The sequence below is a fragment of the Zalophus californianus genome, chromosome 2 (assembly GCF_009762305.2).
Source record: "Zalophus californianus isolate mZalCal1 chromosome 2, mZalCal1.pri.v2, whole genome shotgun sequence".
NCBI classification, from domain to species: Eukaryota; Metazoa; Chordata; class Mammalia; order Carnivora; family Otariidae; genus Zalophus; species Zalophus californianus.
The window spans coordinates 143,789,237-143,933,415 of record NC_045596.1 but is presented as its reverse complement, the minus strand read 5'-3'; the positions used below and the strand labels follow the sequence as shown (position 1 = coordinate 143,933,415).

Below are 144,179 nucleotides of genomic sequence, written 5' to 3'. Positions count from 1 at the left end.
TATCCACAGAGACCTGGCAAGCCAGAAAGGGCTGGCAAGACATATTCAGGGTACTAAATGAGAAGAACGTGCAGCCAAGAATACTTTATCCAGCAAGGAGGTCATTTAGAATGGATAGAGAGATGCAATTCTTCCAAGACCGGCAGAAACTGAAAGAATATGTGACCACTAAGCTGGCCCTGCAAAAAATATTAAGGGGGGTTCTGTAAAAGGAGAAAAACCTCAAGAGTGATATAGAACAGAAATTTACAGGGACAATCTATAAAAACAAGGTCTTCATGGGCAACATAGTGACAATAATTCATATCTTTCAATAATCAATCTCAACGTGAATGGCCTAAATGCTCCCATAAAATGGCACAGGGTTGCAGATTGGATAAAAAGACAGGACCCATCCATATGCTGTCTACAAGAGACACATTTTGAACCTAAAGATACATCCAGACTGAAAGTGAAGGGATGGAGATCCATCTTCCATGCCAACAGACCTCAATTCTTATATAAAACAAAGTAGATTTTAAGCTAAAGACTGTAGTTAGAGACACAGAAGGACACTATATCATTCTTAAAGGGTCTATCCAACAAGAAAATCTAACAACTGTAAATATCTACGCCCGCAACATGGGAGCAGCCATCTACATAAGCCAACTGTTAACCAAAATAAAGAGTCATATGGATAACAATATGTTAATTGTAGGAGACCTCAATACTCCACTCTCATCAATAGACAGATAATCTAAGCAGAAAATCACAAAGAAACAAGAGCTTTGAATGACACACTGGACCAGATGGACCTCATAGATATATACAGACCATGCCACCCTAAAACAACAGAATACTCATTCTTCTCGAGCGCACATGGAACTTTCTCCAGAAGAGACCAAATATTGGGTCACAAAGCAGGTCTCAACTGATACCAAAAGACTGAGATTATTCCCTGCATATTCTCAGACCATAATGCTTTAAAACTGGAACTCAATCACAAAAAAAAAAAAAGAAAGAAAAAAATGGCAGAAATTCAAACACTTGAAAGCTAAAGATCACTCTGCTCAATAATGTTTGGGTCAACCAAGAAATCAAAGAAGAACTTAAACAATTCATGGAAACCAATGAGAATGAAAAAACATCAGTCCAAAACCTATGGGATAATGCAAAGCCAGTCCTACGGGGGAAAAACATAGCCATCCAAGCCTTACTCAAAAAATACAAAAATCTGGAATTCACCAACTAACTTTACACCTTAAAGAACTAGAGAAAAAGCAATAAACGATGCCTAAGCCATGCATCAGAAGAGAAATAATTAAGATTAGAGCAGAGATCAATGAATTAGAAACCAGAAACACAGTAGATCAGATCAATGAAACTAGAAGCTGGTTCTTTGAAAGAATTAAGATCGATAAACCACTGGCCAGACTTATCCAAAAGAAAAGAGAAAGGACCCAAATTAATAAAATTATAAATGAAAGGGGAGAGATCACGACTAAGACCAAGGAAATAGAAACAATTATTAGAAATTATTATCAACAACTCTATGCCAATAAATTAAGCAACCTGGAAGAAATGGATGCCTTCCTGGAAACCTATAAACTCCCAAGACCAAAACAGAAAGAAATTGACAACTTGAATAGGCCAATAACCAGTAAGGAGATTGAAGCAGTGATCAAAAACCTCCCAAAAAACAAGAGTCCGGGGTCTGATGGATTCCCTGGGGAATTCTACCAAACATTCAAAGAAGAAATAATACCTATTCTCCTGAAGCTGTTTCAAAAAATAGAAACAGAAGGAAAACTTCCAGATTCATTCTGCGGCCAGCATTACCCTAATCCCCAAAGCAGGCAAAGACCCCATCAAAAAGGAGAATTTCAGACCGATATCCCTGATGAATACAGATTCCAAAATTCTCAACAAAATCCTAGCTAATAGGATCCAACAATACATTAAAAGGATCATCCACCATGACCAAGTGGGATTATTCCCAGGGATGCAAGCGTGGTTCAACATTCGCAAAACAATCAATGTGATAGAACACATTAATAAGAGGAGAGAGAACAATATGGTCCTCTCAATTGATGCAGAAAAAGCATTTGACAAAATACAGCATCCTTTCCTGATTAAAACTCTTCAGATATAGGGATAGAGGGAACATTCCTCAAGTTCATAAAATTCATCTATAAAAAACCCACAGCGAATATCATCCTCAATGGGGAAAAGTTGAGAGCCTTTCTCTTAAGATCAGGAACATGACAAGGATGCCCACTCTTGCCACTATTGTTCAACATTGTACTAGAAGTCCTAGCAACAGCAATCAGACAACAGAAAGAAATAAAAGGTATTCAAACTGGCAAAGAAGAAGTCAAACTCTCTCTCTTCACAGATGACATGATACTTTATGTGGAAAATCCAAAAGACTCAACCCCCAAATTCCTAGAACTCATACAACAATTCAGTAATGTGGCAGGATACAAAATCAATGCACAGAAATCAGTTGCTTTCTTATATACTAACTTGCAACCGTAGAAAGAGAAATTAGAGAAATGATTCCATTTACAATAGCACCAAAAACCATAAGATACCTCGGAATAAACCTAACAAAAGAGATAAAAGATCTGTACTCTAGGAACTACAGAACACTCATGAAAGAAATTGAAGAAGACACAAAAAGATGGAAAAACATTCCATGCTCATGGATCAGAAGAATAAACATTGTGAAAATGTCTATGCTATCCAGATCAATCTGTACCTTTGCCATACCGATCAAAATTCCAATGACATTTTTCAAAGTGCTGGAACAAACAATCCTAAAATTTGTACGGAATCAGAAAAGACCCTGAATTGCCAAGGAAATGTTGAAAAAGAAAAACAAAGCTTGGGGCATCACGTTGCCCTATTTCAAGCTATATTACAAAGTAGTGATCACCAAGACAGCATGGTACTGGCACAAAAACAGACATATAGACCAATGGAACAGAATAGAGAGCCCAGATATGGACCCTCAACTCTATGGTCAAATAATCTTCGACAAAGCAGGAAAAAATATGCAATGGAAAAGACAGTCTCTTCAATAAATGGTGCTGGGAAAATTGGACAGCTATATACAGAAGAATGAAACTCAACTATTCTCTAACACTATACACAAAGATAAACTCAAAATGGATGAAAGACCTCAATGTGAGACAAGAATCCATCAAAATCCTAGAGGAGAACATAGGTAGTAACCTCTTTGACATCAGCCACAGCAACTTCTTTCAAGATACATCTCCAAAGGCTAGTGAAACAAAAGCAAAAATGAACTTTTGGGACTTCATCAAGATAAAAAGCTTCTGCACAGCAAGGGAAACAGTCAACAAAACAAAGCGGCAACCCACAGAATGGGAGAAGATATTTGCAAATGACACTACAGACAAAGCACTGATTTCCAAGATCTATAAAAACGTCTCAAACTCAACACCCAAAAAACAAATAATCCAGTCAAAAAATGGGCAGAAGACATGAACAGACACTTCTCCAAAAAAGACATACAAATGGCTAACAGACACATGAAAAAAGGTTCATCATCATTAGCCATCAGGGAAATTCACATCAAAACCACATTGAGATACCACCTCACACCAGTTAGAATGGCAAAAATTGGCAAGGCAAGAAACAACAAATGTTGGAGAGGTTGTGGAGAAAGGGGAACCCTCTTACACTGTTGGTGGGAATGCAAGTTGGTACAGCCACTTTGGAAAACAGTGTGGAGGTTCCTCAAAAATTTAAAAATAGAGCTACCCTATGACCCAGCAATTGCACTACTGGGTATTTACCCCAAAGACACAGACATAGTGAAAAGAAGGGCCATATGCACCCCAATGTTCATAGCAGCAATGTCCGCAATAGCCAAACTGTGGAAAGAGCGAAGATGCCCTTCAACAGATGAATAGATAAAGAAGATGTGGTCCATATATACAATGGAGTATTACTCAGCCATCAGAAAGGATGAATACCCAACTTTTACATCAACATGGATGGGACTGGAGGAGATGATGCTAAGTGAAATAAGTCAAGCAGAGAAAGTCAATTATCATATGGTTTCACTTATTTATGGAACATAAGGAATAGCATGGAGGACATTAGGGGAAGGAAAAAATGAAGGGGGGAAATCGGAGGGGGAGACAAACCATGAGAGACGATGGACTCTGAAAAACAACTGAGGGTTTTAGAGGGGAGGGGGGGTGGGGGGATGGTTTGGCCCGGTGGTGGGTGTTGGGGAGGGCATGTACTGCATGGAGCACTGGGTGTTGTACAAAAGCAATGGATCATGGATCAGTACATCAAGAACTGGTGATGTATTGTATGGTGACTAATATAATAAAATTAAATTAAATTAAAAAAAATAAAGTTAAGGTCCACAAGTTACCTTTCAAATACCTGAAAAAAAAAAAAGAAGGCAGCTGGAAATAACTGTTGCATCTCCTCATGTCCTCTTTTACTAACCATTTGGAAAACAAGGGACCCAAAGCTCTGTCTACCCTCCCAATTAAGGGGATGTTCAGAGGATATAGCCAAAAAGATGTATCCTTTAGATATAAACTTCCTACGTTAATTCAAAGAGGATATAAAAATGATTTTCTCTGGACTATAAACTTTATTCAGTGCAATTACATAGCTCTATAAATCCCACTGATTGCAAAGAGGCAGTATTACATAGTGTTGAGAGTTCTGGACTGTCAAACTCTTTGGGTTTGAATGCCACCTCCCATGCTTACTGTGTGACCCTGAACAACCCATTTGACCTCTCTGAGTCTTAGCTGCCTTATTTGTAAAATGGGGATAAAAATAGTAATTTCCGCAAGGATTGATATGAAGATTAAAGGAGTCAGTATGTGTAAAGCACAGAGAACAGTACTGTTGCATGGTAACTACTTTATTATTATATAACAATACTGATGTGCTAAATTTCACTGAATTCTGTCAAAAATCGCTATACTTGTGCCTGTATAAATAAAACAATGATAAAACATTTATCAATAATTGCTTTGTTTCAGGATGGTGGACACTGATACTCTGAAGAAATACACCAAATTTAGTAAAATCTATCAGTTCCATAAAATTATTGTGGAATAAATATGCAAACTGAATGAAAGACATTAATCATCAAATGTAGAATTAAAATAGAAACTTCATTTACATTCTATCAAAAAATGGTTACAGAATTATCTGAACTATTATTCAAAGCAAAGTTTTAGTTGTGAACTTGAAAGTATGCATACTAAGTGGAGGTTTATGGGTTTCAGTTGCCAATCTGGTACAATTCAACTAAAAATAGCAATAATAAACCCTTCAGTCAACACAGCATATTGAAAATATCCACTTTCCTCTTCTTGTTATAAAATCCTCACTAAAAGAAAGACAGAGGAGGAAATAAATAAATAGTAGGGAATATAGACCCATAAGAACAAAGAGAACTGGAAAGGAGACAACAGAAAAATGCCCATAGACGTTTAGAAACTGACTGACACGTGTTGAGTTGTGTCCCCCAAAAGATACATTGAAGGTGACCTTATTTGGAAATAGGGTCTGTGCAGATATGATCAAGATAAAATGAAGTCAAACTGGATCAGAGTAGACCCTAATGCAATAACAGATGTCCTTATAAAAAGAGGGAAATTTGGGCACAGGGAGAACACCATGTGATGATGGAGGCAGAGACGGGAGTGATGCATGCATAAGCCAAGGAATGCCAAGTACTGCCAGCAACCGCCAGAAGCTAAGAAAGAGTCACAGAGCCCTCAGAGCCCCTACAAGGACCCAACCTTCTGATACCTTGAGTTCAGATTTCTAGTATCCAACACTGTGAGAGAATAAATTTCTATTGTTTTAAGCCACCCAGTTTATGGTAATTTATTATGACAGTCCTAGGAAATTAATACAGTGCTAAACAGATGGACTAGTGAACACTCACACAGCCCAGAGGAAACTGAGACCCAAGTGTTTTCAGAGGCAAGGCCTGGAAGCAACCTAATTGACATTGTAAAACCTCACAAAGGCTCAGGAATTGAAAGCACTAAATATCCCAGATGGTATGACTTGAAAAGAGGAGGTTAAAAGTCCTGGAGGCAGTTAGATTCCTGGATTCCCCACCATACCAGACAAGGTCAGGGGAACATTCTCTAATCGCTCATTCCCAACCAGGAACCTGCAGAATCATTTCTCTTTTGGAGATATCACAGCTGAAGGACCATGGATTCAGGGATGCCAGCCACAACTGAGGGCAAAGATACCATAATGAAATAATGGTTTGGTAAAAGTGTACATACTGAAATCATTAAGATTTCCAGCCTCCCTTCCCCACTGTGCTCCAAGGAAACCAGTAGATTCCCAAAACAAGTAACTAGAAGGTTACTCCCTGGAAGAAAACAAATAGCTGGGCCCTTGCCCCATCATCTTACAACTTGCTCAGTTGATAAGCCCCACTCGTGTCCCAAAAACACCTTTTTAGAACATGGCTTTTGTATATGAACTGACAGCAAGGATCACCCCACAGTCAAGGAATGACACTAATATAAAGGACAGAGGCCAAATATGAACAAACAACCAGGGGCGCCTGGGTGGCTCAGTCGGTTAAGCGTCTGCCTTCAGCTCAGGTCATGATCTCAAGATCCTAGGATCGAGTCCTGCATCAGGTTCCCTGCTCAGCGGAGAGCCTGCTTTTCCTCTGATACCTTCCCCACTCATGTTCTCTCTGTCTCTCTAATAAATAAATAAAATCTTTTAAAATAAATCAAATAAACAGACAACCAAAAAAGACTGAAAAGAATCAACACCAATGCAGGGATATGTAGAAAACATTTTAAAAACCTTATAATTTATGTCTTCAGACATTAGAGGCACTATATCCATTTAAAAAAAAGAACATAATGCTATAAAAAGAACAGAAAATAGAGGAACACTTAGAAATTACAGGCATACCTCATTTTATTGCCCTTTGTTTTATTGCACTTTGCAGATGTTGCAGGGTTGTTTTTTTTTTTTTTAACAAACGGAAAGCTTGTGGCAAACCTGCATCAAGCAAGTCTATCAGCGCCATCTTTCCAACAGCATTGCCTGATATTCCCAAGCTGTATCTATCTCTGCAAAATCTGTTTCTTAGGCATGGGACACTCGGACCTGATGCCCCACCCCACCCCCACCTCCCACCCCAGCCTAGCTTCAGTCACTTCTTCTCATTCCCATTTCAGCAATCTCCTTTGCTGGAGATGGGGCACTAGGACCTGTGAGATGTCTTGCCATCTATTGCAAAGGTCCTGCAAGATTGCCAACTCAGTCTATTGTATGTGTGCAGGCTACCATAAAACAGACTATAACGGTTTTACTCCCCGGCAAAGGACCCCAGCTACTGAGATTTCTCCCTGTGGGTCTGCCTTATTCACCACTTAATGAAATAGGACTCAACCCAAACAATTCAAGGATACAAAGAGAATTGGAAAAAAAGAGGTTAGTTTCACTGGAACTGACAGCAAAGTGGGAGAGATCAACAGATACCTACGGGTCAGACAAGAAATATTTAAATAATCAAAGGGACCTCTGGTCCTGGAGGCCATTGTTTGTCACCAACTGTTGAGAGGCCTATCAGAACAAAGACAATGGTATATTCAGAGATCTTGGAGTCATGGCAATGCCTGTTCCCGAGGGATCCACATCAGGGCATCAGAGCTAATTATCAGGCACCGTCTATAATTGGGGTCTTCAGGAAGGCTTCCGCTTCCATGACTGCAGACACCAGGATGAAGCATGGCACTCTAGGACACCAAGGCCAGCAGGGTCATCACACAATATGCTGGCCACAGCCACAATGACAGGGTGACAAGGGGACGGAAGGTTGGGGATACCCAAGGTCCCCTCACCATCAGAACTCTCTGGGAGAGTTCTCACCTGAGATCCTATCAGTTTCCCTAGAAGGAGGGTGCTAACTCTCTGCAAGAAAATAGGAGTCTGGGATTCTAATAATGGAAACCCTTATTGAGTTGCCCATTTTTTGGTTACAGGAGTCAACTCTCTCCCTGAAGACAATGAGAAGTTCCACCTCCATCCCCAGAGACTCCCCTCTGGGATGCATTTTGAGACACTGGGATCAAATCTCATTAAAAAGCCTAAAAAGGAAAAGGTTTACCTTCTTTCGTAGCACTGTTTGGCCTCAATATAAGCTAGAGGATGGGCAAGTCTGGCCAGAAAATAGTCATCTTAACTGGAACACTATTGCAACTTGATCTCTTCTGTAAGAGACTAGAAAAATGGGCAGAGATCCTTTGTATCCAGGTCTCTAGAGCCCTCAGGGATGACCCTAACAAATAGAAAACATGCACAGAGAAGGGCCATTTAGACTTTCAGGGAAACAACGTTGTTGTTTGTTGTTCTTCAGGGAACAACGCAAGACCCAGAGCAACACCCTAAAGCTGTGGGCTCCAGCCAAAGGAAATATGCCCCCACCCACACCTCCAATCTATCTATCTTCCTTTACCAGAGTCAGGCCAAAAGAAAGAGCTCCTCTGCCCCCTACAGGAAGCGGAGGGTAAGGCCTCAGGGGACCACAAGAGTACCTGTTTCCTTATCAATGTCAGATCTCCTGAGCACATAGGCAGTTTTCTGAGGATTCCAGCAAATTTGCTGAGAACTTCAGGAGCCTGACTCAATCTTTCGATCTAACCTAGAAGGACCTTATGGTCGGTCTCTCTCATTGCTGCAATACGAAGGGTGATTCTGCATCTGGGTGGAAGTGCAAACCCATGCAGATGCCCTTAGTGTTGCCCAGCCTAACAGATATCTGGTAGGATGACAGCAGTACGTCAAATAGATTCCAGTTGGGATTATTAGCTTGGGAAGCAGGGACTAGCCTTTAGCGACCACATGGTACTATGCCTTTTGGAGGGCATGAAGAGACATATCATCAAGCCAGTGAATTACAACAAGATTAGGGAAATCACCTAAGAGCCAGGCAAAAATCCTGCCCTCTTCCAGTCTCACTTCGTGGAAAGGCTGTGAAAATTCACTAATGTAGACCCAGACACTCCAGAAGCGCAATTAATCCTCGGGGGACCCACTCCATAAGCCAATCGGCTCCAGCTATTCACAGAAAGCTCCGAAAGATGACTTTAGGGCCCCAAACTCCCTTTAACCAGCTTATAGTTGTGGCCTTCTCTGTCTTGAACAACTGAGATCAGGCTGAGGAGGAAAGGAAGGAACTACAGGACAAAGACAGGCTAGGTTTTTAGCTGCCATTAGGGCACCTGATCCACCTCGGGGCCACCCAAACCAAGCCCCCAAAAGACCACAAGATAAAGAAGTGTGTTTCTACTGTGGGAGCCCGGACCAGTGGAAACAAGAATGCCCCCAAAATCATCTGCCACCAAAGGTGCTCTCTGCCCCTTATGTGGGTGTGAAGGACACTAAAAGAGGGACTGCCCTTGGGTCTGAAGGGAGCTAAGATCTGTTCCCTCACCACTTATGGCCCTGAGTGACTGCTGGGGCCTGAGATTCCTAGAGGCTCCCACAAAGACCATCGACATTTTGGAGGGGGAACTATGGGTGACTCTTGATGTGGCAGGTAAGCCTGTCAGATTTCTGATGGACTCAGGAGCTACATATTCAGTCCTTACTTCCTATTCCAGACCCCAACCTCCAAAGCATGATCTATTGTTGGGGTAGAGGGAAAACCAAAATCAAAATATTTCACCCAACCCCTACCTTGCTTATGGGGAAATTATCTTGTAACTCATAAATTCCTGGTCATGCCAGAATGCCCAAGCCCTCTCTATTGGAAAGGGATGTCTTTCTTTCTTTTATTTTTTTTCAAGTTTTTATTTAAATTCCAGTTAGTTAACATACAGTGTAACGGTTTCAGGTATAGAATTGAGGGATTCAACAGTTCTATACAATAACCAGTGCTCATCACAACATTTGCACTCCTTAATCCCCATCACCTATTCAACCCAGCCCCCCGCCCACCTCCCCTCTGGTAACTATCACTTTGTTCTCTATTTTAAGAGTCTGTTTCTTGGTTTGCCTCTCTTCTTCCCCTCCCCCCATATCTGTTTGTTTTGTTTCTTATATTCCACATACGAGTGAAATCATATTGTATTTGTATTTCTCTGACTGACTTATTTCACTTAGCATAATACTCTAGCTCCATCCACGTCATTGCAAATGGCAAGATCTCATTCTTTTTTAGGGTGAGTAATATTCCATTGTGTGTGTGCGTGCGTGTGTGTGTGTGTGTGTGTGTGTGTGTGTGTGTATAATCACCTCTTCTTTATCCATTTATCAGTCAATGGACATTTGGGCTCTTTCCATAATTTGGCTATTGTTGATACTGCTGCTATAAACACTGGGGTGCATATATCCACGAAGGGATTTCTTATCCACACTTGGAGCTACTCTCAACCTCCCAGAAACAAGGGGCCTCTTCCCTACTAGCTTGCACCCTCCCCTTCCCCCACTCAAGGAGGACCCTCCTGATAATATTTCCCTACAAATATGGGACCAAGTTAATTCCCAGAGTCCGGGGGGGGGTGCGGGGAAAGAGCCTTCTCACAACAGCCCCTGTACTGAGAATTCCTAACCTTAAAAAGCCCTTCACATTGTTTGTGGCTGAAAGGCAAGGGGTGGCCCTGGGGGTACTTACTCAAAATTTAGGACCAGCCCCACAGCCAGTGGCCTATTTTTCTAAACAACTGGACACAGTGGCAGCCAGATGGCTGGGATGCCTAAGGACAGTTGCTGTCGCTGCACTTCAGGTGGAAGAAGCCACCAAGTTAACCCTCGGTTAGTCTCTGGAAGTACAAACTCTGCACCAGGTACAGGGAGTCCTGGAGATTAAAGAACACACTGGCTAACGGGAGGGCACCTTACTAAATATGAGGCTTGGGGCACCTGGGTGGCTCAGTCGTTACGCGTCTGCCTTCAGCTCAGGTCATGGTCCCAGGGTCCTGGGATCGAGCCCCACATCGGGCTCCCTGCTTGGCTAGAAGCCTGTTTCTCCCTCTCCCACTCCCCCTGCTTGTGTTCCCTCTCTCGCTGTGTCTCTCTGTCAAATAAATAAATAAAATCTTTTTAAAAATAAACAAATAAATAAATATAAATAAATAAATATATATATATCAGGCTCTACTCCAGAGGTGATCCTTAAGCTATGTCAAATTCCTAACCTGGCTACTCTGCCAACTGAAGGAGATGAAAACTTACTCACTGCTGGGTGGAAACCATAGAACAGGTCTATTCCAGTAAGCCAGATTTAAAAGACCAACTTTTGATAACCCAGACAATATGTGGTCTACCAATGGCAGCAGTTATATAAAAGGAAGGATTAAAGGGGCCAGCCATGCCATGGTAGGTCACAGAAGCAGAAGGTCTGTCCCCCATAGAGTGGCACCAAAGGCTGAGCTTATGGCCTTAACTAGAGCCTTAAAACTAGGAAAGGACAAAAGAGCTAACATTACACTGACTCTAAATATGCCTTTCTTGTTCTCCATGCTCACACTGCCATTTGGAAAGAAAAGGGGCTTTTAACTGTCAAAACTTTCCCCATACAACATCACCAACAGACCCTTGATCTCTTACAAGCAGTACTGGAGCCTAAAGAAGGGGCTGTAATCTAACACAGGGGCCATCAGAAAGGAAAGACTGATATTATTGCAGGAGACAACTGAGCAGACAATGTGGCTAAAATTGCAGCCTTGGAAGCCCTCCCAATACAGGCAGCCTTACTCCCTCATGGGCCAGTCTTCCCACAAAGGCCCCAATATACAGAAAGGAAAATAAACTGGGCTCAGCACAAAGGCTACCAACTAGATTCTGAGGGATGGTGGACATAAGACCAAAAGGTGATGCTTCCCCAAGCATCCCAACGGAAAATCATCAAGGGAATACATGACTCCTCTTATTTGGGAAGAGACCCATTAACCTCCTTAGTTGTTAGAGTCTTTTTAGGAATTGGCCTGTCAAGGCTTATGAAGGAAGTCACCAGATCTATGTTACAAGAACACCCCTGGGGGAAGGCTTAGGCCACCTCCACTCCTCCAGCTCATCCAAAGGTGAGGCACACACCCTGGAGAAGACTGACACATAGACTTCACACAAATGCTCCCATCTGAGGGATATAAATACCTCCTGTGCTCTGTGGACACCTTCACTGGTTGGACAGAGGCTTATCTTGCTAGAACAGAAAAAGCTCAAGAGGTAGTAAAAAGCCCTACTAAAGGAAATTATCCTGAGTTGGGCTTCCCAAGTTTCTGCTGAGTGATAACGGTCCACCCTTTATTGCAAAGCTTACTCAACATCTGTCTTCTGCCTTGAGAATTCATTACCACCTCCAGAGCTCCCTGGAGACTCCAATCCTTAGGAAAGGTTGGGCTAATCAAAAATCTTAAAAAAATCTTGGCCAGGGGCACCTGGGTGACTCAGTCGTTAAGCGTCTGCCTTCAGCTCAGGTCATGATCCCAGGGTCCTGGGATCGAGCCCCGCATCAGGCTCCCTGCTCCGCGGGAAGCCTGCTTCTCCCTCTCCCACTGCCCCTGCTTGTGTTCCCTCTCTCACTGTGTCTCTGTCAAATAAATAAATAAATTATTAAAAAAAAAAATCTTGGCCAAACTTTGCCAGGAAACCTCAGAATCCTGGACAAAACTCATGCCCATAGCCCTCTTGAGAATGAGAATGGCCCCAAAAAGAGACCTCCAACTCAGCCTTTCTGAAATGTTATATGGGAGAACTTTCTTGACAGCAGATCTGTTGCTTGATTCAGAAACCTATGAACTTATAAAACATTTAATTAATCTAGGACAGGTACAGCAGGCTATCATAGACTATGGCAACAAAGTTTTGCCTATACCTAAGAAAGAGCCAGGACATGGTTTTTTTAAAAACCTGGAAGGAAGGTTCACTTTCAGATCTATTAGACCCCAAATGGAAGGGACTTTACCAGGTTCTTCTTAGCACCCCAATGGCAATTAAGCTTCAAGGCATAACTAGCTGGATTAATTTGTCTGGAATAAAACCAGTGGCTCCAGACTCCCTACAACGAAAGACTAGACATTCCAACCCATTCCTATAAGCCTGTGGAAGATCTACGTATATCTTCAAAAAGATGACTGGTTGACATCTGTTTTATACTGTTAGCTAACTGTTGACAACAGTTTTATACTGTTAGCTATCGTCTGGATTTTTCTTATACTACTTCTCCTTGCAAACCTTTGCCTACTTGGACCTTTAGATTGATTTTCTTGTTAATTCTCAGACATGATCCTAAAAATCACCTTTTCATCTTGTTCTCATCACTGCTCTAACTTGTGCAGGTCTACAGGGGTAGAGGGAAAATTATCTCGTAAGTCTTTCCAACATAATCTCCCAGGGGAATAACCTTTCCAGCTGTTGGATCTGTCATTTACAGCCTCAAAAAGATCCTTCTTACCCTTGTTTTATCCCACGCATTCTCTCAGTATAACTCTCCTCCAAAAAAACTATACTGACCTAGTTCCTCTCCCCTAGAAGGTATGCTTGTTGGCCCAAATTGGACATGTGTAGACTTAATCCATCCCACTACCTGAGACATCTCAGGAATTAATTTTTACTTAAGTTCTGAGTCTGTGCTGCCAAATAACACCAAAGACAAACCAAAAGATGGGTCAGCTGCCAAATAACGGCACCTCCTCACAGAGTAAAAATTCTTGGACCATCAAACAATTTTCCAATGTCTCAGTTCAATGAGCTAAGTACAAAATGTGGTATGCTTGCTTAGAAAATAAAAATAGGGACACCTGGGTGGCTCAGTCAGTTATGCGTCTGCTTCAGCTCAGTTCATGATCTCAGGGTCCTGGGATCAAGCCCCACATCGGGCTCCCTGCTCAGCAGGGAGCCTGTTTCTCCCTCTGCCTGCCACTCCCCAGCTTGTGTGCTCTCTGACAAACCAAACCTTAAAAAAAAAAAAAAAAGAAAAGAAAGAAAAAGAATGCAGATTGTGATGTCACCCATTGAGATTGTGCCAGATCCAGCTACCTACAAAAAACCCCAATATTATATCCATGTTTTGGATCATGGCCCAGGGGGACACCACTGCACATTGATGATCACTCTAATTTTACCCACCTCAACTATGCTCATAAGTTTCCCAGAATAAAAGGAGGACCTCTACACACCAATTGCACACACAAGAACTCTTTCAGGTGGGCCCAGCAGCTCCAGAAACTGGAAACAGTGAGTTATCCCATAACCTTATGTGCCCTTCCCAATTCTCTCTTCACAACCTACAGGAACCAATCTTTTTTTTTTTTTTAAGATTTTATTTATTCATTTATTTATTTATTTGAGAGAGAGAGAGAGAGAGCACAAACAGGGCTTGGGGCAAAGGGAGAGGGCGAAGCAGGCTCCCCACCAAGAACAGAGCCTGACCCCAGGACCTTGATATCACAACCAGAGCCAAAGTCAGACGCTTAACCAGCTGAGCCACCCAGGCGCCCCCTACAGGAATCAATCTTTACACAATTGGTATGGCTACAGGATTTCTTTGCACTGATAACCTAGAACATCAGTGCAGTTACACCCTGGGGTATGTGGTTCCCCCAGGAGTCTGCATATATAATTCTACCCAACCCCACACTAGAGCCTGAAGGGCAATAGGCCTTGTATTTGCTGGAATAGTAGGTACCCTTGGTGCTAGCCCCTTGGGGGGGATTTGCACATCATGTGATCACCCTGTGAAATCTGACAGCAGTATCAGATAAACTAGCTTCTACCACCGCATCCACTTTCTCAGATCTCTCCAAGCCACACCAATCTTTTGCCAATGTGGTTATGGACAACAGGCTGGCTTTGGATTACTTATTGGCTGAATAAGGTAGAGTATGCGCTATCATTAACAGAATATGTGGCACTTATATCAACAGCACTGGACAGGTAGAAGAAAATAATCCAAAAATTATATGACCAAGCCAAATGGTTCCATCAAATGACCAAAGGGGCTGATACCACGAATGATATTTAGAATGCTATATGTGAGGTGCTTCCATCTATAACCTGGTTCTTGACCCTTTTAGGTCCACTAGTGGTTATATTGCTACTTGTACTTTTTGGACCTTGTTTGTTTAACTTTCTTGTCATATTGGTCTCTTCCAGACTCCAACAACTTCATCTCTAGATGATGATGTGCCAGGGATTCCAAACCCATCTCCCATGAAGATGAAACCAGCTAACACCCCCTGGAACAATCCACAGCTTCCTTCTACTCCCCACTGTCCATCCAGTTTTCCTAAAACTTGGATAGCAAGGACTTCTGGAGCCGTCAGTCAGGATCAATGTCCTATACCAGCATGAAGTAGTTACAGAAGGGCTGTCACCCATTTTCCCTTAAGAGATTGTAAGGGCCCAGAGTCCTTCGGGGGGAATGTTAGAGTAGGCAGTCAGTTAGGCTTTACCAGGATGCCTGGAGGCCAGCAAAGGGTAAGTCAAGGCCCATTATCAGAAAAGTTAGAAACCCATCCTGGTAGCATTCCACAAACAAAGCCACAAGAAGCCAGATCAAACCAGACAGGACCAAGATAAAGAAGGCCAGAGACCCTGACCAAGCAAGGGAGAAAAGGTATGAAACCCTGCTCCCCAAAATATCCCCTCCCCAAATAATAAATATTCCACCCCCTAGTTAACAACTGTCAATGAAGGAGAGAGACCAAACCCCACCCTCACTTCTTGAGAGTGTACTCTCTCTTTAATAAACTCTTCACATGCACCACTCAACCAGCATGTCTGGTCCCTCTTTGAATTCTTTTCTTGTGATGAGACCAGGAGCCTCCAGCAACATCCTGGGCAGGGGCTGGGCAGAGACCTCAGGACCCAGAGGTCTCCTCAGTTCACTCAGCAATGTATTGATGTGGCAAACTTCACTGTTGTCTTATTTTAAGAAATTGCCACAGCTACCTGAACCTTCAGTAACTACCACCCTGATCAGTCAGCAGCCATCAACGTCAAGGAAAGATCCTCCACCAGCAAAAAGATTCCACTCGAAGTTCAGATGATAAATAGCATTTTTTAGTAATAAATTATCTTTAAATTAAGGTATGTACATTTTTTGACATAATGCTATAGCCTATAATAGACTATAGTACAGTGTAAACATAACTCTATATACACTACAAAACCAAAAAATTCATTTGACTCACTTTATTGCCATATTTGCTTTATTGCCATGGTCTGGAACCAAACCCAAAGTATTTCCAAGGCATGCCTATATAATAAAAAAATAATAATTTGATATAACATTTGTCTAATTAAATTGAGAAAATCATCCAGAAAAGTGGAACAGGAAGACAAAAGAGATAGAAAATAGAACAAATAAGAAACATCATTCAAGATCAAACGTCTGAGTAACGAATTTCCAAAAAAGAAGAGATAACAGTGAGGGAGGGGAAAGAAAGAGGAAATTAGCAACTAAATAATACCAACAAAAACTCCAAAATAGAAGAACATAAAATAAAAGAAAGAAAATTATTAAGTAAATAATACCAGAAAAACTTCCAGAACTGAAAGACATGTGTTTCAAGATGAAAAAAGGCCAACCTATAACCACCAGCTCAACAAAAATGAGAAAAGACCCATAACCAAGATACATGACTGTGTCTGAGAACACTGGGAATAAAGAGAAAGACCTAAAACTTCTTGAGACACAACAAAACAGAAACAGGTTACACATAAAGAAATTGGTCACCCGAGGACGAAGTAGGTAAATGTCTCCCTATTCCTTGACTTTAGCCCAGTGTGACTGATTTTGTACTCTGGCCTCCAGAATTGTAAGACAATAAATTTGTGTTGTTTAAAAAACAAAGGGAAGGAAGGGAAGGAAGGGAAGGAAGGGAAGGAAGGGAAGGAAGGAAGGAAGGAAGGAAGGAAGGAAGGAAGGAAGGAAGGAAGGAAGGAAGGAAGGAAGGAAGGAAGGGAGGGAGAAAGAATGTCCGTCACCCATAAAGAACAGAATCATGAGATAGGATTTCTCAGTGGCAATACTGGAAGCTAAAACACCGTGAAGCAAACCCTCTAATATTCTGACTAAAAATTATTTTCAACGGAGAATTCTATACTGTCAGAATAAAGACAGACATGCGAGTTCTAATGAAGGGGGGAGGGTAAGGCACCTGCCTGCAACATTCCTCCAGAAAGTCTTGGGGGATTATGTTCCACAAAATGGTGGTATAAAAGCAAGTAAAGGGAAGATACAGATTCAGGAAATAGAGGATCTTCTCAGGAATGAAGTGGTGCACTTTCCAGAATGACAGTGAAGGAAACGGCAGGAGATTATTTGAATGCAGTGCCTCTGGAACTCTGATGTGCATAGGAATCAATGGGAGAGCTTGCTAAAATGCAGTTTCTGAATCAGTAAGTCTGGATAGAGCCCGAGATTCCGAATTTTTAACAAGCTCCCCTCAGAATGCTGATGTTGATGGTTCTGGTGTAGAAAACACGATCCAAATCGTAACAAGATTTACAAAGAAACAATGAGAGAAACTGATTTCCTCCTGAGAGATAATTAACGATGAATTAGTGTCAGGCAATAATAGCATAGCGGAGGAGGGAGAGATGGAAAAGAGGAATATAAGGATTAATCTTTTAAATATACACAAATCAAGGAAAAACGAGGGTTTGGGTGAGGCCCAGTGTTGCCACTAGTAAACACCTGAGAAGGACGTCCGGACCACCTTAACGGATCCAAATTCGGGACTCTGGGGTCTCAGGAGCACCCCGGCGATAACCTGCACCGGGAGGCGGGGAGGCGGCGTGCCACCTGCAGCACCCTCACGCCCTGCGCGCGAGTAGGCGGAGCTTCGCCGGCCCCGCCTCGGACCTTGCGGGGCAGGACACAGGCGAAGCCTTTCCCCGTTACTGGCGCGGCCGCGGCTGCGCAGGGATTCAGATTGGAGTCTCTTGAACCGGAAGCAGTCGGCGGCTCTCGGAAGCAACGGCGGCACGCGGGATTCTGCTGGCACGGCAGCTGCAGAATGGCCGGCGGTGGCGGGAAGCGCAGGCCCGGCGGGGAGGGGCAGCAGGTACTGCTACAGAGGATGTGTGGGATCCTCAAGGCGCTTTGGGTGATAAGGCACCAAGGGGCAGCACGTTGCATTTATCCAGTAATCACTGAGTGGCTGCTGTGTGCCCCGGAACGGCGGTCTGAGCCAGGGCCGCTGTTTCCCGCTCTGCTGGGTTTGGAGCAAAGAACTCGCGCCTTTGCATCTTCTGCCCTCCTCCCGGTGCGGTTCCTGGGGAAACCGATTAAGACAACCAATGGCTCATTCGTTCAACCAGCAACAAATTGATTGGAAAGCGATTATACGCCAGGCACTGTGCCGGGCGCTGCGGTTCAAGATGCATTGTGCCGCCCCTGCCCCACGTACAGCCCCCAGCTTGCGGAAGCTGGGCACAGTGAATATATTTTTTACTGCAGATTTTTTTGTTTGGCATTGTAACGTTGTTGTGTCAAAAGTGCCGTGGAAACACTGAAGGAGGATCTAAGTCCCCGGGGTTTGCTAAAGAAATCTTTTAGGACAATTCAAGTTGGACATGGCTCTTGAAGGCAGAAAGGAGACATAAGGGATAAGAAATAGAAATAAGTATAGAGGATGTTTGGATACGGCGGGATTGGGCTTGGCTGGAGTCGGAGATGGGAAAGAAGGACCTGATCATAAAGGCACTAATGAGGGGGAGGGGGGCATAAAGTATGTGCACGTTCTCATACTTTTATACGATTTCAGAAGTTCTATAACTACTGCTGTGGCAATTAGGACAGTCAGGCAGGAGAGAAGTGTCAGTGTGATAAGGACAGTTTTCGAAATTACTCCGTCTATATTATAAACTGGATAGAGCAGGACAGTGTCACAGTGTCAGTTTAATTAACTGTTAGAGGGCCCTGTTCTGGACATTGCTTATATTGGGACATGCTTTCTAGGTAAAGAATAAAGGATGAGTGTAGCCTATGAAGGAGACAGCTGCCCTAAATTCTAGTTATTGGGGATTTGAGGATGCTGAAATAATGTGTGAGTTAAGACAAAGCTGAAAAAAATCTTTATTTCCCATTGAAGGTGCTATAAACTGCTTTGAGTGATAGTATTAGAAATAAAATATCGAAGATGAAAATAAGTCTATAGAGGCCATAGCTAAAGCTAGCATTTAAATATTAATGTGCTACGACTATTCTGTGTGTTTTTACAAACAACTATTCTTCCTAACAACCCTGTGATACAGGTACTACATGTCCTTTTTGTAGATGAGAAAATAAGGCACAGGTTAAGTAACTTACCCAGGGTGACAGCTGGAAAGCAGAAGCGTCAAGAGTCATTAGGAAAAACTGCCTTTCAGCAGGGTAGAGTAAAGCTTTTCTTTCTAACATCCTAAGTTTGAACCAGTCTGAAAGTCTAACCAAAGACTGCTGTAAAAACATAGGGGAGGATAGGTCAGCCCTTGATCTGTTCCTACTGTTCTGTATGTAACTGGAGAAGCAGCATGAAGTGGATGAATCTGTGCTTTGGAGCCGGCCCACCGGGGTTTAACTGCTGCTCACCTTTATAGACCTAAGGAAAGTTACTTCAGTTTTCTCATCTGTAAAATGTGGATAAAGTATCTAGCTCATAAGGGAGTTATGAGTTAATTCACAGAAAGTGCTTAGAACAGGCACATGGTAAGTGTGTGATAACTATTATTTAGTATTATTACTTATAGTTTTTACTGTTACTTACTATCAGCATCCATATTTTAGCAGCCTTTTTGTTCAATCTAATTTTTTTATGACCTCAGACACATTATAATCCTTGGCATAATAAACTGTTATGGGTCAGTGCATGGTCCTCTTTTACCTTATTTAAAAATATGAAAAACACCTGTGAACCCATTGCCCTACCCCAGAACTGAAACCCTGACAATAGCTCTACATGTGTTCCTCACCTATCTTTTTTGCCTGACTTAATGTCACCCCCGTTTGTGTAGCTACCATCCTCACCCTCGTTTCCCTTGCCTTCTTTTTATAGCTTTATCACAAACATTATTTATTTGTTGTTTTTGAATTTAAGAAGGCTATCGTGCTACATATAAACTTCAAGGACTTTTTTCCTTCATTCAACATTATATTATTAAGACTGATCTATAGTGTTGTGTGTGGCTATATTTCCTTTTCACTAAGTGGAATATTCAATTGCTTGAAATCCTGTAACTTTGTATCCTTCTGTCAATAGGCATTTTCATTTGTTCTCTTTTCTGTTCTTGGAAACAGTGTTATCAAGATCATTCTTTTATGTCATCTAATTCATAAATACCTTGTGTAGACTCTGATACGTAAAGTAACATCAATAAACTTGAGCCTGCTGGGAAAATGAAAGAATATAAATATGGGAAACATCTAGAATTTTTCAACCTCACACTATAGACATTTTGAGCCCGATTAAGTGTTCGTTAAGGGAGCTAACCTGTGCATTGCAGAATGCTTAGCAGCATCCCTGGCCTCTCTCTACTCCACTAAATGTCAGCACCCTCTCCTAAATTTGTGAGAGCTAAAAAGTTCTGACATTACTACATGTGTCCCCTGGGAGACAAAATCACTCCTGGTGGAGAAGCACTGATACAGGTGGAAAGGAAGAATAAATAGGAAGAAACTTAATCCAAAAAGAAAGGATCTAGGTTTCTAGAAAGAAAAAACTGCTACTTACAAAACTAAAGATATGTAACTTCTAATTCAGAATTTTATCTTTTTTTTAAGATTTTATTTAAGAGAGAGAGAGAAGGAGGAGAGGGAAAGGGAGAAGCAGACCCCCCTGCTGAGCAGGGAGCCTGATGTGGGACTGGATCCTGGGATGGGATCATGACCCGAGCCAAAGGCAGACGCTTAACCGACTGAGCCACCCAGGCACCCATCAGCATTTTATCTTTCCAGAAATTTATCAAATAGGCATTATAAAACCTAGCATACTTACGCAGTGAACATATTGCAGAGATATTAGAGATTGAGTTTAATAACCTAGTCCTGACATTAAAGGGCCTTTTCTTAAATAATTGTTTTAGCTGGTAAATCCCCTTTTATCCAGTTATTTCTGACAGTTGGCTTCTGGTGTGATCACTGAATCTATTTAAACAAAAAAAGCATGATGACCTATTTACCCAAAGAAGACAAAACCTTCCTATTCCTTATTCTTCCTGTTCTTCACCTTTTCTTTTATACTTGTTTTTTATTTTCGTATTCCATTATCTTAGAGAAATATATTTAAAGACTTGCTGTGTGCATCCTTCTTGACCGCTCTGTATTACACTGTTTTCCTTTTTTCTTTGCCCAAAAGAATCCTGATTTTTTCAGAAATACCATTTGTAGAGTTTTAAGGAAAACATGTTTCTCAGAGTTGAGTGAACAAAAATGAGCAATAGTGTTACTTTTGGAGAAACAAAGTTTTGTATGCTGATTTTCAGTGTGAAAAAACAGTTGATGTGAAGAAGAGTAAATCCTGTGAAGCTGATGTCTCCAGTGACCTTCGAAAAGAAGTAGAAAATCATTATAAGCTTTCTCTGCCTGAAGATTTCTATCACTTCTGGAAGTTCTGTGAAGAGCTTGATCCTGAAAAGCCAGCTGGTGAGTTGCTCCAGAATCATTCTTCTGCTTCTACCAATGGAAAAGACAGTAGGAAACTGGACCAAGGATCTTAACAGTTCACAGAAAAGGAACTTTATCAAAGATGTTTCTAAGAGAAATATAAAATAATGCTATAATAATATGTGACTATCACCTGTTATACTGGCAAAGGTAAATAATTTCAAAATTACTTTGATGAGGGCTTGAAAGAAAACAAGTGCTTTGATATGTGGCAGGAGTTTTAGTATGACTTAGCAGTTCTGCTTCTAGGAACTTAGGGATTAGATGAACTAAAAATTATGTTCAGTGATATTTATTGAAACAAAAATGGGAAATGGCCTAAAGCCCATCACTAATACATCTATCAGTGGATATTCATTGTTTTAAAGGAACAAGGTAGATTTTAGATAATAATAAAATATTGTGCCTGAAATATTTCAAGTGAGAAAGAAAATGTGTATAGAGTATGCTACCATTTGTTTTTTATTTTAAAAGCCAACGACACATATTCTTATGTACTTTCTGTGTGCTTCTGTCTTTGAGAGGGTGCACAAAGAACTGATAATGGTTGTGACAAAGTTACTTTTCACATGTTTTCACAGATGGGAGAGAAGTACTCCCATATACTACTGATGGAAATGTGGATTAGTAGATAACAATGAATTTTGGCATAATAGCAAAACACTTAAACTGTGCAACAACTTGTCTAAAAATATTTGTGACTGCACACCATGTATTAGCAAAGGGGCACCTGGGTGGCTCAGTTGGTTAAGCATCCAACTCTTGATTTTGGCTCAGGTCTTGATCTCAGGGTCGTGAGTTCAGGCCCCACATTGGCCCCACGCTGGGTGTGGAGCCTACTTAAAACAAAAACAAACAAAAAAACCATGTATTAGTAAAGATATTCACTGAAGCATTGTTTAGGAGAGTAAAAAAATTAGAAGCAGTAAATGTCTATCATTGGACTATCATGCAGCTATTAGAAATTATGAGAAAATATTTAATGGCATGGAAAAATATTCAGAAATTTAAGTGAAGACAATGGAAAACAAAAAAAATTACAAAACAGATCACTTCCTTTAAAATATCTCTATATTTATATATATTCATACAGGGAGGAAAACATTGTTATTGTATACCAGCCTATTAACTTTGTTACCTGTAGGCTAATGAGATGGGTGACTTTAGTTTTTTCTGTTGCTTTAAAAATTGGTGTATGCTATCCTAAGCTCCAGCAAAGCTGACCTATTCTTCCCCCCTCTAAATAAACTCTTTCTAGGCCTTTATTCATGATGTTGCCTCTTTGAAGAATTTTCTTCCTCTCTCCATCCCCACCTCTTTACATATCCAGATCCTGCCTGGAGTGCTTATTCTCTCTCAAAGAAGCAACAAGGACCCATCTGATGTTATAAAAGCATATTTTGAACACAAACGTTTGAAGCTTACATTCCATGACTCTGGTTTATTTAGCAATCTCCTTTTGTGATCTGTGGAGGGAGAAAGAAGATGGAATCATCTAGGATTAGGGTTGGCCAGAGGCAAGGGAATTGAGAGTGATGGTTAACTGAGGTAGAGGGAAGGGAAAGGAATGTTTTCATTAACTACATTTTTTTTATTAAATAAACTGTTTACCCTACTTAATGCACATTCACTTACTGTCTATCTTGTCTCTCCCTTAATGTGGGTGTGCTACAAATATTTGAGGCTAACAACAACATAGTAATGAGACAAGGTAAGTGTTCGAAGCTCTGATGTGCCCATGAGAATACAAAACAGTCTTACTTTGGCCAAAATAAGAAATAGCAGTATGTTTGAAATGTAATCAGTGATAAATTTAATAGAAAAATCTTAAATATAAGTGCCACATTTTCATTGCTCTGATTTTTCATTGAGTATTTATAACTAATATCTTCAAATGTAACTGAAGCTCTTTTAGTTTGGAAGCTCTTTTTTTTTTTTTTAAGAAAATTGGTTAGAAATAGTTTACAAATAAAAGATATTATTTCCTATCTGCCTTCAGAAAGTTACTGTCTAAATAAACTTACTTAATTTATAGATGCACTTTTCACAACCCTTGGACTTCGATTAGTGGGTCCTTATGATATCCTTGCCGGAAAACATAAAATGAAGAAAAAATCAGCAAGCCTGAATTTTAACCTTCACTGGAGATTTTACTATGATCCTCCTGAGTTCCAGACCATTATTATTGGAGATAATAAAACTCAATTCCACATGGGGTATTTCAGGTAAAGGATCTTTTCTTCTCTAAAATGCAGCTACTGGGCCTTCTAGTGAGTATATAGACATTCACTGGACTCACCCAAGATGAAGGACATATTTTCCTCTTATTGGTGGATACATAGGCATCTGATGTTCTTGATATTACCATTCTAACCTGCCCTAGGATGAGTGAACTTTTTAAGTTGAACCTCACTGGTTTTTCCTTTGTGGTTATAAACTTTTTTTACCTTTTGGATTCGGGAACGCTCTTTTAGCCCAAGTAAGATAATTTAGAGTTGCCATGACTTAAATTAGTCGTGTGCTTCCAGGGGCCATAGAATTAAGAATGTGCTTTGGAGTCAGACTGGTTCTATTATCTGAGAGACTGTGTGCCGGTCACCTTTAGTCATTGTGACTTTCTGTGACTCAGTTTCCCCTTGTAAAAATGAGGATAATAATTGTACATACCTAACTGAATATTAAGAGGATTAAATGCGGGGGGCCCTGGGTGGCTCAGTCGGTTAAACATCTGCCTTTGGCTCAGATCATGATCCCAGGATCCTGGGATCAAGTCCTGCATCGGGCTCCCTGCTCAGCGGGGAATCTGCTTCTCCCTCTCTCTCTGCCTGCCGCTCCCTCTGCTTGTGCGCGCGCGCGCTCTCTCTCTCTCTCTCCCTCCCCCCCTCCCCCCCCCCCCGCCCCCCAAAAAAGGATTAAATGGATACATGCAAGATGCTTCAAATGTTAAGAAATAGAAGTAGCTTGAGAGGTAAAAATACCTTGTCTACTTCTACCAGTATAGGTGCTGTTGTTTAAAGATTAAGCGTAGGATAGTAGAGGAAGTAGAAGGAACGTGCCTAACGCCTAGCAAGAAGGATTGTGGTACCATAGAATGCACACAGGGCTGAGGATTGAGTTATATGAATTCTGCTTTTGGCTTTGCCATTAACTTACTAGGACCTTGGCTGAGTGATTTTATTTCTCAGTGTTTCCTTGATTGTAAAATAAAAGGATTTATATATATATGTATATATATATGTATATATATGTTTCTCCACCTTTTTTTTTTCCACAGACTATAAAACTGGTAGAGAGGAGCGCATATAATTTTCCTTCCTTTTGACAGGCCTTATTCCCCCTTTCTTTGTATTTAGGTATAAAAGTAACTAGGTCTAAGAATTTTAATTTTAGGATCTATTATATAAGTAAGATTTGTTGTAAATATTCCTAAGAAACTTAGAGCTTAAGTTTCTTAGGAACCTGGCAAATTTGTCCCAATTTCTTAAAAACCTACAGACATAAATTGTTGTGTATAAGCCTAAAATTCTACTTGCCGGATAGATTATGGGCAGCTAAATTTTTAATATCTTTTGCTTAAACAGGGATTCTCCTGATGAACTTCCTGTATATGTTGGTACAAATGAAGCAAAGAAAAACTGCATAATTATTCAAAATGGAGATAATGTGTTCGCTGCAATCAAGTAAGAAAATATATCCTTCTCCTATTTATAATATTTGTTTACAGTTTTTATACTACTCTCTAAGTCCATCACTGAGGGACATTGAGGTAACTCCAAAATTTTAGATTTCTAAAGATCATGTCCATGATTTTTGCAGATACTCTTATCCACACTTATACTTTTCACCAAAAAAAAAAATACCTCTTATTTAATTAATTATTTTATTTAAGGAAAAGATTACTTAATCCTGACTTCATTAGTCCTATAGCAAAACCAAAAGATTTTTTAGACAGCATCATCAAGAGTTCATTATAAGAACCCAATGTGTACAGTTCTAACAAAGATTTAATACAGTAAAACCAGGTGCTCATAAATTGTTGAATCACTCACTGTATTGTACACCTGAAACTGGTATAACACTATATGTTGACTATACTAGAATTAAAAAAAAAAAAAAGTCAGGTGCTCATGAAATCCTTGGAAGGTTCAGTGGAGCCAACTGAGTCTCCGGGAACGCCAGTTGTGTGGCAGCACTGGCTTGCTCTGCCACCATCAGGAAGCTGAGAAAGTCAAGATCCGCTGCCACGAGTGGCACCACACTGTCTTGGATTTAACCTGTGGTAGTAAAAGGGGTGCTCTGTCTCTGTCTCTCAACCGGGAAGGAAGCTAAGGACCAGGTGCTGAAATCTCCGCTGCACCTGCTGCGGAACATCGGATGCCTCTACTGGACTCACTGGTAGAAACAGACACACAGTCTCCACCTAGTATCTCTTCCTGCCTTTCAGTTTTCAAGGAATTGTTTCTGTTTGAGAGAAGCTAGGCCCCATGTGGAGCCTGAGCTGAAGAATAATCTGGGAAGTATAGCAAGCTCTTATGTGAAGGGGGTTCGGAATGGAGCCTCTTGAGCCAGTCCACACTCTTACCAGCCACAGACATGATTTGAAGCCTCTCGCCCCAGCTGGGCAGTTCACGTTGTAATAAAATGAAGAAAGCCATCTTTGTCAACTTAGCTATAAATAGGCCATGTTTTCTGTGACCTCTTTTAATACCCTATTTAAAAAAGACTTATATTCTCTGTGACTTAATAGTGCAAATTTGCAGTAAACAGAATTTAAACTAAGTCAGCCAGGGCCCCCTCTAGACTGCTACATACCTACCCATGTATCCAAAAGAGCAACTATATGGTAGATGTCCAAAAACAGTTCTTCTTTGTCTCCTGACACCTCTTGAGTTTTTATAAAATGTTTCTTGTTATTTATAATTTATTATTCTTTTAAGCTGTTTAGATTTATTCAATTTAAATTGGTGGTATCTTTATTAGAAACTATAGTTATCGTCTGTCTCTCGCATTAACATACAAGTCCCATGAGGGCAGAGAGGCTTTTCCTTGCGCACAGTACCTGCCCTGTAATAGATGCTCCATAAATAATTAATTCATTTTCCAAATACTTGGGCATGCAAAAATGCCTAATTTTTCATTAGTCTATTAGTCTTACTAAAAATCTTTTTAAAAAGAAAGATATAGTGGTTGTCTGAAATAATCCAAGACTGTTCTGGGTTTTTGTTTTGTTCTGTTTTGTTTTGTTTTTTAGCTTATTGGAGAACACAAAAAGAAAAAAACAAAAAACATTGGTGATTAATTTATAATTTAGGTGAAGACCAGGAAGTATTTGAGTACTTAATGTTATTTCCTTCCTTTACTTAAATGAACTAATGAGAACACTTAGTTTATTTCTATATCAACCTGAGTAAGGTCTTTTTAAGGAAGACCACTTGTAATAAACAAATTATTTTTATGCCCAGAGAAACTGGTTCTCTTTGTGTAAGATTTAATAATAGCCAAAGAAAAGGGTGCCTGGGCTCAGTCAGTTAAGCATCTGCCTTAGGCTCAGGTCATGAACTCAGGGTCCTGGGAAAGAGCTCCGTGTCAGGCTCCTTGCTCAGCAGGGAGTCTGCTTCTCCCTCTCCCTCTGCCCCTACTCCCACCCCCCCACCGTTCATGCTCTCTCTCTCAAATTAATAAATAAAATCTTTAAAAATAGTAACAATAGCCAAAGAAATACAAATTCAGCCAGCAAAAATTACTAAAGATTAGAAAATGGTAATACTCATTGATGGTTAGGATGTAAGAAATCTTACTGATAGAAGTGTTAATTAAAACTTTTACAGAGAGCAGTTGGAATAAGGTTATTTATTTTTTAAAGATTTCTCGGGGCACCTGGGTGGCTTAGTCGGTTAAGCATCTGCCTTGGGCTCAAGTCGTGATCCTGGGGTCCTGGGATCGAGCACCGCGTTCTGCGCTGCGGGGAGCCCGCTTCTGCCTCTGCCTTTGCCTGCCACTCCCCCTGCTTGTGCTCTCTCTCTCTGTCAAATAAATAAAATCTTAAAAAAAAAAAAAGATTTCTTGATAAATAATTAACATTGCCAGGTATTGAGCTAAGTAAACATTTATATCCTTAAATCAGCAATTCCATTTCTAGCTATTTATCTTTTTTTTTAAGATTTTATTTATTTATTTGAGTGGGAGAGCGCGTGCACATGCACAAGTCGGGGAGGAGCAGACTCCACGCTGAGCACGGAGCCCAATTCAGGGCTCGATCCCACAACCCCGAGATTTTGACCTGAGCCAAAATCAAGAGTCAGTGGCTTACCCACCTAAGCCACCCAGGCAGCCCTAGCTATTTATCTAAAGAAATTTTGGACAGGTACACAAATATGTGTATATATTAGAGATTATTTATAAAAACGAAAAACTGGAGAAATACCACTGCCTAGAAATAGGGAAAATTAGATAAATAAATATGGAATGTCAGTACACTATAATACCAGGTTATTGATTTGTTGATTTGGAAAGATTTTTATTACATTATGTGAAGAGGTCAAATAAAAGAATAACGGGATGATTCCATTTTCATATGGTCTATAAAATATTTATCTTTGGACCACAAAAATTAAGAATAATTTTTTTCTTTTCACTTTTTTTCCCCTTCTAAAATAATTGTAGCAGTAGTTTTGACCTCACAGACCTCCTGCAAGGTTTCAGGGACCTCACAGGGTCCACAGACCATTCTTTGATAACTGATATTTAGTTAATGGTTTCAAACCTGTGTATCAGAACTTCAAGAGTTACTGGTTAAAGGTACTTTACCTTGAGCTCAACAGGTCTTACTTCTAGAGATGCCACTTAAGTACATCTAGACTAGGACTCAGGAATATCTTTTTAAAAGACCTGTTATGAGTATATCTAAATGTAGCCCAAAATTATACTTCTATAATTTTAATTAAGTTTAAATGAACATTTGAAATGAGTAAACATTCATTTAATGAATGCTTACTTTGTGCAGGCTCAAATACAATGCAAAACATTTGGTACTTAGTAAAAGAATAAATGTGGCCAGTACATCAGATCATGGGTCAACTTGTTAAATAATCTTTTTTCCTTTTGCCTGCTGCCCCCACATTTTCTGCCACCCTACCTTGCTATACTGGGTAATATGGATTTATTACTGTAGGCAGTGATTTTTCAAACATAAGTTCTGAGTACTTTTTTTTTAAATTTCATTTTCTTGATTATTTTTGTTTAAAATTCTGTTGATTACAATAAAGTTATTGATAATATGTGCTTATAATTTTTTTAATTAACATATAATGTATTATTGGTTTCAGAGGTAGAGGTCAGTGATCCATCAGTCTTATATAACAACCAGTGCTCATTACCTCACATGCCCTCCATAATGTCTATCACTGAGTTACCCCATCCCTCCACCCTCCTCCCCTCCAGCAACCCTCAGTTTGTTTCCTATGAGTAAGAGTCTTTTATGGTTTGTCTCCCTCTCTGGTTTCATCTTGTTTCATTTTTTCTTCTCTTCCCCTATGATCCTCTGTTTTGTTTCTTTTTTTTTTCTTTTTAATTTTATTTTATTATGTTATGTTAGTCACCATACAATACATCATTAGTTTTTGATGTACTGTTCCACGATTCATTGTTTTCATGTAACACCCAGTGCTCCATGAAGTACATGGCCTCTTAAATACCCATCACCGGGCTAACCCGTCCCCCCACCCCCCTTCCCTCTAAAACCCTCAGTTTGTTTCTCAGAGTCCATAGTCTCTCATGGTTCATCTCTCCCTCCGATTTCCCCCCCTTCATTTTTCCCTTCCTTCTCCTAATGCCCTCTGTGCTATTCCTTATGTGCCACAAATAAGTGAAACCATATGATAATTGACTTTCTCTGCTTGACTTATTTCACTTAGCATAATCTCCAGTCCCATCCATGTTGATGTAAAAGTTGGGTATTCATCCTTTCTGATGGCTGAGTAATATTCCATTGTATATATGGACCACATCTTCTTTATCCATTCATCTATTGAAGGGTATCTCAGCACAGTTTGGCTATTGTGGACCTTGCTGCTATGAACATTGGGGTGCACATGGCCCTTCTTTTCACTACATCTGTGTCTTTGGGGTAAATACCCAGTAGTGCAATTGCTGGGTCATAGGGTAGCTCTATTTTTAATTTTTCGAGGCACCTCTGTTTTGTTTCTTAAATTCCACATATCAGTGAAATTATATGATAATTGTCTTTCTCTGACTTATTTTGCTTAGCATAATACCCTCTAGTTCCATCCATGTCATTGCAAATTACAAGATTTCATTTTTTGATGGCTGCATAATATTCCATTGTATAATATACCACTTCTTCTTTATCCATTCATCTGTCAGTGGACATCTGGGCTCTTTCCATCGTTTGGCTTTTGTGGACATCGCTGCTATAAACATTGGGGTGCAGGTGCCCCTTCAGATCACTACATTTGCAACCTCGGGGTAAATACCCAGTAGCGTAATTGCTGGGTCTTAGGGTAGCTCTGTTTTCAACTTTTTAAGGAACCTCCATACTGTTTTCCAGAGTGGCGGCACCAGCTTGCATGCCCACTAACAGTGTAAGAGAGTTCCCCTTTCTCCCCTCATCCTCGTCGTTTCCTGACTTGTTAATTTTAGCCATTCTGACTGGTGTGAGGTGGCATCTCATTGAGGTTTTGATTTGTATTTCCTTGATGCCAAGTGCTGTTGAGCATTTTTTCATCTGTCTGTTGCAGAGATGTCTGTTCATGTCTTCTGCCCATTTCTTGATTGGATTACTTGTTCTTTGGGTGTTGAGTCTGGTAAGTTCTTTATAGATTTTGGATACTAGCCCTTTATCTGATATGTCATTTGCATATGTCTTCTCCCATTCTCAGTTGTCTTTTGGTTTTGTCGACTGTTTCCTTTGCTTTACAGAGCTTTTTATCTTGATGAAGTCCCAATAGTTCATTTTTGCCCTTGCTTCCCTTGCCTTTGGAGACGTGTCAAGCTCAGAGTACTTTTAACCAGTAATCCAGGAGGTTCTGATACATATTCAGGTTTGAAGCCATAACCTAAACAGCAGTTATCAAACAGTGGTGTGTGGACTTCCAGAGGTGCCTAACACTTTTTTAGCAGGCCTGTGAGTTCAAAACTATTTGTGATTAATACGTCATTTTTGCACCAGTGGCACAAAGGTAAAGGTGGGTAATATTGATGGTACCTTGGCAGAAATCAAGGCGGTGGCACCAGATTTGCAGTTGTCATTGTATTATTCACAGCAGTAATATAATGCGAATGTCATTTAAGAAGCTCAGTGATGAAGCAGTAAAGATATTAGATCTCTACCATTGAGTACACACATCTGTTTAACATTTCATGTGATGAAATGGGAAGTACGTGGAAAGCACATCTGCATACTCAAATGTTAAGGTCTGTCTCAAGGAAAATGGTCTTGTGAGATTGAGTTGGGAGCTGAACTTTTCTCTAGTTTACTTACTTGAGAGAGTGAGTGACTGACAAACTGGATGTTCTGACATGGGTATTTGGCATTTTCTCAAATGAGCCAAGAAAACAACTGTGACTATATTTGTTGTCAGTGATAAAATTTAAGATTTCAAAAGCAAAAATTAGAGTTAAGGAAACTTGTAACCACCATTGTGAACTTGATCACTTCTCACTACCTAAAGACTTTTTTTCCACATTATGATATAATGGAGAGAATATTTTATTTTTTAAATTTTATTTTAATTCCAGTGTAGTTAACAGTGTTATATTAGTGTCAAGTGTACAAGAGTCGTTCAGCAATTCCATATATTACTCCGTGCTCATCAAGATAAGTGTACTCTTAATTCCCTTTACATATTCCCCCACCTGCACCTCCCTTGTGATCATCTGTTTGTTCTCTATAATTAAGGATCTCGGTTTTTTTGGTTTGTCTTTTTACCCCTTTGTTCATTTGTTTCTTAAATTCCATATATGAGTGAAATCATAGTGTATTTCTCTTTCTCTGACTGGCTTATTTCACTTAACATTATACTCTCTATATCCATCCATGTTGTTGGCAAGGATTTCATTCTTTTTTAGGGCTGAATAATATTCCATGGTATATATGTACCACATCTTCTTTATCCATTCTTCTATCGATGGACACATGGACTGCTTCCATAATTCGGCTATTGTAAATAATGCTGCAGTAAACATACGGGGGGGGTATATAAGTCCCTTCAAATTAGTGTTTTTTAGGTAAATACCAAGTAGTGTGCTTACTAGATCATATGGTAATTTTATTTTCAATTTTTTGAGGACCCTCCATACTGTTTTCCACAGTGGCTGCACCGGTTTGCATTCCCACTAACAGTGCATAAGGGTTCCTGTTTATCCACGTCCTCACCAACACCCTTTCTGTGTTGGTGATTTTAGCCATTCTGATTGGTATGAGGTGGTATCTCATTTTATTTATTTATGTACGTATGTTTGTATGTATGTATATATGTATGTAATCTCTACACCCAGCGTGGGGCTCAAACTCACAACCCCAAGATCAAGAGTCACATGCCCTTCTGACTGAGCCAGCCAGGTACCCCTCATTGTAGTTTTGATTTGCATTTCCTTGATGGGTGATGTTGAGCATCTTTTCATGTGTCTGTTGGCCATCTGTATGTTTTGAGAAAGGTCTGTTCATGTCTTCTGCCTGTTTTTTAATTGAATTATTTGTGTTTTGGGTGTTAAGCTGTATAAGCTCTTTATATATTTTATTTTATTTTATTTATTTTTTATTTTTTTTTTTTAGATTTTATTTATTTATTTGAGAGAGAGAGATAGAGAGCACAAGAGGAAAGAGGGTCAGAGGGAGAAGCAGACTCCCTGCTGAGCAGGGAGTACGATGTGGGACTCGATCCCGGGACTCCAGGATCATGACCTGAGCCGAAGGCAGTTGCTTAACCAACTGAGCCACCCAGGTGCCCAGCTCTTTATATATTTTAGATACCAACCCTTTATCAGATATGTCATTTGCAAATATCTTCTCCCTTTCAGTAGCTTGTCTTTTAGTTTTGTTGATTTTTCCTTTCCTGTGCTGAAGCTTTTCATTTTGATGTAGTCCCAGTAGTTCATTTTTGCTTTTTTTTCCCCTTGCCTCAGGGGACCTATCTAGAAAGCTGTTGTTACAGCCAATGTCAGAAAAATTATTACCTGTGCTCTTTCCTAGGAATCTTATGGTTTGAGGTCTCACATTTAGGACCTTAAGCCATTTTGAGTTTATTTTTGTGTATGGTGTAAGAAAGTGGTCCAGTTATTTTCATTCTTTTGCATATAGCTGTCCAGTTTTCCCAACACCATTTGTTGAAGGGACTTTTTCCCCCACTGCATATTCCTGCCTTCGTTGTTGAAGATTAATTGACCATATAATTTTGGGTCTATTGCTGGACTTTCTATTCTGTTCCACTGATCTGTGTCTATTCTTATGCCAGTACCATACTATTTCGATTACTACAGTTTTGTAGTATAACTTGAAATCCGGAATTGTGATACCTCCGGCTTTTTCTTTTTCAAGATTCCTTTGGCTATCTGTGGTCATTCGTGGGTCTATAACAAATCTGAGGATTGTTTGTTCTACTTCCGTGAAAAATGCTGTTGGTATTTTGATAGGGATTGCATTAAATCTCTCGATTCCTTTGGGTAGTATGGACATTTTAACAATATTTATTCTTCCAATACATGAGCATGGGAATGTCTTTCCATTTGTTTGTGTCATCTTCGATTTCTGTAATGGAGAGAATTTGATAAAATGAAAAATTTTTTAATTTGTAAGATCTGCATAACTTACTGAACCAATATTTTCCAAATGACCACTGAAGGATTCATTCAGTGTTCAAGGTATATCCCAGCAGATTTAATGTAACAGTATAAAATGTTCATGGTGTTTGTTTCAGTTTGCATCTTTCAACTTTAAGCATCACAAAGCAGGGTAATGGAGAGTAGGTTTGAAGCCAAGAGACCGAAGCTTAATAAACTGATACAGAAATAGTCATAATAATGCGATAAGTACGGGAAGACAGCTACTAAGTGCCTTAAATAGTGGTGGAAGTCTTCATAGAAAGGATATTTTACCTAGACCTTGACGAATGTATAAAAACTTACTAAAAGAATGGGAAGAGGTGGCGCCTGGGTGGCTCAGTCATTAAGCATCTGCCTTCGGCTCAGGTCATGATCCCAGGGTCCTGGGATCGAGCCCCACGTCGGGCTCCCTGCTCGGCGGGAGGCCTGCTTCTCCCTCTCCCACTCCCCCTGCTTGTGTTCGCTCTCTCGCTGTGTCTTTCTCTGTCAAATAAATAAACAAAATCTTTAAAAAAAAAAAAGGAATGGGAAGAAAAGTGTTCTAGGCAAGGGAATAGTACGTGCATGGAAGTATGAAAACAGGTGGCACAGAGTACTTGAAGGCCTTTATGCCCATATGCCAGACAGGGTAAGGAAGACATAAAGATTGATTCACCTAGGACTGACATGATCAGTTTGCTTTTTATGGTTAATGTAAATACATTCTCTTGATATACAGCTGGTTAAGATTGAAGGTAACATTAGGTGTGATACATGTACTGTAATCTGAAGACAGTGATTTTGGTGGTCTTGGATTCTGTGCACTTTAATGTACTCATACTAATTCTATGAACTGGGTAGGTTGATAATCCTGTGTGACTCAGTTTCCTTATTTGTAAAATGGGGATAAGAATAGCACCCTCTCTAAATGTTCTAAGCTCTTTACAGTGCCCAGCCTGTAGCAAACTGTCAAATGTTAGTAGTGAAGAGAGGCAAGTTTCCTCCTGGGCATCTAGAGGTGGCTATAGAGGAAGGGGGTTGAGTTCTGTGTCCAACTGAGTGCTGCTTCCAGCTCTCCATTTTATACTTGACCTTCTGCTCTGCTGGCAAATCACCCTGCCTATGATAAAACATGAAATTATTTCTATAACTGGCATTAATGTACTTTTCACATACTTTAAAATTATTTCAGGGGTGCCTGGGCGGCTCAGTTGGTTAAGCATCCAAATCTTGATTTCGGCTTGGGTCATGATCTCAGCGTCATGAGATGAGCCCCACAACAGGCTCTGCGTTGGGCATGGAGCCTGCTTGGGATTCTCTTTCTCCTTCTGCCCCTCCCCATGCTTGCTCATGTGCACTCTGGCTAAAAAAATAAATAAAATTATTTTGGATTGTGCTTTTGTATAAGCTTATAAAATAGCTTTGATTTCCTTTTGTAGTTTCTAAATTTACCTTAACACAAATTTGTAGGTAACATTTGAAAAAAATCTGCTGATCTTAAGTATTTTAAGTATCCTCTGGAGGCGCCTGGGTGGCTCAGTCGTTAAGCGTCTGCCTTCGGCTCAGGTCATAATCTCAGGGTCCTGGGATCGAGCCTCATGTCAGGCCACCTGCTCGGCAAAGAGCCTGCCTCTCTCTCTCCCTCTGCCTGCTGCTCTGCCTACTTGTACTCTCTATCTGTCTGTCAAATAAATAAAAAAACCTAAAAAAAAAAAAGAGGAAAACAAACGATCAAAAAAAAAAAAGTCTAATATCCTCCGGCTCTTTTTAAAAAATTCTTTTTGGTATCTACATACTGTTTTCCTCTGTTTTGCCATACTTCTCCAAAGCAGTATGCCATATGTTAATGTCAAGTGATATGGCTTAAAATTGGTTTGAATCTCAGCTTTTGAAATACCTTTTATATCTTTATTATAGACATTACAGAGACAATACAAACTTGAATCATGTTTGCTGTTTCTGAGAATGGTAGCTTTTTTATTAATAATTGCCTTTCTCTTGTTGGAAGAAGTCTATTAGGGGTTCTGAGAGATTTGTTGGTAATTATTCTGCAGTCTTTCTCTTGCATGGAATTTGATGTCTATAATGTACTCTCTTAACTTCCCAAGGTCTGTGCCCTTAGTACAGGGGCCTGCATAATAATGAGGGCTTTTACTTCTTTTTCAGATTATTTCTGATGAAAAAACTTAAGGAAGTAACAGATAAAAAGAAAACTAGTCTCTTGAAAAACATAGATGAAAAACTAACAGAAGCAGCCAGAGAACTGGGGTACCCACTGGAACAGAGAACCATGAAGATGAAACAGAGAGATAAGAAAGTATGGTTTAAATCTGTTAGTCTCAGACTGTTTTGCTACCTAATCGGATTTTTTCCTCTCTTGATTCCTTCCCACCTACACCTTATCCTTCTCCTCTCCTGCCCCATCCTGAGGAGAGCTAGATGGCCCCCATCAGGGGATCCCTCCGGGGCTGTCCAGCCTCTGGATTGCTCTAAGGATGGCACCGGAGCAGGGCTTGGGTGGCTCCCATAAGTTGTTAGGCGGGCTGAGGCACGCGAGCAAATAGCACTGCTCTGGTTGCTAGCTCATGCCAGGACTTCGCACTGTTTTCATCTTGTTTTACCAGTTATTCATCTCATAGAATTGAGTGAAAGCAGCTTTGTGCCTAGTATTTACCTAAATTTCTTTAATAGCTAACAATGGTTGATTTAGCGCAAGGTGTTTTGGGGGAGTAGTTTTGTGAAGGTATGCCTTAGAGTGGTTTAGTTAAGGGCTTTAAAGGTAGTTCCCTTTTGGAAGACAGTGTGTATTGAGATTTGCTCATTTTCTGCAGCAAATGTGTGTCTAAGCAGTCCTGTCTCCTTTTCCCTTATTGGTCCCATTGGCATTTCCTTTTGCATCTCCTAACACCTGCATTGTGAGTGGAGTGTTTTATAAACAGCAAAGACTTCTGGGTCTTGGGTCCTTTTGGATCTGAAGTTAAAAATTTCAGAATAAGTTAACAGACAACATAGAAGAATTCTGCTTTGGGGTAAATGAGAATTCTATAGGATTTTGTTCTTATAACCTCTGGTAAAGAAGGATATTTATCACTGTGCAATGAGGGCACACCAGTTTCCCACCATTATCAGCTGTGGCTGGTTCATCTGAAAGTTCTAGGCCAAATTAAGTACTAGTTATTCCTGGATAAACTATCACTGGTAACTAAGTAATTTAGTGTATTTGGTTATTGAAAATCCTACTTCAGCAGCAGGCATGATACTCACAGAAGTTATAGTCACTAAACTGCAGTCTCAGCAAGTGTTCCTTTAGTCGTAGAGGCCAGAAATAATTTCTAAAACTGTGCATTTGAATGAAAGTCACTTCAGTGGGGACATTTTTAAATTACTTCAAGATGTTATGTTGCCATTTACCTTCCTAGTTTCCACAGGGAGCCTCTCCCACCTAATGAACATTTCTTGCCTCATACTTATCTATTCCTAATTTATCTTGACTAAATACTGTACTTCTTTAGACAGAATAGCTGGTAACAAATTCTTTCATCAGAACCTTATTTTGTTTTTCTACCATCAGTTATAATTTCAGATGAGATTTCCTTAATTCTTCCCCTTAACTAGAAGATGACATTGGAGTTTAAATGTCATAGGTATGTTTGTCCTAGCTCCCTTCCCCATGAGGTTTCTTTTTAGTATATATTTTTTTCTGTTCACAAAATTAACTGGTAAAAACATAAATATAAAGGGAAAAAAAAAAACCTTAAAAGACAACCGTGATTTTATCCTCCCAAAGACAACCAGTTGGTGGTTTTGCTTTTTGTTCCTTTTCTATTAAAAAGGAAGTTTGTTCTTTTATTGTCAGATATTTATTTAATTCTTATTTTTCTAGTTCCAAAAAATTCAGTTCCATCCGTATATTAATTAGTGACTTTGTCCTTATGTAGGAGAGTAATATATCCATTCTCATATAATAGTGCACCATATAATACGTGAGAAACAATTGTTTTTATACTGATGATACATTATGGTGTTTTGGAATGCAAAGCCCTTACGAGTTACCTCATTCAACCTCTACAACAAACCCGCAAACAAAGGAGGAATTATTATCCTGTAGCATAGATCAGTAAATCAGGGTTTACAGAGGCTTTGTTCCTTGTTTAAAATCATAAGTGACCTGAAACCTCACATGTTTGGTATTTAGCTTTCTTTCCACTCCATCTTACTGATTGGCCGTATGCCACTTTACCTTTTTTTATACCTAGATTTCATGTTTAAAAATGAACGCTGATTTAATGTTGCTATAAAATGAGGATACATCCTTCTATCATTCCGTCCTCTGATTCTGATGCCTCAGAATATCCCCCACCCTTGCACAGGGTTTTCCTAAATTTGTAATTCTATTATTCATAATAAAACTAGGATTCTGGTGCTTTGCTAATAATTGCTACCTCTTTATGGAAAATTAGTGCAGTTAATCATCTGTGAAAAATATGAAAATAGGGACATCCCATGCTTTTGTTGTGTGTCAGCCTGAGTGGAAGAGAAAATAAGCCAGTAACTACATGGCTGTTTTTTCTCTCATTATCAATACTGTTTTATGACCTGCTATTTTATGTTTGTGATTAGATTATCATTTCATACTGCTAAATTGAAGACCCACCTCATAAATTTTAGAATGGCTGCAGAGCACTGTTCTGTGTTCATAGCTTAGGTTGCTTAAAACTTTTCGCAAAGACAAATCCTGCCACATATAACTTTCTCTACCTTTCTTTGCACACTTGTTTTATTATTTCCTTAGAAGAAATTACTAGATGTAGTATTGCCAGGTCCAGAGTGATTTAGAGTGGCTGTGTATGTTGTTTTTCTTTGCTGGTTTTTCATTTTGTGGAGTTTTTTATTTTCTTGTTTGCAGAACTCCCTGTCTGAGTGAAGCTAGTTTACATTCCCACCAGCAACGATTGAGTGCTTGTTCTCCCCATACCTTTGCCACTACTAGGTATTAGCAGTCCCTTTTGGTCTTTTCCACTTGCATAAATGTACAATGATAGGTCATTGTTTTAATTAGCATTTCTTTGATTATAAAGGACATTATATATTTTTCACTTATCTACTGGCCATTTGTATTTCTGTGGTGAACTGCCTGAAGTTTGGCCATTTTTCTGTCAGGGTTAGAATTCACCTTTTCTTTTTTTTTTTTTGTCTTTAAATTTTTTATTGTTATGTTAATCACCATACATTACATCATTAGTTTTTGATGTAGTGTTCCATGATTCATTGTTTGTGTATAACACCAGAATTCACCTTTTCTTATTTGTGTTTTAAGTTGGGTGGTTTTTCCTTGTAAGACTCCTTTATAAAGACATTAATCTTACTTGTATTGTTATATATATTGCAGATATTTTTTATTAGTATCTTTTGTCTTGATTTTTATTTGATTTTTTAAATTTTACAAAATCAAGTCTGTCTTTTCCTTCTCCCATCTAAAATTATTAAAAATATTTGCCTTCTAGAGGTTTCATTGGTTTTATTTTTACATTTAATCCTGACATCCAACTGCAAATTATTTTGGTATAAAGAGTAAGATATAACTATGACTTTGTTTTTTCCAAATGGTGAGCTGTTATCTGAGAACTTATTTTGAATAATCTGTCCCTTCTCTTACTTATGAAAGAATGAAAGAAGCAGGAGATTGGGGTCAGCTGAGTGAAACAGATTTTAAGATCTGGAGACTTAGCGCCGCGCCTGGGTGGCTCAGATGGTTAAGGTCTGCCTTGGGCTCAGGTCGTGATCCCAGGGTCGTGGGATTGAGCCCCACATCAGGCTCCTGGCTCAGTGGGGAGCCTGCTTCTCCCTCTCCCTCTGCCTCTCTCCCTGCTCATGCTCTCTCTCTCTCTCTCTCTCTCTCTGTGTGTCTCAAATGAATAAATAAAATCTTAAAAAAAAAATCTAGAGACTTAGGTGAGAAGACTAAAATGAAGAGCTAATTTTGGGCTTGTGTCCTTCTTCTGTCTTGGCAGTTTTCACTGGGCTGCACAAATAAGTGTAATATTTGAAGTAGTTGTTTTGTTAAAGAAAGACCTAAGAATAATACCACTATTGTGAATAAAAAGAATGTAGACTGGAAGGGTATGGTGGTGGTTTTGGTTGGGCCTGTTCTTGCCTTTGAAGATTACCACTATAAAAGATCACTGGTTATGTTATTTTGCTTCTGTAAAGGGCACCACAAAACTGGAAACTGCTCTACTTTGGGGAAATTTGCAAAAACAAGCCTGAATTTTTCAGGTAAAAATGGAGGCCCTGAACTTGGCAAGATGGATGAGAGGAATTCTGTCCCACTACATTTTCCTAACAAAAACTATTCTTTGACCTTTTAGGCTCAGTTCCTTATGCTTCCTACCTGGAAAATACAGTGACCTAAGAGAAAACTTACATTCTGGCTTGCCTCGTATAATAGGATGCATTGGCATTCTTCCTTCCCAAATCAGGGTGTGGACTTCTGCCTGAGTGCAATTAGTAAAAGCCAGTTTCGCTGTTCTATCATTTCTTCACGTGCTTAACTTTTACTGATTTTGAAGAAATAATATTAAACTTTGGTAGTGGACTCCAGGTTGAATGAAATGTCATTAAATGTAACATTTTGACATAAGTGTTGAGGGTTTGTGTGTGTACATGTATTTTGGAGTTTGTCATTTGTTGATTTTATCTATCTACCATGTCTATTTTGTCTGTTTACCAATAGTTGTATTTTTTTTATTTAGGTTGTGACAAAGACCTTTCATGGTGCAGGCTTGGTTGTCCCAGTAGATAAAAATGGTGTTGGGTACAGAGAGCTCCCTGAGACGGATGGTAATGTATTCCTTATGTAAATGTGTGAGGAAGGTTTTCCTTGTATTGAGAAGTAGGTAAGTAAGTATGCCTTTCGTGAGACAGCCACTAGATCGTAGGGATAAAGAGCAAGCTCAAGTTTTAGGGTCAGTCAGGCCTGAATTAAAACTAGGTTTATAGCTGTGTAACCTTAAGCAAATTACTTGACCTTACTAAACCTTGTCTTTTTCATCTTTAAAATGGTTAATAATGGTGAATACCATTCATATATAGGGATGTGTGGAGTGTAAAGAGTATGTAAGGTTCTTAGCACAGTGCTTGTCTAATAGGGCTCAAAATATGGTAGTTAAATTTTAAGAGTTTAAAGAATTTTAACTTATTGCCTGGGTTACTTTTTCTGAACTATTTCAGACATTTGACATTATAGTCAACTTACAAAATAATTCTTGAAATAGTGTGTGGTTATATAGTCCTTTGTGAAAAATTTTTCATCTGTATGTAAGACTGCGTAGCTTTCAGAAGCCCAAGATCCTGAACTACCTCATTTACAAGTACAAAAACGCTGAAAATGGACTGTTTATATACAAAATCTAATTACTGCTATTTTGAAAAAAGAGGGGAAAAATCACTTCTTAACTCTTTCCCCTCTCCTTTTTATTCCCTTCTTACTTGGAACAGCCCTATTGGCATTCTCTTATATATTATCCTTTTCCCAGAAGGATAAAATTTAGAAGGAAATCAAAATTAGCACTTCCTCAAGAACCAAGTATTCCTGCCCAAACACATATAATATTGGTCATCCATTTTTCAGAACAGAATTAACCAGCCTTGGTTGTTAGTCTCTGGGGTTGGAACCTAGAAATCTGCATTTTTTAACCAGTTTTCTAGAGCAGCTGTTCTCAAACTTTGTTGTACAGAGTCTTCAGCCAAGATTGGTATCTTAAATCACAACTATCCATGTGTAACTATTTTTGCTGTACCCCTACCGTTTTAGAGGAATTCCATGGGAAAAGTAAATATGGCCATGAATGGCTACAGAGCACTTCATATGTGGCTAGTGCAGCTGAGCTGAATTTGTAATTTTGATTTTAATTCATTTAACTTTAAAAACTGAAACTTAAATTTTTTTAATATTACATGTTGAAATGCTATGTGGATATAATGGGTTGTTAAATATCTTCAAATTAGTTTCACATATTTCTTTAATACAGCTACCAGAAAAAACTTAAATTACATAGGTAGCCTACACTTTATTTGTTCGACAGTCTAATCTGTCCTATGTGTCCTCTCTGAAGTCAGAGGTCGTCAGTCTCTAATAGGAAACGAGTACAGGCTCCAGCTATTTACTCTTCAGCCTTCTGCCTGCACTCGAATCTTCTGCCTGTGTGTTAGTGCACTCGAAGCTTGATAAAGCAGAAATACTGTCTTGTATGGGCAAGTCTGAGAACATCTGTTGTAGATCTAGGAGTTACTAAAACTTCAGGGGTGGTAGGTATTAAATTGTAATACCCTGGAGTAAACCTTATTACCCTCCCCTGGTTGTGGGTCTTTATTTTTATGTCTAAAATCATTTTCATTTCTCTCTCCTTTTGCTAACATTCTAGATACTGGATCCTTCTGTGGTTTAATTATTTTTGACTGAGAAGTGCAGCAAGGTGTAAAGTTAGGCACCTAATATCCTCTTGCTTTTGCCTAGTGTTGTTTGCCAGGAAGGACAGTTGACCTGCAGTTTGTTAATGTGCAACAGTGTTCAGTAAATCACAGTGTAGTTTGTTCATAACCAGTTTCCCCTTTGAAACTTGGAACATAACATTCCAACCTGGCAAATAAGATACCATTTACTGAGCAGTTCATAAATGTCATAATAGATTCTATCAAGTGATATTTATACAGTAACTCTCCCCCCACTCTTTAAAGTAGGTCTTATTCCCTTTTCAGGTGGAAACTGGATCTCAAACTTAGGTTTCTGACTGTAGACTGCTTACCACTAACTAAAGAATAATTGCTTAGCTAGTTGCCCAACTTTAACTTTGGCACAATCACTATGGCTTAGTTTAAGTATTCCAGTTGGTGGTAGTAGAAGAATAAAATACGAACGAAGTATTGAAGCTCCTAAATCATTGTTTTGAATAGTAACATTTAAGGCAGCATTTTCGAATGTTAATTTAAGGCTTCACTTAGGTATTAGGTCTGGGCTTCTGTTAAAGTGAATTTTCGTGGAAGTTTTTATTGGTGGAAGAACGTATTTTTCCTCACACTGGTGGTGAACTGAATATTTTCATCTCTGTTTAGTATTTTGATAGCTTAGTAATTGTTGTAAATTGCTTATTCTTTTGTAGTCCATATATGACTTGCCTGGAGTGAAAGTAGAAGACATCAGAAAGTGATAAACTTTAAATTACTTGCTAACAGAAGACAACTAGGTCTTCACTTCCATGCCAACTCTAATTGAATTGTAGGGGGTGCCTGCAGCACTGTGGTGAGAGAGATTCTAAGGGTCTCAATCGATGTTATATCTTCTCTGGGTGCAAGAAGGAACCCCTTATTTTCTATTACCTTAAGGTTTTTTGATGGAGGCTGGATATGGTTCCTTTAAATGATTGGCACTGATTTTTTTCTGAAAAGGAAGCTTATGAAGTTTGTATAAATAAACTATTTTAAAAAAGTTTCAAACCAATAAATGTGTCACAACTATTTATAGTCAGGAACATAGGTGATAAGTGTAATTTGTTCAATGTGATACTTATCTACCAAAGGTGGGAAAAGGAACAGAATACATTTTGTGACCTCACAGAGAGTATGCATTCTGTGCACTCATCACAACTGAATCAAATATATTTATATTTGGAGGTTAAAAGCCCTAGTATTTCTTTACCACTCTTGATAATCTTATGTCTGTAGTTAGTATCAACAGAATATTGTGCCTTATACATTAAAACTTAAAAGTCATGTATCATTCTTAGGTGTAATTGTTAATGTTCTAATGAATCCTCCTCTCCCCCCCCAATACAGCAGCCACTTAGTTCAGAAATGTATTTTTGTTGGTTTGTTTGAATAATATCCATTATTTTTATTACTGGATTATCCTCAGGGCAGTAGTTTGTCAAAAAGGAGGTACGATTTGTCAAAAAGGAAGTCTAATTAGATAGTGTTAAGTACCTTCATATGCATCCTGAGATCTGATGTGCACCGGCATCCACAAAGTAGAGGAGGAGAAAATGTTGAAAGCCAAAACGAAAATGTTAAACCACCGGCTTTTTAAATTTAGAGGTTAGAAATTTCCTCTGTGTTCTTACCTCAAAGTACACTTTTGCTGCGGCCACACTTTGGTAAAGGTTTAATTCGGCAGTGATTTCTTATTTCTTACATTGTCTTTCTCTCTCTCTATTAACTAGTAGAACAGGCAGGACAGGGCAATAAATAAACATTATGGTCTGTTTGGGGGTTTTTTAAATCCAGCTCCTCACATGGACGAGCCCAGAGGTGGGCTATGTATGGTCTCTGTTGCCATATTTTTTGTTTTTTTCCCAACCAGTTAAAATGGAAAAACATTCTTAGTGTGAGGGCAGTTAAAAACAGAAGGTGTGTCTGGTTTGGCCACAGTTTGCTGATCCGTGGACTAGCCTACTAAAAATCTTTAAAAGCTTATGTATAATCATGATTGCAACTAGATCCATGGTAAAATAGTCACACTTTGCTAATATAAAAATCTTTTTTGTTAAGCCATTTTTCTTAAATTATAAAATTGCCATTCTAAATTATAGTGCCACCCAAGGTGGCATTTGTTGTACTAGTATAAAAATTGGTGAGGAAAAACCAGCTTAATTATCTTTTTACCTTTGGTGATGGGTGCAGATCATCTTTTTATGTCCTTGGTTCCTTACAGCCAACCTCAAGAGAATTTGCAAGACAATTGTTGAGGCACCAAGTGATGAGGACAGACTAAAAGCTTTTGCTCCCATTCAGGAAATGATGACCTTTGTGCAGTTTGCAAATGATGAATGTGACTATGGTATGGGGCTTGAGCTGGGAATGGATCTCTTTTGTTACGGCTCACACGTGAGTGAAAAAAAAACCTACCTCCCAACAGTCACCAAACCCTTCTCTTCCCCACCACACTCCACATACAGGCATACTAGAGCATGCATGTTTATGTGCCCACTAGCATGGGTAGGATATAAATTCAGCTTATGTGTCAAAATGAAATTTTTTTTCCCAAAATGAACTTTTTGATAAGCAGATGTCTGAAAATATTTATTTGAAATTCATCTTGTATTCTGCCAAAGGTGAATTACCAAGGTTATTTGCCTTCAGGTTTACGTTAAAGTGAGTTTCCTTATTAGACGTATTCTAGGGCTATATGCTGTTAGATATGTGTTTGGGTATGTACACATACCTTTCATAGGACTGTCTGAGTGCATCTGGGGTGAGGCCTGAGTCGGCCTTTGACCTGCTCCTGGGTACTGGTAGCACTGCTGCTCTGTAGACTAGTGTGAGTGGCAAGACTAAACCAGCGGCGCTCTCACCTCAGAAGGTATCACCACAATGTGGAGGGCTGTTCAAACACAGATCGGTGTACTTACCCCTACGCCCCCCACCCTCCAAGTTTTGATCAAGTTCTTGGGTGAGTCTTAGACCCATCACAGGTCAGGCTGATGCCACTGGTCGGGGCGTCTGTTTTGAGAACTCTGCTCCAAACCCTATCACTGTGTTTCTTTGCCTACCTTATATATGGTTATTAGTAAAAATAATCACAAATGTTTAACAGCCAGAGTAAGTCATGACCAATCAGAATAATGCTGGGCCTGCCAAAAAAATGTTTATCAACTTAATTGAAAATGATTGGTGTGAGTACTAAACAACGTATGAAAAGGTTTAGCACAGGACTGAGCATCTGGTAAGTGCTAACTGCCATCAACGGAAGCATTGACAGGTTCTCGAGTATATATATAATAGCAGTAGTCTAAGTCACTTGATAAACCCAAGGCAGTGACTTAAGAGATGGAGCAGGGTTACATGGTGGGGTCGGGGAGAGAGAATTTGAAGATAAAGGGGAATAAATGTGATTTGAAAACTCAAATTCAGCGTACCATTTCGTATAGTATCAACTAAGGAAAATAATGATTAAAATCTTAACTGGTAGGGATACACTAGAGAAGGAAAGAACATTTGAGCGTATAGTTTGGGGCAAGTAAAAAGGATGATGATCCTTACCTAAGGGAATAAGGAAGCTTAAAATTTTAACTCAGTTTTCTTCTGAATTTTCTTCAAGATGTACTATTAGTCTTTTAGAACTGTAAGATTGCCTCTTGAACAGAATGCTAAATGCCTGTGTGAGTTCACTGTTCCTAACCAATTGAGAAAGTAGCTAAAATGATTTGGAGAGTATGCTTTGTTAAACAAGAGCTTTTTCAGTGTGTTTTTGCTACTTACTAGGGCATCTGCTATATTCTCTGCTTAATGTTATATTCTTTTATTTTTCAGTATTTTCATAAAGTTGCTGGCCAGCTTTTACCTCTTGCATATAATCTGTTGAAGAGGAATCTCTTTGCAGAAATTATTGAAGATCATTTGGCAAACAGAAGTAAAGAGAACATAGACCAACTTGCAGCATGAATGAGAGTTGGCTTTCTTTTGGTGTATAATATGTTAAAGGATTAGTATTAAACTTGTGATTTGTTTTTAAGGAATAGAGCAAATAAATTGATGGAAATATTTACTAAAATCTTTTATAAAGTTCTTCTAGCCCTTTTCTTTCGTGTGCAGATAAATGGCAGTCATCTAAATGATGATGCCCTAATCACATCTGAAAGACAACCAAAGTCCTCGGACATGTCACAGGAAGTCAGGGTCGACTGCCCGTGGATAACTAGACTGTCCTCTCATCAGGGAGCCCTGTTTCAATATTGAACATAAGAACAACTAAAAATTTATTTCCTCAGACTTGAGTTAATAATAGCTATAGCTCTAAGGACTGGATTTATGGGCGGTGGTAAACTTGGGAGGTGCCTAACCCCAGAGGTACCAAAGTTACTTTTTAACAATATCTCCAGGTGATACATATGTAGTCCAGGTACCTATTAGGTATATCCTTTAAATTGTTTTAAAGAGTAAATACAGACTCACTGTGTTTACTAATCAGTATAGCATAGAATATTGATATACAGTATAGTATACTAATCAATATACTATTAATTTAAAGTTTACTACTGCAAACCAGATTCACATCCTCCTTAAGCCTGAAAAAATGTCCTTCACCTTAAAAACAGAGCGCAAACCATGAAATGTAAAATAGCCAACTCTGCAGATTGGGCTGAAGAGCATATAAGCCTTTTCCCCTTTGTATGAAGTTCAAAGTAAAAAAGCCCTTAGGTCATCTTGTAACCCCCACGTTTTGCAGAAGATTGACTTACCCAAAGAACTTTTGTTGAATTGTCAGTCTCCAGAGTCACTTAACCTGTCAGCTGTCTTCTTAAAATAGCTTGAGATACTTACTCTTTTTGATATAAAGTATGAGTAGACTATTTTGCAAACACTTCCAGCCAGGATTTTTAATACAAGCAGCTTGTCTCATCTCCCCAGTTAAGCTGCAGGTTTTTTAAGAACATGTATTTTATCAGTATGTAGCCCCCTCAGTAACACAAAGCTTTGAATATGTATTTATTTGTTGAACAAAATGACCCTATTCCATGCTGCTCACTAAGTGCCTGATAAAATCACACTAGCAAGATATGGGAAACTATTTTGAGATGCCCTTAAGGTAAGAATTCTTGACTTCTCAAACAATAGAATGTCTTCTGAAGTCAAAAATCCCCTCTGCTATTACAGCCTATACCTAGTATCTGTTCTCATTACCTGACCCAGGCTGCCTTTGTAGGTCATTAAGATGCTTTCTTCAAGAGAGATGTTTTATATAATAGCTTAGCCAAACTAAACTGAAAACATCCTTTTACCTTTCCTTTCATTACTCTACTGGAACTTCCATAGTTCTGATGGGGAGGTCTCAGGAGGTTTTAAGGAACTGCCACATTTCAGTGTGTAAGCATCTGCAGGTCCTGGCCCCAACTGAACTAAGCTGTAAGATGACAGGAACATTAACTCACACATACTTTGATTAGAAAAGGTGACCAAATCACATTGGATCTTAAATAATTGAACATTTTAGAAGCTCCTGAGCCTTTTTCCTCAGATTTCCTTAGTTTCTAAGGTACCTAATATTGGGGGCAGTATTCAGAAATAGTTAACATATTATCTTTTAAATACTGATTATTCAAATAAATTCAACTATCTTACATTAAACCAATCTTCTTAGCTAGAAATATTAGCCACTTACTAAATTCTGCCATTCCTTGATCCAACAGTTTCAAATATAGTTTGAAAATACACCTTCTTGTGATCAGTAATACAGATTCTAACAGGATTTCTTATCAAGGAACAAATTAAAATGAAGGGGGACAAAAAAAAAGATCAGCTTTTCATCCTTTGCGTACACATACCTAACATGAATGTGTATTTTCAGAAAGCTAGGTGTTGTGTAACAGCGAAGACCGAATTGGATACCAATGCCAAGAATATGGCCATTATCTGGATACCGTAGTTACAGATTTCCAGTCTCAAACTCCAAGTTGTGTCAGAGGGCTGGAAACATTTCAGGAGGTACTCACCTCCCAACTACTGAATATTTTTCATGGAAGAGCAAGCTCCTTACAATACCAAACTTCTCTCTTTCCTTCACTGAAGCACAGTCCGCTGAAAGCTGGTTAGCTGAGTATTTTTATCTACCTAGGATGTGGCCATCCAATGGCTATAGTCGCTTCCAAGCGCCGCCTATCTACTTCTGTTCTCAGAACACGTTCTAAAGTGCCTAGACTCCCAAATGAAGTACCTTAACTCAGTAAGAATCTAACAGAAAATCACTACTCAAATTTAGCTAAGCTCCTTCCTGGAGCTTAATAACGGGGTATTACCTCTCAAACACACATGTGGAAAGATACACCCAAGGAAAAAAAATGAAAGCTCTAAAATTTAATCCAAGGTAGTGCGACATATTACGTCGCCACAATGACAGATACCCGCTATCTATGCAGATGATCCTTCTGATACCCTAAGCCTCACAGTTTATTCAGCATCTAGACCGGGAGTCAACAAACGGGCTGAGGGCCAAATCTGGCCCACTCTTTCTTGTCAGCGGGAAGCCTGCTTCTCCCTCTCCCACTCCCCCATTTGTGTTCCCTCTGTCGCTGTCTCTCTCTCTGAAAATAAATAAAATCTTTTTTTTTAAAGATTTTATTTATTTATTTGAGAGAGAGAGAGAGAGAATGAGAGATAGAAAGCACGAGAGGGAAGAGGGTCAGAGGGAGAAGCAGACTCCCTGCTGAGCAGGAAGCCCGATGTGGGACTCGATCCCGGGACTCCAGGATCATGACCCGAGCCGAAGGCAGTCGCTTAACCAACTGAGCCACCCAGGCGCCCCGAAAATAAATAAAATCTTAAAAAAAAAAAAATTGTATGGGGAAACAGCCACACCCGTTCATTTGCATATTATATGGGCCTACAACGGCAGAGTAGTTGCAGCAGACTGTTATGGCCCCCAACACCTAAAATATTTACTATCTGGCACTTCACAGTGGAAAATTTGCTGATCCTGATCTAGATGGTCCCCCTCTGTAGCCATCAACTCCAAAGTCACAGCCTAGACTGTCAGCACCACCCGTCTTTTCCTCTCCCTCTATTCCCCAGCTCCACCCAGTTTTCAAACCCACAGTAGCCTACACCAATTCACTGATCTAACAGCCTTTTGCACTATTCTTCACTTGGTATTCTTGCTTCCCTCTTCACCCAGCCCTCGTATGCCACTCTCCATCATTATGATCATTCCTGCATCTACTCCACTGCCGCTCTCTCCAGTAGTTGTACTTACGTTAGAACCTTAAGCCTGATAAAAAGCTGCCTACTTCTACTTCTGCTCAGGATCAGGTGGCTGGGGAAAAAAATAACAACCATGACAACTGGTCTCGTTTTAACCTCAAGTTGGTCATACTACTGCCCATTAATCCTACTACTTTCACATCTTTCCTCAAACATGCAGCAATACCTCCCAGCCCTCAGTTTATTTCACTAAGAAAAAACAAAGTAACTTCCCCAAAATCTCACCCCACACTACCAACTACTCAATATACTCTGCCTCTTTCACATTGCTATAAATGTTGCTTAATGTCCCAAGAGGCCATCCCCTCTTGCCTACTCAAAGACCTCTCTCTCTCTTCAAATCAATTTTCCCTCTCCCATATTCCTATCAACAACAAAAGCTGTAACATCTTGCATCCTAAAACAAAATACACTTTCACACATCCAGTTCCTGGAAAACTCAGCAAGAGTTGAAAGAGCTGCCTTTTGGGGACGCCTGGGTGGCTCAGTTGGTTAAGCATCTGCCTTCAGCTTAGGTCATGATCCCAGGGTTCTGGGACAGGGCCTCCCTGCTCAGCAGGAAGTCTGCTTCTCCCTCTCTCTGCCCCTTCCCCACCCCTGCTCATGCTCTCTCTCAAATATATAAAATCTTAAAAAAAAAAAAAGCTGCCTTCAGTTCCTTTCATCAATCTCTGTCAAACCCACTCCAATCAGACTTTTGCCTGATCTGAGCCTGCTTTGGTCAAAGTTATCCATTATCTCCCATTGGGCAATTTTTAGTCCCCATTTACTTCACTGATCAGCAACAACTGAAAAGCTGATGCTTCTTGAAACTATTATTCACTTGCCTTAGGGGACCACCTTTCTCTTAAAGGCACCAATCTTCACCCTACCTCACTGGTGCTCCCTCTTCTGCTGGCGCTTCATCTCCTCAAATCCAAAACTACATGTATGTTAATGCTCAGTCCACTCTGTCCACTGTCTCAGGATGATACCTCCCAAATGTTTTAGGTCTCTCAGGCTGGACCTTCCTCCTGAACTTGAGTCTCGGTATGTACAACTGCCTACTTGACACCCCCACTTTGAAGTCGAAAAGTCATTTAAAACAATGTCTTAAAACCAAAATTCCTCTGTACACGACCTCAAATCTAGTCTTCCTGAAGTCATTCCCAGTTGAGTCAGTGGCCATCAGAAACATCCTTTACTCCTCTTGTATCACTCCACATTCGATCCATTAGCAAATCCTGCCTCTGCCACCTCCAAAATGTCTAGAATCCAGCATTTGAACGACCTCCACCAGCCCCAGGCAGGTTCAAGCCTCTATCATATCCTACCTTGATTATTCCGAGAACCTTCTAATTGGTCTCCCTCCTTCCAGCCCTTCCCCATTATAGTCTATCCCAACAAAGCAGCCAGAGATCATGTTAAGTCAGATCATGTCACTTGTCTGCCACACTGGCTTCCCACTTTATTCAGAATAAAAGTCAAACGACTATATCCCTAACTTCTTTCCTCCTCTTACACCCTACTCCCCACTCCAGCCACAGTGACCTATTTGGTATTCCTTGTACCTGTCCGGTGTATCCCTCCTCAGGATGTTTGCATACACTATTTCCTCTTCTTAGAACATTCTTCTCACAGGACGCCTGGGTGGCTCAGTCGTTGAGCATCTGCCTTCGGCTCAGGTCATGATCCCAGGGTCCTGGGATCGGGTCCCGCATCGGGCTCCCTGCTCGGCGGGGAGCCCGCTTCTCCCTCTGCTTCTCTCTCTCTCTCCCCCCCTGTCTCTCATGAATAAATAAATAAAATCTTAAAAAAAAAAATCTTCTTCCTTCATCTTTAAAAAAAAAAATTCTTCTCACAGATAACGGGATCATTCCCTTACTTTTTTTAAGATTCTGCTCAAATGTCACCTATCCGAGGCCCTTTTTCATCACCCTTTATAAAAAATAGCATCCTCCCCATTACTGATTTTTTTGGGAATTTTTGCCTGATTTATGTATGCCTGTAACAGTGTGCAGCACACAGGAATCAAAAAAAAAAAAAAACTCTGCTGAACTAAATAACTTGTGATGTGTACCACCATCTGACATACCATGTATGTCTCTGTCTCTACTGGAATGTAAGCTTCAGGAACACAGCACAGTGCCTATCACACAGTAAGTATTCAATAAAAACTCAGTGAATGATCAAATGAAATGAATGATAAAATCTATTACAGACTTTTTAGTCAACTGTCTTACTTTTATACTAAGAGTTTAATATTAGACTACTGAAATCTTTTAACAATTCAAATGTTACCACCTTCTTTTAGGCAGTTCTATTAGCAAATGTACAAAGTAATATTAAAAAAAAAAAACATGTAGGGGCTCCTTTGTGGGCTCAAGTCGGTTAAGCATCTGACTCTTGGTTTCAGCTCTGGTCATGATCTCAGGGTCCTGAGATACAGCCCCAGGTTAGACTCCACACTCAGTGCAGAGTCTGCTTGAGATTCTCTCGCCCTCTCCCCCTGTCCCTCCCGCTAAGGTAAATAAATCAATCTTAAAAAAAAAAAAAAAAAAAGTAAATCATTTACATGTTTTATCTTCATGCCAACAGCATAATTTTTCTTTTTGAAAGTAAACTGAAGTGGGGGCGCCTGGGTGGCTCAGTCGTTAAGCATCTGCCTTCGGCTCAGGTCATGATCTCAGGCTCCTGGGATCGAGCCCCGCATCGGGCTCCCTGCTAGGCGGGAAGCCTGCTTCTCCCTCTCCCACTCCCCCTGCTTGTGTTCCCTCTCTCGCTGTGTCTGTCAAATAAATAAATAAAATCTTAAAAAAAAAAAAAAGTAAACTGAAGTGAAATCTTTCTGTAAACCTGCAAGTTGCACTGACAAATGGAGACTCTGTACTACTGCTGGTAGTATTTATATCCTGCTGTTCAATCCAGCATCTATTCCTTTGTGGCCCCTCGCCTGCAAAGTATAGAAATGGCTTTGTAACCTGAGAGAAACACTGTATTTGTCACCCCTTTGAGGCTGCATGTGCCAGGCATATTGGCCTACACCGCATAGAGCAGCAGCAGAAGCGGGAGGACTCTTACAGATATAATTAAAGGCCAAACCACACATTGTCATATAGATTTTAATAGATTTTCTGATTAACTCATCACAGTAATCATTTTTACTGTAATGATACGCAGCTTTACTACACTAGTATAAATAAAAACAGATAAATACAGCTCTAGGCAACATCACAGATTAACAAACTAAGCATTCTTCATGAACCAAAACTGAAAACAATTATTAATAAGAGATGCTGACACCCTTGCCCATTCTCATCATACCTTCTCAAAAAGGGTACTCCAATGAGGCGCTCCACTTATTATATTGGTCAATTAATTTGCCAATTAGCCAGGCACATATATTTCATGGTCTCCACTATTTCATCATTTGGTTGAAAAGCAGACACACCTCAACATATCAAAAAGAAAAGTGGAACAGGTAGTATTACTGAAGAAAACCAGTGAACGCATTAGAAATACAATACTTTTCCTGTATTTTAGCAGTAAGACACATCAAGGGATAGAAATATACCAGGAAGAAAATTAATAGCCACCTTGAATATCCACCCTGAAATGTTAGTCTGTGAGGCAGGATGAGCAATGAAAGGAGGATGTGAAATCAAAAAGGAAACATGGAAAATAAAATCCATGTGATGTTTAATGTTACGAAGCTATCTGCAAAGAAGCTGGTTTCTCCTTTGAAGGCTTGTAACTCAAGACAAACAAGCTATTCGGTAGCCAATGCTGAGGAGTTCACACTGCAGATACACTCAGGACAAGATGATGGTAAGATATACAGAAGTATAATTTAGAAAAGATTTTACTCTAGAAGGCCAAATGAGCTTTGAAGGGGTTATTAAGAAAGCTTGAAGTCTGCCAAAGGGAGCAAGTAAACTAGGACAAAATACCAATTTTAGGCAGATAGCAAAATGAAGAAATGTTTCATGAAATTCCTAAAATGTTGTTCAACTTCTAATTGTCATTCTAATATGGCTTCATGATCTAATAAAAGCTTCAAGATCTTATGGATATATTATTTTTAAGAACTAGGAAGTGAAGAATCACTTCTAAAATGTAAAAACGGCTCATTGCCAGTTATGTTTCAGAAAATGTCTGTCTGCAAAATTCATTTCCTACCAAAAATGCCTAAGCCCAGATTATATAGGCCAGTCCTACAAGTAAACTGCCTTTGCTGATAGTGAATTAAGACCATGATTAAGACAGACATTTCCAAAAACAAAAATTCCAAACACACCCCAGTACATTTTCAACTCATCCTGCAAAAATGTGCACTGTGGATATTCAAAACATTAACTGAACACTTATGGATGTGATGTACCGAAAGATTCAAAGGTCATGTTCAGATTAAAATTTTAACTGCTACCTTTGCAACTGTTTTCATTTGTTTGATTTTTTTTTTTAAAAAAGGTTAACACTATTTGACTTTTGGTTTTAATCTGCAAAGTGATTTGTCGTGTTTTAACTTTCCAGTTAATGAGTCAAAATGTACAGGTCAGAAGACATAATCCAGAGGATGGCAGTGAAAGATCAGAAAAAGTTTTATGTACAATATTGGATCACAGACAAATAACCACAACCTCTTTTTAAACCCTTGTTCCCAGTGTAAACTTTGTTCATATCTCCATATTTGTTAAGTCTGAATTAGTCTATAAAAATCACATTAAAAAGGTAAAATTATTTAAGCACGATATTAACTGATCTGTATTTTATAAATTTTAATCCATAAAAATATAAATAAGAATGGTAAATTTTTAAGAAAAGAAATATACATTTAGTGCAAGTTATGAATTACATTTCTTCTTCAGTGTCAGCAATAAAATATCTTGAGGAAAGAAAAAAAAATGACTGATCTAATTTCAAGAAAAAAAATTCCAGTGTTTAAACATGCAATTAATACCAGATACAGCTAAACAGAATACTTCCTTCTCTTTACTGTCAAAGCAGCAGCATTTTGTTTCCTTATGCTGAACAGTACTTGTATATTATAGTAGTTTTAGAATAGAATAGAAAATTTGCATAAGACCAGGTCACATTATCCATAAAGTTTGAGAGGAAAAAAACAAAAAGAAAACTGTTTATCCTTACAAGTCAAGGTTCATTGTTGTTGATTCTGAACCACAATGCACACAAGCTGAGAGATTTCATTCACACTTCCTTGCTTCCTTCGAGATTTTACCCATTTGATTGGCCTTTGTTGTGGTGCATGTGACCGCTCCAAGCATTTAGTGATGGTACCAACTGCATGGCTAATGGCACAAGAAACACTCCCTTCTTGTGATGAAACTTCGGTAAAATCACAGTACATCTCAATATGAGAAAGGACTGTTTCAAAAGGGTACACCAGTTTAAAGCGGCTTTGCCACAGCTCAAGAGAGAAAGAAAGAGAGAGAGAGAGAGAGGGAGGCAGAAAGAAAGAAAAGCAGATCTTCTGGAATGTAGAAAGATAATGCTTAACTATATAATTCGTGAATTAAACAGAACAGTTTTGATACAAAAGGGCAAGACCTTGCTGTCTTACAGATGGCTCAATTCAAAGTAATCCCTCCAGAAACAGGGACTGCTAATGCTGCGATGTTGGAGAAACAGGCCAGGTGCTCCAGCTGGTCCGAGGGCTCCAAGGCCGCGGCGCCCTCTCCGCTGATGCTCCCGCCTGCACTACCGCGGCACACCCTCAGCTGAATGCATCCAGGGCAGAACAACAGGAGATGATTTGCTGCTCTCAGTTAGACGGGGAAATACCTCACTCATTTCCTTCTCGCTCCTTTCCCTCCCCAAACAACTCCTCCATTCCACCAGCAGTATTTGCAAACTGTGTTGCAAAAGCCCAGCTTTTAGATTTCTTTCTTTCTTTCTTTTTTTAAAGGAGAAAAAAAAGTAGACGACTCCCTCGGATTAAAGAGTTGTGCTATTCAACAAATGAACTTCCTCTTCTGTTTCCTCTCTCTCCTCATCTATAGGATTCAGTTGAACATTATTGAAGCGGGGTCTTGGTTTGCCGTCTGGGCCATATGACGGAGGATATCTTTTTTTGTTATAATGCCAAGGAGGCGCCTGAAAGGAATAAAGAGAAGATTGCTATTAAAATAAAAGGGAAAAGAAAAGAAAAGCTAACTCTATAGCTAAACCCTTTTTGTTGACAGGAAGAGAGCAAAGCAAGCACCGTGATTTTGTATTTTCAAAAAGTATTTTATTGGCAAAGATAATTAAATTATCCAGCAACCATCCTTTGATATGAAAGTATCATGGTCACTAATAGTATGATGTCCTTTCCACCAAGACTCTGAGGACTGCACGCCTCATTGAAGTAGAGGTACTTTGATTCGTGTATGCCAACAAAAAAGTAAACAAAATGGGAGGATGTGTGAACAAGAAATGATAACTGATCCCATTTGAGAAGGAAAATTCATTGCCATGACATCAAGAAAGCAGTAAAATGTCTGATGACCAAATCTCCTCAATATTCCATTTTTTTAAAACCAAACTTAACCAACTTTTAAAAAATAACTTAAGGATTGCCCAGTTGTATGCAGAATCTTCATGAAAGCACATACAATTGAGATAAAATGGTCAACAAAGAACTCCAAACCCAAACTTCAGAGCCCCGAGAATAAATCTGTAAGACAACCCAAGTTTCTAGTACACTCATCAATGTTTTCCTCTTTTGATTTTGGCCGAAAAAGTTAAGATACAGTGCTTTTATGAAAGTCTTGGTTGTTAATGCTTACGGTGAAAAAATCAAGAAGCAGTCCTAAAAGATTATTATAGGTGAAGCAGAAAGCAGAATGAATGAGTAGCTACTTATTATTCTGGTTAGTAGTTTTTTAAAAAAGGATGCATGAAACACTTGTGAAATATTAGCATACAACAGGAATACATAATCAGTTGTGTACTTAAGCAAACTGGGACAGGTTTTATATAGGTATGACAATTACAGGGCAAAATAATTTCAGGCGTTAATTGCTAAAGCCAGACAATTTTTAGGTTATAAGGTAAGATAATTCAAAATTTATCTTCAGTTATGAAACCACTAGGACATAAAGCCAGTTAAAACAAATGCATTTGACCCCAAAAGCTGCTCACAGCATTCTGGAAACATACAAAAGGGGCACACACATAATCTAGGTACAGTTCACTAATGAAATGGCAGGACACACATTCTTGACTGTGAAGGTATGCAAGGTGTAGGAGAAAAAGAACTAATGCTATGATCACAAATACATACAACATTACGCTCTAGTTAGTGTGCCCATAAAAAAAATCTATTTAACATTCAGCAATTCTAACACTGCTAAGCTCGGTTAAAATCATTTATGAGCTTAGATTTACCACAAGACTACCACAAGATTCAGAAACATAAAAAAGAAAAAGGGTTTTGGGGGTGGGGGACAGACATTTTTCACCAGTCAGGCACCTTCTGAAACCGGTGTATCAACTAAGGTAGACACACTTGTGTTTACTTTAAGAACATCCAATAATATTTACTCATTTAATTATCAAACTGTTTATAGTTCTTAAATTGCAACCAATGATTTTGATGAGACATTAACTTTTGCTAACTTCCTATGAATAGAATCTTCCAAATATCTAAACTTATCTTACATAGTTTATGAGATATAAATGTAATTGGCAGCATGTAGGATTTTTTTTTATTCAGCAGATATCTGGGACAGACAGAACTGAACAGTTCACAAGTTTCATGCTTCCTGACTTCTAAGGTGTCTAATGAGGAGATCTCATATATCTAATCACCAGGGGTTCGACGTGCTGCTTTAGTTGCTCGAGATGCTCTAATATGTTCTTCTTTGTGATGATCCCCAAGACAATCCTGAAACAGATCATGTTATGCTAATAACTGTGTGAGAAATTAAATTAAAAGAGGTTCCAATCATAATGATAAAGAAAGGAGAGAAAAAAATAAAAAACATGAACCATAAGAATGCTTTTAATGAACTTTAGAAAAATAAAAACAAAAATGATTTGAAATCCCAGGCCCCATTTGCATAACTTCTACTGACTTTCATAAGAGACATGATACTATTTTTAAATATCGGTGAGTTGTTTTCCTTTTTAAATTAAAAATCAAAATTATAAAAGTTCACAATGAAAATGACTATAAAGAAAAGTACAAAAGAAACAATATTAATACACAGCTATAAACCTCTAAAATTTAGTTTCATTTTCAGTGTTCCTTCATTAGGGGAAAGTATTTTTCTAATTTCTAAAATGTCACAATGCAGCCACTATTATTTGGATCTACCTCAGCAGTGAAAAGGTAGAAAGAAGTTTTAGCCTCAATTGCCTATGAGGAGACTTAAGAAGTCCTGCGGGTTTTACTACTACTTGGGATTAAAGTGAAAGACAATGTGCACTTAAATAAATAATGCCAACCAATATACACACCCCCTAATTTTCAGGACCTGCTGAAAGCTACTTCTTAAAATAAGCTAGTAAGATGTATTTATAATTAGAGGTCAAAATGACTTTTACATTATGCATGTTTTTTTCTAAATGATTATTTTTCAGTTAATCTATCACTGTTATAATATCAAGCAAAATGAGGGATATAAATTCTCACAAGGATACTTGAAAATAATTAGATTTATTAGAACAAAATCCTGGTTACTGGTTTTATAATGGAAGAATTCGACTACAATATATGGCAACAAAAATAATGAATTCAAAGACCTTAAAAAGCCTTAATCTTCAAATTCTGGAAGCCCATCCAGAATGCCCTTCAAGGTATTGGACATTTCCCTGGTGATCTAGTTAAGTCAACTTTACTATTCAACTGCCTTTGAACATTCTGACTTCTTAAAGAATGTCACTAGGGGACTTGACTTAAAGTAGTCAAGGCCTACAGATATGTCAGTTATAAAACAGTTATTAAGGATGATGCCTGGGTGTGGGGGTGGGAAAGCAGGGAGGGCAGACATTGGGGAAAGGCAGAAATAGGTTCTCTTCTAATGTATTCTCAGTATTTAAAATAATGTACTGATCCTTAAGAACAAAGATAAATTGAAGATACAAACAAGTTCTCCCTCCAAAAAGGCTCAGAAAATGCACTCATGAAGTAAAAAATGCTTACATAAAATAAGCACTAAGGGTGTGAGGGAAAAAACAAAAACCATCAATTCACTTTAATTTATAGTTGGAGTCAGGAAATGTGAAAAAACCTTGACAATTAAATAATTCCAGTTTAATTCTTACTCATTCTTTTCTTTCCAACTATATACAATGATTATTTTCAGTTAGTATTTTAGTAAGCTCTGCCAAATCACAAGGTACAAAATGAGGAGAGTTACAAATTGGTTAAGGACCAAATGGCAAATCTGGAGATTTATAAAGTAATCTCTATATTACAAAGTAATGGTTCTAAAAAGGAGGAAATAAATATATTTTCTCTCTAATGGAGAAAAGTGATTTGAGAATAATAAGGCCAGGTTCAGTGCTACTTAATTTCAGGAAGTGCAAAGAAAATCAATGCAAAATGTAACTTATATAAAAAATAATTTGCTGTTTCCTTGTGGGGCTAACAAACAATGATGTAAAGAGTTAACAGAGCATGACCCAAGGTTTTCCCAAAATATGTTCCAAAAAACAACAGTCCCAGGAGTTCTTCTGCCCTCTTCCCTCAATCAATCAATAAAATAAAAAAATAAAATAAAATAAAACAAAATAAAAGGCTGCATGTTCAAACAAGTTTGGAAAACTGTTTTCTGCCGTCCCTGGGACTCAAATAATACCAACATTTTATAAACTTTGGGACATTCCACAATAGAGAAACCTCAATTGTATTTAATCCAATACTTTCCAAACTTACATGGTCACAAAACTCTTTTTGAGCAATGCCTATTAACATCCTGCTAGATCCACCAAGACTAAGAAGATTTTGGGACGCCTGAGTGGCTCAGTCGGTTAAGCGTCTGCCTTTGGCTCAGGTCATGATCTCAGGGTCCTGGGATCGAGTCCCACATCGGGCTCCCTGTTCAGCAGGGAGCCTGCTTCCCCCTCTGCCTGCCACTCCCTCTGCTTGTGCGCACCCACACGCTCTCTCTCTCTGACAAATTAATAAGTAAAATCTTAAAAAAAAAAAAAAAGACTAAAAAGATTTTGAGAAATTCCAATTCAAATATAAAACATGGGAAATCTACAACTGACATCTTTCAAATTTATAGACACACTTCTCCCTCATCTCCCTATTCTCATTTTCTCCTTGTACCTAACAGTTGGACTTGCTGTATCTCTTCCCCCAAATAGTTATTTTCCACTTCTAAGGACCCACTACGAGCTAGAAGTTGCTGACAGTTATCCAGAACTTCACACTCTCCACTAAAAACTAGTAGATATGGCTTTTTTTCTAACTTTAAGTCATTTAACTTCAAGTGAGAATAAAAACACTCTACTTCCTTACATACTTCCAAGAAAATAAAGACCCAAGACCTACCACCCCAAGTGATCTCTTTTCTTTCTATATATATCAATTTATTTTCCTTGAAGGACAGAAATAAGAAAAATTTAATAATCAAGGCAATTAAACATATTTCTTTAGAAAAAGCTACCCCGCACCACAAGCTTTCTTATAAATGGGCAGTATGAGTTAAGATTTGAATTAGCTATCCTCCCCTTCCCCCACATTTTGTTATTTTTACACTTTCTTTTAAATATTTTCCTTTCTAATATCTGTGCTGCCAAAAATCTGGGAATTAATCAGCAAAGTGAAATATGGTAATTGACCCATACAGCTTTGTGATCATAGGTAATCATAACTAGAGAGGGACATTTATATTTGTTAGCACACGAAAGGACAAACATGCCAGGCACAGAGAATAACTCAAAGCAAGTAAAAATTATAACTACTCAGCTTAGCTTCTAATTGAGCCATTTATAATTAAAAGGGCCTTAAAACCCATATAACTTCATAAAAAGTTACTCCATTTAACATGTACTTCTTAAGTTTTCAAACAATGAAGTTTGGTAACTTATTTTTTAATTAAACATTAAAAGAAAATAGTTATTTTATTACATGTATCTCTTCTCCAATTTGTATCTGCGATACTTAATAATTCCAAACCTCCTTTCATCAAGAATTTTACACCTTTAATAATTTATTTCACATTACTTAGATTTAATTGGTTAGCACAGTGAAAACACTAAATATGGATCTAATTCTCTAACTTCATATTTCTATTCTTAACCCAATATGGCACAATATATTGTTCAAGAAAATGGTAGTAGTTTAAGAAATCACAAAGAAAGAAGATACATTCTATTAGTCAATAACAGTGTAAAAACAGTAGCAAGAGACTGGGCTCTAAAACTGGAAAGATACTTGTTCCCAGATCGACAACTTAGTAACCACAGGACTAGGCATATTATTAAACCCCTCTGAGCTTCAATTATTACAGCTGTCAGGTAGGAATCTACCACCCACTCTGCAGAGGTACTACAAAGTTAAGTGAGAAACCTGAAGAAGGTGCTCAAGAAACAACTTTCCTTCCCTTTTTTTTTTCCTTTTTCCCTCCTTTCTTTAGACAGGGGTCATGTGTTTTGTCACTCACATGTCTTGAACAAAATGCTTTTTTAAAAAGAAAACCCGCTGTGATTATCTAAGTGTTTAGCATTTCAACCAGCTTCACGCAGGGCAGGGTTAAACCATTTAATTTATGCACAATCAAGAAAACCCTTTGTTTCTCATTTCCAGCTCTTTCTGTCCTCAGCCTTCAGATTAAAACAATGTTCTTAAGTATTTCAACTAGGAAGAATAGTATAATGGACATAAAGGGGACTGGAGAGAGAGTGGGTGGGGAAACAGATCCCCAGTGCAGGGACGGGCGGGACGTCTGCTGAGGCCGACTGTGCATCACATCTCCACTCTGTCCCTATGACACCCCCAAACAAAACTCTTCTATGGTCCTGTCCTGGAGAAACACTGGTAGTTCATGTGTGAAGGGCAGAAAAATAAGTTAACCAATTTACACATTTTAAATACATGAGTTTTTGTCATTAGCAGTTTATATGAAAGCTTTGTGGGTGGAAAAGGTAGAAAAGAGGAAACAAAAAGCATTTGCTAAAGGAGGATTTTAGCTAATTTACAAATTTCATTTAATTATGCATTATTTCCCTCATTACACGGTAAATAAAGTAATGGTTGAAATAGTAAACAGCAAAATAATTACACAGTTAGTATTGAACTAGAAAGTTATATTCAAAGAATGAAATACTTACTAAAAAGAAAACAGGTTTTTTTCTCTACTCCATTCAGGTTAGGTCCACTACTCCTCTTTGCCAACTCTGAAGTGTTCCTGACAAATGCTACTTTATGTTTTGGCAAAGATCTGCCAGTTGACATTTTTTTTTTTATTCTTGGTAAGTGCCAATCTGATCAATATGGATCCTATATCTATAACCACACTAAAAAGACAGACTTTTCCACTTGGAAGCTGACTTACACTCTCCCTAAGAAGTGAATATGAATTCCACTAAAAAGTGTCATAAATTCTGTGACGCAAACTGATTTCTTTCACTAGACTTACCCATTGTGAGTTACAAGGCACTGCCTCAGACCCAGCTTTCGGAAAATATCCACCACGATTTCCATCGGGGTGTGATCGGTCACGGTAAAAGGACTCATGTCAAGGATGCTCCGAAGCTTCAGTGGCCGAGGGCTTTCTGCTGGAAGAGACGGGGTGTGCTGTGCAAAACACACACGAGAACTGCCCACAATACCTTCTTGTTTTTTTCTGGCACTTTCTGAAAAGAGAGAGAGAAGACCCAAAATTAATCTGTGTTAAGGGGAATCTGTTTATTTGGAGATTTTAAAAAACAACCAAATGTATCCCATGAATTTTGTTCCCTTCATTTTTTCCTACCTTCTTACCCAAGAGAGGACTCAACTGAAAATTTAGTAATTTCTTATATTTGACAGAATTAGACTTTACCAATAACAAATCATCTTCATGTAAATAAAATATTTGTGATCTATCAATTTTCTTTACTGGGGCTAAAGCTGTTTTCTAACTCCAGGGGACAAGGAAGCATGCGTGAAATATGGTTTTTTAAAACCTGCACAAATTAGAGCATGGTTTGTTACAGGAATCCATCATCAAAGGATAGCTGCCCATGCTAAACGTCACTTATCCTTCAGAGGTGGGACTAAAGAGTTTCACTCCTATATTGACTATCTTGTATATACTCCACCCCTGTGAATTACTTAGTTCTTTCTCTTTTCTAAGGCTAAAGTTTAATTTTCTAGGCGCGTCATGAGCATTAACAGGTGGGTTGAAACTACAACTATGCACATGATGGACACAGACTTATTTTTCAGGTTTTGTTTGTAAAGGCTCTGCTAATTTCCCCTCTCCAGTGTGCTCTGCTTCAAGTGCTTCTGTTTGCTGCCAAGCTCCACTCCGACCTTTGACAGTGCTAGACAAGAAGCAGTAAAGATGCAAAAAACTGCAGAACAGAGACCACAGGAGGAGAAAGGAAACCTATGAAATGGAGAGAATACAACAATAGCTTTATGTTTGTATTTTGAGTTAGTATGTATTCAAAACTGTGTTCACAACTATGTTTTTGCCATATTGAACATATTTTAAACATGAATTTTGCTACAAAAATATTTAAGCCAAAATAATAAGCATCAGTCCCAGACTGAGAAGCAGATAAACATATATAGCTCATAAACAAACACTGCAATTCTGTTTGCTCCTTCTGACCTCTAAAGCCTTATTTAACTGTACTGGAACACATTCAGGTAGGAAGGTACTAAGTGAAATTCTAATGACTAGTACTTACTAAACCACTTTAAAAGCATGATAAAAGCATAAAAAGAAGAAAGCCCATTAGCAAGTGACATAAACGATTCTTGAAAGACGTTCCTTAAGTTCTCTTAACTCACAGAAGCATCTGGCTAATGATCTATGAATGGTGAAGTGTAAATACTGTTAGCATGACAGATATTCTGAGTTAAAACTAACCCCACTCATCAACCTTAAATACCTTAAAGTAACAAATTATACCATCAATGAAAATGTGCTGAGATTAAATATTTAATGATAGAAGTTTCAGAAAAGTTTAGAAAAAGTTACTAACCTGTTTGTTTATTGTAATGTTCCTTCGATATACAAGGCACAAAGCTAGTGAAACCCAGCCTGACTTAAATTTGTCCTTTATATGAATACAGTAACTATTTTAACAAGCATCATTTATTGAGTACTTATAAAGTGCCGAGGCATCTGCTAGGATTGTTTTGCTTTGTTTGAAAAACAATTTTTTTAATGCCATTCATTCAAAGGCTTTTAAAGCAGAAAATATCATCATAGTTTTCATTTTCTGATATGATTCAGGCATTTTTTTTTTTTAAGTACGCATGCAAAACAGAGTTACACTTCCAGGAGAATGGAAATGGTTCTTTTCTAACATAAAATGTCCCAACATAAATAATCACCTTTCTCCCACTAAATTCTATGTTTTATATTTTTCCTGTTTATGTTAATAGACTTTCAAGGGCTTGACTTCTCACAACTTATCAAAAAAGAAAGGTACAGGGGCGCCTGGGTGGTTCAGTTGGTTAAGCGACTGCCTTCGGCTCAGGTCATAATCCTGGAGTCCCCGGAACGAGTCCCACATCAGGCTCCCTGCTCAGCAGGGAGTCTGCTTCTCCCTCTGACCCTCTTCCCTCTCGTGCTCTCTCTCATTCTCTCTCTCTCAAATAAATAAATAAAATCTTTAAAAAAAAAAAACTATACTATAAAAAAAAAGAAAGGTACAGAGGCTGTCCCTTTCATTTCTGACTATGCGAAACCTGGTAGTGACAGGCTGCAAAAACATTCCCCAGGGATATAGAACTCTTTCATCATTTGTATTAATCTTAGAAAGCAAAAAAGTCTCTAAATCCACAAAATGGTATTTCAACTAACCAAGCAGGTATAAAGTTTATTTTAACTACTACAAAGAGATAAACAAAAGACCAGTCCACTTACTTGCAATGTGCATTATTGAGTAAACTCTATTTTAAGGTTTCTAAATATTGCTATGGAAGGGGAAATCTTTAACAAATTAGCTCTTCTAGGTATGCAAACTAAAGCTTTATTCTGAACAAAAGATCTTGAGGGGATAGGAGAAAAGTATAATTAGGGGAGCAGCCTGTCACTGTGCCATGTACCTTACTATTGTGTTCAATATGTCAATGATATTTAGGTTTTCATATACCATGAGTCTCCCTGTAAAACTTACAGCTATTACATAAATAGAAATGAACAAGTGTTACTTTTATACCTCAAGTCAGAAAATAGGAAAGACAAATTTTTCAATTCACACTAAAATGTTAAATATACTTCATTTTAAACAAATCTATAAAACATCCAGCCTCACTTTTAATCTTGACATAAAAATGCGGGAAGAAATGCCTCTCCTTTTGGATTCAACTTTAACACAGTAAACTGTCATTCACTGCTGGTGGGAGTACAGGGTATAATCACTCCCTGGTGTGATGTGAAAATATCTTAGAACATTACAAATGCACCTCCTCTCTGATCCAAAAATTCCACTTCCAGTAATTTTTGTACATTTGCACACAGGCAGAATGTTGAATATGTGAAATCATCAAATATATGAGGGAGCAATGTCTATAACAGCAGAAAACTAGAAACATCTTAAATGTTCATCAATGAGGAACTGATTTTAGAAATCATTAGGTATCCCATGGTATGTCTATTTAATGGAATACTACGCAGCTTTAAAAGAACAGAATGAAGAAATTCACTGGGAAGATGTCCAAGAAAACACTGTTTAGTGAAAAAAAAAAAAAACAACAAAGTACAGAACAACACATATTGGAGAGCATGATACCATTTGTTTAAAAAGAAAAAACATATATACTTACTTATATAAGGATAGAATAATATCTACAGAATACATAAGAAACCAAAGAGATGGCTGCCTACAGAGAGTTAAACTGGTAACTATGAGGTCATGGTGAGAGACATTTTTCACTGTATACTTTTAATCTTCTTGATTTGAACTATGTGAATGTATCATCTATAAGTAAACTAAAATTTTTAAATAATGAAATGACATACAAATGCAGAGTTTATAAATTATGGGAAAACCGTGCTTTTAAAATCTTGAGTTTTCCCATCCCTGGATATGGTATATAATTTACCAGTTATTCAAGCATTTTTTTTGTCTTTCATAAAGTATTTGTTATACAAATATACAAAACCTCATGTACAGATCTATTTTTCTCATTAAAAAATGTACTTTATAAAAATATATGTAGGTAAATATTTAAGGTGTGTTCTGAAAGTCACCATGTGAAACATTTCTGATGACATGACTGGATATTTCACATATCTAAAGTATACCTATTCCCTTAAACTGACATCATCTGCTACCACAATATTCTGTTTCAAGATAGTAATAAAACTGAAAAATAGGGGCACCTGGGTGGCTCAGTTGTTAAGCAGCTGCCTTCAGCTCAGGTCATGATCCCAGGGTCCTGGGATCAAGTCCCACATTAGGCTCCCTGCCCAGCAGGAAGCCTGCTTCTCCCTCTCCCACTCCCCCTGCTTGTGTTCCCTCTCCCGCTGTCTCTCTCTCTGTCAAATAAATAAATAAAATCTTTAAAAAAAAAAAACTCTGAAAAATATATCCACAGAATCAGTGGGATTATGAATAATTCTTAACTTTTACCACTTTATTCATCTTTTAAAAACCTTGTTTTTCCTTTAAATTCCTATGTAAATTCTAAAATTCTGACATTTTTCTTTTCTTTGGCTGGCTACCATTAAAACCTAAAGAATAGGAATCTAAACAATGAAATTCTTCTCCTACTATAGGTTTGGCCATGGATTAGCTCAGAAGCTCAAACACTTAAACACAAGAGCAACATACATTGCCCATTCCCGGCAACTATTCTATTACCTACAGCAAATCCTGGAATGATAGGATTGCTAGTCTTTAAAAAACTCTTCCAAAGCTGTAGCCTTTTCCTTAACTAAATAGGATATTCTCTGTAGATGCTTCTGTTTTGTTTTGATAGCTCTTATAAACTGAGCATTTCCATTCTGATTTGAGAAACACTCCCCTAAGTCTTCCCTCTTCAAATGGCACAAGAATTAAAATATTTTACAATCCTTTTGCAATGGCCACAGAGATAAGTTGTAGAGGATGGGCTCACAGGACCAAATGCTTAACATTTTCAGCTCATGGTTCTCCACTAAAAACTTGAGAGTATGAAAGCAACAGCTTGATGAAAATAACCTTTATCACCTTTGGGAGTTGGCGGGGAGAGAGGAAAAGGAATCAGATTGCATAGGAAAGGCCTTACTAGCCTCCTCATCAGTACTTCAGGACTATAAGATAAGGAGAAAAATAAATTTTGCAGGAACACAATTGTTTCCTCCTCATAAAAAGTTTAATTTATTTCCAAGGAATAATATAATATGGCTAATGCCTTTAATCTATACTTGCAGGAATAATATCTCAAAATACATTATATACTTTTCAACCTAGCATTTGACCAAAATAAACTCTCAACGATTTTTTTTCACTTTAAAGTAGATATCATATGTTCATATTGTAAACCTAAATCCAAAAGCTGAAAAAGGAAAACCTGTGAATCTGATATGAAACAGACCAACGAAGACAAGATTTTCAATAACTTGCATTCAAATAAGCCAATATTAAATACAAGAATGTATTTAGTGGGATGACCTAGCACTTGCTAAGGCCTTATCTTATATGCTATTATGAATGATATCAACTTCACAAGGCTTATCTTAGTGGGAAAAGAAAGAATCTGACTTTGATCTCTGATAACAATGCCAAATCAAAAGATAAAACTGTATTTAGTGGGACACCTGGGTGGCTCAGTTGGTTAAGTGTCTGCCTTCCGCCCAAGTCATGATTCCAGGGTGCTGGGATCGAGTGCCACATTGGGCTTCCTGCTGAGCAGGGAGCCTGCTTCTCCCTCTCCCTCTGAACCCTCCCCACCCCGTGCTCTCTCGCACACTGTATCGCAAATAAATAAAATCTTTAAAAATAAATAAAAAGATTTCTTAAAAAAAAAAAAATTTCTTAGTGGGGAAACAATTCACAGAAGCCTAATGCCTTCCCTAAAGAACTTAAGACTTTCGGGGACATAAATAAAATACACCTCTCGCCCCCACAAACCCAACCAATTATTGCTTTCCTTTCCTCAAGAAATCTTATATGTCTGTATCTATCTAAATATATATAGATTCCAACAGGTACAGATATAGATAGATTTGTGTGTGTGTCTGTATTTTTTAAAAAGGGTACCTATTGCAATTGTCAGGTCTCTTCTGAGGGCAAATCCCACCAATCTTTGAGATTCTTTTGACATTATGACAGGAAAGCCATTGTAGCTGGTTTCATTAATCATGTTTTCTATATCATCCACTGTCATATTGTCCTGTGTCAGGACGGCTAAGGGAGGATCGTTCCTTCGAGGTCTCATGACATCAGCAGCCAGGGTGGTATGAGTGAATTCTTCTTTTGCATCCAAGAAAGGGTATCCATTTAACCGGATGTGAGCTTCATAAATGCCTTCCCTACCAAAAGCATCGCCAACCCATTTACTGGTCATAACTGCAGCCATAAGGGGAACAATGTATTCCAAGCCTCCGGTAAGCTCAAAAACGATAACCACCAGGGAGACAGTCATCCTTGTCACACCACCTGAAAAAAAAGGAAACACCATTGGTCAAGGAGGACAGGACATGTTCGTGGAATTTGTGTGCTAGGCAGGTGAACGCGAATTGTAAATAGAACTTAGTGAAAAGGATTACCATTAAAAACTGCTACTCCTCTCTTAAGACAATCACCACTATTTTAATAAGATCTAGAGAAACACTGATTTTCTTTAACACAAAAGATTATTAAAATAACATTTCAAAACCTGTTTACTTCACAGTACACAGCTGACCAACTAAAACAAGCTTGCCATTTTGGTTTATTGCTATAGCAAAGACTAATTTCACTCATAAAATGGATTATTAAGAATTTGGTGATGCACATCAGAGCTACCTTTTACGTCATAGCTACCAATTTAAAATTAAGCTCATATGTGGGTAGAGTATTAATACACTTCTCTGTATCTTTTCAAAATGAATAAAATATTTTAATGCCTTGTGATTTATGTTAACAGGGTAATATCCCCTTCCTTAGAAAACTCATCTATTTGTTTACCCAAATCATCATTCTGAACTACCATCTGTATGCTGATGCCTCATAATCCACATCTCTCCACTTACTATTGCATTTGCCCCATGTCTCCAACTCTGCATACCTTATCTTATTGCTTGCTTATCTCGTTTTCCAACTGTAAAAAGACTCTGGATGACCCACTGTCACAAAAAACACCACATACTTGAAACCAAAATCCTCTTCTCCCAAAGAGCTACCCATCCCAACTTTCCTGACTCCAGCACCAGCACTACATTCTTCCCGGCAACCTAGATAGTCATTCCAGGTCTATGCCTTTACTTTACTCCAACACCTACACCCTCACAAGTCCTATCTGATTAGCTTTGCAAAATATTTATCTATGGGTCCCTTTCTCAATACTGTCACTATTACCAAACTAGTTCAGACTCTCAAGACATGGTTCCTTAATTTTAACACTATTTTATCTTACCTCCTTGACTCCAGGCCCCATTACCTTCAATCCACTTTATAAGCCATGTTCCCAGGTTAATCTTTCCTAAGTACTACTTTCACCATGTTGCTCCTTTGCTCAAAAACCTACCAACACTCGCCAGTTCATACTGTATTAAGCTTAAACTCTTCCTTTTTGTTTTTTAATCTAAAAACAGAAGGGAGAAAGAACCTACTATATATTATGTATCTACACTATGCCAGGCACATCCCTAGTCAGTTCACAAAGGCTTTTTTTTTAAACTAAGTGACTTATTTTACCTGGCACTGTGCTAACAGCTTTACATGCAGTTGATCTCATACAATCCTCAAAACAACAGTAGGAGATAAGTAGTTATTATTTCTATTTTAAAGATAAGAAAACAAAAAATCAAAGCAAAGGAACATTCCCAAAGTCATCAAGCTACAAATGCCAAAGCCATGACTCTGCCACAGCCTTTTCATAATATGGCTCCTTCTCACGATTAATCCAACTTCATTTCCCAAAAGTATCCAAAACACACCCTCTACTTCAATACTGCCAGTATCTTCAAAGCTCCATGAATACTAAATTTATCCCTATCCCAATTCCTTTGCCTTCACATGATTACATTCCTCAAAAAAATCCTCTTCTTTAAGTTCTACTAATCTCCTTAAGTAAAGCTCATGTTCTACTCTACCTGAACTATGTCAGCTCTCCTTTTCTCTAGATTCCTACAATTTTCTTAGACTCGGTACTATATTTAATCATTATATGATGCTCACTATTGTTTTCTCAGTTTTGGTCTTATCTCCCCAACGTGACTGTACTTGAGGTTGGGCCCATGTTTTATACTTCTTTTTGTATCACTCACTGCACCTAGCACTGTTAAAGAGAAAGTGGATAACTACTAAGTAATTGCTACTTTGGTGAAAATGATTCTGTCCCTCACTTTCACTTGATATTATACTTTTGAAGATCAATAATTACATAATTTTGATTCACTGAACAAAAATAAGTCAAAATACCAACTATTATTAAATATCATAACCAAAATTCAGCTGACATTTTAAATATAAAAAGAAATAACTATTTTTCATATCCAAGAGAACACATAGACTCTTAAGTATTTAATGCAGATATTTTTTTTTCATTAAAACAATAGTTACCTTTTTCCATTTTGCTATAAATGCACCTTAAATGGAGGAGGGCTGGTAAAGAAATCTTCCACTATAGCTAACTATAAGTCACTGCAGAGCCAAAGCTAGTCTGACACTTTGCTAGAATGCTAATCTCAGGAACCATGCTACAGTTGTCATAGGGAAGCCAAGATCCTTGACAATGAAAAGAACAAAAATTTCCCTGGACAAGACTCAAATTAAACCTAGGTTGTACTGAGATGTTTTCTGTTACAAAGCATTACACAATATTTAAAAGATGCTAACCACCATTAAATTTTTCCATTAACAAATGTTTAGAGACAGGCAAAATGAAAACTAGTACTACAGAAACACCATATAATAGTAGTACTGTTTCATTTTAGTTAAAGCATTCTCTTCCTCTGTCCTGTACCACCCTCCCCCACCTCACCAACCAAGCATAAACATGCTCTCCCACTTGCTCTTTTCTCTCTCAGATTCACAAACATCCATCCACAGACACAGTTTCATTACCTAAGCATGCAGCAGCACCAACCATGGCATAAAGGCCAGGTGTAATGCAATCAGCTCCAACCTCACACCACTCCTTAAAGATAAACCAGTCGTGGTGATAATACGCAAGCTGTTCTACTGCAATCCCCACAATCCTTCCAGCAATCGCTCCAATGGCCATGCTGGGAATGAACAAGCCTGATGGAACCTGTAACAAAAACACAATGCTTAACTGAGCAGAGATCCTCGAGTTGGATGCTTAGAACCTACATTCTACAGACTTCTTTATAACACTTTTGATTCTTTTCACATTTTATTTATATAGCAAAATCCTAGTACAAATAAAACTACAGCAAAATACCGTTCTACTGGTACCTTATTCATGAATTCAGTTACAAAGTAACAAGTAACATTCTCTAAGCCAAAGAGAAAATAACCCAAGGGTTATTTATCCTTTAAACTCAAGAGTTCCTTAATGCCAGTCCCTAACAAAATTTTTATTAGTCTATGCTGAAATGGGGAAAGAAAAAAGGACAATATGAAGCATTTTTCATAAAACGAAATCAGTTCGGTGGGAAGTACTGTCTTTTACTCCACAATTACACCCTCCTACATATTTGTTGTTTACCAAATGATAAAAATATTAGATGCGATTCCTCTTAAGTTGTACAATGTGAAGCGGACAATCTTACCAGGTCCTTCAATATTTTTTAGCGATACATATAAGGAGAAAAATATTTATCGATCAATTAAATTTAATGAAGAAAATAGGAATAGTAAACATCTTAAGCAAGATCATTTAAAGATTAAAATACTAATAGCTCCAAAATGTTCTGGATATGAAATAAGCTGAGCACAAAATAATGGCATGTTGAACACGGTATCAGGATCATTAAAAGGCTATCCAAAGAGAAGAGATCAAAATATGTTTTACTCCACTGCCAGTTAGGATTCTTCAGCCAGAGCACAGGACATTGTGGGACTTAACAAAGACCCGCCAATTGTCTCCAGCATCCTGTAGCTCAACTAAAGATGAGAAAGTTGGGATTTACAGAAAATCAACTTACGTAGAAACAGGAGCTTCAATAGTTGCTCTAACTTGATTCACTATGAAAAAAATTTTTAACTTCAAGGTTTTTCTATTATGTAACTCTTATACCCAGTAGACTAAATAGAGAACAACAGAAAAGAAACCATATTTCAAAAACTATCATTATGATTTTGTTGACATTAAGGTGTTATTCCACATAATTTACATCTGCAAAAGCATATTATCACTAGTGAATATTAATTTAAAGAACAACGATTAGCTGACATTTGATCCTCATATACAGCACTGACAGTCATATAAGAAAATTACATTTACTGGCAAATCACTAAGTAATTAATGTTATTCTCACTTTTGTACATTCAAATGAAGCAATGTACCAGGGCACTGGGTCTAGCTCCCTTAAATCCTTGATGGAAAAAGACATGGTATTCACAGGCTAGTAATTTAACAGAGCCTGCAGTGTCCTTTCAAGCTAACACCCTATAGTAGCATGATAGGCAGAGTAACGGGTCCCCAGAGTTTTTCCATATTCTAATTACTATGAATTCCTTATGTTACACAGTAAGGAGGAATTAAGGTTGCAGGTAAAATTAGGGTTAATCAGCTGACTTTAAAACAGAAGATTATCCCGGATTACCTGGGTGGGCTCAAAGTAATCACAAAGGTTATTTTAAATGTGGAAGAAGGATTTAGAAGAGTTAGTGTCAGGATAATGAGATAAAAGAAAAACCTAACTAACCATTGCTGGCTTTGAGGATGGGAGAAGGAGGCCATGAGCCAAGGAATGTGGGTGGCCTCTAGAAGGCTAGAAAAGGCAAGAAATGGACTCTCCCCTAGAACTTCCATAAATCCCTATGAACACCTTGATTTTAGTCCAGTGAGACCCATTTTGGACTTCTGATCACCAAAACTGTAATTAATTGGTGTGATTTTTAAGCCACTAAGTTTAGGGTAGTTTATTATAGCAGCAAAAGGAAACTAACATAAGTGCTTTTAAAACGTCACCATGAATTCCCTGACACTGCTCCCATTAAGAGGTAGGCCTCTGTTACTGCCCAGACAAATAGAAAGTAACATGAGGCATGGTGCATGACTTCCCCGGCGAGGTTAAAAACGATCCTCTTGGGACAAGGAGCTACCATGTAAGAAATCTAAATGCCCAGAAGGCACCAAGCTGGAAAAAACCGAGAGACAGACAGAGACAGAGAAAGAGAGAGATGTTCCAGGAGCCCAGATGTTCCAGACCCAGTTGTCTGAATCTTCCCAGCCCAGGTGGTAGATGACCAGCCTTAGCCATGTCTGATGACATGTATGACAGACCACAAACAAAACATGCCCAGTTGAGTCCTTCCCAAATTATTGACTCAATATCAAAAGCAAAATAACTAGGTATCTTAAATTGCTAGGTTTTGGGGTAATTTGTTACACAGTAACAGATAACCATGTTCAACAATATATCCAAAGGAATTCTTTTATTCATTACGTAAAATGAAACCCAAAAGATAAGAACTTTTTCAGCCTACATTTATGAAATAACCACCTTTAGATAAACATTTCACTGCTCATTTCACACACATTTTAAACATGACAAAATTACTTAACTAACACCTCACATTAGCACTTACCTTGATACCAAAAGTGAATACTGTCATGATAATTTTAAATATGAGTGCTAAGCATAACTGCCATATAGCTGAATACACTCCAAGGCCTGCTGGACGATCAGGAATATCATCAACAATTTTACTGGCATTCATGTCATTTCTGTAGTCACAAAGAGAAGAGGATTCCAGAGGACCACAGTCTGTAAAAAGCTCTTTGATCAGCTCACTGGTGTTGAGCCTGGTATACGGATTAGGGAAGGCTATCACCGCAGTAATGGCAGCAACAACAATGACTTCAAGAACAGGATACTTTCCGAATCTGGTGGATTTGCGGCGACGACACCAGGCAATATTTGCCCTAATGAAAAAGGCTCCCCAAAGCCCTCCAAATACCCCGAGGAGAATAAAAGGGAACAGTTCAAAAAGGTACCATGGTGTGTGATACTCCACATAAAAAAGGACCAGACGGCTGTTACCAAATGGATTGATGGATCTCAAAACAAATGCAGCCACTAAAGCAGCAAAAAATGATCTCCATAAAGTTTTAAGAGGAAAATAATAGCTAACCTAAAAAGAAAAAGAAAAATTAATGCTATAATTTTATAAGATGTTTCTGGTATCTTATAACTTGAATATCATCGTCTAATTTTTGCCACAGCTAGTGTTTACATATAATAGATTTTACTGTGGTGAGAAAAAAATCAATGTTTTATTAACTTTGGCTATCACATCATTACAAATTCCCAGTATCAACTGGTCAAAAATGTCTAGTAATTATTTCAGATACCTAGCACTGTTTCATTTTCAAAATGAGTTTCACCTCATGTAGTGAAGAATAAATGCACCATCACCAACTCTTATGAGCTCATAAAGAAGTATTTAATTTGTCTCTTCTATATTAAAGAAAAAAGAGGAAAAGAACACAAACTGGAAAAGCAAATTTTAAACCATTCCTAGTCACATTTTTGTGTAAATATGTAAAAAGTCTTAAGCACCAATGAGAAAACAAAAACAAAATATGCCACTGATGCGACTAAAATAATTTTCTTAAACATCAATAACTACCCCAGAAATAAGCATACAAACTCACAATTTAGAAATTGATTAAAACTTTTTAAATAAAAACATGGGTGATAATATAACAAACAGTGGTTAAATAATTTCTACTAAGCCAAATCCATTTCTGCTTACTTTTAAATACATCAATAAAGTTTAATTTTAAATAATCACTTAATATTTATACATGAGTAATATTTTAAGGCCTTTCTCAAAGTAAAGAACATGTTATATTAATCTATAAGTAAGAATAAGTGAAAAATAACTTTACGAAGTTAAATCTGAAAACTTAAGGGCACAGTCTGTATTTATTACACTAGCTATATAACAGAAAAGCATGCCAAAATATATTTGTAATGGTAATTATGCATAATGTTATAGTTGCTGTTTTCTTTACCTACCTCTTCCAGGCTAAAAAGAACTCCTCCAATTGGTGCACCGAAAGCTACAGAAACCCCTGCAGCTGAGGCAGCTGATAGTACCTAAAAAGAGAATTTGGCTTATTTCATATATTCTTATAAATTCAAATATACCAAATAAAAATTCTTCATGTTGCCTGAATTTTTGAAATGCCTCTCCTGAAGTTAACTCACATGTCTACCCCATCTCCCCAAGCAGAGGCCATTATTTATTTCCTCTAAAAAGATATTTTTTCTCTTCTGCTTTAACTGAAAGGTCATTCACATATTCGATATTCAATTAAAAAACATTTGTGCAAAATACACTAATGTAAATAGAATGCAAAGAAGAAAAAGGCAATGAATATACACAATTATCAAGATGTTTGGGAAGACCAGTAGAGAGAACAGTAACTGGGGTTTAGGGGGAGAGTAGTTTATTTTTTTTTAATAATTTATTCATTCATTTATTTATTTAAGAGAGAGTGAGAGAGAGAGATCATGAGCAGGGGGGAGGATTAGAGGGAGAGGCAGACTCCCCACTGAGCAAGGAGCCCGATGCGGGACTCAATCCCAGGACCCTGGGATCATGACCTGAGCTGAAGGTAGACGGTTAACCAACTGAGCCACCCAGGTGCCCAAGGATATAATTTCTTCAGATTTTAGAGTCAACTGCTTCACCATTAATAATTAATGTTTTCTATGCAAGCTCTATGCCCAATGTGGGGCTTGAACTCATGACCCTGAGATCAAGAGCTGCATGCTCTACTGACTGAGCCAGCCAGGTGCCCCTAATAATTACTGTTGTCTAAATCGTAGTAAAATATCTAGAGAACTTAAAACCTATTGAGTTACCTTATTTTCACTACTCTAAATCCTCTGAAAATATCGCTACTGCCAATTTGGAAAGCCTCATTCTAAAGCAAAAACAATGGCTACCCCCTTATGAGGCAGTCTTTCCAAACTGGAACCCTACAATAAAGTTAAAGATGACAAAAATATCCACAAACGTTCTTACAGATTCTCTCTCCACCTCCCCAGTCTGTCACTTGGACATTGCCCACTTCCCACCAGTGTGAAGCCAACTACACATACACATTCATTGGACATTTATATTGTAATTACTTTTCTAAGAGTCTTTATTCCCTTCACTATTTCATTCCAGTAAATATCTGAGGGTACCAAAGCATTTCCCCAAATGGTCAAGTTTTACATTTATGAAAAAGAAACTGGAAATAATCAAAATTAAATTATATATAATTAAGACCATGATCTCCATTATCAGGCTGCTGTTTGGCAAATTAAAAATAAGCAATACTTATTTTAATTAAATTGTACTTGGCTAGGGGCGCCTGGGTGGTGCAGTTGGTTAAGCATCCAATTCTTGGTTTTGGCTCAGGTCTGATCTCACGGTTGTGAGATGGGTCCCCAAGTTGGGCTCCACTCTCAGCGAGGAGCCTGCTTGTGTTTCTCTCTCCCTCTCCCTCTGCTCCCACCCCTGCTCTCTTGTTCTCTCTCTTTCTCAAATAAATAATTAAAAAAAAATAAGTAAATTGTACCTGGCTTTCAGAATGCAGACTCTGCTTATATGGGGGAGGACAGCAAATTTAATGATTTTGTTTTTTCCCACTAACAGGATTGGAGACAACACATTTAACTGAATTCTCTGTACATTTAATATAATAGAATTTTACATCAAGCTAACACCCAGTACTTATAACTCACACACACATTTTAATGTTTTATAAGTATCAAGGAATCATTTAATTAAAAATGTCAAGGAAGTGAACATAGAAGAAAGCCAAAATATGAGGCCTTCATGTTTTCAACAAGTAAACTCTAGCCATTATATACTAAGGTGAACAAAGTTAATGTCATAAACATTACTAATCATCACAGTGTATATCTTAAAATTTAAGTGAATTTAATTTCTATGGCATTTTCTAATAAATTACATTTTGCACTTAAAATGAATAAATAAAAATAAAAATCTTACCCCCAAATGTCAAGGTACAATAGCAAGTAAAGGAATTGCACTGGAGAGACAAATGCTATAGCTCCATTTTAGCCCTAATTTGCTCTGCTACAACATAGTTTTAGGTTATGTTTTGTTTTGTTTTTAACATACACACATATCCACAGTCACAGAAATAGTAGTAGTAGTAAGGAGTACAGACTTTGGAGTCAGAGAAAAATAAATTTTAATCCATACTCTGACACTCTGCTACATAATCTTGGACAAGTTAGCAGCTCTATGCCCTAATTTCCTATCTATAAATGGGGACAATAGTGCCAAGTTAATAAGATTATTGTGGATTTAAATTTTAAAATGAAAGGACTTGTCACAGAACCAGATACATAATAAGTAATCAATAATGTTAGCTATTCGAGTTAGAGCATAGTACTAGAATCACAATTATCATTCAGAGGTGGAACTATGACGGTCTGAAGTGTTCCTCTTTCAGACTACTGCCAATGTACGAACAATGTTTTAGTACTAACACTAAATGAAAGAGAAATCATTTCAATTGAAGAATCAAATAGCTTGATAAAAATATTCTACTTTTTTGTTATAGTATTAAAAACAACAGGATGAAAAGTCCTGTGCTAGGGTCAGAGACCTCTGAGTTCTCAATATTTAATTATATAAAAATATGGTATCTTGAAAACGCAAAGCGCTCTGTACCACCTTGGCCTACAGATTAGATTGGGAAAACAAGAAGGGATTGGGCTCCCAAAGTGTAGAGCTAATACAAAAGGTCTCAGGAGCCCATTTTTCTTCTAGAAAATATCCATAGCAATGTACAAACATTAGGGAACTCCATAATAAATAAAGTTTAAAGCCCTCCTAAAAGATCTTGGGCTGGCCTAAAAAAAAAAAAAAAAAGATCAAGGAAATAAATGTTCCTAAACAGCTGAATAAAGAGGAATTCCTATATTCCCTTTAGTTATGAATCTCTGATTTAAACCTCAGGAGGTCCTAAAGGCCCTCAGAACATCTTCATGGTGCCAGATAGCTCTCTGCAGATGACACACCTCTCTCGGGGGCATTAGACACTTCCTCCAGAGGAAAACACAGCTGTTAAGACTTCCCAACCCTGGAAAAATACTGATGGTGAGAAATCAGAGGAAAAATAATGTTACATTTGGGAAAAACTTCAGAGGAAGAAAGGTGTAAGGCAAAGCAAAAACAAATGGAAAGAGCTTTGTGAAATTCAACTGAAACCAATGGACCAGGTAGTCTACCAAAACTTCTCTAAAATACCGGAGTAACTGAGCAGCACTGGGGATAGATTCTAGAAAGATATTAGAGATAATCAAAAAGGGGGAAGAAGCAAACAATTCTCACATTTGAATCTGAATACAGAATTTATCCAAAAAGTAAAGAGTTAAAACACGATCTTTACACTAGAAAATTCTCACTAAGTCTATGTAATATTTATCTGTCAAATAAACCACAAAGATACTTACCTCCCTTTTTTTAGCTTCATTTGTGCTATACTTTGGAAAGAGGTAGGAAAAAATATTTCCACAGCAACAGGCAACATGTACCAGAGGACCTTCTTTTCCTAAACTCAAACCTGATGCCACAGCCAGTACTAATGTGATGGTTTTAATCATTAAAGTCCACTTTCCCAAGTAACCTCTGATGATGAATCCACTTAAAATAGTTTTAATCTACAAAGAAAAGATTAAGATAGCTAATTTCCTTTAAGAAACAGGAAAATTTAACTAATTTAAATTACTCTCTTGTTTTACTCACAAAACCACCCTGCAAATATTTTTGGTGAACCATGGAACAATTCACAATTTTTCAAAAGCTTTAACTATTACGCTACATAATAAATCTATATCATATTCTAATTCTCTTCTCAAGCAAGGATTGAAGGAACCCTATCTCATGAACAAAACTAGAATATAAGGCCATGTTAAAAGGAATACAGACCTTAATAACAAGGGTTGTAATTACATAATAAGGAAAAGGTAAATTTGAATATTTCTGTTGTAGAAATATAGTTAAATACATTCAGATATTCTGTGTCAGAAATTAGGATATTTTGTCTTCTCAGAGTGCTGCCATTATGTGTAATATTTTCCTATATATTAAGAAGGATAAGTGACAACAGCTAAATGCTGCATGATATTGCCCCTTATTGAAGACATAATTAACAAAACTTTAAAAATCACTAAAATTAAGTTTCAAAAGGAAATGCATTAGAAAAAGCTGGTAAGACAGAAAAATTAAGAGGGGAAAGAAATGAATTCCCATCACACCATTCAATCCTAAGTATATTCTTTAAATTACACCATTCAATTCTGAGTATATTCCTTAAATTACCGTTGATAAAAAATAAAACCCAAAAGTTTATACTATTGCCTCACTGTGGTCAAATGTTTATTTAAAGTACAAAATTGTTATAAATATTATCTGCCAAATTCAAGAAATATTAACTTATTTAATTAAAAAATAGTCATATAAAAAGAGTAAATATATTCAAATCAGGTTCATAGCAGCAAAACATCAACTAATCCATCAAAGAACTTTAGGCCACATAATACTTTTCCAGCTTTATAACTGAGTTTTCTGATATTTGTTTACTCACGTGCTAAATTAGTGGTGGAAAAAAAAAATCAACCTCCACAGTTAATGATGAAATGACTATGGGGAAGAATTTCTTGTGATATCTACAATCAACTTACATTTTTAAAATTTTCTTTTTTACATTACAATTTCCCCAGAAAAACAACTACTTTTTCCCCCCTAAAGGCAAAAAGATCAACATCATCACAATTACCAAATGTTTAAATGATACTAAAACATTGCATGGCTTACCTCTGGAATTCCAGAGCCACAGGCATATGGAGCAAATACTTTTACCAGGGAAACGGCAAGAAAGGCAAAACTCAAGGCCCAGAAGATGTACATTATGTAATTCATGATGTAAGAACCAGGACCCTAAAAGGCAAATCGTATAGTATGAATTTAATGTATAGTGCACCCCAAATGCAAGTGCTTGCCACATAAGAAACTTGTGTGAAACTCGTAAGTTTCCTGGTTTACTTCCACAATAGTTAAAGCTTTATATGAACAAAATACTTAAGTAAAATCAAAAAACATATTCATATATACAAGGAGTCTTAATCTGTTTAATGTTTTCCTAGCTTTTTCTTGATACCTAAAGTCTGGTTGCCAAAAATCTGCTACACTTTAACCTCTGCCTATCCACAAAACACATTTTGGAAATAGTTGAAGACGAAATTGTATTTGCATTTAGATCTCATTCCTCTGCAGTTCTGAAGATCAAGTGAGAAACAGCATACTGCCCATGTTATCAGCAAATATATTCTTTTTAGCTCAAAAATTCAGCTTTAACAAAATTTTTAAAACATATCCTTATGACCATGTAACTATATATATTATATAACATTCTAATTTTTACAATGTTCTTCATTACAGAATGTCAAGAACAGTAATCATTTAAATAGTATAATGCTACAAAGAAAAATATATGGATTTCTTCAAGATATCTCGTTACAAGGCTTATTTTACTAAACTTTTTGATAATTTATACTTCCCGACAATATGTTAGGCAGTTTTAATAACATGACTTCCTATTAACTTTGTGATTATACAGATCCTACTGCACTTCTTTTCTACAGTAAGAAATATATTTAATGTCATAATTGAATAGACTTGAATGTGACTATGTACTTAATTAATAGAGCTTCTTGAAACTTTACATTTTACTTGCTGCAAGGTATTCTTCTATTTTCCAATCTATCCTATTACATTTCTTTTTTTCTTTTAATGCAGTTACAATCATCTAATATGTGATTAATTCTATAATTAAATGGAGATTTATTTAGCCATAACAATTACTAATTCATCTTCAGACCCAGCAAGACTTACTTCCGCTTGACCTATGATTAATTCTGCCCATGTTTTCCACTGTGGACATTTATCCCTCTCTTCAAATGTTGTTTCATTAGATCCCCAACAACACTGTTCATGGTTGTACCACAATGCACTAAGGCAAATGCCCTCCTTTAGATCAGTCATCCAGTCAGCAGCAATGTCTATTAGTCCAGCCAGTGCCCCTGTAAAAACATGTTGACGGTAGTAAAAAAAAAAAAAAAAAAAAAAAAAAAAGTAAATCCATTTTTGGAGTGTTAAGAACTATCAAGTTAAGAGGGTCAAAAAAGCTGCAGACTCCCTATACATAAAGGGTCACATAGGGAATATTATATAAATTTAAGATTTTTAAGTCTTAGGTATAAGTAAGTTTATATTACTTCTAAAAAAGTATAGATAGCCACTCTTTAATATAAAATGGCTACTCTGTTTGAAATTAAAACTAAATACATCATTTAAATTAATTGTGATTTGTAATAAAGGTGTTTAAAGACACTAAAATATCTTTAAAAGACAGCTATCTAGCAGGAGGTTCACAAATCAGGTTATTAAAGTCAAAGTTTTTACTATTATGTTTCAATCTGAAACTTAATAAATATGCAAATGAGATCAATATCATTAAAATTTAATGTCCATTAGAAATAGTGAAACTCATAGCATTAATGAATTACTGTGACAGACTTTCAGTTTTCTCCTTAAATAACAGAAAATTAAACATGCCAGGATCATTTTAATGACAGAATACAAAAAATATACAAAATTTATGGTCAAAATCTAGGACCTTCTCATCATATAAAAAGATCAATAGGTCACATACACAGGGGTCACAAAATTCTTGTGCACGTCAATTAGAGGTATCAGTACTTCCCTCTATTCACCACATACATTTTAATTTTCCTCATGTTCTTCTAGACATAATCTTCCATGGTGGAAGCTGAAAGTCATTAAAACAGTCCTTAAAGTTTGTGTTCAGATCTTCAACTCCTATTTCTTAAAATCTCACACATAGGCACATTGTGGGCACTCGATAGCATGGTAGTTGAAATGCAGACTCTTGAGCAGAACTGCCTAAATGTAAATCTTTGCCTGGCCACTTACAAGCTACATGACCTTAGTCAAGTTACTAAACCTCTCTCTGTGCTTCAGGCACCTCATCTGTAAAATGGTGGTAACCGCAGTACTTATACCACAGGACTGCCATGCAGTTTACATACATAAGGCAGTGCATGAAGCACTCAGTAAACAGTAGCTACTTATTATGATGTTAATATTACAAGATACTTTATTGTTTTCTGGATCAAACCACGTATTTTACAGACACAGAAACTGAACCCAGAAAGATCAACCAAACTGCATAGACACTTAAAGTGACAGAGCCAAGACTAGACTCTGAAGCTTCCTGCCTCCTAGTCTTATATTTAAGATTTCTTGAAGGAAACAAAATAAATACTTTTAAAAATCCAACAGGACCTGAAAAAAACATTGTGGGAAGGAGTGGAGAACGATTTATTTTTCTGTTAACCAAAAAAGGATTACATTAAAATTTTTCTTTACCTGATGCCAATCCTGTTAGTGTTACTACTAGCCATCCTGACCATGCATCATATAAGCTTTTTGTCATTTCCCATGCTGATTCTTTCTTTTTGCTGTTGATCTGAAATTAGAAATGTTTATGCTTCATTTTTCAAACCATGAACAAAAGCCACAATTCTAGAATCTAACAGTTTTTTTCAGTTACTATACACGAGACAGTAATCTATAAACTAAATCATGGGAAAGGTGAGCTTGGGGCAGAATCACTATGTCAGACAGTTGTTATACTTGTAAACCAGATGATAAACATTTACCCAGAGATCTGCATTTTTAACAAAAACCTCAGGATTTTAGAGCAAGGGGTCCACAAACCACACAGAGTCTGGCCTATACTGTTTTAAACTGAATCAAATTTAGCTGATACATAACTTTTATATTAACAGAAATAAGACATTATGGCTTGAAATGTCTGTCATTCCCTGACCATTTTCTGGTCCTAGCAATTAAGTGGATTATAATATTCTTTAAAAGATAAGGCCGGTTAATAACAGTGCCCATAATAACATGCTCATAAATACAGTATAGAATAGTCATGTGAATAAAGGGCCTGCCAAAATTTGTAGGCCTGTAAATATGCAGTTATGGAGAGCTCTAATCCCATTTGTAGGGTCCAGAAGCTCTCTTCTATCACGGTGTAAGGCAGAAGTGTCCTCTAGCAGGACAGGAACAGATTTGATTTCCAGATCTCACTCAACTAAGACACAAGAAGGCAACTCTTCCTCTCTTAGTAAGAATGTACTTTTATTTTTTTCTCCTTTTTTTATTATGTTAATCACCATATATTACATCATTAGTTTTTGATGTAGGGTTCCATGATTCATTGTTTGTGTATAACATCCAGTGCTCCCTTCAGTACATGCCCTCTTCAATACCCATCACCAGGCTAACCCATCCCCCCACCCCCCTCCCCTCTAGAACCCTCAGTTTGTTTCTGAGTCCATCGTCTCTCATGGTTCGTCTCCCCCTCCGATTTCCGCCCCCTTCATTTTTTCCCTTCCTACTATCTTCTTTTTTTAAACATAATCAAGAAATGGGCAGAAGACATGAACAGATAATTTTCCAAAGAAGACATTCCAAACGGCCAGGAGACACATGAAAAAGTGCTCAACATCGCTCAGCATGAGGGAAATCCAAATCAAAACCTCAATGAGATAACACCTCACACCAGTCAGAATGGCTAAAATTAACAAGTCAGGAAACGATAGATGTTGGCGGGGATGCGGAGAAAGGGGAACCCTCTTACACTGTTGGTGGGAATGCAAGCTGGTGCAGCCACTCTAGAAAACAGTATAGAAGTTCCTCAAAAAGTTGAAAATAGAGCTACCCTACAACCCAGCAATTGCACTACTGGGTATTTACCCCAAAGATAAAATGTAGGGATCTGAAGCAGTACGTGCACCCCGATGTTTATAGCAGCAATGTCCACAATAGCCAAACTGTGGAAAGAGCCAAGATGTCCACTGACAGATGAATGGATAAAGAAGATGTGATATATTTACACAATGGAATATTATGCAGCCATCAAAAGGAATGAAATCTTGCCATTTGCAACGATGTAGATGGAAATGGAGGGTATTATGCTGAGCAAAATAAGTCAATCAGAGAAAGACATGTATCATATGATCTCACTGATATGAGGAATTCTTAATCTCGGGAAACAAACTGAGGGTTGCTGGAGTGGTGGAGGGTGCAGGAGGGATGGGGTGGCTGGGTGACAGACATTGGGGAGGGTATGTGCTATGGTGAGTGCTGTGAATTGTGTAAGACTGTTGAATCATAGACCTGTACCTCTGAAACAAATAATACATTATATGTTTAAAAAAAAAGAAGATAGTAGGAAGGTAGAAATGAAGGGGGGGAAATCGGTGGGGGAGACGTACCATGAGAGACTATGGACTCTGAGAAACAAACTGAGGGTTCTAGAGGGGAGGGGGGTGGGGGGATGGGTTAGTCTGGTGATGGGTATTAAAGAGGGCACGTACTGAATGGAGTACTGGGTGTTATACGCAAACAATGAATCATGGAACACTACATCAAAAACTAATGATGTAATGTATGGTGATTAACATAATAAAATTTAAAAATTTAAAAATTTAAAAAAAAAAAGAAAGAAAGAAAGAAAGACACCAAACTATGGTTTTTCAGACTTGGGAATCTGACAGGCATCTTCCCAAAAACAAACCAAGGAAGTCTGTCATTTCAAGTGAAATAAATGTGTATTTGTTTCTAATAACAGAATTTGAGCTTTCAAGTAAAACAAGAATTTTGGAAAACTTGTATCTATCACTATAAGGATGACAGATTCCAACTACTTAAAGACTTTTCTAAAGAGATCAGGGTTGATATTAACAGATGTGATTTTTTTATATTGTATAATTAAAAGTGTCAACACTTGAAAGAACTGCATAAATCAGTGAATATTTTCCAAATGATCATTGCATGACATGACAAAATTATTCATTAGAATTGAAGGTGAACTAACAGATTTTAATATAACAAAAGACAAAAAGTTCATTGGTATAGTTTCAGATTACCCACTGGCAACTAATCTTTAAGAAACTACCAGTTGTCACTTTGGTACAGTATCTAAGACTACCCACAATGATATAAAAAGGTTATTAAAATAGTCCTAGCTTTTCCAACCTGCCATCTATATGAGGTTGGATTTTCTTCATATACTTCAACCCAAATAACATATCACAACAGACTGAATGCAGAAGCAGATATTAGAATCCAGCAGTCTTTTATTAAACCAATAATAATGAGATTTATAAAAATGGAACATATATCACTGTAACGATGACAGATTCCTTAAATCTTATAAGGATCCTTATAAGGATGACAATTTCATTATACCATATTAACAAAAATCAAACTTGTTAGTATCAACCCTGATCTCTTTAGAAAAAGTCTTTAAATACTGGAAATCTGTATTTATAATACATATAATATAAAAATATGTTTGTTTTGTTTTCATAAAAGTATGTTTTGATGTTATGTGTAATGGGGTTTTGTTATACTTTTAAATCAACATCTTTTAAATTTCTCAGGTTTTGCATGGAATATGATAAATATCAATTAATATAACCACATAAACTAAGTTCCCTAGGCATCCTCAATAACTCTTTAGAGTTTAGAGTTTAATAGTGTTCTTGATGAATGGATAAAGAGGATGTGGTATATATATATACAAAGGATTATTACTCAGCCATCAAAAAATGAAATCTTGCCATTTGCAACGACATGGATAGAACTAGAGGGTATTATGCTGAGCAAAATAAGTCAATCAGAAAAAGACAATTATCCTATGGTTTCACTCATATGTGGAATTTAAGAAACAAAACAGAAGAGCACAGAGGAAGGGAGGGAAAATAAAACAAGATGACATCAGAGAGGGAGACAAACCATAAGAGACTCTTAACCACAGGAAACAAACTGAGGGCTGCTGGAGGGGAGGGGACGGGGGATGGAACAGCAGGGTGAGGGGCATTAAGGAGGGCACGCGATGCGATGAGCACTGCGTGTTATATACAACTGATGAATCACTGAGCTCCACCTGAAACTAATAATACATTATATGCTAATGAACTGAATTTAAATTAAAAAAATAATTCTAAAAAAAGCGTTCTCAGATGATAAAATAAAATAAAATAAAATAAGTGTTCTGAGATGAAAAATTTTGAAAATCACCACTGGATTGTATTGTGTCTTCCAAAAAAAGTAAATCTTGACTGATGAATCTCAGAGGTTATACTTGTCATAAACAAAATAATCTCATTCTAATTTCAACTTTACTATACATGTATACATTAATATGAAAGCTTTTAACTAATTTGTACAAGCAGTTATTTTCATTTATAAGTAAATTTCAGACCTTAAAGTTATAATGACCTTTTAGAAGTTGGAATTTTATTTTTTCAAAGAGAGTTTTTTTTTTTAATTTATTTTAGGATTACATCAGTAAGTCACAACCCACAAGTTGTACTTTTTAGTAAAAGCCATTCTTTTTTTAAACGTTTTTTATTTAATGGATAAAATACTGATATAACTTTAAAATTTTTATTTTTTATTTTTTTAATTTAGCAGAAATTTATTTATCTATTTCTTTTTTTTGATGTTACAAATGGAACAGTTTATTTCTGAAGAAATTTTAGCCCAACTCTTTAGCCCAAGATGTATCTGAAATATACATTTTCTATAAAAACCGTTGGAAATATTATTGCAATATAAGTAATTCTTTTTTTTATTAGTGATTCATTACAACACTTAATATGCCCTTTACAGGACTCAATTTGAGAAATCTCAGCATTTAAAACTGAGAAAGGAAATAAAAGAAAACAGTAAAATCCCACAAAACTCTCTCTCCAATATGGTTCTTCTGTAATAATAATTATATAACAAGTTTCCTCTTTTACTGTAGCTGCTGTGCTGCTCAAAGACAAAAATCATGCTGACTTCTATACCTCAATCTTCCTCCACAACTCATGTGCTGTGTTTTCCCAGTCCTTCCTTTTTTGTCTTATTATACTTCCTTGATTTTAAGTTACCTCAAGTTCTTTCCAGGGGTATAAATAAACTTTTTAAAAAAAATTACATATAGAGAGAAAAAAACATGCATTGCTTATAAAATGTAGAAATTTCCTAAATGTACTTTAATGCATAATATATATTTTGGCAGCCTGAGATCATTGGCAAAAATATATTATTAAAGGGCGCCTGGGTGGCTCAGTCATTAAGCATCTGCCTTCAGCTCAGGTCATGATCCCAGGGTCCTGGGATCGAGTCCTGCATTGGGCTCCCTGCTCAGCGAGAAGTTTGATTCTCCCTCCCCCACCCCCCATTTGTGTTCCCTCTCTCACTGTGTCTCTGTCAAATAAACAAATAAAATCTTTAAAATATATATATATTACTAAAATGATCTAGTTATACACTACATTAAAAAATTACTGAAAACACTTACCCGTCTATGCCTTTCTCTGTCTTTACATTTCTCTCGCACCCAATCAATAGTATGGAAATCATCATATGTACCAACACCTGGAATTGGTTCATCCAAAAGATCCAGTAAGTGTGTAGAACTGTTAATGCTGCCTCCATTAGTCATTGTATAATGAGTTCCTACAAAGCAAAAAAGAACACTATGTTTTATGACAGACAATGGTGAACCATGTAACCTTCTTAATAGTTCACTAGTAATTCAAAAAGAAATAGTATTACTTGAAATATAATAAAATAAAGGAGGGAAAACATCAAGAAAAGTTATCCAAAACTTGGTAATAAGGCAAAAGACCATGGCATGTCCTTTCAAACATATACTACAGTGTCAAAAATAAGCCTGCGTAGTACTCATCTTTTGCTCTGAGGAAGAGGACTTTGATTTATTATTTTCTATTGATTAGGACATAGACTCTAAAAAGTTAGATAACGACTTACAGAAGATTGATAAATTGAAAATTATTGTTTTCATCTGGTAAAAATGTTATTCAATTTCATCTAGCAGAAAAGATAATACTTAGAGTTGTAGTGTTGTGGGTTTTTGTTTTTTGCCCTGTAAGAAAATTTTTCACTGATATTTCATCTCACACACCCTCCTCTAAGTCATCTTTGTCATCAAGCTAGTCACTAGTACTAAATAAATCTTTTGACAGGTGTTCACTATATACTTATAAGAGACTTTAAAAGTACCAGGAACGACACTGAAAGACAATTCACAAAAAAGACTTAAATTTATAAAGTTCAATCCAACACAAATGGCTCTTAAATTTAAAAAGTTCAATCCAACACAAAAAAGAGAAATACGAATCAAACCTACAATATCATTTTTCTCTATCAGACTGGTAAAGATTAAACAGTTGACTAATGCACTGAGTTGGCAATGTTATGGGGAAGGAGGACTTGCCACAAAATTATTAGTTTAAGTATAAACTGGTATAACCCTTCTAGGAAGTCAAAGCTACCAAAATTTACATACACAGATACTCTCTAACCCAGCAAAGTCCACTTTCAAAAATTTTTTTTGCAGTTACATTTGCATAAATCCATAAATTACACATAGTGTGGTAAAACATCTTACTGTGCGCTTTATAAGGAAAAAAAATTAATGCTGAATTGTTCGTAATCCAAAAGAAAGGTCAGCAAAAGAGCCAGAAGTAAATACGTTAGGCATTGGAGGCCATAGTCACAACACAACTCTGCCATAGTGGCACAAAAGAAATCATAGATAATATATGAATGGGTATGGCTGTGTTTCAATAATACTTTATTTACAAAACAGTGAAGAGCAGCATTTGGCCCAACCACTGATCTAAAGTCTCTACAGCACAAACCAAACTCAACGGAAGACGTTTACTAGGAATTTTCTACTTACCGGCACTCTTCTAGATAGTATAGGAGAATACAAAGGCCATTGTCCCTGACTCAATGTAACATTGAATACTGTACTAATAAACTTAATGTCTATTTACTTCTCCCAGGTAGAACGGGGTTCTCTCTTCCCTTCCTATTTGATACATTTGAATATTTGCCTTGGAAAGTATAAACCTTCTAAAAGAATAGTATATTGATCTCAGTGTTTTGGCAGAGGTACTCCAGGAATGCATAATTTATCATTCTTGGCTGAGGGTTTAAAAGCCCAATCCCTGCAACAGCCCATGTTGCTTTACATAAAACAACCTTATACTTTTTACACTAGCTCTCTCTTCCTCTATCCTGATTTTACTCAGCAATTTCCACCTGGTAAAAGCTGGCTGAAAGGCCATAAATTTTCTTAAGGAAAAAATTACTGGAGAACAAACATAATGTGTATTTATAATGTCTTGACAAACTTGAGAATCTCTGACTCTGCTTTCCATGTGATAATATTAAAATTGGCAATTTTAAAAATGTTTTTGGAGGCACATATCAAAAGCCTCTATGACCTTCTGATACGATGACATCACTTCTGGACAAAAATGCATAAAGTCAATCTTAAAAGGAGAAACAAACACAAATTGAAGGAAATTCTACAAAATAAATGGCTTACATTCTTCAAAAAATGTCAAAGTCATGAAAGACAAAGAATGACTGAGAAACTGTTCTAGATTAAAGAAGACTCAAAAGACATGACAACTAAATGTAACACGTGCTCCTGGATTATGAGAATGTGGACCAGGAAAAAAACTGGGTTGGTTTTTTTTTTTTATATTAAAGGACAGAGTAAAATAACTAGAAAATTTGTAAACAGTCTGTAGATCAGACAATGGTACATATCAATATCAATTTTCTGATTCTGAAAATTGTACTATGGCTATATATAAGGGAATGTTCACTCATAAGGAAATACAAACTGAAGTATTTATGTATACACACACATTTAGGTATTATATATACACACACACAAAATAGTACATGTTATATAGAGAATAGCATATAGAACAGTGAGAGAAAGATTAAGAGACAGACTAAACAAATGTGGTAAAATTTTTTTTTGTTTTTTTTTTTAAAGATTTTATTTATTTATTTGACAGAGAGAGACACAGCGAGAGCGGAAACACAAGCAGAAGGAGTGGGAGAGGGAGAAGCCGGCTTCCCTCTGAGAAGGGAGCCCAATGCAGGGCTCAATCCCAGGACCCTAGGACCATGACCTGAGCCGAAGGCAGACACTTAACCGTCTGAGCCACCCAGGTACCCCCAAATGTGGTAAAATGTTAACATTTCAGAAATCCGGGTGAGAAGTACAGAGGATTCTTTTCACTATTTTTCAACACCTCTAAGACTGAAATTGAAAGAAAATGTTTTTTAAAAGTCTGCCATGATATATTTTGAAAACTTCCAACTCCTCCCACCCCATGTTGCCTTTATTTGGGTAGAGTCAAACAAACATGGACTGCTAATTTTAATTATTACTCTTCTATTCAAAAATAGAAGAAAATAAAAAGAAAATAAAAAAAATAAAAAGCAAAATTTCTATACGACTTAACATATATCCACACAATACGTCACCAGCCCCATGATAAGAATCGTCAAGCTGTTTGCACCATAAAGATGATAAGCAAATGAAGCATTTATTACTCCAACAGACATAAAGCAGGAAGTACAAAAGTAGACACTCATTTTAGCAAAAGGTACAGCAACACAATAAACGATATTTACACTAACTACGGGTCTTGTCTTTAATGATTTTCAAAAAGTTACTCTGCAGAAACTACTCTGACGTCTAACTAACAAAACTATGCAACAATTCAAAATATCTGAAAACCAGAAATTAAGGATTCAAACTTTTTAAACCAGAGGACCCTGTGAACCAATGTTTTGTGTTTTGGGGCTTTTAGGTTGTGTCCCTTACAACTTCTGGGGCCGATACAGAACATGTTAGCATGGGATTTAGCCAGAGCAGTTTGTGTCCCCAACAGACTGTTTGTAGGTCAGTCTGTCCCTTCAACCCTATTTGCTTCTAAGTACAGAGCAATAGTGTTTCAAAAAAGCATATTATAGGGAGAAATACTGATTGATGTTTTTGGTTTTGGGGGAACCCACAGAAACACAGTCAATTATTTCTAAAAGAAATCTGGGTCAGGGGCGCCTGGGTGGCTCAGTCGGTTAATCGTCTGCCTTCGGCTCAGGTCAGGTCCTGGGATCGAGCCCCACATCGGGCTCCCTGCTCGGCGGGAGGCCTGCTTCTCCCTCTCCTACTACCCCTGCTTGTGTTCCCTTTCTCGCTGTCTCTCTCTCTGTCAAATAAATAAATAAATAAATAAATAATCTTAAAAAAAAAAAGAAATCTGGGTCATTCTTGTGACTCCTACTAACAAATTGGCTTGGATAGTAACCAAGGAAGATTTTGGTATGAAAGTAAAATAAAATTTTTTTGCTGAGACAGAAATAATTAGAATATTTCTCTGGCTCCGATATATATAACTAAGTGGAATCCCCAGGAAGAGAAGGGCAGACATTTCAATCTGGCTTTAATTTCTCTTTTATCCTGTTCCTTACTCATTGTAGGGGCTATTACCGAAAATTGAAAGACATTATACTGAATGTGAAATCAATTAACATATTTTTTTAATTTAAAGTTTGTACTTGTGGAGTGTCACACTTGGTGGTCTGTCCTCTGCTCTGCCTCCCCTCGTTTTTTAATAGTACAGAAGTGGGAACTGTCCATTTCCAAGACACCTTTGACCCACGGATCTATTTTCTATTTCTCATAGCCTCTGAAGACAACAGTCACCACACTCAAGGCAGGGATTTGGGGCTCAACATTTCAGAGGCCCCCAGGCAGACTGCAAACTGTGATAAAAGGTGCAGAGTCTCTCATTTGTACAGGTTGCATTCATCAAATATTTCCCAAGAATTCCAGATAAAGTGTTCCAGCCTTCACCTCAGATCATTGAAAATATGGTGGGGAATCCACAGTACCCTCATAAGCTGCATATTGTTACCAGAATAAAAAGTACAAAAAGATGTCCAAATTGCTGGGGCGCCTGGGTGGCTCAGCTGGGTAAGCATCTGACTTGGGCCCCGGTCATGATCTCAGGGTGCTGGGATTGGGCTCCCTGTTCAGCTGGGAGTCTCCTGGTCTCTCTCTTTCTGCCTCTCCCACTGCTTGTGCTCTCTCTATCTCTCTCTCAAATGAATGAATAAAATCTTTAAAAAAAAAAAAATGTCCATATTGGGAAAAAGATATAATAAAGATGGTTGGGTTAGAAAAAGCACATACTCAAGTTCACACAAATATCCCTTCAGTGAACACAAAACTGAAAGTGGTTAAACATTTCATAAGAATCAAGCCCCTGAAGTTGCCACAAGGACGTTCAGCAGAGGAGGACACGTCTAATACATGCCTCCAGAGTACTGGGGAGGGACGCCTGGGTGGCTCAGTCGGTTAAGCGGTTAAGCGTCTGCCTTTGGCTCAGGTCATGATCCCAGGGTCTTATGATCAAGTGCCGCGTGGGAATCCTTGCTCAGCAGGGAGTCTGCTTCTCCCTCTGCCTACCACTCCCCCTGCTTGTGCACGCTGACAAATAAATAAAATCTTAAAAAAACAAAAAAAAGAGTACTGGGGAATTAGTGGTGCGGTGGCATCTAAACCCTATAGATCAGGAAGCAGTTAAGACCTAATGCCAGAGCAATTTCATATTAAAAAACGTAAATCATTTAAAGGTAGTGAGAATGAGTTCTCATTAAAATATATTTTAAATACTAAAAAAATAAAGTTTGTAATTGCAAAAGAGCAGTTTAAAGAAGAGTTAAGAAGAGTTAATACCTATCCTTCTCAAACTATTCCAAACAATAGAAAAGGAAGAAAAGCTTTCAGTGCTTCCATTCTATGAGGTCTACATTATCCTGACATCAAAGCCAGACCAAAATACTATGAAACAAGAAAATTATAGACCAATATCCCTGATGACCACAGATGCAAAAAATCCTCAACAAAATATTAGCAAGCCAAATTCAAAAATACATCAAAATCATGATTCACCATGATCAAATAGACTTTATTCCAGGGATGCAAAGATGGATCAAGATCCATAAATCAATGTGATATACATTAACAAAATGGATAAAAATCATATGATCATCTCAATAGATGCAGAAAAAGCATTTGACAAATTCAACATTTGTTTATGATAAAAACTCAACAAAGTGGGTACAAAGGGAACATACTACAATATACTGAAGACTAAATAGGACAAAACCACAGCTAATATCATACTTAATGGTGAAAAGCTAAAAGCTTTTCCACTAAGATCAGAAACAAGACCACTCTCACCATTTTTATTCAACACAGTACTGGAAGACCTATCAGACAAGAAAAAGAAAAGGCATTCAGATCAGTAAGGAAGATGTAAAACTGTCGTTATCTGCAGGTGACATGATACTATATAGAGAAAACCCTAAAAACTCCACCAAGAAACTATTAGAATATATGAATTCAATAAAGTTGCAGGATAAAAAAAAATCAATACAGAGTAATCTCTTGCATTTCTATACACTAATAAAAAACTAGCAGAAAAAAATTAAGAAAGCAATCCCATTCACAATTACATCTTAAAAAAAAAAAAAACCCTAGGAATAAATTTAACCAAGGAAGTAAAAGACCCATATTCTGAAAACCAAAAGACACTGAAGAAAGAAATTGGAGACAACACAAATATATGGAAAGATATGCCATGGTCATGGATTGGAAGACTTAATATTGTCAAAATGTCCATACTACCCAAAGCAATCTACAGATTCACAAGCAATCCCTACCATAAATACCAATAACATTTTTCACAGAGGTAGAAAAAATCCTAAAATTTGTATGGAACCACAAAAGACTACAAATAGCCAAAGCAACTTGAGAAAGCAACAAAGCTGAAAGTATCATAAGCCCAGATTTTAAATTATCCTACAAAGCTATAGTAATTAAAATAGTAACATAATGGCACAATAAAGATAAGAGATCAATGGAACAGAATAGAGACCCAAAAACAAACCCACATTTATATGCTCAAATAATCTACAACAAAGGAGACAAGAATACACGAAGAGGAAAGGACAGTCTCCCAACAAATGATAATGGGGATACTGGAAAGCTATATGCAAAACAATGAAACTGGCCCACTTTCATACACCATACACAAAAATAAACTCAAAATGGATTAAGGATCTAAATGTGAGACCAGAAACCATAAAACCCCTAAAACAATAAAAAAGAAACAAAACAAAACAAAACAAAAAAAAACCCGACAGAGTAAACTCTTAGACATCAGCCTTAGCAATATTTTTTGAGATCTGCCTCCACAAGCAAAAGAAACCAAAGCAAAAGTAAACAACTGGGACTACAACAAACTGAAAAGCTTTTGCACCATGAAGGAAACCATCAACAAAATGAAAAGGCAACACATTGAATGGGAGAAGATATTTGCAAATGATGTATCTCATAAGTTGTTAATATCCAAGTTATATAAAGAACTCAACACACACACACACACACACAAATCCAATTAAAACATGGGCAGAGGACCTAAATCAACATTTTTCCAAAGAATACATCCAGATGGCCAACAGATACATGAAAGGAAAGTCAACATCACTCATCATCAGGGAAACACAAATCAAAACCACAATGAGGTACCACCTCATGTCAGAATGACTATTAGCAAGGAGACAAAATATAACAAGTTGGTGAGGATGTGGAAAAAAAGAGAACCTTCACGCACTGCTGGAATGCAACTGGTGCAGCCACTATGGAAAACAGTATGAAAGACCCTCAAAAACTTAAAAACAGAAAAACTATATGACCCAATAATTTCACTTCTGGGTATTCACCTAAAGAAAATGAAAACACTAATCAGAAAAAAATAAATGCACTCTTATGTTTATTGCAGCATTATGTATAATGAATGGATAAAGAAATTTTAGTATCTATACATAATGGAATAGTAATTTGCAACAACATGGATGGACCTAGAAGGTATTATACTAACTGAAATAAGTCAGGGAAGGAAGGAAGGAGGGAGGGAGGAAGGGAGGGAGGGAGGGAAGGAAGAAAGGAAGAGGGGGAGGGAGGGAGGGTGGAAGAAAGAGAGAGAAAGAGAGAGAGAGAAAGAAAGAGAGAGGGAGAGAGAAAGAAAGAGAGGAAGGAAGGAAAGAAAAGAAAGAAAAGACAGAAAAGAAAAAGAAGTAACATATGATTTCACCTATATGTAGAATCTAAATCCCAAAGCAAACAAAAAACAGAAACAGACTCCTAAATATACAGAACTGGTCACTGCCAGAGGAGAAGGGGGTGGAGAATAGATAAAATAGTGAAGGGGATTAAGAGGAACAAACCACCAGTAATAAAATAAGTCACGGGGATGGAAAGCACAGGGAATATAGTCAATAGTAGTATAAAAACAACAAATAAAATATTGCACCAGGATGAGTATAACTTTTCATTTATGTGCTTTCCTGTATGATCTTTTATTGTATATTGTCTTTTAACTGTGTACTTGAAAACTTACAAAGAAATTCTACCAAAGAATTAATATGTGAAAGGAGTTAATACTCATGAAATTTATACAAAAATAAATTTATCAATATTGGAGTATTGGAAAAATTAATTAATAAAATCTGTTATTACAAAAGGATTGCTAAATAAAATTCAAGAATCAGCTGGCTATTTAAAAAAATTTTTCAAACTTTCAATTCAGTATGTATGACATTTCATATATTTCTTTTATAGTTTGTTCTGCCAAACATGGAAACCTGAGTAGTATGAAGAAGGAGAAAAGGAAAAGTTTTCTATCCTACTCTAACCTACGTAGGGAACATTCATTTCTGACAGGATCATAGAAGTGCCTACATATCCCACATTAGGAGTAATTTTAAAGGTATAATGTGCCCTAACAATAACAATGATTTTAAAATATTCCTAATGTATCATTTCTTTGTGTATAGTTCACTGCAACCTAGATTTGTATAAAGTTTAACTTATATTAAAATGAGATAAATACAAATTATTTATGTGTTAATAAAATGTTTATAGGCAACAGTACAAGTTATCCAGCTTCCCCTCTCAACTTCGTCTTATGCATGAATGAAGCATGTATCTTGTAAGTAATGCCGCAGCACAAATTAAAATACATACATACATGAATATGTACATCAAGTAGATCTCTCTCTTTCCTAAAATAATACTTCAAGCGTTGGTTAATTAGAAAATTATAATATGGCTTTCCTAAAGCCGATATCTGGAAGGGAAATCTACAAGACAAAGAGGTTTATGGGATGAAATAAAGGTGGTCAGGCTACACTTCCCTGAGTTTCCCTTTCTTTGTCCTCAGTAAATGCACTCTATTAACACAAAATGACATTATTTAGCCCGGCCGTCCCATTTCTCAAGGCATGTACAGCTTGCATTTACTTATCTGTGAAGACAGCAGTGGAGGTGCACCAGAATGCCTTTAGAAAATACTGAAGTTTCCTTACCCAACACTATTTCCTTGTCCTCTCCACACATTTTTCTCCTACCAGTTCAGTGAGGCATTTATTGCCACAGGAAAAGAAATACAAAACAGAGCAAAGAAAACAGGAGTCATTATTGTGGCTTCTGAGTTTCAAATTTAGGCTTTTAAAATCAATTTGAAAAGGCAAAATTTTAAAAGCCAGTATCTTTGAGTTGTAAGTGATAGGTTTCTAGGTTTCAGAAGGCTTTAAGTAAAAAGGCTTTGAGTTTCTGCAGTAAGACATGGATTGAAAAAAGAATAGATGAAGAACCAATCCTTACATGACTACATAAGGTTTGCTGGGGAGGCAAGGAGAGGGAATTAACTAAAACAAAAGTTATAATAGTTAAACTGGCAACTGGCTTCAGTCTTTAACATTTTCCTATAACGAAAAAATGTAGATGAGATCATACTAGCCACACTTATTTACAAGCTCTTCATTACTGAGCCTACTTTCTAAAAACTATCTCATATTATTAAGTGCATATACACATTATTTTCAGTGTACTTCAGATTAATTGCTGTGACATACTGTAATTTAAACTTCCAGGTTAGTTTGCATTACAAATGGTACATGCAATAAACATATGTGAGCCTAACTAATCACCCTCTTCCCCAATTTTTAAATTTTTAACTTTTTTGTTCTTAATATTTTTCCTCAAACACGTGCCCAGATATTGAGTATCAATAACCAGGTATATCTCCAAACATAAAATAACCACATTAACAAGGAGCTGTCCTCGGATTAGGATCTTTCTTTGTATAATGCTCCCTTATTGTTTCTACCCACCTAAAAACCCTTTCTTTCTGTAACAGAACCCAATTATTTTTAGGAAACTTCTATCCCTTATTGCATGTAGTCTTTGTGAGAGCATCGATCAAGGTGTCCTCCACTCCCCAGCTAAGAAAAAGGCAAAGGATCCAAGTTAGACTGATAAAACTCTCTCCTGGAAATGTAAATCTTGAGCAATGTGATACAAAGACACTGGGGGTCTATTAATTTCAATGACTTCACTTCAAAAGGATATAGGATAGTTGCTGCTACTTGGATTGTAAGAAAGTATAATCTAAATGACTTCACTTCAAAAGGATATAGGATAGTTGCTGCTACTTGGATTGTAAGAAAGTATAATCCAAAGTTAAGAAAAAAATGAAAAACTTTTCTGGAGGTCTGACTACCAGATGCCAGTGATTACCCTTCTACTACGTAATGGTTTGGGGGCGGGGGCTGGGGGGAGAGACTGGAAAAAAGACGGCCTTCTTTTCAGAGTAACCTAGTAGAGGAATTCCATTACGTTAATGCACTTGGAGATCAGAAAGGCCTAAAGTCATATTCCAGCTCTGCCATCTATTAGCTATAGAACTAGATCCTGCGCAAGCTAGTTACTAACCTCTTCGAGGTGCCTGGGTTTTTTCACCCACTTTTAGAGTATGATGTGTAAACTGGAGATAAATCACGTAAAATATCTAATAATAAATCTGATAAACAGGAAATCAACCAACACGAGTTACTGTTTCTGCTCAAATATTCTGGTATTTAAAACTTCACCAGACTGCATTATATTATTCATATGGCATTACTCTTAACCCAAAGAATGACAAAATGACAAATTGGGGGGGGGAGGATGTCTTACAGATTTGAACAATGAGCTCTTCTACAACTGTATATTAAGCTAAAATCCTGTAAATTTCTCAACAGATAATTTAATTCATTATGCCCACCTGGTATGGACACAGAAACACATTTCTAAAAACCTGTGATCAATAACCAATCTTTCTATGAAATGAACATTTTGTAATTCAAATATCACCAACAATATTTCAATAGTTCAAGTATCACCAACATTAAAACAGCTCAGTAAGCAGGAAAAATTATCCAATCGCGCTATTAACTGAGTTGCACTTTTCTTGCAAAAATAAATTTATCTTTATTTTTTTTTTTAAGATTTTATTTATTTGTCAGAGAGAGAGAGAGAGAGAGAGAGAGCACAAGCAGGGGAGTGGCAGGCAGAGGGAGAAGCAGGCTCCCTGCATGTGGGACTCGATCCCAGGACCCCAGGATCATGACCTGAGCCAAAGGCAGACACTTAACTGATTGAGCCACCCAGGCACCCAAAAAGCTTAATTTTTTAAAGCAAGTTACAGAACTTTAATTTATTTGAGATAGAGACAGAGAGCACAAGCAGAGCGGGGAGGGGCGGGGGCAGAGGTAAAAGGAGAAGCAGACTCTCCACTGAGCAGGGAGGCCAACACAGGGCTCGATCCCAGGACCCTGGGATCATGACCTGAGCCAAAGGCAGAGGCTTAACCGACTGAGCCACCCAGGTGTCCAGCAAAAATAAATTTACTGATAAGAGAACTTTGTCTTGTTTATTTTTTCCCCAGATGCAGAACTTTATTATCTCTTCTACCCCTCCCCCATTCCATAGCAACTACTAATCTTTCTGCCTATATGAATTTGCCTATTTGCCATTTTATATAAATGGAATCATATAATATGTAGTTTTTTGTATTTGAGTTCTTTTATTTAGCATAATGTTTTCAAGGTTCATCCAGGTTGCAGCACATATCAGTACTTCATTACTTGTTATGAGTGCATATTACATTTATGGATATTCCGCATTTTATTTATCCATTCATCCACTGATGGACATTTAGACTGTTTCCTCCTTTTGGCTATTATGAAAAATGCTTCTATAAACAGTTATGTACAAAAAATTCATATATACCTATGTAAACAAAACATTTACCAATATCGTAATCTAAACAAAAAAGAGTTGGTCTTTTCAACAAACGATGCTGGGACAACTGGCTATCCACATGCAAAAGAATAAAGTGGACCTGGACTTCACACTAACATAAAAATTAACTCAAACCTAACTAAACGTAAGGGCTAACTAAAACTATAAAACTCTTAAAACAGAGGAGTATATGCTTATGACCTTGGGTTAGGCAGTGGTTTTGCAAATAGAACACCAAAGGACAGGTGACAAAAGAAATAACAGATAAACTAGACTACATCAGAATTTTAAAAAATCTTTCATGCCTAGAAGCCAGACATTGTTATCTATCTGGTATCTAACAACAATAAAACAATATCTACATTGTTCTTGGCACTTGGCCCACCAGATATTGTTCTTGGCACTTTACATATATTAGCTCATTTAATCCTCACAACAACCCCATGAAATAAGTATTACTCCATTTCATAAATTAGAAAAACAAAATACAGAGAGTTAAGGTCATACATCTACAAAGTAATTAACAGGATTCAAATTCAAGCAGTGTGATTCCAAAGGCATTTCTTACCACTACTGAATACTGACTAAAAAATAATTTCACGGTTAGTTTGCCTGCATATGTATACTATAAGATATGTGGACACTCTCCTCCCCTAGTAAGTTAAGAACTCTTAAGTAGTGCCTTTTCCCAAAACACTTGTGCACGTACACTTAGCTTTCAAACAATTAATGCAATCCTACACTTCACTGTCATCATCCCTCTTTGCCTTTGGTTCCAGACCACTTGTCCTATATTAATTAAAATGCTATATTGAAAAACTGTTGCAATAGTAGTCTTGGGCACTGCTTTGCTACCAGCACTCACATCCCTATGTTTTAGCAGGGGTCTATGACAATAACACATCCCATTCTCATCGTCAGGTTGTTCCAGATTCATTTTGGGCCCTGAGAAGCCTACCTTTATCCCAGGGAGAGCTAACTGTCCCTCCAGGTGTATACTTAGAAACTGTTTTTCAAACTTTTGTGACTGTAGCCCATAGCAAGAAACATTTCTCACTGACATAGTGAGAAAAGTATACAGATATGTACCCAAGTAAAACCAAAGCTTAGTATACTTACTTTTTGGCAAATACAGTCATACGTTACTATTTTCTTTCTCTTTTTTTGATACTAGTCACAACCCAGTTGATTTCAAGACCAACATGTTAAAATCTGCAATTTGACAAACACTGAACTTAAAATACATACATTAATAAAATTACCAGATTTTCCACAAAAAACATTTATATTCCCATCCACTAGCCCTCAATATATATTTGCTAAACTGAAATGAAAAAAAAAAAAGTACCTGTTACTCCTTAAACTAAGCTTATTAGTAAATTTCACAGTCACACATGTTCAGCAGCCTGTCTTTTCTCCGAGGGAATAGACAAATAGTAGGCTGGGATGAAAAACAGGTATACATTTATTTACCAAGACTAGAACTTACTATGTCTAGACTCCATCTCAAAAAATGTGGGAGCTGTGATCCTTGGCATTTAAAGTCATAATGCAAACTACTGTCCTATCACACACACGCAGGCACACACACACATAAACACAACATATACATTTTTTTTAATTATGAAGGAAGACAGGCAGAAATCCAAAACTCTACATATTCTTGACTACCGACTTTCTTCCGTGTATTAAGAACAGGAAGTCTAGTCCCCGTTGTGTTTTTGTTTTTTTTCCTTCCCTCTGTGACCTTACTGGTAAAAAATGGTCATCCTGGTTAGGGAGGAGAAAGTAAATGGAAGTTCCAGAATGTTAGCAGACTCCCAAATGAAAGATTAAAAAGGTATGGCAAGCACAGTGCTAAGTTCTTAGTAGGTGGTCAATTAAATGTCCACTGGATAAATGAATCAAGTACATGCTCTTGAAATTTGTCCTGCCATCCACAGTCATATTTAACTAGGATTTAAACCGTAAAGACTTGGAAATTAAAACCAAATTCCAAAGAAGTTGACCAAAGATACACAACCAGTCAGTAGCAATGCTGAGTCCATTATTCAATTCACAGTTTTCTTCTCTGCTCCATTGCCATCCCAAAATAAAAAGCCTACATCCTTAGGTAGAGATGATAAAGTGGGTATTAAGACACCTGTATAATTGGAAACAAATTCCATGTTCATTTATCAACTCTGAATGTAAGATAATTTGTATATTACATGAATAAAGGATTTACAAAATTTGCTTTCTAAAGTGGCAAGAGGAATAAACGACAGAAACAAAATCTTTTTGATTTAATTAAGGTTGTAATGGACTCCAAAAAATTACAAATTAAACATATGTTTAAAAACAAAACCAAAACTTTAAAATATAATTTAAGCCACCAGTCTCCTGTGGCTTTGTGTATGCACAAAGCAGAGACCTCAATGCCAGGAAAATAGCCAAAATTACAAACCTATTCAACATGGCAGGAGATCTGCTCACATTTTGAAATCTTGATACACAAAGCATTTCTGACTTAACAAGCTGTGAGATATAAAAAAAAAATCATAGTAAAGTGTCAGTTATTTTTAGAAAATAGAGCTAGAATATGAACCAGATTTTACTGAAGGTTTTAAATTGAGATACTATGAGCAAAATAAATTTAAACACAGGCTTTGTTTTTATACTATTGTTTTAGAATACAAAGAGTTTCTGACATCAAATAAAGAATATTTGTTCTTTTAATTTACAGACACTTAGATGAATAAATCTGTAAGAAGAGATTTAATTTTCTCGTTGGCTGAAAGAGGTAATGATAATAAAATAAGGACCTGGATCCTAAACTCATTTTACAAAGAGCCTACAGAGAATGGGGAGACCTGGGTGAATCAGTTGGTTAAACATCTGCCTTCGGCTCAGGTCATGATCCCAGGGTCCTAGGATGGAGCCCGCATTGGGCTTCCTGCTCAGCGGGATCTCCCTCTCCCTCTGCCTGCCGCTCCCCCTGCTTGTGCTCTCTCTCTCTGACAAACAAATAAATAAAAACTTAAAAAAAAAAAGTCAGTTGTAAAACATCCAGAGAAACATAAAAAAAAAAAAGAGCCTACAGAATGATACTTCGGCAGTAAAAATATCACCTAACACCTGGATTTCCAAATAATGTGCCCAAAAAATGCTAACTAATGATACTTCTTGGAGGAAATAAAAATGAAAAAATCTCATTATAACAGTAACAAAAAAAGCTTTACTCAAATACATTTCTGAGCTAATGAATATCACGAAATAACTTCAGGCAGAAACTTAATAAGACCCCAAACATTTATTTCAATAGGAAGTCCCCATATTTTGTGCTTTAAGACCATCATTAGTCCGGCATTCAAGCTCCTCTAGGATCTGGCACTCTTCTGCCTAGCTATACTGCCCCCTTAACTGACCCACTGATAAAACAAAACTAATCAGGAACACACTAGGCATTTACTCCCATCAGAGCATTTACTCATTCTAGCCTCTCTACCAGGAGTGTCCTATCAAATTCCCTTGTGTACTTGAAAACTTGGCCTACTTTGATAGCACTTGTCAAAAGGAGACTGATCTCTTCCTCCCCTAAAATCCCACAGACCACGCACTCTATACCATTCACTAGAAATATATTTACTTTCTTGGGCTTTGTTTCTTTGTTTTTAAACTTGGGAAGCTTTCTTTTTCCCCTGCCAGGCTCCAAATGCCAAGTATTACAGGGATATACATAGTGAGAAGCAGTATTTCCCCATAATTGGAGTATAAGCCATATCATCTGGATTGAATCCTGACTTCTCTTTATGATTTCTTTCAGTTTTGTCAACAGGAAAATGGGAATTATAACAGTACCTAAGTCACAAGTCTATGAGGAGGACTTAAATGATTTTTTACACATGAATGAATATACCTAAAGCACTAACAAAAGTATGTGGCAAACAGTAGTAAATTCTATACTAAGTATTAGCTATTATTAATATTACTATTACTACCACCATCATTCTCCACAGCACCTAAGAGTACCTTATATATACAAGAACTCAATAAATACTTGAATGAAACATTTAATATTCAAATAATTTTTAAAGACTCCCTCATGGAATAAAAGGAGGCTCAGAGTCCAAAAGATCAAATCCAAAAGAAAGGCCCGGTAGAAGAAAAGAATTCAACTCCCCAAACTACTTAAACTTCATGAACAAATTAAGAAAAAGTCAAAGTATTTAAATTAATCCAAATGAACCAAGTGTTTTATTTTTTTCTTATAAAAATGGAAAAGACACATTGTATGAAAAAACTTGATAGTTTCTGTATAGGAAATTTATCTCAAAAATGGCTATTTCTAAAATGCCATCTTAATTTCTAATCTATCAACAACATATTAATTAATTCTATGTTTAATTTACTTACATTTCCAGTCTCTATATTATCCACTTAAGTAGGAAGCTTCATCATTTACCATCTCACCTTGAAAAACAGAACTGAATTTTATTTACTCCACAAAGGTAATCCCTAACTTTAACGCTCAGAGATTCATTAACAGATTCATATTTACTTTATTGATATCCTTTACAATTTTACATTTTGACTATCTGCCTCTTCATTCTTCATCAGCCTAAAGAGATATTTCTAGTCATTATAATTTTGCCCTCACAGGAAAGCTGATTCAGTTTTCTTGATTTATGCTAGCTGCTTGTTTCTACATCTCCAGTTCCTTTGTGTTGACCCATGTCTACAATAGGTCATAAATTATGGAAAACAAATAACCTCTTATCCATAGATACCGGGATACCACAGCACAGTCAAGTGAGCCTAATAACTGACTGATCTGTACTTCAAAGACACAATGTTACTTTCAAATAAGATTGGTTTCTATTACAGTAAGTCTCATCAAGGGATAAGGAACCTATTTGGGCTGCCAAGAATGTGCCTGATTCAGACCTTAAGCAAGATTCCTAAAGACCATTTATGAAATTGTAAGAGAAACAAAAAGCTTATGTTTTAGTAATAACCACATCAATAACCATGCCTTACTCTCACATAAGCTTTAGCTTATTTCTTATTATTTGCATATCTCATACAGAAATGGAGTCCATAGTAAGTTCGGTCAAAGACTGTCAAGCTTAACACTGGGAATTTAAATTTCCCAAGCCCAGGTTTTCTGGTTTATCACCATCAACAAACAGATGTTGTAATAGCTCAGAGAAAACACAGTTTGTCTTGTTTTACAGTTTAATTACTGATTAGCAAATACTGTGACATTTGAACAGTCACCATTCATTCACGTTGCTTCCTGTTTAAAGAAATCCTTACCAGAAAAGGAATGATGAAAACATAGGAAAAAGGAGAGTTTATGAACATATGAAGAATTGAAAAATTAAAAAACAAAACAAAAAACCTCTGGGTGGTAAGATTATGAGAAATTTTTATTTTCTTTCTATGCTTTTAGATATTTCCCCAAATGTTTAAAATATGTATACATACTTTATATAGAGAAATTTTATTGAGAGCAACTCTGTAAGAGAAAGTACACTATATGTTAACATGATCTTCATATAGTTTTCCCAAAATCTGAAAAGTAAGTTTTTACTAACAACAGAATACTATAGGATATTCTATGTTACAGCTGTTCAGGGCCTAAAATAGTGTCTAGCAGACACAATAAATTAATAAATTTTTGCTGAATACCTTAACATTTTCTAATCCTAATGGAACTGAATACTAAAAAAAAAAATGTTATCAGAATACAAACTATATTTTAAATAAAGCAGGCTACATATGCTCAGGAAAATCACGACTTCCTTTTTTGCTTCATAAATAAAAGTTTGGGTTAAACCACGAAATGAGTGTATAATATCACGCAGTAATTCAAATTAACATGGCTTAAAAATGAAATCACCTAGCTAAGAGATTTTTCTTAAGGTTCAATTTTTTTCTAGAACAACTACCAACCAGTGTGTTTTTAGATTAGTTTAAGAAAAATTTTAAAAGGGCAGCTTTATTAACATGTAATTATTTTTATGAACACCCAGGCAGTACCTTCCAAACGATTTACATGAATGCTGGGTGCTTTTCTGGTTTTTACAAACTATTTACTATTATTTTTTCTGGTATGTAAAAATTACCGTCATTGTTTTTATCAATTTTTATGAAATACCTGTAGGAGACAATGTAGTTTAATGTTAATCAGCCAAAATACCTATTAAATGAAAAATATTAATATAAAAATTGTTCGTCTTTATTGCCATCTTTAAGTGTTCTAAAATGTAAGCAGAGCTTTTACTATAAATTTACTTTGTGGTGGCAAAAGCTACATGGTAACTGGCAGCAGCTGAAACATACAGGTGCAGAGACACATATTTGATTTCTCTGTGTAAATTAAAGGAAACACGTAAGTTTTCCAAATTAAGAAAAACATTACTTTTTAGGTGCTAACATGCCTCTAGATAGCTGTAAAAGCGGATTAATTCATTTTCGCAGTTAAAAGAAAGAGGATTTTCACATAGAAGATGGAGTCAGAGTCCGAGTCTGAGTCCGATGTGATCTGAAGCAGTACTAATCTGCACAGAGAAAACAATCAGGGACGACTACAAAGCTAGCTACTCAGAAGGCTCCATTTGCCCCTTACTAACATTCCAGGGCAACTAAACAACATACTGCAATATTTAAAGGACAATCCAGGACCTGTTTAAACTAGAGAACCGCCCAGCCACATGCAAAACATACCAACAGAGGCTTCACAGCAAGGGATGGTATTACCTCTTTTATGTAATTCCCTCAAGGGAATACAGTCTCCTCCCCCGTCATAAGGCAAATAGGGATCGGAAGAAGCATCCATGATGAGAATTTTTAAAAAGAAGAAAAAGAAAAAGAAAAGCTCGCTAGCTTAAAAAAACACTGCCATTTCTTCCACCCCTGCGGCAGCAGGCGAGGGAGATGCCATATTTGATGAGGGTTAGAACTGTATGTAGTTCGACTCGCTGAAGCAACTGGGTTCTTCCACAGTGGATGATGTCATCAAAGGGAAATTATTGCAGCCTGGTTGCTAGTGGCTACAATCTAGCAAGGCTTAGAGGCGGAACAGCCTTCTTAATCAGGTCCTGCTACGTATGATGATGACTAAGCTCCAAGTATAACAGACAAAACTGGTTTGAGAATTTTAAAGCACTCACAATACAGCTTCTATAACATCGGTGGCAACTATAGCAAAACAATAAAAACATTCTTTTCCATTTCAAGATAAACATAAGGGACACAAAGTAATACGGAGATGTGAAAAGTAAATACTGGATGTAGACAATGCCCCTTTTCATTTCTGATACAGAAAAATGGGAGGAACATACTAGTAAGAGTGTATGCTTTTATAATAGAAATTTACTTATTTTTATATACATGCCAAAGGCTTCAAGAGACTTGGTTTTAAAAGTCTATTCTTAATGATCTGAAATGTACTACAGACTTCTGTGGATTAAAAAATTTAGTAACTGACAGTTGAATAGTGTTTTATCCCCCTAATCCTCTCCAGCAGCCTCTTGTTTCCTTCCTTTAAGGAACTAGCTAGTAAGACATTCTAGCTTTTGAGAAAAAAACTTATCAACATACCAAGTAATTTAGCTATTATTTGTGAAACTATGCAAAAAAGATCTACTAGGGAGATTTTTCTCTCCTACCTTCCTACTTTTCCCGACTCACAAAGATTCTGTGCTTCAGGGGGAAAAAAAAAGGCTTTTAGTAAAATGTGTCTCAAAGTGTAAATAGGTTTAATAAAGTTTTATACTTCAAAAAGTTTGAACCTCAGAGAAAGCTAGCCCTTCTTATAAAATCTCACCTGAGATTTGGGAAAAGGGATTCTAGGAAAGAAATATAGGCTAGATAAAAGACTACAATTAGAATATTCTATCTAATTCTGATTTTGGCTATTAATATTTACTATAAGACTGTGGGTGGGGTTTTTTTTGTTTTGTTTTCTGTATTTTTCAAATTTTGATTTTTTTAAACAAGTAAAGTTTTGACAATGAGCTAAATGTCTTCCTTTGTCATCCTTTGGTATGTAAATTCTACTATTATAAGACTTTTTAAAAATATATGCCATATAGCATTCATGAATAACTTAGTTTTTATTACACAATTGTTCCACGCCTTTATGTAAAATAAAAATCTATCTGTAAGTTTTCCTGGTATTTGTAGGCACTCACTTAACTTGTTTCTCCTGATTCACAACTTAGTCTTAAAGGAAAAATGAAAATTAGAGCTAGCTAGCATTAACTAGAGGAGGAAGAATACCTTCCCTATAAAATATACTGACCATGTTGCATAAGTAACTTTGTAATGTAAGTACAAAATTTTGAATTATTTTTAAGAAACAAAACTTTTGTATATATATATAAGAATATATAATATATAAATTGTATAAAGTCTAGAATGAGACACACCAAACTCTTAATAATCGTTATCAATAAGGAAGGAAAGAGGTAGAAGTGGGGAGGATCATGGTACATTTGGTTTTTACTTTATGTAGTTCCACAGTTTTAATTTTTAAACAAATATGTTACTTACTGTTGAAATTTTTAATAATTATGCTACTTTTGTAATAAATCTAAAGGTTAAAAAAATTTTCAAAAGTAAACAAATCTCTCATGTTTAAGGGGTCCATGGCTGCACTTTTGTTTAAAGTAAAAGAATTATACTCAGGCTAAAGGACTTTAGAAAAGGACAAGGTAGATTGGAAGGTGTGGCAAAAGAGGACTTTGACACAGACTAGGCATTATCAGATTAATAAACTGAATTACAGTCAGCATGGGGCTCAAGTGGAAAGAGAACAAAAGACAAATTTAAGAATTCACAGGCACAGGTGGGGGGGTTCCACAGGGGGATGATACTCTGAATGGAACATCTGAAGAACAAAAACACTAAAGTGGCAACACAAAAAAGGACTTAAAAATTCAGAAGGGGAAGATATTCCTACTTCCAAATGCACCTTCGATTCTAACCTCAACTTGATGTGGGATTCCAGATAAACCATAACCTCTCTGAGGTGTGTAAATCAGGGAGGTAGAACAGATGACTACACTTTTCTAACTATACACATATAACTACAGTATTACAATGTTCAATCTTTAAGTCCCTTCTACCACACATGATCCAAGAAATCTACAACATTAGAAGTACTTAAAAAAAAAAATGGGGGCACCTGGATGGCTCAGTTGGTTAAGTGTCTGTCTTCAGCTCAGGTCACGGTCTCAGGGTCCTGGGATGGAGCCTGCCTTGAGCCCCATGTGGGGTTCTCTGCTCAGCAGGGAGTCTGCTTCTCCCTCTCCCTCTGTGCTCTGTCCCCCTCTCATGCTTTCTCAAATAAAAATAAATAAAATCTTTAAAGAAAAAAATGTTTTTTGCCTTTATATCTAACTACCAATTTACAGGAAGCACAGGAAACAGAGAAACATGTTAAATGACAGCTCAGGAACATAATCAGGAAACCCTAACTGGAAAACAAATGACCTAATTTCTTCAACAACTATATAGTAAGAAAAAAAAAGGGAAGGGGGGAAATCTACAGAATTAAAACAAAGCAAAACAAAAGACTTAAAAGATATATCTATCTCAAAGTACAATTTTTTATAAAACAATTGGAGAAATGGAAAATAAACGACATGTGATTTTAAGCAATCATATTTTAGATGTGATAATAGCCTTTAAAAGAATTCTTATCTTCTAGAGACACATAATGAAATATATAACTGTACAAGAGCTAAAAAGGGTAAAAACAGATTTTATTCAGGACTACTGCAAAAGGGAAAAAGAGATCTCAATACAGAATGTGGCTCAATTCCCAATACAACAAGAAACACTGGGAATTTATAGCCAAGGAGAAGGGGTTGGGGGTGTTGAGTGGATGGAAAATTACTAAGAGGAAACATCTGGGGTAAGGGGGATTCTGGCTAAACAGATCTAACAGAGTTCTTGAAGGCAGCCCAGGGTGATAGGATATCACCAGGAGGATGGTCGGGGGCTAAGGAACCCAAGGGTGTTAAGGGTACAGGATCCTGGCTAAACCAATTTGACCAAGATTATTGCCAAAACGGAGCAATACAAAAACAGACTCACAAGACCAAAGTTGTGACCCAGTTGGGAAGAGAATCCAGATGAGCCTGACTAAAGTTTGATCAAGGTGAGACTCTACCAGTATAATATCTATCTACCTAAAATGATATGATGCTTCAGATGTATTTCAAAATAATAGAAAGAAGATGAAACAAAATTAGCCATGAATTGATAATTATTTAAGTGTTGAGAACAAAAAGGTAATCTCTTCCCTGTACCTTTGGATATGTTCTAAATTTTCTATAATAAAAAGATACTTTTTAATGAAATGCTTATAAATAAAATCACTTATATGAGATAAACATTAACAAAAATTACATCCTTTACTCCTCAAACTGAATATATTACTACTAGAAGTATCAGATTAACTTTAGTTTATATTCCATTAAGTATAGCTGCTTTACATTTATATTTGACACACTACATAACATTAAACTTTGTCAATTCTCCTCCCTGAGCAAAAGCATCAGGAGGAAAAAAAAAGGTAGCAAAGCTTTCAAGAAAGACAATCAGTTCAAGCTACACAGGTAGCTGCAAAGTTACTGCAGGACAAAAGAAAGAGAACGTGGAAATTCTTCAGAAATGACAAGCCAGAAAATAAACTGAAAAAACACAGAATGCTTTTGCAATATTCATACCTCACAAACATAAAATGTTATAGTTCTCAACACGGCTATCTGGTTACCCAAATAATATATCTTAAGATTAAAAACACGAAGAAAAGTTTCTTTCATAAATATCACACAATGATCATTTTTCAAAATCAGAACAAAAAATACAAAAAAAAAAGAAAGAAAGAACCAAAATGGCCAATATTTTTAATGTCTAAGCAATTCCTTTGCAAGAAATTTGTCAAGGGTTGGGGCACCTGGGTGGCTCAGTTGTTAAGCGTCTGCCTTCGACTCAGGTCATGATCCCAGGGTCCTGGGCTTGAGCCCCACATCGCCTGCTTCTCCCTCTCCCAACCCCCCTGCTTGTGTTCCCTCTCTCGCTGTCTCTCTGTCAAAAAATAAATAAAATCTTTAAAAAAAAAAAGAAAGAAATTTGTCAAGGGCTGCCTGGGTAGCAGAGTCGATTAAGCGTCTGACTCTTGGTTTCAGCTTAGGTCCTGACCTCAGGGTCCTGGGATCGAGCCCCACATCGGGCTCCACAGTCAGCACAGAGTCCACTTGAGATTCTCTCTCCCTCTCCCTCTGCCCCTCCCCCCCAGTCATGTTTTCTCTCTCTCTCTCTAAAACACATAAATCTTAAAAAAAAAAAAAAAAAAGAAATTTGTCAAATATCCTCATGCATGTACACAAACTGATACAAAGATGGAGTAAAAGACTATTTTAAGAGTTCTAAGTTTTAGAAATACAGAAACGCAAATATAACAATATTTACATTAAGTGTAAATACACTAAAATATTCCATTTAAAAGATAAACACTATCTCATTGGATGTTTAAAAGCCAACTATGTAATTATGAGAATATCAGCTAAAACATACCAATGCAGAAAGGCTGAGAGTAAAAGGATTGAAAAAAATGGAGCATGCAAAATCCAAAGAAAACTCGGGAGCTATATTGATATCAAAGGGCATTTTAAAGAAAACGGTATAATTGGAAATAAAAAGAGTCACTTCAAAGTAAAAGTAAGGTGGTTCAATTCACCAGAAGAGATGACCTAATAACATGAAATCAAAGTATAAGCAAAAATTAACAGAATGACAAGAAGTGGTAGTAAGTAAGTCTACAAATACAGTGAAAATTTTTAATGCATTGCTATCACCTGATAGAAACAAACAGGGAGAAAAATCAGTAGGAAAACAAGATATTTCAACAGTAGAATACCAAACTTTATGTGATGGACACACAGGAAAATCATTAACCAAAAGCTTCACATTACTCTTCCATAGCATAGGGGGAACACTGACAAAAAACAGACCTTTTCCTGGGCCACAGTGCAAGTTTCAATTAAATGCCAATCAACACGTCAATATTACACGATGTATATTCTTTGACAACAACGCAATAATGTTCTAAATCAACTTGAAACAACCAGAAATTCCTCATATGTTTGGATATCTGTAAGTCAAAACAGATACCATTATGGAAGTTAGAAATTATTTTTAATTTGTGATAATGATAATAAAGGCCTATGACATGAAGATAAAAATAGTATTGGGAGGAACATTCACATAAATGTATTCACCTGAAAAGAAGCTTAAAATTAAGAAGCTAACATTTCATTTCAATTAGGGGCGAAAAAATGCAGCAAAATAAACCCAAAGAACGTAGAACAAAATGTGACCAGAAACTAATGAAGCAGAAAACAAATACAAATTAAAAAAAAAAACCACAAAGACTAGCAACGCTAGTCCACTGGGAAGACTGATTGATAAATCTACAGTGATACTGATTAATACGGTGAACAGCCAAGAAGATAAGGAAGGGGAAAAGGAGGGAAGGAGAAGTCAATGAGAGCACAAATAACCACGATGAGGAAGAGAAAAAAGACAAGACTACAGTAACTGCAGGCATTCAGATGACTTTATACCAATACAATTTTTAAGTAAAAAGGTAAATTTTGAAAAAAATACAGTTTATCAAACAGATCTAGAAACAAACAGAAAATCAGAATAGTGCTATAACTATTAAAGAATTCAAAATATAATTTAAAACCTTCCTACAAAGAAAATTCTAAGCCTGGAGTTTCACTGGCAAATTCTACCAAAATTTAGGAAGAAAAAAATGCCAGCCTTTTATTAACCACTCCAGAGACTAGAAAAAGAAGGTATTATCTACAACTCACTTTATGAGAGGAATATAACCTTGATACCAAAATGAGAACAGAATCACAAAGGAAAGCTACCAGCAATCTGTTATGAACAGATGTAAAAATCCTAAACAAAAGTAAACCAAACCCAGCAATTTATATATGAAAGAAAAACCTAAAACAATACACTACTACATCAATGATCAAACTGAGTTTATACAAGGAATGCAAGTTGGGTTAAGCACCTGAAAATCAACTGTTTATTAATAGAAACAAAGGAGATATAAATCAAATGATCATCTCAAAAAATGAAAGGAAAATGATAAATTCAACAAGCATTCATGATTTTAAATTATATATTCTTAAATCAACTAGGAATGGATGTAAACCTGTTTAATCTGATAAAAGATAACACAAAAATTCAGATTAACATCATACTTAAATTTGAAGATGAATACTTAATGGTGAAACTTCAGGATCAGAACAAGACAAAAAATGCCGGCAATCACCATTTCCATTCAACTGTTTACTAGAGGACCTAGCCAGTGCAGTTAAGCAAGAGGGGAAAGGGTAGGGAAAACTATAAAGACTAGGAAGAAACAAAATGGTCACTATTTGCCAATGATACGACTATACACTTAAAAGACATCACAAATAGGTCATTATAATTAGAGTTATGCAAGGTTGATGAATTTTAAAAAATCGATATTCAAAAGCTGTATTTCAAAATATGCCAGCAGACAGAATATTAAATTTAAAAATAAAAATAGCATTAAATACCAATAGCATTATAAAAATAACCTAGGAATGAGTGTAACAAATAATGAAGACAAATAATGACTAAAACTTTATTGGAAAACATTTAAAAAGACTCAAGTATATAGAGGAGCATACCATGTTCAACAATTAGATTCAAACTGAACTACAGACTCAATTAAATGCCAATCAAAAACCTGAAAGAAGACTTTACCTCTGTTTTGACCTTAGTCTGTACTTTCTAACTGATTAAGTTCTTCTTTCCAGTTTAGGCAACCAACCCAATGGGCAAAGCATCCTGTAATGGGAACTCAAACTACCCCTCAAGCAATAATAACTGCCCTGACACCAGCAAGACCCCACATTTTTTTACACCAAGACAATGATCAACCTGACTGACCTTTACGGCCCATGTTGCATGTCCCCATCAACCTTTGTCCCACATTCTCCTTATATAAACCTAGGAGTATTTTCTGCACTTTGTGGAGACAGTCTTTGAAACGTTAGTCCACTATCTTCCTGGCGTTGGCCTCATTGAAATAAACTTTCTTGTTTCAACCATCACTTGTCTCACTGACTTCGAATTTTGTCAGCGGGGAGTGGCCAAACCTGGTCTGTTTGGGACCCCGGGAGCCAGGTGCTCTTGCATCCTTGAGCTCTATTACAAACCCAACAGGCTTTTTTATGACAAATGACACTAAAATTTACGTAGAAATAAAGGCCCTAAAATAATCAAGACAATCTTAAAGATAAAGTGAGAGGACTTGCTTTACCAGATACTGAGACTGTTTTAATTACAGTAACGCTATAAACAGAATGCCTTTGGCATACACCTAAAATAAACAAACAAACCAGTCACACAGAATAGAGTCAAGAAATTGATCCTCCCTACATATGCACCTTGATATATAGCAGAGATTACACTATAGAAGAATGAATAAAAAATGATTTTCTTAGTAATTGGCATTAGGACAACTGGCTATCTATATGGAAAAAAATTAAATACACCCTAATCCATTCACCTACACATACATACACATACACACAGTCATACATACACCACTCAGGTAATTATAGACCTAAAGGCAAATATAGCTCTATAGTGAAAGGCAAATATAGCTCTTACAAAATAATATAGGAAAATATATTCATGATCTCAGGGTAAGGAAATTTTTCTTAAGACACAAAAATCATTAGCCATAAAGCAAAAGATTAATACACAGGACCACATTACAAGTAAGAATATTTGTTCATAATTTGTCCATTAGGAGAATGCTACAGACTGAATGTCTGTTTGTATCCCACCAAATTTTTACGTTGAAAGTTAATCCCCGGGCATCTGGGTGGCTCAGATAGTTAAGTGTCTGCCTTCGGCTCAGGTCATGATCCCAGGGTCCTGGGATCGAGTCCCACATCGGGCTCCCTGCTCTTTGGGAGCCTGCTTCTCCCTCTACTTCTCTCTCTCTCTCTCTCTCTGTCTCTCATGAATAAATAAAATATTTTAAAAAAAAAGAATTAAAAAAAAAAAAAGAAAGTTAATCCCCAATGTGATGGTATTTGAAGGTGGGACCTTTGGGAGGTTATTAGGTCATGAGGGTGGTCAGGAATGGGATTAGCGCCCTTTCAAAGAAACTCTAGAGAGTTACCTCAAAGACAGCAAAAAGATGGCAGACTATGAACCAGAAGCAACCCCTCCTCACCAGACCCTGAGTCAGCCAATGTCTTGGTCTTGGACTTCCCAGCCTCCAAAACTGTAAGAAATAAACTGTGAGCAATACATAAAAATAAAACTGAAAACCATGTTTGTTGTTTAAGTTACCCAGTCTGTAGTATTTTTGTTATAGCAGCCCAGAGACTACAACAGAAAATGAAACAAGACCCACAGAACAGAAAATATTTATAATAATATAACCAACAAAAGCTTGTATATAGAAAATAAAGAACTTTTACAAATCTCTCAGACACATTAACAGAAAAATGGGCAAATAACTTAAATAGGTACTTCAAAAAAATTTTTTAAATAGCCAATTAGCATGAAAAAATGCTCAACCTCCTTAGTGACCAAGGAAATGCAAATCAAAACCACAATCTGAATCCATTACTTAGCCAACAGATGGACAAAATTAAAAGTGTGACAATATCAAGAGGTTGGTGAATGTGGAGCAAAGGAAGCTCTCTCATACATAGCTCACCTGAGTGTAAATGGGAACACCACTATGGAAAACATAACCTATGCTGCAACAAATTCACGCCAAATGAAATTTACGCACATATCCACCAGAATCAATGCAAAATAATCAAAGTAGCACTGTTTGTAACCACCAAAAACTGCTGATAATTCAAAGATCCATCAGTATTAAAGTAAACAGGTAAACTATGGTATATTCGTAAAAAAGAATAATATAGTCCAGAGCAACATGGCAACAAACACCTCCTGCCTGCAATATAAAAGATTCTTGAAAATCACATTGCATAAACACAAGCAAGAAATACATACCATATAATTCCATTTATTTAATAATCTGTAATTTTCCAAAACAGGCAATGCTAAATTATAATTTTAAGGACATATACTTAGATCACCAAAAAAAAAAAAAAGTTACAAAGAAAATATTTACCTCTAGGGAAAAGAGCTGATTGTTAAGGTACACGCAGGAGGCTTCTGAAGTATAGTAATGCTTCCTTTTTTAAAGATTGATTGACTGACTGATTTTAGAGAGAGAGAGGGACAGAGAGAGAGCGCATGTATGCGTACACATGCCTATGGGGGGGGGAGAGGCAGAGGGAGAGAATCAAGCAGACTACCCCCTGAGCCCAAGGCAGGCTGGATCTCATGATCCAGGAGATCATGACCTGAGCTGAAACTAAGAGTTGGATGTTCAACTAACTAAGCCACCCAGTAGCCCCAATACTTTATTTTCTTAATCTGGTTATGCTGCAAAAGTCCCTGCTTTGTGATAACTCACTAAGCTGTAAAATTATGCTTTATGCATTTTTCTGGTATATGTTACCTTTCACAATTCAAAAGTTTTTGAGTTAGAAATTTATCCTACCTTTAATTCTATTAACATCTAATGTGGATTTATATTTATTTTTTTGCTTCCCTACCCTAAACCACTCTAATCTAATCTTATAGTCTCAATCAGTTACAGAAAAGAAGTTTATAAGTATCTACATTGACTTTTATTTGTTCTAAGCACAGCTTCTTCCAAGGAATTTCCTCTAAATGACAGTATGTTGGAACTGTTTAAGATCCATAGACTCCCCATGATTTTATGTACTTACTTCACCATATGATGTTATAGGCTTAGCGCATAACTCCTGAAAGCTTTTTCAAATAGAATTCTTAATTGGACCCACAACACAAAACATGATTAAACCAACTATTTTCTTAACTCTCCCAAGAACAGTTCATAAGTAATACTCTACATGCACAGGAGAAATGTAGTTACTTCATGACATTATGGTGAGAGAGGTAGAGTACACACACAAAACTTATTCCTTGACTGAATTTCAGTTAACTTTCTGTGGACTTTAAAGATTTTATTTATTTATTTGACAGAGCGAGAGACAGCGAGAGAGGGAACACAAACAGGGGGAGTGGGAGAGGGAGAAGCAGGCTTCCCGCCAAGAAGGGAGCCCAATGTGGGGCTCGATCCCAGGACCCTGGGATCATGTCCTGAGCCTACGGCAAATGCTTAACGAATGAGCCACCCAGGAGCCCCTCCAGTGATTTTTTTAAAAGATTTATTTATTTATTATTCTAAGGAGAGTGTGCACAAGTGTGCATATGTGGGGGGGATGGGCAGAGGGAAAGAATCTCAAGCAGACTCCCACTGAGCTCAGAGCCCAATGCTGGGCTCGATCCTGCAACCCTAGGACCATGACCTGAGCCAAAACAGAGTCGGACACTGAAGTGACTGAGCCACCCAGGCGCCCCTCCAGTGACCTTAGTGATGATAGTCAGTATTTGGCTGGCTTTCCATTGGTATTTTAGGCTATTTTTATCAAGTATTAGTATTATAATACTAAGTTCTTTTTCTTTGTTCATTAGTAACATCTTCAATTACAGCACTTCATAAACTTAGTATGGGTTAGTTTTCCCTAAATGCATTACCTTGCTCTTACACAAACACACAAATTAGGGAAATCCCTTACTCCACACATATTAGGTAGGTGAAATAGGTTGCTCTGACTGAAGTGACCTGGAGATGCAGGTGCAGAAAATGTTTACAAGGCAGTTGGCAACAGAATACAAAGAGTGTCAAATTTATTAAGAACATGACACTGCTTAGACTAAGTATCACATGAACCTTAGAATTATTTATTTCTAAAAATAATTCTGAGTAGACCATTTAAAGAGTTTTGACCTTTTTCCAATAGACAGCCACTAAATGCTAGTGGTAGTATTTTTTTTCTTTTTTGGTAGTGGTAGTATTTTACTAACTTAATTTTAAGAATTTCTAAAAAACCCTTTACCAGGAAGATTCATGGTATAACCATCTCATCATGCTTTTTTTTAAATTTTATTTTGTTATGTTAGTCACCATACATCATTAGTTTTTTGATGTAGTGTTCCATGATTCATTGTTTGCATATAACACCCAGTGCTCCATTCTGTACTTGCCCTCTTTAATACTCATCATCAGGCTAACCCATCCCTCTACCCCCCTCCCCTCTAGAACCCTCAGTTTGTTTCTCAGAGTCCACAGTCTCTCATGGTTCATCTCCTCCTCCGATTTCCCCCCCTTCATTTTTCCCTTCCTACTATCTTTTTTTTTTTAACATATAATGTATTATTTGTTTCAGAGGTACAGATCTGTGATTCAGCAGTCTTACACAATTCACAGTGCTCACCATAGCACATACCCTCCCAATGTCTATCACCCAGCCACCCCATCCCTCCCACCCATCACCACTCCAGCAACCCTCAGTTTGTGTCCTGAGATTAAGAATTCCTCGTACCAGTGAGATCATATGATACATGTCTTTCTCTGATTGACTTATTTCGCTCAGCATAATACCCTCCAGTTCCATCCACATCATTGCAAATGGCAAGATTTCATTCCTTTTGATGGCTGCATAATACTCCATTGTATATATATACCACTTCTTTATCCATTCATCTGTTGATGGACATTTTGGCTCTTTCCACAGTTTGGCTATTGTGGACATTGCTGCTATAAACATCGGGGTGCACGTACCTCTTCGGATCCCTACATTTGTATCTTTGGGGTAAATACACAGTAGTGCAGTTGCTGGGTCATAGGGTAGCTCTATTTTCAACTTTTTGAGGAACCTCCATACTATTTTGCAGAGTGGCTGCACCAGCCTGCATTCCCACCAACAGTGTAGGAGGGTTCCCCTTTCTCCGCATCCCCGCCAACATCTGTCGTTTCCTGACTTGTTAATTTTAGCCATTCTGACTGGTGTGAGGTGATATCTCATTGAGGTTTTGATTTGGATTTCCCTGATGCTGAGCGATGTTGAGCACTTTTTCATGTGTCTGTTGGCCATTTGGATGTCTTCTTTGGAAAAATGTCTGTTCATGTCTTCTAGCCATTTCTTGATTGGATCATTTGTTCTTTGGGTGTTGAGTTTGATAAGTTCTTTATAGATTTTGGATACTAGCCCTTTATCTGATAGGTCATTTGCAAATATCTTCTCCCATTCTGTCAGCTGTCTTTTGGTTTTGTGGACTGTTTCTTTTGCTGTGCAAAAGCTTTTTATCTTGATGAAGTATCAATAGTTCATTTTTGCCCTTGCTTCTCTTGCCTTTGGAGATGTTTCTAGAAAGAAGTTGCTGCGGCTGAGGTCAAAGAGATTGCTGCCTGTGTTCTCCTTTAGGATGTTGATGGACTCCTGTCCCACATTTAGGTCTTTCAACCATTTTGAGTCTATTTTTGTGTGTGGTGTAAGGAAATGGTCCAGTTTCATACTTCTGCATGTGGCTGTCCAAAATACTAGCCAATAGGATCCAACAGTACATCAAAAGGATTATTCACCACGACCAAGTGGGATTTATCCCTGGGCTGCAAGGTTGGTTCAACATCCGCAAATCAATCAATGTGATACAATACATTAATAAAAGAAAGAACAAGAAGCATAGGATCCTCTCAATAGATGCAGAAAAAGCATTTGACAAAGTACAGCATCCTTTCTTGATCAAAACTCTTCAGAGTATAGGGATAGAGGGTACATACCTCAGTATCATAAAAGCCATCTATGAAAAACCCATAGCAAATATCATAAGGTCAGGAACATGGCAGAGATGTCCACTATCACCACTGCTATTCAACATAGTATTAGAAGTCCTAGCCACAGCAATCGGACAACAAAAAGAAAAAAAAGGCATCCAAATCGGCGAAGAAGTCAAATTCTCACTGTTTGCAGATGATATGATACTTCATGTAGAAAACCCAAAAGACTCTACCCCAAAACTGCTAGAACTCATACAGGAATTCAGTAAAGTGGCAGGATATAAAATCAATGCACAGAAATCAGCGGCATTCCTATACACCAACAAGACAGAAGAAAGAGAAATTAAGGAGTCGATCCCATTTACAATGGCACCCAAAACCATAAGATACCTAGGAATAAATCTAACCAAAGAGGCAAAGAATCTGTACTCAGAAAACTATAAAATACTCATGAAAGAAACTGAGGAAGACACAAAGAAATGGAAAAATGTTCCATGCTCATGGACTGGAAGATGTCAATGCTACCTAGAGCAATCTACACATTTAATGCAATCCCAATCAAAATACCATCCGCTTTTTTCAAAGAAATGGAACAAAGAATCTTAAAATTTGTATGGAACCAGAAAAGACCCCGAATAGGCAGAGGAACGTTGAAAAAGAAAAGCAAAGCTGGCGGCATCACAATTCTGGACTTCAAGCTCTATTACAAAGCTATAATCATCAAGACAGTATGGTACTGGCACAAAAACAGACACATAGATCAATGGAACAGAATAGAGAGCCCAGAAATGGACCTTCAACTCTATGGTCAACTCATGTTCGACAAAGCAGGGAAGAATGTCCAATGGAAAAAAGACAGTCTCTTCAACAAATGGTGTTGAGAACTTCATTATTCTTATTCACAGAAATCAACCAACTCCAACTATCCTAGCAGCATTCAGACTTTCTACCCTAGCAACAATTCAATTACCAAGCACCTAGCATGGTGTCTGGCCCAAAAGGAGCCTAATAATTATTTGCTAAATGGAATATGCATAGAATTGAGTCTTGAATAAAATACCAAAATTATCAGTTATCTATGAGTAGTAGGATTATGAAAGATTTTCATTTACTACCTTATATTTTTATCATTCACATTTCCTACAACAAACATATTTTGCTTTCATTATTTAAAAGTTTAACTCTTCCCAACTAATTTTTTAAATAAACTTAATTTTGGACTAATTTTAGATTTACAAAAAGTTGCAAAGACAGTATAAAGAGGTCCCAAATACATCCCACTCAGTTTCCTCAACTGTTAACATTTTAAATTTCCAAAGTACATTTGTCTAAACTACGAAACTGACAATGGTATGTTACTATTAAGTAAACTCCAGACCTTATCTAAATTTTACCAGTTTTTCTACTAATGTCCTCTTCCTATTCCAGGTTTCATTCCAGTATATCACAATGTATTTTAACATGTCTCCCTGAACTCCTCTGGCCTATGATAATTTCTCAGTCTTTCCTGATTTTTCATGACCTTGACTGGTTAAGTGTTCTGCAAAATATCCCCCCCAGTACAGGTCTGTCTATTGTTTCTCTTGTGCTTTTAGTGGAATTTATGGGTCTTTGAAAAGAATTATCACAAAGGTGAAGTGTCTTTCCTGTCACATTTTAGGGGTATGTAATATCCACATGACATCACTGGTGATACTAACCTTCATTACTTGGTTACAGTAGTGTCTGCCACATTTCTCCACTGCAAAGTTACTATCTTCCCCTTCTTTTCCTATTCTATTCTGTGGAAGTAAGTCAGTAAGTCTAGCCCTCCATTAAGAGAGAAGGAGGTAGGAAGTAAGCTCCTCCTCCATGAAGGTGGAATATTTACATAAATTATTTTTTTAAAGATTTTATTTATTTATTTGAGAGAGCGAGAATGAAAGAGAGAGAGAGCACATGAGAGGGGGGAGGGTCAGAGGGAGAAGCAGACTCCCTGCTGAGCAGGGAGGCCAAAGCAGGACTCGATCCCGGGACTCCAGGATCATGACCTGAGCCGAAGGCAGTGGCTTAACCAACTGAGCCACCCAGGTGCCCTATTTACATAAATTATTTGGAATTCTTCTACAAGGGAGACTTGTCTCTTTTCCTCCATTTATTTATTCATTCGATCATTTATATCAATGTCCATTATTTACATCATATTTACATGTTTATTTATATTTATTTTATACTTTAGTTACAATCCAAATGTGCACTATTTATTTTGTTGCTCAAATGGTTCCAGTTTTGGCTATTTGGAGCTCTTTCAGGCTAGTTCCTGTGTTCCTTGGATAATCCCTCATCCTTCTCTTTTTGTTTTTTGGGTTTTTTTTGACACTTCCTTACTTCTCCTACTACACATAATCTGGGCTCATCTTGTATATTCCCTCCCCAGTTCTAGAATCAGCATCTCTCCAGGGAAATCCATTATTAAGTCCTAGAGTTAACCATTTAAGACTTTTGTGAACCCAGAGTAATCTACCTGAATGTCATGATGTAATCTAAAAGCTGCACAAAGTGTAAATAATTTTAAAGTTTGAGCACCCAAGCCAAAATTGCCACAAATGACCCTCATATATAATAGCAACACTTTCACCCTTTCTTTTTACTATCTTATTTTGTTTCAAAAACGGAGCTGAGTTGGGTTGGTAGAATAGATATTTTGCATTCATTTTTCAGATAAGAAAACTGAGAAATAGAAGTGATGACAATGAGTAATGTCAGGCAGCCAGATATTGATAGAGGCAGTATCTTCTATCCCGTGCCTTCTTCCTCTCAGACCACACCACCACTGTGGTGGGCCCCTCTGCAATACAGCTGTAACAACATAGGTATATTCATAGTTCCTGCTACTCCACTGAATATCCTACTGTAAGCTTCCTAGGTGTCCAGTTAAACCAAAACTTTTCTCTATATAGCCATATTAATTCAATAAATAAAAAAGGAAAAAATACTCCTAAGAATCATAAAAGATGATTGGCAAATATGGTAAAATAGATTTTTTTATAAAACAGCAACTTTTAATGAGCTTCTGCTCTGTGCATGCCAGTATATTAGGCATTGTAAGAGGGGAGGATAAAACAAACAGCATATGTGGCTGTCCATGATATACTAACATCCCGTCCTCACAAAGTTTAGAAATAAGGAAAATAAGATTGCTTATCAAGAGTTAAAATATGTAATCAATACATAATGGATCAGCTCTAAAACTATGTAGGCAGAAAAATAAACGACATACAAGCCAACAAGATTTACTGGGATAATTATACTGAAAGTACGGCTTAATGTAGGAGGAGGGCAGGTTATAAAGAAAAAGGCAAGTAAGGAAAGTCAAGTAAGCACACACAGTAAAAGCAATACAATTAACTACATAGGTGAGGCCCCTAGCCCAAACCTGGGAAGTCTGGTGAGGCTTTCCAGAGGGAGTGAGGTCTACGTGAGAAGCAAAGTACAAGTAATAATTGGTATATGGGCAAAGGAAACATGTTCAAAGACCTGGATATGTGACAGCTGGGCACAAGCCCAACCCTAACATTTACAAGGCCCAGAGCAAGAGTACAAAGGAAGACCCATTTGCCATGTGATTAAATATTTAAAAGTTATAAAGCAAGTCAACAAACTATTAAAGAAATATATTCTATCCTCCTACATTAACAAATACGCCTTATAATTCCTTGTAAGTTTCAGCTCAGTTTTACAGATCTGTAGCCAAGCTGGTGACAATTTGGAAAACACTGCAAAGCATGAAGAAAATTAAAAGCACCCAAATTCCATCACCAAGAGTAAAATCATTATTTTGGTGTATTTCCCTCCAAAGTTGTGTGTACATGTATAAATAATATTTTAAGGGACGCCTGGTTGGTTCAGCCGGTTGGGTATCTGCCTTCGGCTCAGGTCATGATCCCTGCGTCCTGGGATTAAGCCACGCACCGGGCTCCGAGCTCAGCGGGAAGCCTGCTTCTCCCTCTCCCTCTCCTTCTGCCTGCCTGCCTGCCTACTTGTGATCTCTCTCTCTCGCTCTCTGTCAAATAAATAGATAAATCTTAAAAAACAATATTTTAAGAGAAATGACTTCACATTATATATGTAAAGATTTTGCCCTTTTAATATAAGCCCTTCCACTCTTAAAGCTTATAATACAAGTCACCTTACTCAGTTACCCAATGTGCATTTTGTAGCTGGCTTATCTTAAAACAGAATTCTAAATGTGGGGTCAAGTGTGTTCTATAGACCCCTGGAGATCTCCAAGATCTTTTTCAGGGTATTTATAAGGCTGAAACTTTTCATAATAATATGCCTATTATTATTTAAATGATATATATGTATCAGTTTCCTACTGCTAATGTAACAAATTATCACAAACTTTGTGGTTTAAAAGAAAACAAATCTATTTTCTTACAGTTCTGGAAGTCAGAAGTCTAAAATCAAGGTGTCTGCTGGGCTACACTGCTTCTGGAGGCATCATTAATATATAGTATAGACAATTATTTATGATATTCCGGCAGGATTCATTGATATATTTTAGAGTATTTTGGAGAGATGGATTGTAACAGAAGGCTTCAGAAGTCACCAGTGTGTGTGTGTATTTGTTTTTAATTTATTTTTATCTTTTTTTTTTTTTTTTTGCTGAGGGTTTGCGATACATCAGATAGCAGTGATTTTAGAATTATCTTTTGGAATTATAACAGAGCTATTTATTTACATTCAGCCGGTTTTCCTTAGGAAACTGAAGAGCCTAACAAAGCCTAAGACTGAATAGAAGCCATTAGAAGGCCTCTTAATGACAAGTGGAGGTTAGGTGTCCTTTGTGAAAATATTTTATATCTGCCAGAAGACAGAATCCAATATCCAATGGAAAAGGAACACAGAAGAAAACAGAAACAGCTACCATACACTGAGTCTTTACTATGAGTTAGTTACTGTGCTAAAGATTCTATATACATTATTTATGTATTAAAGTCTCTACACACACTTAATTCTCAGAGCAATCATTTAGAGAGTACTACTACTCTTTAAAGAGGAAAAAAACAAAGGCATAGGGAAGCTAAGTGACTTGCAGAGGTAGTAACTGGCAGAGCCAGGATGTAAATTCAGGTCTACAACTTAAAAGCCACTAAACATATCTTCATTCAACACATATGCCAAAACACTATCAGTACTTTCCAGTGATTAACTCCTTATTTTTTTTTGGTATACTAAAAAGATACAGGGGTGCCTGGGTGGCTCGGTTAAGTGACTGCCTTCAGCTCAGGTCATGATCGCAGGGTCCAGGATCGAGCCCCGCACTGGGCTCCCTGCTCAGCGGGGAGCCTGCTTCTCCCTCTTCTGCTCCCCCTGCTTGTGCTCTCTCTCTGTCAAATAAATTAAATCTTAAAAAAAAAAAAAAAAATGGAGTCATGAAAGAATATTTAATACACAACTGCTTGTCCTACTGTCCACTTAAATGCTCCCCAGATATTAAGCAGACACAGAAACGAGCTCTTCCCTCTGACATCTGCATCTGCCCTAGGCCATGAGGGTAGATCTAATCTGAGGCCCCCATTTCTTCTAGGAGTTACCCTTCCAATCGCTGTAAACAGGACCATATCAGCTATGCTGAAAGAAAGGATATCACTATCTTACAAAAGAACATTTACTGTCTCACAACATAATACATTTTCCTTTTTTTTTTTAAAGATTTTATTTATTTATTCATGAGAGACACACAGAGAGAGAGAGAGAGAGCGAGAGAGAGGCAGAGGGAGAAGCAGGCTCCCAAGGAGCAGGGAGCCCGATGCGGGACTCGATCCCAGGACTCTGGGATCATGACCTGAGCAGAAGGCAGACGCTTAACCATCTGAGCCACCCAGGCGCCCCCATAATAGATTTTCCTATTGCTGGGACTTCATGTAATATCTCCCCTTCTAGAACACTCTTTGCAATCCTAAAGGAGTATCAAAATAATATCCTTTTTTCGAAGTGTAACAATTAAAATCTGTACCACCCAATTTAACACTTACATAGTTAACTGTCAACTGCTGTTCCACATTTTGTACCTTCAACTAGACTACCTTCAAGGACAGACTCTATATGGAAAACACCAACAGTTGCTAACCCTACAGTACTCCCAATTTCTTTCTTGGTAACAGAATTTTAATTCTGTTTGATTGGTATTGTCCCTAATTTTAAGAAACAAATTATGATTCTTCTAACCAGTCAGTAATCCCATTCCTCTTCGTCAGTGATCAGTGTAGGTATGGGCATATGACCCAATTCTAGCCAGTGGTATAAGAAGAAGTCTACTAATACTGTTCTAGGAAAAGTATCTTCTCTGGTGAGAAAAAGAACAACAAAAAATCCTTTTTTGTATTTCTTAATTGGTAGCCTCTCATATGAGAGAATTTGTGAAAACCACAAACAAAGACATCATCAACACTTGATGGCAGTGTGGAAAGAAGGAAATAGTTAGGTCCTCCTAGGGGTTTTACTTCCTTGAGTTAATCCTGTATCCCAGGTAAAGGGCCAAGAAACTACTTAAACAAAGAAAAATGGGTAGACTATTAAGTGTCACCTGATATGAATATTTGTGTTTATCTGGTTTATAACTTCATAATTAAAATTAGGAAAAAATATAGTGATGAAGAGAGCAAATAACTAATAATAGCAAAATACTGTATTTTCTTTCTGTATTTATTTATTTTTTTTAAATCAAAGAATATCCAAAACTGCCAGGGAGCATACAAGGCAGTAAGAATTTAAAGTGCCAAGATTCTGAAAAAAAGTGAAGCAGGTAAACTCAACAGTCTCAACCACTTTTTGCCTTTGAGCCTTTTCTTAATTCATAAGTATAGATACTGAGAACCCCAGCAGAAAGTGAAAGGGGGAGCTTTTGGCAATCTTATGTGGTCGAGGAGACAAGATCTGAAGTTCAGAATCACCAATGTGGACTTGAATGGTCCAATATCCTGGAGAAAAGAGACAGAACAGATCATTCTATGATACTTTTCCCCTAAAAATATTTATGGTTCCTAAATTTTATGAGCAAGAGGCTGAGAAACTAAGCAAAAAGTGGGTAAGAGACTAAATTGATAAGCAAAGCTGTCCGTAGTCTCAAAATGCAGAGAGATAAAAACTAAATTTCAGCACCCAACAAAGAGAAGGAGTCTTAGTAAACACAGAGCTTTCTACTAAAATCTTCAAGGGCTATGTCCTAAAAATAAAGTAAGTCAAAATATAGATTAACTCTTAGAAAGTCTGAAACCATGCTGCAAATTCTCTTGATCTTTAATGGGATCAATGTAATTTGCTCCTAGACTACCTGTCTACCAAGAAAAAAATTAAATACGCTATGGTGAAAATATCATCATCCAGAGCATCTATAATTTTTTGTATACAGCATCCAGCATTCAATCAAAAACTATAAAGCATACCTGAAGTCAAGGTCAAAAGACTGGAAAAACAAAAGAAAAAACAGGCAACACATACAGACTCACAGGTTTGTAGAGAATATTCAGGTATGGACTTTAAACAAGTGATTAATATGTTCAAAAAAAAAACAGAGAATTTCTCCCAGAGTATAGCAATTTATAGGAATGTATCAAATGGAAATTTGATGGCTGAGAAATAAGTGAAATTCAAAACTTGATAGAAAACAATGATACCACTACACACCTGTTGTAACAGCTAAAATCCAAACTACTGACAACATCAAATGTGACATATATGTGGAGGAACAGGAACTCTCTTATTCACTGTTGGTGTGAATGCAAATGGTACAACCACTTTAAAAGACAATTTGGCAGTTTCTTATAAAACTAAACATACTCTTACCATGTGAGCCAGCTACTACATTCCTTGGTATTTACCCAAATGAGTTAAAATATCCAAATGAAAAGGAAAAAAAGATTAAAAAACAAAAACAAAAACAGAGAAGTACATAAGAAACACAAGGATCTCAGAGAAAAGATCTAACACATGTAACTGGAGTCCTAAAAGGAGAGAGGAGAGAGAATGGCAGAAACAACACTTGAGGATTCACCAGTCAAAATTATCCAAAGATTAAAAAAAAAGGGGGGGGAAACAAAAAAGAAAAATCAAGTCACAATTCAGGAGGCTCTAATAACCCTAGCCAGGATAAATACAAAGAAAACCACACTTAGGCAACCCTGGTTAAGTTTCTGAAAACCAAACCAAAAACAAAGAAAAACAGACAAAAGGGGAAAAAATAAGACTGATAGCTGACTTTTCAACAGAAATAATGGAAAGCAAATGACACAAGAATTATATCTTTAAAGAGTTCAAAGAAAATGACTATAGGGAACGCCTGGGTGGCTCAGTCCATTAATCATCTGCCTTCAACTCAGGTCATGATCCCAGGGTCCTGGGATCAAGCCCCACAACGGCGGGCTTCCTGCTCTGCAGGGAGCCTGCTTCTCCCTTCCCCTTTGCGTGCCACTCCCCCCGCTTGGATAGTATGCTCTCTGTGTCAAATAAATAAAATCTTAAAAAGAAAAGAAAAAACAAAATGACTATAGATCTGGAAATATATAACTACAAATATATCCTATAAAAAAAAAGAGGGAAACAAAAACTTTTACAAACACTGAGTGAACTTATTGCTAGTAGTCAGTAATGAAAGGAAATACTAATGAGAGTTGTTCAGGCAGAAAGATAACTAACCCAGACAGAAACATGAAAATGCAGTATAGAATGAAGAGCAATAGAAAAAGTAAAGATGCAGCTAAATCTAAATAGACACTGATGGAGTGCCTGGGTGGCTCAGTCTATACAGTGTCTGCCTTTGGCTCAGGTTGTGATCCCAGGGTCCTGGAATGGGGCTGGGTTGGGCTCCCTGTTCAGTGGGGAGTCTGCCTCTCCCTCTCTCTCTGTCCCTCCCCCTGGTTGTGTACAAAGGGTCTCTCTCTTTCAAATAAAATCTTAAAAAATAAATAGACACTGACATAAAACAACAATAATGTCTTGTGAATATAAAATATATGCAGAATTAAAACAGACAACAACAATAGCACAGAAATTGGAAGGGGGATAAAATGAAGTAAAATATCCTAAGGTCCTTGCATTTTCCATGGAGTGGTAAAAGTACTCATTTATAGAACTAAAAAGTCAAGAGTGCATGTTATAATCTATAGAGTAATGCACCAAACAAAATATAAAACAGTGTGTGACTTACAAAGTACCGAGAAGAATAGAAATAGAGAAGAAGAACAGCCATGACAAACAGAAAACAAACATAAAAACAGCAGATTTGAACTCAAATATATCAGTGATAACATTAAATGTAAATGGACTACATTACATGGTCTACAAGTCAATAAAAGACCAATGTGAAAAGCAAAACTCAAAATATATGCTGGCTTTCAGCACAAAGAGAGAAAAATATTTCAGTACAACAGAGTATAAAATCCAGAAACAGATTTACAGAAATATATCCACTTGATAGATGATAAAGATGTCACTGCAGTACACAGAAGAACTGAAGGGTTTTTCAATAAATGGTGCTGGAGCAACTAGTTATCCATATGGAAAAAAAATGAATCTAAATCTTTAACTTACATCACATAAAAATTAGATGCAAGGTAGATTATAAATCTAAATGTGAAAGACACAAAAAATAAAACTTCTAGAAGAAAATCAGCTAATTTCTTCATGACCTTGAGGTATGGGAAGAGATCTTAAGCAGAACACAAAAAAGACAAAAATAAAGGAAAAGATTAGGTTCCTCAAAAAGTTGAAAATAGAGCTACCATATGATCCAGCAATTGCACTACTGGGTATTTACCACAAAGATACAAATGTAGGGATCCGAAGGGGTACGTGCAGCCCAATGTTTATAGCAGCAATGTCCACAATAGCCAAACTGTGGAAAGAGCCAAGATGTCCAACGACAGATGAATGGATAAAGAAGATGTGATATATATACACAATGGAATATTATGCAGCCATCAAAAGGAATGAGATCTTACCATTTGCAACGATGTGGATGGAACTGGAGGGTGTTATGCTGAGCGAAATAAGTCAATCAGAGAAAGACATGTATCATATGACCTCACTGATATGGGGAATTCTTAATCTCAGGAAACAAACTGAGGGTTGCTGAAGTGGTGGGGGGGGTGGGAGGGATGGGGTGGCTGGGTGACAAACATTGGGGAGGGTATGTGCTATGGTGAGCGCTGTGAATTGTGCATGACTGTTGAATCACAGATCTGTACCTCTGAAACAAATAATGCAATATATGTTAAGAAAAAAAAAAAGAAGATAGCAGGAAGGGAAGAATGAAGGGGAGTAAATCGGAGGGGGAGACGAACCATGAGAGATGATGGACTCTGAAAAACAAACTGAGGGTTCTAGAGGGGAGGGGGGTAGGGGGATGGGTTAGCCTGGTAATGGGTATTAAAGAGGGCACGTTCTGCGTGGAGCACTGGGTGTTATGCACAATGAATCATGGAACACTACATCAAAAACTAATGATGTAATGTATGGTGATTAACATAACAATAAAAATTTAAATTAAAGGAAAAGATTAACTGGATTTCATTAGAATTGATGGCATCTTCACCAAAAGATTCCATTAAGAAGTAAAAAGGCGGGGCGCCTGGGTGGCTCAGTCGTTAAGCGTCTGCCTTCGGCTCAGGTCATGATCCCAGAGTCCTGGGATCGAGCCCCGCATCGGGCTCCCTGCTCTGCAGGCAAGCCTGCTTCTCCCTCTCCCACTCCCTCTGCTTGTGTTCCCTCTCTCGCTGTGTCTCTCTCTGTCAAATAAATAAATAAAATCTTTAAAAAAAAAAAAAAGAAGTAAAAAGGCATACCAGAGCAAGAAAAGACATTTGCAATACATATATCTGATAAACGACTCTTAATCAGAATGCATGAAGACCTCATAAAATAGGCAAAAAGCCTGAACAGGCAATTCAAAAGAGGCAATGTAAAAAGCCAATAAACATGCAAAAAGGCATTTAAACTCATAAGCCTTCAGACAAATGTAAAATAAAACCAAAATGTGAGAATACTGCACCGCTAGAATAGCCAAAATTTTTAAAACTGAAAATATCAAGTATTGGTGAAGATGTGGAGGAACTAGAACTCTCACACACTGCTGGTATAATAAACATGCTATAACTACTCTGAAACTATCTTTGACAGGCGCTGGTACTACTGAGATCCACATACCCTATCAACTAAGAATTCCATTCCAAGGTATAAACCCTACAGAATTGTATATACAACGTGCACTAAAATACAGGTACATGAAAATTCATAAGCATTATTAGTGATAGCCAAAATCTGAAAGAAAGAAAAAAACACTAAACATCCACCAACAATATATGATGAATAGAATAGAAAAACTGCAGCATATTTACACAATGAGATACTATATGGCAATGAAAATAATTACTGCTATACTGAGCAACATAGATGAATCTCAAAACATAAATGACACCAGACACAAGAGTATATATAGTATAATTCTATTTATATGAAGTTTAAATACCTGTAAACTAATCGATAGAAGTCAAAATAATAGTTACCTTTGAAACTGGAAGGGGGAACAAGGGAGAATTCTGAAGGAACAGGTAATGTTTTATTTTTCGATTGAGGGATAATTATATGCGTTTTCACTTTGTACAATTTCTACACATATGATCTGCTGATTGTTATGATGGCTAATTTTACATGTCAACTTCACTGATCAAAGGGATACCCAGATGGCTGATAAAACATTATTTATAGGTGTATCTGTGAGGGTCTTTCCAGAAGAGATTAGCATTTGACTCAGTATACTTAAAAAAGGTGACCTAACTGATGGCAAGTGGGCATCATCCAATCAGCTGAGGATCTAAATAGAAAAGAAGGCAGAGGAAAGGTGAAACTGCTCTTTGCTGGACACGGAACATCTATCTTCTTCTGCCTTCAGACATTAGCACTTCTAGATCTGTGGCCTTGAGACTTACACCCCTGGCTACCCCGGTTCTCAGGCCTCTGGGTTTGGACTAGAACTATATCACCAGCTTTCCTGAGCTTCCAATTTGCAGATGACAGATTGTAGGACTCAGCCTCCACAATCATGTGAGGCAATCCTTCATAATAAATCTCTTTCTGGATATCTATGTATATACTATTCAGTTCTATGTCTCTGAGGATCCCAATTATAGTTGTATACATCTCCATACTATGTTATATTTAAATTTTAAAGCTTACCCACATACAAAGTTTTCTTTTGGGGTAATGAAAATGTTTTGGAACTAGATAAAAATGGTAGTTGCACAACATTGTGAATGTGCTAAATGCCACTGAACACCTTAAAACGGTTGTTTATATGAATCAACTCAATTAAAAAATAAAGTTACCCACTCAACCTCAACAATGTATAATTTATTAGTAGACATTAATTACCACAAATATTAAAAGTTGTAATGCCAAACTTACCAACTGCTGTGTCACCATCTAACAAATTGTCATCTTCAGAAGTCTGAAAGTCCATAATAACACCTGCTCCATCTAAAAGCTCCTCATCACTACTTGCACTTGTTATACTGTTGTAGCTGTTTCTATAGTATCCTCTATGGAACAGCTGCTCAGACTCCATTTAGCTGTCTGACTCTCTGAAAAAAGAAGAAAAAATGGTTTCAACATTTTCCCAACATCCAATAAAAATCACCTAGTTTAATAGGACAAAAAGAAGCTTCTGATTTCTACATTTAAAAAAATACTGAGGTCATTCACTATAACAATAGCTAACTCTATGTCTTTTGGGATGATTTAATAATTCTATTCTCACTATACACCTACAAAAAGGAATGAATTTCTTCAGGTAGTGGCATAAAACAATCTGCAAGATCAATGATTAAGTTAAAAAAGTACAAAGAAGAGGCACCTGGGTGGCTCAGTTGGTTAAACATCTGCCTTCAGCTCAGGTCATGATCCCAGGATCCAGGGATCAAGCCCTGCATCACACTCCCTGCTCAGCGGGGAGTCTGCCTCTCCCACTCCCTCTGCCCCTCCCCCTGCTCCTGCTCACTCACTCTCTCTCAAAAAATAAAATCTTTAAAAAAAATAAAAATTAAAAAAAATTTAAAAGTACAAAGAAGTGGGGGACCTGGGTGGCTCAGTCGGTTAAGCATCCAACTCATGATTTTGGCTCAGGTCATGATCTCATGGATCATTGAGATTGAGCAGGCATTGGGCTTCACGCACAGCAGGGAGTCTGCTTGGGATTCTCTCTCCCTCTCCGTGCAGCTCCCACTACTTGCATGACCTGGAGCATGTGCACACACCCTCTCGCTCCAATAATAAATCTTTTTTTTTTTAACGTACAAAGTGTTTAAGGTATACTACAATATATGGGGGGGTTTCTTACCCAAAAAAAGTGGGGGGGGGCAGAGGAGAGGAAGAAATACAGTGTATAACTGCTTGTGTACATATAGACTATCTCTAGAGGGATTTCCAAGAACGTTGCCTACAAGAGAAAGGAACAAAATGGCTGAAGTACCAAGTCCAAAAGGGAGACTCTTTTGTCCCTTTTGAGTATTTTATCAGATGCAAGTACTAATTTTAAAATGCTGTAATTTAAAATTTTTTTAATCTCAATTTCATTCTCCTTTCATTATTTTAAAATTTAAATCTTCAGAGTCCATTGTCAAATATCAGCCATGGAAAATATGATAATAAATAACAATTTTCATTTTTTTCCAAAGTAGATAATACCAAAAAATGCTTGTTTTCATTGTTCTTACCCTCTATGCGTTAAAAACAATATTACTTCTAAATAGTTTGATTTTTTTTTTAAAGACATCTTACTCGCTTAACACCTAAATGAGAGTTCAAGATATCAGCAATAGACTTGAAAGGTTCATGTGTGGGACTTGAAAAATACAGTCATAAAAGCAGTCAAACCAGTAAGCCTTATAAAACAAGAATTTAATATGTCATAATAAGTACATATGAAAATAAAAGGTAATGCCACTAAGCATACTCCAATTCTAGTGCTGAATTCTATACTGAAGACTTTTTTTAAGACAATCTCCTATTCTCAGTAAACTGTCCTTCTGCACAGGGAAAAATAACCTCAAAGAGCTATAATAAAAGTTACTTATAAAGATTTTACACTTCTTTTTAGAAAAATAAAATATTGCCAAAAACTATTTTTAGGGGCACCTGGGTGGCTCAGTTGTTAAGCGTCTGCCTTTGGCTCAGGTCATGATCCCAGGGTCCCAGATCGAGCCCCACATCGGGCTCCCTGCTCAGCGGGAAGCCTGCTTCTCTCTCTCCCACTCCCCCTGCTTGTGTTCCTTCTCTCGCTGTGTCTCTCTCTGCCAAATAAATAAATAAAATCTTTAAAAAACAAACTATTTTTAACAGATTTATTATTACAAATTTCCTAACCTAAAGACTACTTTAGAGAAGGTAAAGTTTTGAACACTCCTTGAGAGCATGTCTCTATTCTCAGCATCTGGCACAGTGACTGGTACATAATATATGAATAGTAAACATCAAAACATCAAATTGTTATTCAGTCATTAAGGTAAAAAAGAGAAATGTACTCAGTGTTCAATAAACAAATGCTCTCTACAACAGTATTAATCTGGTCTTGGGAGAATAACCAAAAACTAGCACATACATTAAAAAGAAAAACTTAACTGCTTTGCATTATTGCATCATTAATGTTTTATGGTTACCTCTACCAAAGACAGCCCATTATAACTTACTAAGATTTGTTAGAATGAACTAATTAAAGCAAAAGTTTTATATTTAAGATAAATGTAAAATAGAATACAAAAATAACTGTTCATGCTAAGAACTCTGTAGTGTCCATAGAGGCAATCAAATTAAATATTGTGGCTCTTGAGTAAATACCCAAAAGTCTTTTAAAAAAATAAGCATCGGGGCGCCTGGGTGGCTCAGTTGGTTAAGCAACTGCCTTCAGCTCAGGTCATGATCCTGGAGTCCCGGGATCAAGTCCCACAGCAGGCTCCCTGCTCAGCAGGGCGTCTGCATCTCCCTCTGACCCTCCTCCCTCTCGTGCTCTCTATCTCTCATTCTCTCTCCCTCAAATAAATAAATAAAATCTTTTAAAATAAATAAATAAATAAATAAGCATCAATACGGGTGCCTGGGTGGCTCAGTCAGCAAGCGTCTACCTTTGGCTCAGGTCATGATCCCAGGGTCCCTGGAATCAAGCCCAGAATCAAGCCTGTTTCTCCCTCTCCCTCTGCCTGCCACTTCCCCTGCTTGTGCTCTCTCTTTCTCTGTCAAATAAGTAAATAAAATCTTTAAAAAATAAATAAGCATGAATAATTCCAAGAATCATTTTAATTTTGATGTATCAAAGCACATATGCTAAGATTTTGGGAAGAACACAAACACTCTATTCTTCACTTCTTTACCTCATGATCAGACTAAAAGGGCTTAAGACGTGATAACACACATCAATGAACATTAGTTGGAGGCTACATATCACTAAGAAATCTCTCCAAAATAATTACAAATGTCTGTGTACTGGGACCTCAATCAGCAAGTTCCAAGATATCTCCTCCATTTATCCCTAAAAGTGCCTCAAAAACCATTAGTGATAACTGGCAACTTAATTCTTTCAAAATGTTTAAAAAACTTAATTTTGGGGTGCCTGGGTGGCCCACTGGGTTAAGCATGGGACTCGGCTCAGGTCATGATCTCAGGATTGGGAGACTGAGCTGGGCGTGGAGCCCACTTAAAAGTCTCTGGGGCGCCTGGGTGGCTCAGATGGTTGAGCATCTGCCTTCGGCTCGGGTCATAGTCCCGGGGTCCTGGGATCGAGTCCCGCATCGGGCTCCCTTCTAGGCGGGGAGCCTGCTTCTCCCTCTGCCTCTGCCTCTCTCTCTCTCTCTCTCTCTCTCTCTCTGACTCTCATGAATAAATAAGTAAAACATTAAAAAAAAATTTTTTTTAAGTCTCTGCCCCTCCCCCACGCACACCTCTCTCTCTCTCTCTCTCTCTCTCTCTCTCTGTCTCTCCTTCCCCCCACCCCCAAGGGGGGGAAAAAAAAACTTAATTTCACCAATACCTCTAAGACATCTAGCCTCCACACCTTTATAACAAGAGCAACCAACTCTGTTCCAAGTCTATTAAACTCAGGCCTGCATGGGTTATTATTTCTATAAATTTGATAATTTTAAAAAAACCAGTCTTCTTGGGGCACCTGGGTGGTTCAGATGGTTAAGCATCTGCCTTCAGCTCAGGTCATGATCTCCAGGTCCTGGGATGGAGCCCCACATCGGGCTCCCAGCTCAGCGGGGAGTCTGCTTCTGCCTGTCCTCCTGCTTGTGCTCTGTCTCTCTCTCTCTCTCTCTCTCAAATGAATAAATAAAATCTTAGGAAAAAAAAAACTATTCTTATTAACCTAGGAACCTATAGAGCTGTACACTGATCACCGTCACTAGCCTTGACACATGACTAGTCCAAATTGAGATGTGCTCAAAGGTAAAATACCTACCAGATTTCTAAGGCTTAATACAAAAAAAGAATGTCAGATATTCTGCTAATAATTTTATGTTGATTCCATGTTGAAACAATACTTTAGATACATTGAGTTAAATAAAATTAGTCTGTTTTGTCTTTACCTTTTTAATATAGCTAAATTTTAAACTACATGTGGCTCACATGTGCAGCACAAATATTTGTATTGAACAGCACTGCTACACAATATCCAAAATTCTATGGGAGCATAAAGGAAATGCACAGAAGAATTCTAGATACCAGTGATTAATCTTTTTAAGTTCTAAACTCAATTCCCAGGCTTGCTCACAAAAAGCTATTTAAACCATAATATGAAACTTTGCATATTAAAAAAAATGAAAATACTACAAAGTCATCTTTTCCTCTTTGTCAAAAATATTTTTGAAATCATTCCAAAACATAATAGACACACAGTAGCCTGCAAATGTATTCTTGTAGTTATTAAGATTAGAAATAACCTGTGAAAATCTCCAGGGATAAAGCCTGGTGTACTCTAGTAAATTCCTAAACCATCTATGTACAATCACCTTGACCCCCTCTAATCTGATCCCCATACTGCAGCCAGCATTGTCTTTTCCAAAAGCCAGTCTGATCAGTAATCTCTCCCCACTCCATGGATTAAAGTCCTAATCACTTCTCACCAAGCTTAGCAGACAAACTCTTAAACACAGCAGGCAAGACCCTGTGTAGCCTGGCCTCTGCCTAGTTCTCTAGCTTCATTTTGAAGTGTGTACTTCTTGCAGTACTCTAGACTCATCGATCTTCCTCTCAGGCCTACCAGGCTATTTCCTGTCTTACAGCTCCCTTAGCTTGGAACATACCCTCTCCTCTCCATCCAATTAACTTTCCTATGCATTCTTCAGATCTCATATGAACTGTCTATTTATTTAACAAACTCTTAGAGTTTACTATATGTATGACACCATCCTGCACATGACACAAATTAACTCAATAAAAAAAATCACAACCCTAAAGCTTAGGTACTATTATTATACTCATTTAACAGATGAGGAAACTGATGCACAGAGTTTAAATAATTTACCCAAAGTCATGGAACTAGTAAGGAAAGCCTCCCTGACTAGGTCAAATTTTCATTGTTAGTTCTTAGATCTCTCCTTTATATCACTTACTACAGTTGTAATGTTATACTTATTTATGTGATTACTTAATTAACATCTTCCCAACTACAATATATATCATGAGGTCTGGCAAGGTGTTAATTTTTGTTCAACACTGCATATCTGACGGTCATTAGCACAGTACCTGGCATACATTAGGTGTTCAATGTTTTTTTTTATTAAACTTTTTGAAGTAATTGTGATTTCACATGCAGTTGTAATAAATCATACAGAGATATCCTGTGTACCCTTTACTCAGTTTCCACCAAGGGTGATATCTTGCAAAACCACAGAACAGTATCACAAATACTGACACTGATAGTACACTCAAGATACAGAACATGTCCATCACCACAAGGATCCCTCATGTTGCCCTTTTAAAGCCACACCTACTTTCTTCCAACCCTACCACCACCCACTCCTTAACCCCTGGCAACCCATGATCTGTTTTCTATTCCTAGAATTTTGCCCATTTCAAGTATGTTATATAAATGGAATCATACAGTATACTACTTTTTGGGACTAGCTCTTTGCACTCAGCATAATTCTCTGGAGATTCACCCAGGTTGTTGTATGTATCAATATAGTTCTTCCCTTTTTAATTGCTGAGTAATATTTCATGGTATGGATGTACCATAGTTTAACCATTCATCCACTGAAGAATATCTGGCTCTTTTCTGGGTTTGGGGTATTATGAATCAAGTTGCTAATAAATATCCATGTCCACGTTTTTGTGTGAACTTAAGTCTTCATTTCTCTGAGACAGAAGTCAAGGAGTGCAATAACTGGGTCATATGGTAATTTTGTGTTTAGTTTTTTAAGGAACTGCCAGTTTTACATTCCCACCAACAATAAATATATTGGTTTCCGGTTTCTTCACATCCTTACCAGCACTTTCCATTGTCACCATTTCTTTTAAAGATCTTATCTATTTGAGAGAGAGAGAGAGCACATGCGAGAGGGAGCATGAGGTGAGGGCGGGGTGGGGGGCAAAGGGAGAGGGAGAAGCAGACTCCCCACTGAACAAGGAGTCCAACTCAGGGCTCAATTCACGATCTGAGCCAAAGGCGGATGCTTAAGTGACTGAGCCACCCAAGCACCCCATCACCATTTTTTATTTTAGCCATTCTGATAGGTGTGTAGTGATAATTCGTTGTAGTTTTAGTTTGCATTTCCCTAATGGCTAATCATGTTGAACATCTTTTTATGTGCTTATTTGCTATCTGCCTATCCACTTCAGTGAAATGACTATTCATATATTTTGCCCATTTTCTAATCGGATTGCTTTTTTACTGCTAAGTTTTATACTTTAGAATATATATTCTAGATGCTAGTCCTTTGTCAGATATGTCATTTGCAAATATTTTCTCCCACTCTGTAGCTTGACTTCATTTTTTTTTTTTTAAGTAATCTCTATACCCAACGTGGGGCTCAAACTCACAACCCTGAGATCAAGAGTTGCATGCTGGGCGCCTGGGTGGCACAGTTGGTTGAGCGACTGCCTTCAGCTCAGGTGGTGGTCCCGCGGTCCTGGGATCGAGTCCCGCATCGGGCTCCCTGCTCAGCGGGGAGTCTGATTCTCCCTCTGACCCTCTTCCCTCTCATGCTCTCTCTCATTCTCTCTCTCAAATAAATAAATAAAATCTTAAAAAAAAAAAAAAAAAGAGTTGCATGCTCCACCGACTGAGCCAGGCAGGTGCCCTTGACTTTCTTTTTTTTTGACAGGGTCTATCACAGAGCAAAAAGATTTAATTTTGATGAAGTTCAATTTATCAATTTTTCCTTTATGGATTATGCTTTTGGTGTTATCTAAAAAATCTACCTCCCAAAGATTTTATTCTCAATTTTTATAGTTTTATATTTTATTTGTAAGTCCAAGATCCATTTGGCATGAGTTTTTGTATAAGGTGTTAAGACATAGGTTGAAGTTTGTTTTTTTTTTTTTTTGATTTTTGGATGTCCAATTGTTCCAGCAGCATTTGCTGAAAAAAGTTATTTTTCTCTCACTGATTTTTTTTTTGCCTTTGTCAAAAATTAGTCAGGCATATTTGTGTATGTCATTTTCACAGTTCTGTGTTCTGTTCCACTAATCTATGTGTCTATACCTACAGCAATACCATAGTCTCAATTACTCTAGCTCTGAAATAAGCCTGGAAATTGGATAGATTAATTTGTCACACTTTATTCTTATTTTTTAAAATTGCTTTAGCTGTTCTAGTTTCTTTGCCTTTCCATATATATTTTATCATCTTATCTAGATCTACAAAATCTTGCTGGGGCAGTTAATATTTATACCATGAATAAATAACAAATGCGTAACAAACAAATGGCACATCTCTACTTGGATGCTATATGCAAACTCTAATTCAACAAAACTGAAGCTGAATAAATATTTGCCCCAAACTTGCTTGTCCTCCTACACTCCCTATCTCAGCTTACAGGATCATCATCTCCCTCATAGCCAAAATTAGTTTTTGGAATCACTTATTAATTTATTTGACAACCATTTACTGAGTACCCATCATGTACCAGGCACAAAGCCAGGTACTGAGGTAATGAGTAAAATATGGTCCCTATTCCCAAAGCAGTGAAGGTAAAAGACATACAAATAACTACAGTATGGTATGACAAATATCAACGGAGAGGTATATACAAGGTATTTGATAACATTGAAAAGGAATAAGCATGCTACTTAGAAAAGTCTGTGAATATTTAATAAAGGGAATGTTTAAGCTGAGTATTGAAGGATTAGGATGAGTGAACTGGGCTAACTATGAGGTGAAAAGTCAATATAGAAAGAAAAAATAAGTACATGCAAAAACACAGCAGCATAATAACAAAACCTGCTTGGGTAGCTTAAATAAGAGGTAAGTAACTGGAAAGTAGCTGGAGAGGTGGACACAGGTCAGGTCATAAAGGCAAGACCTCATACATTGTGCTAAAGAACTTATTTACTCATTTATATACATGAGAAACCATTAAGAGTTTTTAAGACAAACCATATGACCAAGTATGGATTTTAGCAAACCAACAGTAGCAGCAGTATGGAAGACAGAAGAGCAAGAGACTGAAGGGGAGTTAGGTGACCCTAATTCCAGTAGAACCTCGAACAATCCTAAATATGAGATACTGAAGGCATAAATAATCTAAGACATCACAATATGGAGTAAAAAGAATTCTGAGAAGTATTTAAGAGGACATGGTAACTAACAAATTGTGAGGAACAGTGAAGAAAAAAAATCTAAGATATCTACTAGGTTTCTGACTCGACTAATTGATTCAAAATAGTTGAAAGAAACAAATTTCAGTCTCCTACATCTTATAGGACTTAAGATCACAGTGTTCTTTCCAACTATAGGATTACACATCTAGGCTTTAGTTCTATTGGGCCAGACTACAATGAAGGAAATGCTTACCTTCATTCAGTACACCAATCTAGTACCCAAACTGCATACTCTAAGCAGAACACCCCCAGAATTGGGGGGTGGGAGCAGAAATAGGAAGACCCTGTAAATTTTTGGCTAAGGGACTCACACAGCCCGAGGTAGGTACACCAATTTTCCATAGCTCCCAACAAAGTTTTGCCTCTCTTGCAAAGGAGACTAGGTAGGGCTAAGGACCATGGCTAAGTTTCAAAGGTATATCAGTCAGCTATCTGGCTAGCTAGTAAGCTAAATAGAAAAAAAGGCACAATCTCAGTGAAAAAAGGGAAGAAAATCCCAAATATTAGCAACTAGAGAGATGGACAAAAGTTTCATAAGCAATGACGGCAGAGAAGTAAAACGCTGACTGATCTAACCATTTGTGTATAAGGAGCATTTTCATGTTAATACTTTAAGCATCTCATATAACTATTCTAACTATTGCTAAGTACTGGTCAACAATCAAAATGAAGCAATGCTCTCCTGACAGAGCTAGTCAGGTGCCCCTAAACACAATTTTTATTGATTAATGTCATCATGTTTGCATAGGCCTTACAGCTTTCGGTCAAGTTCAGCATAAACTGCATTACATACTGTCCTCAAAAGGGACGGTGTAATACTTCCCTAGAAGGTAATATATAGCCGTACAATAAAAAGCAATACATGAGAGATGTCAGAGAAGACACCAGTAGTTATAAGAGCTCGGAAAAAAAGAGCTCTCATCCCAGTGTGACTGATGGTGAGAAGCGTTCCTTGGAAGAGACACACTTGAGTTTGACCTTAAAAAATAAGTGGGATTTTATGGGGCAGACATGAGAGAAGTTAACTGAAGCAAAACTACTGACATGAATCAAGCTACGGAGCCAAGAAGGCAACAAAAATATTTGAAGATGAGTATGTGCACAGAATACAAGTCCAGTAAAAGATTTCAGAGTCAAATAAGTTTGGGTAATACAGCATACCCCACTCTAGAATTGTAATGGCTAACAGCATAGGAAAGGCTCTTGAGAAAACGTGTGGTAAACACTAAATTCGTGAACAAAATTTATGAAAAGCTTCTCAAATTTATTTTACCTAAGAATGACCCCTCCACCCCATACAACGTCACGAAACTTAGGTGAGAACATCACAGTAGTAAGAAAGTATTTATTCTGATACAAATCGTCACCACATATGTACAAGATATGACAATAATGAAACTGATTTCTCCCAAAAGCAATATTACTTGATATTTTATCTCTATTAAGTTAGCTCCATGTCCAAATAGTTGTGCTTATGTTTTTCTTCAAAAAAAAAGTATTAAATGAATAACCCTCCCAAAGAAGTCGATGTTTTCTCTGAAGAAAGTTTCCTAGATTCCTAGATAAAATTTTTTGGCGCCATTCAAAAGTTAAGTACTAGATAATTTCAAAAGTAAAAATACACACAAATATAAGGCTTAGACTGTAAGAAAAAAGAAAGGTAAACAATAATTCAATAAAAAGATGATGTGGAAGACTTACACTTTGAAAACTAAATAATTTTTATGATTGTACAAGACAAACTGTTCGAATACTTCTCAAGAGGGCAAAAAATATACTTATTTAACTGGTTCCAGTCAAAGATGCAGATCAAATCTCTCTGTATTTCAGCAATGCAAATGGGCAGTTTCCCTGCATGGGTTGATCCTACATTTTACACTTAAGTAAAGAATATTCATCTTTAAAAAATCAAATGTGTTCCCTCTCTCGCTGTGTCTCTCTCTGTCAAATAAATGAATAAAATCTTAAAATAAATAAATAAAAATGAAATCACAGCCACAACGTTTCTATACACGTGTGAATGTGGGTACGAAAAAACACACAAAAAAAGAGTTTATTATAGTAGAATGAAGGTTTCAAAATTTATTTTCCAGAGTTTCTGTAATTTCACATTACTTTTATAATTGAAAAATAAATGAACCTATGGTGCCATACCTCTCATCCTAACTTTCCTTCAAACATTTTGACTGTCTTACATGAAATATAGCGCAGCCATTGAGAGCAAGAGCTCTGAAATCATACTGCCAGTTGTGACACTTACTGAGACCTTGGGCAAGTTAATTAAATCCTCTGTGCCTCAGTTTCCACATCTGTATAATAGGAAAACAACATACCAATTTCCTGGGGTTGGTGTGATAAATTGAAATAATCCACAAAAAAACACTTAGAAATGATCCAAAACCACAGAAATTGCTCAATAAATATTAACACTTATTACATCATATGTTTTAGATCGCTGCAGACAAGTCTGACTAGAAACTCAGATGAAAGTTCTACAAAGCAGTGAGAGTGGCCAAATGCCACAGGATACTGCTTTGATATCTGACCCACCACAGAGATCAAATCTGGCTTCCTGAGTGGTCTGAAAATTATTACCAACATGTCACCGGACAGGAAATGGAAAGGCTATCACCAACACAACTTGGAAAATAGCCAATTTATTAATATAAAACCATAACCTCAACAAATCTGTTCCCCTGAACTGTATATATCCATTACCAAGTTGGATTTTTACATTCTTAATGAACTATGTATGACTGAAAACACATGCTTAAGACACAGTTTCCAAGATGTAAGTACTATATATTATATTGACCTCTTAAAATCATTTGACCCATTTTCAAGCAAAGAATCAGTCTTTGAAGAGTGTGGGAGGTAGGGTGTGGGAGGGCAATGGCATGGATTCTGCCAATAGTGGCTGTTCCTATCAACCAGAGGTCATAGAAGCATACTCAATTTGAGAAAATATCTGTAGGTCACACACCTAGTTTTTAAGCCACACTATGTAACAACAATCAGCAGCACCTTTTAAGATGAAAATCAACAATATATACATTAGCATTCTTATATGTACTCTTGAGCTACACATATAGTATTTTCTAGTGACTCACAAAGGCACATAAAATTGACTGACACCAGTTAAACTATTTCCATATCGACCTCATCAAGAAAAGAATCTTGTAAATTAAATTAAACTGTCCAGAGATGAAAAGCAAAGCATTTCTGAAAAGATTCAACAAGCAAAGACACAAGCCACAATGATGCTGCAGTAACTAAACTGCATGGCTCAAAAAAGTTTACGGTTTGCAGAACTGAACTTTCTAATTACCAAAAAAAAAAAAAGTTGATTCAGTTCTGATAAACAAGGGGTTTTTTTTTTCCCTCCAAAAGAGAAAGAAATCTCAGAAATCTTATACATATGTATAATAGCTAATTACCTTCCTGTGCTCCAGTTTTAAATACTATACAAATAAAGCCTATTATATGCAAAATTAATTTGAGATTCTAAGGTAGTTTCTGATCCAAGTCTAAGATCAAAACACACATGTTACATATATTCACAAACTATGTCTTGATATACACATAAATTTAGACTAAAGATAGAAAAACTGAATACTAACTTAAATTTGGGCAATTTTAGCAAAAGTAAAACCCACTCTGAGTTCAATATTAATCTTCTCCTGGGACCTACTTCCACTCTATTCATAGGTCCTTCGACGGTTCCTAAAGGAAATAGGCGAAGTCTTAAAGAATGTCCGAGGGTATATACCTAATCAGTGTAGGTTTGACATCATGTAGGTATAAGACAAACCAAGACGAGAGCCCTGGCATTACAGTTGACCCAAAATCCGTGAACATGACAACTAACGAATCTTCACTCATACAATGCAACTCACCTTGCAGCTCAGAGGCATAGCAAAATCGGTGGCTGTTTTTTGCGCTGCCTTTGGATTCTGCATCTGTTTCAAACCTAAAAACCTAGCTACCGTGGGAGCTCCACCTGAAGAAAGCTTGACACAACAAAAACTACTGCAATTTAAAAGATACCTTGGGTTTTCTACTGAAGAGGTTACGGAAATTTTGCCAGGTGGGACCTTTTTTGTCCTCCTTCAAACACGGGAGCAGCATTAAGTTAAATCCGCTTCCTTTGGAGGGCCCTAAAGTCAACTGCTTCCACCCAAAATTAAAAAATAAAAATCTCCAACCTCACTTCCCTCTTAAAAGACTAACACTGAATCCATGCTCCAACTCGGAAATGAAGTAGAATGCCTTTCAACCCACCACACCCTCCCTCCTCATTACGCAGCCCAAATCCTGGCCGCGGGCGAACAGGGACTGTGAAAAAGGGGCTGTGGGTTCCGGACCAGACCGGCCCCGAGCCACGGAAGGGGAAGAGAAACAGCAGGAGAAGGGAGCCCGACAGGTGCGTCTACGCGTGACGTCACCGCGTTGACGTGAACGGCCGCTCAGCGTCTGGCCACCGAATACCTCCTCCACCGGCCGCGGTTGGAGCCGCGTGCGCGCCTATTGGGCAATGTGGAAACGGTGGGTGGGCCGGGGCTGGGGCAGCAGGAGGAGGAGCCAGGCGAGCTGGCCAGCCCTGAAGGGCCGCGCTGGCTGTGAAACCATTCGCTGGCGAATAGCTAACGTCAGTCACGCTCCGCTGTTTGCCTCTCTGGTGACCTCGCGAA

The 144,179-nt window shown here is 37.2% G+C and overlaps 2 protein-coding genes, 1 long non-coding RNA gene and 1 pseudogene across 10 annotated transcripts; 3 read left to right on the top strand and 1 right to left on the bottom strand.

Annotated features, from left to right (window-relative positions):
• Positions 1–14,072: 14,072 nt before the first annotated feature.
• Positions 14,073–16,042, top strand: LOC113924646. Its single transcript, XR_003520748.1, has 3 exons — positions 14,073–14,220; positions 15,139–15,601; positions 15,921–16,042. It is a non-coding gene; the product is annotated as an uncharacterized LOC113924646 (long non-coding RNA).
• A 1,896-nt stretch (positions 16,043–17,938) lies between these two features.
• Positions 17,939–46,131, top strand: LOC113925004 (histone PARylation factor 1). Of its 4 annotated transcripts, none has more exons than XM_027599460.2 (8): positions 17,939–18,056; positions 21,454–21,613; positions 23,670–23,859; positions 25,216–25,314; positions 35,618–35,768; positions 40,204–40,291; positions 44,157–44,329; positions 45,755–46,131. In XM_027599460.2, exons 1-8 carry the CDS (start codon positions 18,009–18,011, stop codon positions 45,884–45,886), a joined length of 1,041 nt encoding a protein of 346 aa, XP_027455261.1. In that variant the 5' UTR covers positions 17,939–18,008; the 3' UTR covers positions 45,887–46,131. The 4 variants fall into 4 exon arrangements, with proteins under 4 accessions (XP_027455261.1, XP_027455262.1, XP_027455264.1 ...); XM_027599461.1 differs by lacking the exon at positions 17,939–18,056 and adding an exon at positions 19,503–19,681 and having other exon boundaries at positions 45,755–46,002; XM_027599463.2 differs by lacking the exons at positions 17,939–18,056; positions 21,454–21,613 and adding exons at positions 21,627–21,784; positions 23,318–23,345 and having other exon boundaries at positions 45,755–46,002.
• Positions 46,132–52,283: 6,152 nt separating this feature from the next.
• Positions 52,284–143,833, bottom strand: CLCN3 (chloride voltage-gated channel 3). Of its 5 annotated transcripts, XM_027598101.2 has the most exons (14): positions 143,385–143,833; positions 131,083–131,258; positions 87,108–87,265; positions 82,109–82,208; positions 80,552–80,739; positions 79,475–79,597; positions 78,112–78,318; positions 74,644–74,724; positions 73,208–73,753; positions 70,553–70,739; positions 67,544–67,942; positions 61,774–61,990; positions 56,990–57,065; positions 52,284–55,291 (listed from the first exon to the last, which is right to left on the bottom strand). In XM_027598101.2, the coding sequence occupies exons 2-14, from the start codon at positions 131,240–131,242 to the stop codon at positions 55,133–55,135; spliced, it is 2,601 nt and encodes an 866-aa protein (XP_027453902.1). In that variant the 5' UTR covers positions 131,243–131,258; positions 143,385–143,833; the 3' UTR covers positions 52,284–55,132. The 5 variants fall into 5 exon arrangements, with proteins under 5 accessions (XP_027453902.1, XP_027453904.1, XP_027453903.1 ...); XM_027598103.2 differs by lacking the exon at positions 56,990–57,065 and having other exon boundaries at positions 143,385–143,818; XM_027598102.2 differs by lacking the exons at positions 131,083–131,258; positions 143,385–143,833 and adding an exon at positions 105,585–105,850.
• LOC113924463 lies at positions 89,830–92,242 on the top strand (annotated as a pseudogene).
• Positions 143,834–144,179: the final 346 nt, after the last annotated feature.

Excerpts from the sequence above, each read along its gene's own strand:
- LOC113925004 (XM_027599460.2), top strand. The coding sequence starts at position 18,009 with ATGGCCGGCGGTGGCGGGAAGCGCAGGCCCGGCGGGGAGGGGCAGCAG. Across the intron at positions 18,057-21,453 it reads CCGGCGGGGAGGGGCAGCAG|TGTGAAAAAACAGTTGATGT; the intron begins GTACTGCTACAG and ends GCTGATTTTCAG. Across the intron at positions 35,769-40,203 it reads TGAAACAGAGAGATAAGAAA|GTTGTGACAAAGACCTTTCA; the intron begins GTATGGTTTAAA and ends TTTTTTATTTAG.
- CLCN3 (XM_027598101.2), bottom strand. The coding sequence starts at position 131,242 with ATGGAGTCTGAGCAGCTGTTCCATAGAGGATACTATAGAAACAGCTAC. Across the intron at positions 82,209-87,107 it reads ACAGAGAAAGGCATAGACGG|ATCAACAGCAAAAAGAAAGA; the intron begins GTAAGTGTTTTC and ends TTCTAATTTCAG. Across the intron at positions 79,598-80,551 it reads TAATCATAGGTCAAGCGGAA|GGTCCTGGTTCTTACATCAT; the intron begins GTAAGTCTTGCT and ends TTTGCCTTTTAG.